The 144,179-nt window shown below is 40.5% G+C and overlaps 2 protein-coding genes across 2 annotated transcripts; one reads left to right on the top strand and one right to left on the bottom strand.

Moving 5' to 3' along the window:
* The first annotated feature begins 48,602 nt into the window (after positions 1-48,602).
* IDH2 (isocitrate dehydrogenase (NADP(+)) 2) lies at positions 48,603-65,978 on the top strand. Its single transcript, XM_075207805.1, has 11 exons — positions 48,603-48,835; positions 54,476-54,567; positions 56,837-57,002; positions 58,838-58,998; positions 59,086-59,229; positions 60,703-60,839; positions 62,909-63,060; positions 63,545-63,657; positions 64,117-64,214; positions 65,443-65,538; positions 65,633-65,978. Exons 1-11 carry the CDS (start codon positions 48,727-48,729, stop codon positions 65,718-65,720), a joined length of 1,356 nt encoding a protein of 451 aa, XP_075063906.1. The 5' UTR covers positions 48,603-48,726; the 3' UTR covers positions 65,721-65,978.
* Positions 65,979-76,563: 10,585 nt separating this feature from the next.
* Positions 76,564-133,370, bottom strand: ZNF710 (zinc finger protein 710). The gene is made up of 6 exons (XM_075207804.1): positions 133,084-133,370; positions 121,182-121,243; positions 84,585-86,069; positions 83,468-83,659; positions 82,124-82,298; positions 76,564-78,986 (listed from the first exon to the last, which is right to left on the bottom strand). The coding sequence occupies exons 3-6, from the start codon at positions 86,049-86,051 to the stop codon at positions 78,817-78,819; spliced, it is 2,004 nt and encodes a 667-aa protein (XP_075063905.1). The 5' UTR covers positions 86,052-86,069; positions 121,182-121,243; positions 133,084-133,370; the 3' UTR covers positions 76,564-78,816.
* Between the last annotated feature and the right edge of the window lie 10,809 nt (positions 133,371-144,179).

Genomic DNA, 144,179 nt, shown 5'->3' with positions numbered 1-144,179 from the left:
CAGACAACTGGCAGCAAACAGGTGCCAGGGAACAGGCACAGCAACACAGGTAATTGCAACAGATGATCTGGCAAAGGTTGCTTGGGACAGGCAGGCTTATATAGGCCAGAAGCAGGTGTTTAAGCTCCCAGCAAAAACGAGGCAGGTAAGAGCAGTCTAAGTACCACAGTGGCCCCTTTGTTGAACAATGGACAGGCAGGATACAAATATATACAAAGGTCCAACAAAGTACCTGCAGACAGGAGTTGCAGGATGACAATTTCCTCACCCACTTCCCAAGTTATTTCATCACCTTCCTCCCCTCAGCCAATTCATCATCCACTTTAACTCCCCCTATATACCTTACACTTGCTAAATTATAACATTAGTGGAAAGGATGTATGCCTAAATGTCTCTTAACCCCCAGTGGCCAGTTCATAACCCTCTTCCCAACAGCAATTAGATCACTGTTCCCCTTATCACACTGCTCCCTCAATACACTTCGCCCTTTATCGCACTATGTCCCCTGAATCACATTGTCCACCTTGCATCACCCTCTGACCCTCGGTACACTGTCCCCCTTGCAGCAGACTCTGCATCCCTCCATCACACTCTGCCCCTCAGTACAGTGTCCCCCTTGCAGCACACTGTCCCCCTTGCAGCACGCTCTGCCCACCTCCATCACAACCAATAGGCTGATCAGGCTAGGACCTAGAGGGGATGCAGCATTCAAGATTTTGTTTTTTTTACAATTTTTTTATTTTTTATTATTGATATTGTGCACATGGAGCCTGCCTTCTGCCGCCTCCACAGCTCTCCTCATTGACACCATCTGGACGTGATGAGGACATCATGCCTAACAGTCAGTGAGCAGCTGCAGTGAGAGGAACTGACTGCAGACAGGAGAGAAGAAGACGGAAGCCAGTAAAGATTTGTGTTTATGCAGAAAGGTACTACTCGTGAACTTGAAGAGTAGGATTCCCTTTCTACCTTCCTTTCTTTAATACACCTGTCAATTTTAATGGCGAGCTGCATAATCCTCTCCAAGTAATCAGGTATAGGGCGCTGAACAAGAGAGTCCTTAATCTGTTCAGATAGTCCTAGATGGAATTGACTATGGAGGGCAGGATTGTTCCATTCGCTATTAGAGGACCAGCATCTGAACTCCGCACAATATTTCTCCACCGTTTGTCACCCCTGTTTAAGAGACCGTAGCAGGGATTCAGTGGAAACTACATGATCAGGGTCATCATATAAAAACCCCAAGGCACTGAAAAAGACATACACTGTGAGGAGCGCGGGGTTACTAGGATTTAAACAAAAGGCCCAATGTTTGTGGGTCTTCTAGTAAAAGAGAAATCACAATCCCCACCTCTGGTGTTTGGAACCAGAGAATCGAGATCTAAGTCAAAAATATAACTTGCAGCTTTCTTATGAAATTACAAAATCATTTCCAATCAACTGAAAAACAATTCAGAAGATTCATTTTGGGTTCAGGAACTGGGGCTTGAGTAGCCTGTGTGAATTTAGAGGCTTTTCCCTAGGTAGACAAGCAGAGTGAGAGTTAATGAATGACTTGAGAGAGGGTCTGAATTTGGCTGGCTAGCATTTGGGCTGGGCTCGACTGTCCAGTCTCCATCAGAACAGGATCCTCCAGTATATACTGGCCGGATATAATGTTAAGGCTCCATCGAAACCTACATAGGCTTTTAGAACAGGAGCAGAGGTTTTCATCTATAGCAGCCGCCTTTCCCGTAGAGATGGATATTCTTACAGGTACGGATGCCCCCAGGACTTACACTCAGAGTAGTAAAAGTTTATATAGAAGGGATGGGCTGTGAGGAGTAGGAGGCTGGAGGGCAACTCTAAGAGTGAGTGCAAAGAGTACCTGAGTCACGCCAAAAGGTCAAAGGTCAGAAGCAAACAAGGAGAGTTCAAATTCAGACAGGAAAGTCGGGAGCAGGCAGCAAGCAAGAATAGTCCAGGAACAAAGCAAACAATGCCAAAGGGTCAGGTAACAGGAGATCAAACATCAGGATATCAGACTCAGAGCAGGCACAGCAAGCCATCCCTGTCTTTTATAAATGTAGGACCAATCAGAAGGGTGAAGATGCCACACCCACAGAAGATTACAGGAGACTGCAGTCATGTGATTGCAGTCTCAATCACGCACTCTGACTGCCTTTCAAATGACTGAGATGGGAGAATACAGAAGCGTCCTGGCTGCCTAGGCAACAGCTGTGACTTAGAGGGGAGGAAGTAGTGTCCCAGCTGCCTAGGCAACTGCCGAGATGGAAGTGTGAGCCGCAAATATTTTGCAAAAAGAAGCAATGAAGGAGGAACAGTCCTGGAGTAACGGGTCACTTCATTTCCATAGAGGGGAGGACCAGGCTAGAGCTTGAAAAAGATGGTGGGCAAGGCCGCGCTTCCTTACAATGTAAATATGCAGCCACAATGTAGAACCTGTAGTGTATGAAGGGAAATCCCCACCCTCCAAGATAAGGTACAGAAATGGAAATGAGGTTCAGGGCATAAAACTCAGATTTAATATAATGTCTGAGAAATATACAAATGTATATAAACATGTTCCGGCCGGAACAGTCAAAGATATTCTAGCAATAAACTGTACATAGTGTGGTGTACAGCTTGGACTCAGTTACACCATATAATGGAACGTATGTTATAGACGAGATTAGTGTTAAAAAACAGAAAACAAAACTCAAAAAGGAATGGTAGTTCCTATATGATGCTGTTGATTGAAACCAATAGTTCCTAATAGAGGAATCGTCCACCTGAACATATGTTTGATATGCAATCCGTAAGATGTAAAAATAGTGGTTTACAAAAATAAGGGGTTGTAGAGAATAGTTCCAAAGACAACAGTCTGATAAAATATCCAACTGAACAACTGCTCAGTCTAATGTCCGTAGAAATGTGAGGTTGAACAGCTAGAGCTTGGCCTGAGAACAGACAGGTCGCGGTTCTCCGGATGGGTACTAATTGAGACTGAGAGGATAAGAAGACGTTAACTAATAAGTGGAGACCAGAATAAAAAGGTCTGGATACAAGGATAACTTGAAGAGTAACGGATAGAGTATACCAGGCTACCAGGGTTAACAGAGAAGCATATAACGCTGGATACCAGGATCTGATGAATAGGAAAGGATACATGATTCCAGGATTCCCAAGGAATAACCAGGATAGCAAGATAACAATCTAGCAGCTGGCAGGCTAACTAGACATGAAGATCTGGCACCATATTACCAGAACAGGCACCTTAAATAATCTGGAGGACGAGAGGAAGTGAAAAGTAATCAGCCAATGGCTGAACAGGGATTACTATAAAGTCCTGTGCACCGGACTCCAGTAAGCAAGTCAGAGGGTCCAGCGTGTGACAACCCAATGTGTCTGTCTGGAGTTTAACTTTTTGACTGACTCAATGTTTAACAGGTTTTTGTGGTCAGTAAACCCTGTAACGGTATGTTTTGGTCCTTACAGTCAATATCTCCAGTCCAGGGTCATTTAATAGATAGGAGTTCTTGGTTACCAACATCATAATTGGATTCCGCTGAAGAAAATTAATTGGAAAAGAAGGCACAGGGATGTCATTTCTCATCAATTGGATCCACTTGAGAGAGGCTGTCCCCAGCACCATCATCAGAAGCATCTACCTCGATGTTGAAAGGCAATTACAGATTAGGATGGTGTCACGATCCAGCACTCACCTGAGCCTGTGTGATGTGTGTGTAACAAAGGGTTTATCAAAAAACAAACACATGGGGTTTAATATATTATGCTGTGTTTTTTGCAAATCGTCGATATTTTGCGACTTTGCAGGGCAAATTTAAAACTGCAAAGTATTTAAAGGTAAAACTTGCCTTTAAAGACATTGCCATTTTAAATTTGCCCTGCAAAGTTGCCGAATATCAGCAACTTGCAAAAACTGCAGCATAATAAATATACCCCCTGGTCTGTTTAAAATGATTAATGCTTTCCCTATCTATGTCACACACTAAATTTGCCTTACTAATTATGCACCACCAAAGTTTTTTGTGCAGAGCAGACACTCTTACTTAGCTCCAACCTCCCTTAAAACTAATCTATCACAATTTATTTTCATCAGAGATATCATAAACCAAATGACCTCCACTGACCCAGAGTTATCATAAACTTAATGATCTCCTCAGTTTCAACTATGTAGCGTTTTAAAACCAAACTGTCTGACATATGAATTCGTAAGAACACAGAGACATGAACTTATTTAGTGTAAATTAATATGGAAAATAAATCCACAATGCTTAAGATACCAATTAACAAAATGACATACACAGATATAATAGAATAGTTTTTTGCAAAATAAAAATGAATTAAACAACAGAAATTATATACTTACAAATGATCCGTTTTCTGCTTTGTTATGAGAAGCAGAAATAAAAGGACACTTCTCAAAATGAAATTGGCTCCCAACAAGTGACAGGACATTTTTAAACATGCTGTGGGTACACACAGCCCCCCTTCCACTGGGATGTCAGAACTAGAAAGGCTTTGTAAATTTAAATTCGTTTTTTATGACCTGTGTTCAAACACCTTTTAAGTCAGGATTTCTTTACGCTGGCCTACTTCTCACCAAAATGTCTTACAAAGATAATTTTACCTCCACACCACAGGTCATGCGTTTCCCTTCATTTGCATACTAAATATGTAAGTATGATATTTTTGAAGAAAATATGATTTGACATTTTCCTGTGTCCTTAGTTAATTTCATTCACATTTATCCTAGTTGCTCAAAGTTGAGGTGTCTGTAGATCACAGAAGGGAGATGTCAAAGGTCTCAGTTTGTATGACCCGTGCCATAAATTGGTACTGGGAGCTCATCTAGCTATGTGTCTGGGGCTCTCTTATCCATAAATACCTCATGTTTAGAAATAACACTACTATCAATTAATTCCCAAACACATATTTGCAGTTTTATGTGACTAGTAATTAGCTTGCATATGACAGATGGTGAAACGAAGGAGCAGAGATAAATGCTCTTTTCAAGGCAGAAAAAGTTTCCCTGTTTGGTCCGAACATTTGTTGGTGCAGCCAAGACAGAGAAAGAAACAATAAACCTTCTATAGTAGTTGCCAAAACCACATTGTATATGCTAATAGGAGTGAACTGTATACCTGGGTTGAAACATACTCTATTACGGGATAGGCAGTAATTGTTATACAGACCATGGGCCTGATTTATTAAGGCACACATACTAAGCTCAATGTGTTTGTTTTAAAACACATGTATAAGTATGCCCAAATTTGACAAGGAGAGGATGTAAAGATACATGTGGTGATGAATATGGGTGTAGGTCTGCTCTACTCTACTAGACAAGACACTGCAGGATATGTTGAATACCTATGTGGAATATGATATCACAAAATAACACACAGGGGAAAACAACTATTTGACTAATGTAACCTGTTAATTATCAAGGCATCAATAATAAAATATTAGAAAACAAAAGTGTTTTTTTTATTTATTTTTTCCATGAAATACATGTATTATATTATGAATGTCTACACTACAGGAAATACATTTTTACATTTGCTTCTGATTGCAAACACATGTAGCTGGAGAAAAAGATATGACTGAAAACAAGTACCTGAGAGATGCCCAGAGCTTGAATCAGATGCTGCTGATTGCACTCGAGATTAGCACACCATTACTGTACATTGACTACAGCAAACAAAGTCAGACGGGCCAAGAAACGGTAGACAGGAGATCCAGGAGCAATATTCACTCACAGAGGATACAGGATTCAGATGCTCAGCAACAAAGTTGCACTGACACTAAGCAAGTCTCAGTGCTGAGGTTATATAGAGAAGATTTCAAACAGCCCGCCCCAGCAGCCGAGTCATGTGACTCGCTACCCGGAAGTGCCAATCGCGGCACAGAGAGACAGCGCTGGAGCGGGGAACAGGTAACAGCTTTACAGTACCCCCTGCCATAAGGGTGGACCCCAGACATCCTAAAAGGGTTTGTTGGGAAATATCTTGTGAAACTGTTTAAGCCAGTGGTTCCCAAACTTTTGCAGTTCGCGGCACCCTTAGAGTCTCCAAATTTTTTCAAGGCACCCCTCCAAAATAATTATTGAGCAGTCCTGTTTTAGAAGTAGTTGGGTCAAAAAATTATAATAAGTATTTAGGTCAGGACAGAAATACTTATTTAGTTGTATGCAAAAATGCCCCCTCTGCATCCAGACACTCTGCCCTCAGACACTCTGCCCCCTCTGCATCCAGACACACTGCCCCCTCTGCATCCAGACACTCTGCATCCAGACACTCTGCCCCCTCAGCATCAGACACACTGCCCCCTCTGCATCCAGACACACTGCCCCCTCTGCATCCAGACACACTGCCCCCTCTGCATCCAGACACACTGCCCCCTCTGCATCCAGACACACTGCCCCCTTTGCATCCAGACACAATGCCCCCTCTGCATCCAGACACAATGCCCCCTCTGCATCCAGACACAATGCCCCCTCTGCATCCAGACACATAGCCCCCTCTGCATCCAGACACACTGCCCTCTCTCACACTGCCCCGTCACCCTGTCCCCCTCCTCTGCCCTCTCTCACGATGTCCCCCTCCTCTGCTCTCTCTCACGATGTCCCCCTCCTCTGCCCTCTCTCACGCTGTCCCCCCTCCTCTGCCCTCTCTCATGATGTCCCCCCTCCTCTGCCCTCTCACGCTGTCCCCTCCTCTGCCCTCTCACGCTGTTCCCTCCTCTGCCCTCTGTCACGCTGTGTCCCCCCTCCACTGCCCCTCTCACGCTGTTTCCCCCCTAGACTGCCCCTCTCACGCTGTGTCCCCCCTCCACTGCCCCTCTCACGCTGTGTCCTCCTCCACTGCCCCTCTCACGCTGTGTCCTCCTCCACTGCCCCCTCTGTCACTCTCCTGTGCCCCGTTGTCACTCTCCTGTGCCCCGCTGTCACTCTCCTGTGCCACTCTCTTCTGTCACTCTCCTGTGCCACTCTCTTCTGTCACTCTCCTGAACCACTCTCTTCTGTCACTCTCCTGAGCCACTCTCTTCTACCACTCTCCTGAGCCACTCTCTCCTGTGCCCCGCCGTCACTCTCTCCTGTGCCCCCGCCGTCACTCTCTCCTGTGCCCCCGCTGTCACTCTCTCCTGTGCCCCCGCTGTCACTCTCTCCTGTGCCCCCGCTGTCACTCTCTCCTGTGCCCCGCTGTCACTCTCTCCTGTGCCCCGCTGTCACGCTCCCTCTCACTCCTCTGCCCCGCGCCAGACATAAAAAAAAACCAAAGAACACTTAAACTTACTAATCCGTCGGGCGACGGGACCCAGCAGCCTCCTCTCTCCCGCAGCTGTCACTGAATATCGACGTCAGTAACAAGCTGCTGCGGTGGAGAGGAGGCTGCTGGGTCCCGGCGCCCGGCGGATTGGTAAGTTTATGTGTTCTTTGTTTTGTTTTTTTTATGTCGGACTCACGGCACCCCAGTGACAGCGCCGCGGCACCCCTGGGAGCCGCGGCGCACAGTTTGGGAACCTAGGGTTTAAGCAATGGTGGGACATGAATATCCGTAGCTTTAACCCAGGAACATTCCTCTGGCCCATAGCCTTTCCAGTCCACGAGAAATTGTACAGAATCTCTGGATTTATGGGAGTCCAGAATTTGCTTGACCTCATACTCTGCTTCATCTAATAGAATAAACTGGAGGTGGATATCTCCCAGGAGTAGAGCATGGGTTCTGCACAACTGGCTTTAAGAGTGAAATATTAAATACATTGCAAATCCACAGAGATGGAGGAAGCTTCAGTCTAAAAGCTACTGGATTAATGATGTTGAAAATTTGAATAGTCCCTGTCATGAACACGCTCCCAGCTGCCGTAATTTTGGGGGGGGGTTTGCTGTATGATGTCCCACAGTCTCTCTTTACCTATCACACAGATTATAGACCTACTGAATCGCCCCCAAACAGCGCTCACACCTCACACACTTCAGGTTTGCCACTGTCAGGTTAGCTCACAAATAGATGAATGAGATCCTGCTGTTTCAACTGGTATTGGCTAGACTTCCCTAGAGGCGTGGAGTCTAACAAGGTGGAAGGTATACACCAGAGACTCCCGCAAGGGAATTTGGGCTTCAGCGGCTTCCACCCTACAGGTCGCGGCCCTCCAGGGAAGTTCCCAGTGATACAGATGGAGAACAGATTGAATAACAGAAGAAATCCAATTTGGACATCAAATGGTGATAATAAGGATTACCACTTTATTATAAAATACGATACAAAGTTCACTAAAAGTTGAATAAACTGTAAATGATGATCACGATAATATACAGAGAGTAGGAACCATCAGTAAAGTTCAATAATGCAGACTGAATGCCTAATAAGCAAAGCCACCACTTATATCACTAAGGAGTGGAACATAATACAAAGTTCAATGAAGTTACTGGAGATGAATAGATCAATGAAATCCAGATATGCAGCAGTGATGAATCACTGCTCATTACGGAGATATAAAACGAGCCAGCACTAGACAACGATGTTGATAGGGTAGATAGCAAGCGTTGTTCCCACGGCAGGTACACTGAGGTCAGCAGAGTTAGGTATATACAGCCACAGCTTACCACAGGGATATGGAACAAGGCAGCAATAGTCAATAGTGCAGACCAAGTAGGTAGCGGGTGTTAATCACAGCGATTACCACAAGTAGTGGAACTGGTGCACAGAGTCCAGATGTATACAGCAACAATGAGCCACAGCTTACCACAGGGATGTGAAATGAAACAGGAGTAGTCAGCGGTGCAGACAGGATGAATAGCGGGCATTGATCATAACGATTACCACGGTAGTGGAACTGGTGCACAGAGATTAGCAAAGTCCAGATATATACAGCAACGATGAACCACAGCTTACCACAGAGATATAGAACACGGCAGCAGTAGTCAGTGGTGCAGGCTGAGTAGGCAGTGGATGTTGATCACAACGATTACCACAGGTAAGCGGAACAGGTGCGCAGAGATCAGCGGAGTCCAGACACACAGCAGTGATGAAGCACAGCTTACCACAGAGATGTGGAACATGGCAGCAGTAGTCAATGGTGCAGGCCGAGTAGGCAGTGGATGTTAATCAAAGCGATTACCACAGGTAAGCGGAATAGGTGTGCAGAGGCCAGCAGAGTCCAGACACACAGCAGCGATGAAGCACAGCTACCACAGTGATGTGGAACACAAGGGGGAATCAGGTCAGGTATGACTTGAAGAACCAGCAATGAATGGATGAAAGGAGGGGCCTTATAAAGGGAGGCTGACCAATAGCAGAACTGACTAACACGCAGGTGAGGTAATCACAGGTACAAGGCATAGCTGACAGCCCGTACTAAGAAGAGAGATTTAAAGTGAGAGTCAGTGTTTAGAGGCTCGAGTGGAGATACCCGGGGAACAGAGTGCGACAGCCACCACCTATTGAATACGGGCAATAGGACCCCAATATACTGCCCCACACTGACACACAAGGCTTCTAGCTGCTCTCAGACTAGCAAAACCCACACCAGCGAACAAAGGGTTAACTCCTCACACCTCCAGACTGTTACACAAATGTAAATGCAAGCACACACTAAGCTTGTTAATAAAATGTATCAACAAATCACACACTGGCATTCAAAGGGTTACCTTGGTCAAGCTATTTTTTCTTAACAGGTTAATGGATTCGTTAGAGTATTAAGGACGCAACATATTAAATTACAGATTTAATATACAAAAGTACAGGGCATGCAGATATAAAAAAATAATTAATAAACAATTAATAGATTGAGATAACATACACAAGCAAAACAGTTTCAAATAAACAGGGTTACATTCAGAGTGTCACTTACATGAATTGCATACTCTGGGCCATGGGAAATTGGCAAGGAAGATGGACAGCTTATCTATGTGAATTGATTTCTCATAAACTCTGAGAATTTGTTGTAACTGGTCTGTTTTTTAAAGACACTTTCCCACCTGTCTCCGCCCCCAGGGGTTGTGCCTGTGATATTTTTTTCAATCACCATTTGCATGTTGCCTGATTTACTACCCAATTCTACTATGTGACCTAACTTTTCTGTGGAGCATCACACAGACCAAATTTTATTATTAATAAATCCCTTATGACTTTGTCCGTATTTTGATACAAAACATGATGAAATTTTAACAATGTGACATACCTTTTCCAAAGATATTTAGCTGTTCCCAGATACCACCTGTACCTGTCATTCACAACCCTGGTGTGATTTCTGCTCCTCAGTATGGAGTGCCACCCGGATTTCCCAAAATATGAACTATGAAGACATTTTCCTTTGAAGCTCATATTTCTACATACCTGCATAGGCCTTCAAAATGCTGCCGTGGGCTGCAAGGATGTCCAGCTGTTGTACGCATACAACAGACATTCTGTCTTCACTTTTTACACTTTAGGTAAACTTATCAATGGATTAATTTGATATAACATATTTACACTACAGTTATGATTTATCCCTTGTAAATAACTGTAAGTTCGCTATGTTCACGATAGGCCCAATAAATTTGGGTGCTAACTTCATATTGGGAACCTTTAAGCGAATATTCCTAGTAGACAACCAGACTTTATCTCCTGGAACTAATTTAGGAACTGCACGCCTTCTTTTATCGCAAATCTCCTTGGCACTGTTAGAAGCGTTTTTCGTTGGTCTTCATCTGTGGTCAGATAAGTGAAAAATTGCGTACTAAGGAATCCACTGCCGGAACAGAAGAAATAGTAGTTTGAGAAAAGGTTGGTGGTCTCAGATTACAACCATACATGACAAAAAAAGGGGGAATTAGCGATTGCTTTGTGAAAATTATTATTATTATTATGGGTGAATTCTGCCCAGGGAAGTAATTCAACCCAATCTGACTGGTGAGCAGATACATACATTCGAAGAAACTTTTCAAGTTCTTGATTAGTGTTCGTTCTGTGAACCCATTAGACTGAGGGTGATAGGCTGAAGAAACATCAAGTTTAATTCCTAATTTAGCGCAGAAGGCCCTCCAGAATTGTATATATATATATATATATATATATATATATATATATATATATAAACTGTGAGCCCCAGTCAGATATGATATGCAGAAGACAACCTTGCAGACATAACACTTCTTTTATTCTTTTATTAAGAGATCCTCCAAAAGTGAAGAGGATGGGAGTCCCTTGAGCGGTTCGAAATGGGCTGCTCTTGAAAAATGATCCATAAAGACCCATATGGTAGTATAAGATTTGGATGGAGGCAAATTGTTAATAAAATCCATGTGTCCTAATACTCTTTTCTAATAAAACGCTGTATGTTTTATTGCATATGTATTCTTCAGATGTTTGTAACACAGTGCTGTACAGAATGTTAATTTTGGTTGACCCTTGCAAAAATAAAATCTTTAAAAAAAAATTAAAAAAAATCCATGTGTCAGGATTCGAACCCAGGGCTTCTGCCTCTGTGGACTGCTGTTGTACTGACTGAGCTATTCTGGCTGCTGGAAAGTTCCTTGCCTTTATCATGTGTTCCAGATCAGTTCTAGTGATGTTCCAGCATGCCTTAGCTCCACTCCTTGACTTCCTCTAAAAGCCTGGCCAGTTCTTGTCTCCAGGGCCTGATTATTGTGCTCCTTGCCTGTGATCTAGCTCCTGTTCCTGTTGCTTTTCTTACCTGCAGACATCTTCTACTCGTGTACCAACCTCGGCTTGCCCTCTACTTCGCTTCTTCCCTAACCATTGGACCTCATTGTCTCTCTGTGTACCGTACCCGGATACGCTTGACTATTCTTATATTCTAATCTCCTGTTGGCCAGCCTTCCTTTCTGCCACTGGGCTCCTATCCAGTCTCCGGACCGTGACGCCATGGAGAGTTGAGACCAAGGAACTTCAGGAATGGGTAAGGGAATAAGTGTACCAGAAGGTTTGACCCAAGGCACTTTCTGTTGGGCGCAGACAGAACATGCAGAGACAAAACTCTTGAGCATCTTTAAGCAAGATGACCACAAATAATAGCGGGTGAGAAGTTCTCCAGTCTTTTTTACTCTAGCGTGACCTGAAAAACGGGAGACATGAGTCCAACGTAATAATTTGGAACAAAGATGTGGTAGAATAATGGTCTTGCCAGGTGGGAAAGTAACGCTTTCAAGAGGAGTGGAATCTAGGATACAACTGGGATCTAGAATGGGCTTGATCTCCTCATGGAAGTTCTGGTCGTTCGAGTTTAAAGACCTGAAAAGAACATCAGCCTTCTTGTTCTTAGATCCAGGACGAAATGTCAAATTAATATCAAATCTTGAAAAGAATAATGACCATCTGGCCTGACGAGGATTCAAGTATCGAGCAGAATGGAGATATAGAAGGTTCTTGTGGTCTGTATAAATTGTTATTGGGAATAGAGCCCCTTCTATAAGGTGTTGCCATTCAGAAAGAGCTAACTTAATGGCTAATAGTTCTTGATCACCAATTCCATAGTTCCTTTTAGCTGGAAGAAATTTACAGGAGAAAAACCCACAAGGATGTAACCTCCACAAGAAACCTCGTTGAGATAAAACTGCACCGGTACCATAGTAGGATGCATCAACCTCAAGGAAAAAAGGAAGTTAAGGATCTGGTTGACGGAGGATAGGAGCTGAAGAAAAGGCAGTTTTCCATTGGTCAAAGGCCTTGAGAGCCTCAGGAGGCCAGACTTTAGGATTCACCGTCTTCTTAGTCAGGGCTGAAATGGGAGAAATGATGGTAGAATACCCCTTTGATGAATTGCCTATAATAATTAGAGAACCCGAAGAAACACTGGATGGCTTTCAAGCCAGTAGGTAAGTCCTGTTCCCGAGAGGATATATCGCAAGAAAAGAAACTGCTCTTGCTCAAAGAGGCATTTTTCCAATTTACAGAAAAGATGGTGTTCTCTGAGGCGATTAAGCACCTGACGTACATGTCTCCTATGAGAGAGAAGATCTGCCGAGAAAAAATAAGGATATCATCCAAGTAGATGATAATAAACTGGTAGAGGAGGTCTTGAAAGATTTTGTTCATGAAATTTCGGAACACAGCTGGGGAATTACATAGATCAAAAGGCATTACCAGATATTCGAAGTGGCCGTCATGCGTGTTAAATGGTATCTTCCATTCATCCCTTTTTTGATGCGGATAAGATTGTATGCTCCTCGAAGATCTAGTTTGGAGAAAAAACTGCCCCCTTGATACAATTAAAGAGTTCGGAAATCAAAGGTAATGGGTATCTGTTTTTAATAGTAATAGCATTTAAGTCACGAAAATCCATACAAGGACGAAGACCGCCGTCCTTGTTTCTTTACAAAAAAGAATCCAGCACCGGCTGGGGAAGTAAACTTTCTGATAAAACCTCCCTTCAGGTTCTCCAAGATGTAGTCTAACATGGCCTTGGTCTCTGGAATGGAAAGCGGATAGACACGGCCTAGAGGAATAGGCTTTCCAGGTAAAAGCTCAATACCACAGTCCCAGATGTAACGAGGTGGAAGTTTGGTAGCCTTCTGTTGGCAAAAGACGTCTGAGAACTCCTGGTACTGGAGTGGTAGAGACGCAGCAGATGAGAAATGGAGAGGTATTACTTTGGTTAGACAACGGGAGTGGCACTGTGGTCCCCAAGAAAGGATTTGAGCGGATTGCCAATCCAGGGTAGGAGAGTGGAGGTGAAGCCATGGAAGGCCTAGAACTACAGAATTTATTGCCCTAGGAATCACTAGTAAGGAAATTTTCTCCCGTTGCAAGCCTCTAATCTGAAGTGTAAGTGGAACTATCTGGAACTGAATCAAACCCCCAGATATCTTGCTGCCATCAATGGTCGTGAGACATACCAGACGTTCCAGGGGAATAGTGGGAATGTCATAATCTGAAGTTACAGAAGCAGAAATTAAGTTCCCCGCTGCTCCAGAGTCTAAGGGCAGATAGAGAAATAGAGTGTTTATCAGAAAAGAGAAGAATAGGGAAAAGAAGATTCTCTTTTTGAAATGAGTTTAGGAGAGAGAGACTAGGCAAACCTAACAAGACCTGTCCCTGTCTCACTAGGCCTTGTTGTTTCCCGGACGAATAGGATATGTACCAATAATATGGCCATTCCCTCCACAATAGAGGCATAACTTGTTTTAAAATCATATCTCCCTCTCCTCGGCAGAAAAACGGGCTCTGCTCAATTGCATAGACTTCTCCGGAGGTGTGGTAGGTGCCTCGAACTGGGGAGAAAGACAGAAAGTAGTGCACAGAGTCTGTTCCTTTTCTTGAGACCTTTCTTTGAACCGTAAATCCACTTTGACACAAAAGGATATAAGTTCATCCATAGAGGATGGAAGATCACGGAAAGCCAACTCATCTTTAATCTTATGAGATAAACCTTGCCAGAAGGTAGCCACCAATGTATTGTTGTTCCAGCATAACTCCGAGGCTAAGGTTCTAACTGAACAGCATATTGGTCAACGGTCTGCGAACCCTGTTGTAGGCACTGGAAACCCGACCAGGTTAATCAAAGATTCTTTTGAAAGCCTTTAGAAACTCAGCACAGTCCTGTAATAGAACGTCATTCCTCTCCCATAAAGGTGAAGTCCAGGCAAGAGCCTGTACAGAGAGAAGAGAAATTATATAAGCGACTTTAGCCTTCTCGGTAGGGAAGTTTCCAGGCAGGTGTTCAAATTGGATAACACATTGGTTTAATAAATCTCTACATAATTTGGGGTCCCCTTCAAACATCAGAGGTTTGGGATGCGCAACTGAGAAGTAGAGGTAGTAGCTGGAGCAGATACAGACTCAGAAGACATAGCAGTGTTACGTGGGGGTACAAGGGTATTCTGGAAAGAAACCAGTTGGACCGATAATCCCTGCAGAAACTGCAGGAGACGTTCCTGATTGGCCTCTTGCATTTTTACTCTCCCCAGCCTATGCTGTAATAAATTCTTCGAAGAAAGATCTCCTGCTGGGTCCATGGATACAGTCAGTGCACACTCTTATAATCTGCAAGTAAAAGGCCTGTGGTAATCCTGATTGGAACCGGCCGACCAGGGGCGCAGAGTCTAACGAGTTCCCCGGTGTTCGCCAAGCACCACAGCAAGGCGGGATGGACTTCGCTGCCAGGAACTCGCAGGTTGCGGCCCCCTGGACTGTCTCAAAAAGCAAAACAGGTCTCAAGGGAGGTTGGTCATCCCAGAAGATAACGTAGAGATAAAGATAATGGAGGAGTCAGGTGTATGGATGCACACACAATGACAAGCTGGCAGGGATCTAGTACAATGAATAAAGCATAGGGGTACTGCCCGGTTAGGATTGGGTAAACAGGTGATCAGACGAGACAGGTTCGGAACACAGGAGATCCAGCAATGCGTAGTCAAATAAGCCAAGTTCAGTACACAGGTGGTCCAGCAATGCGTAGTCAAATAAGCCAAGTTCAGTACACAGGTGGTCCAGCAATGCGTGGTCAGCCAAGCCAAGTTCGGTACACAGGTGGTCCAGCAATGCGTGGTCAGCCAAGCCAAGTTCGGTACACAGGTGGTCAGCAAACGGAGTTAGATAGGCCAGGTAACGGTACACAGGAGAACCAGCAAACATAGTCAGACAGGCCAGGTAACGGTACACAGGAGAACCAGCAGCAATACTCACTCACAGGGAGAAGGGCAAACAGAGGATACAGGAGTCAGACAGCCGCTAAACAACAAAGTTGCGCTGACGCTGAGCAAGTGTCAGTGCCATGGTTATATAGAGAGGAATTCAAACAGCCCGCCCCAGCAGCCGAGTCATGTCACCTGCAACCCGGAAGTGCCGATCGTGGCACGGAGAGACAGCGCTGGAGCGGGGAACAGGTAAGAGCGTTACAGGTCCTCAGTGCATTTCTGCACCCTGTCTTCAGGCCCCCATTACAGGTAGACCAGTGGTGGTTCCTAAGCCATTGTGTTATTGTACTGTTAAAGTGTTTATATTGTCTTGTTATTGTTTGTTGTGTATTGCTATCCAATCTATTGTGCATTACAGTTCAGACTTGTAAGGGATAGAGCACTACACCTAGGGGTAAATGTATGAAGCTCCGGGTTCTTCAACACCCGCGAGTTCGGCGTCTTCAGCGCTTAAATTTAAAGCGGCGCTACCTTGTATAGGGAAGTTTCCCTTTACAAGGCAGCGCCGCTTTAAATTTAAGCGCTGAAGACGCCAAACTCGCGGGTGTTGAAGAACCCGAAGCTTCATACATTTACCCCCTAGTCGGCTATAGTGCTACACATGGACCTAGTGCAGTTGTTAGAGCTTTGTTATTGATTTAACTAGACTAGAGTGGGTGGGAGACACTAGACGTATATTAGGGGCAGTCAGCCATGTGGGGAGGGGTTTGGTCCGTTTCCCCCCAAATCTGCTGAGAGAGAGTACACAGCAATCAAGATAACCAGACGTTTCAGGTAAATGGTCGCTGCCTTTGCTGTATGTCTTTGTGTGTCTTGCGCTTGTTTCTTGCAGAGCATTGCTGGTCAGCGCTTACAGTTAGGAGGACCCTGAATATGGCAGGATATTGAGGAATCCCTACAAGACAAGGATAATTGATACACCCCCAAGTGGAGTATTTTTGTGAATGTCCCAGTGGTTGCCACATGATCAGGTAAGATCTCTGTTGTTTCCCTCAGGCGTTACAGTATGGACACTCCAGAAATTATAACCAAATAGGAGTGAGTTCACTGTCATCACAGATCACAGCCTTCTCAGTTGGTTACTTAGGACATCTGGGGCACATGTATATAACTCACAAAAAGCAGCCAAGATCATGGCAAAGCCAATCAACTGTCCTGACAGGAGAAATCAGAACTATTACCATGTTGAGAAGAGATCCACTGGGTTCAGGGAGCAGCATGCTGCCGATCCAGAGAGCAGCACATCAGAGTCTGAGGTTTAAAAGCGAGATGAGGATGGTGAAATAGGAATCCCAGCCATGTAATAAAGGAAAGGCTAATCTTATACCCCTTTTTGCCACGAGACAGTAATTGTTATTAAATTATTTTTATAAGCCACTCATCCAAGCGTGCCCTGTGCCCCACCACACCTGCAAGAAACAAAACTCATGTTTAACCAAATGAGAGTAGCTAACTGGTTGTACCAAAACACATTTACCATGAATTATGTTAATGTATAAATTAATTTGTATAAATCCAAACAGAAATATTGTTTCAGGACCAACAACCCCAAATGTGCTAGAGCTTCCTACACATGGAACAAGGAAAGACCAAGTGACAGTTATCTCCAAGTTAGGCCCCATTCTTCAGACCTATAGGTACCAGTGTTTCAATGGTCAAGAAGAGGTGCAATCATCCGGGGGTTGTGAGAAGTGGAGAGGGTTAAAAAGTCTGAAAAGCAGTGTTTTGTTGTGAGGTTCTTCTTTTGAAAAGCCTGGACTGGTAATTGCTATCCCCACCAGTCTGGACTATATTGGGCACGATTAGGGTAATACAAAAAAGAAAAATGATAGTGAGAGAAAATAGAGGAATGATCTAATGTAATACATCAATATGTAAAACAATGCATGTGGGGCATGCACATCTGAAAGCAGAATATCAAGTAAATTATTATGCAATTTCAACAACAAGAGAAGAAAAGCACCTTGAACTTACAGTTCCAGGTGATATTAAGGTAAGCAAGCAGAAAAGTCGGTATAGGAAGAGGTATTAATAACAGGAAGGTTATATTACCACTTTATAGGTCACTGGTAATACCTTGCCTTGAGTACTGTGTAAAGTTCTCTTCCAAAAAGACATTACCAATATAGAACAAAATCATAAAATAGCTCCAAAAATTTCCGCACATACACCTCAGACTCCCCACAAGACCCCACATGCCACTCAGACCTCTACTGATGCCCTCCCATGCCACTGTGAGAGGGCCTGTTAAGAGGGCGAAGATGGAAGATAGAAGAAGAAGCCAGGAGAAATAAAGAAGAGAAGGCAAGAGAAAAGAAGACTAGATGGAATCCGGTGCAAGTAGGTTCCGTTTCTTCTCTGCAAGTCTCAGTGACAGTTGGCAAGTGAACCAATCAAGTCTCACTTCCTACTGTCCACCAATCAGACATCAGAAAGGTGAATGTATGTGCAGGCAATTATTGATTGCAAGGTATAATAGCTCTGGGGTACTGGGGAGGGATATACGTTTGCCTTTGTCCTTAGCTACCCTTGACACCACTAACATCTCAATGCATGCTACTCAGACCTCAACTACATGCCTCCACTCACTGGCTAATCTACAGTCTAAAAAATACTTCAAAGCTGAAGCCTGTAGAGAAAGGAGAGAGAGCATATGATGCAGAATACACTGCACCCTCTTCTCCCTGCATTGCACAGATGAGGTTAAGGGACTTGGAAGCAGGTTGCTCCCGTTCAGTTTTATTATCTTCTTTATAACAAAGCAAAGGTGAAGTCTAGGGCTGCCAGTGGCCCACCAGTGCTCTAGCCATAGGAGTATTCCCCTTTCCATATTTTTCGGCTTTGGTCGTTTGCACAATGCCAAAGGTACCTAAGGATTAGCATTAGTGGTTGCAAAGTTGTTGCTGGTAAATTTGTTTTCTGAATAACTTGTTCATCTCATCCCACCCATCCTTGACTAGATTTACGTTTGATGACTGGAGATGACACTGCATTAAGTTGAACTCACTGGAATATTCTTGGAACAATGCTAAACAAATAAGTCCATTTATCGAGAAGTGCTGCTTTGCTGTCAGCTGCCATACTCCATCCATGACAAGGTGCACCAAGTGCTTCTATCTCCTGTGCTTTCTCAGTACCCAGGTCATATTCAGCTGTTAGGTGACTGACTGCAGCCTGTTACTCAGCTCTGCAGATGGCTGGAAGTTATTTGAGTGGTAGCCCATTCTCAAACACCTGTTATACATTTGTGCATGGAATCCCCAGCACTGTTCCTGAAACACTCTTACTGAATTGCCTGGCATCCACCACTATGTGACATCCAAAGTCACTTAAATATTATGTTTCCTCTGAAATATACACCCATGATCCATTGGAACCTGCCTGATTTAAAGGCATTTACAGAAGTGGAAGTTGCTCAATCAATTTATAGGCTCATAGCAGGTGCTTGACAGGGTGGGGTTATCCTAAAAGGAACAAACACAGAAAAAAGTCCCCCAGCATACTGCTATAGCCAGCCAAGGAGCTGCCATTTCTACTTGTACATAAAAATGCAAAAGTCTCAGTTGCACACATGTGCAAATGTATGTTTAAGCCACCCGCCACTCCACGGCGCTTTTGCTAATAGGGTGGTCCTAACTCTAAACAGTGAGAGTCCCATATATTAGGGCCATACATATACGTGTTTTTAAATTGAGAGCTAACTTACCAAGAGGTACCCCCAGAAGCCTCCAAAAATCAATACAGCGCCAGCACTCCCCCTCAGCTACTGACACCAATATGCCTCTCAGACAAATACAGAAGTGGAAGTTGCTCAATCAATTTATAGGCTCATAGCAGGTACTTGGCAGGGTGGGGTTATCCTAAAAGGAACAAACACAGAGAAAAATCCCCCAGTACACTGCTATAGCCAGCAAAGGTGCTGCCATTTCTACATTTGCAAATGTATGTTTAAGCCACCCGCCACTCCACGGCACTTTTGCTAATAGAGTGGTCCTAACTCTAAACAGCGTGAGTCCCATATATTTGGACCATACATATATCATACTTGCCAACTATCCAGGAATGTCCGGGAGACTCCCGAAATCCGGGTAGGTCTCCCGGGAGAGCTGACAATTCTCCTGCATCTGCCCACTTCCTAGTGAAATGGGAAGATTTCAAGCCTCCATGATGCGATTCTCCTGGAATCGCATCACATCATCTCTGGGAATCGCATCATTTTGGCCCACTCCCAGTGGTAAAATGATGCGTTTGCGTAATTACATCACAGGGACGGGGTCAAAATGACATGATTCACAGAGCCCTGCCCCCCTCACGCCCACCTCCACACCAGACTCCCGGAGACCAATCTTCAAAGGTTGGCAACTATGACATATATATGTTTTTAATCGAGAGCTAACTTACCAAGAGGTACCCCATTGTAACCTAAAAAATATTTCCTTCTGTATTCCTAGCATGGTGGGGGGAGGGAATACATACTAGATATACTTTATGCCTCTGTATAAGCTATGAACAAACATGGTGAGTAGTGTTTCCGTCACTTTCCCTGCTCTCTGCTATAGATCCAGTGCTTTTAGCTACTATGGTTTGTCAGTTTTGTTAAAAATTACCAAATTGACTATAAAAAGTGTTTGTGGTCCACTTAATAATGTAATAGTGGTAAATGTTATATTCCCTGACATCTGTTAGGGCAAGGGTTTGTTCCTATAATAGTTTCTCAGTGGCCACTATCAGAGGTTAATGTATAATCCACTGTGTATATATGACTGCCTGCAGTGCCTCACATCAGCCGTGTATTCCCAGGATTGCAGCCAAGAGGTTTAGAGCCCACGTGGTCATTTTGCAATCCCTTTCCCAGTAAGATCCCTGTTCTAAATTTAGCTGTTCACCGCAGGAGCAGAGCACAGAATGTAACAGAATTGTTTCAGATGAAGGAACAAGGGGCTATATCGCCATCTCTTCCTGCCTGCTAATTATTGTCTTTTTAAATTTCCTCTCATTTGTAATTTTTTTGCTGTTATTTATCATAAAATTTTATGGTGTTTTTTTCCTGGTGAAATGCCTTAATTTCCATGTGAGCAGCTATTCCTCTCTACAGATATATTTTCTTTAGTTTGGGGTTATTTTTATGAGTGAAGCTTATTACACTCTTTTGACCAAAATATTTGCTTTTGTGATTTAGTTACATATAACAGATTATCAATACCCTGAAATCATTTATCTCTGTGACCTGCCCATGGGGTTGTGCCTTTATATATAATATATAAGAAATGCACAGCATTATTGGCATCCATGAACAATATGGGCATACCATGAGTTTGTCTAATAACTGTGTAAACGTGCTCTTGCAGAAGAGGGTGGTTGTGTGTAAGTTCAGTGCAGTAGCAGCGTAGAGATGCAAATCAAACATGCCTCTTAGAGATGCGTTCGATTTTGACTTATAGTTGACTTATGAGTTGATGATGATAATGAGGATGATGGTGGACTTTTTTCTCAGCCAGATTTATCCATTTGCAAGATTTAAAGTTGTTATTTCTTCATTAACAGTGTAGCCACCAACACACGAAAGATAGGACTCATAAGATAGCAACAATAACTACAAAAGTCATATTGTTTCATCTATTTTTGTCAAGGACCCCCTGGTCATCTACATCCACGCCAGGAGCTTGCCAGGGCTGAGAAGGAGGTGCACTGCCTAAACTGTGCACTGCCTAATCTGATCTTCATAAATTAAAATCTATCTTTTATAGCTATCTGCTTTTCAACATAATAATAATAATAAACACATTAAAGTGAATTAAAAATAGGTCAAAGATGAGTCAATGGTATCATTCCAACCAATGCATTCTAAAATGCATTGTAACGTTAGAATGTGGCATGGGCTATTTGTCTTGGGTTAGCACGTGCTACCAGAATAATACTTTGTATTGCAGAAAGCATAATGCCGGTAAAGCTTATGGAAAACATGTTAAAAATGCATCATGTTAGTTTTCATGAGTTTTTTCTATCTCATATGTGATAACGAGCCCTACATTTTCCTTTGTACAAGATTTAATTTCTATGTATATTGGTGATTTTGCCTAATATTCCATTAGGCTGCAGCAGAAAGTACAAATTGATGCTGTATAAAGATGTATTTTCTTCAATGATGTGTTACTATGGGTGATGATGTCACCCATAGCAACTAATCAGCTTGTAGCAGTCTAGTGTAATCAGACTACTTATAATCTGCAATATGACACAATTTTCCAGGCTTAGAGAACTGGAGAATACAAGGGCCTCTGGGGGGAGTATTTAGTAAAGAAAGGGGTAAGGGAGTGCAACCCCTACATGAGTAAAAAAAATGTTGAAAATGGAAGTACTCCATTAATTTGTTGAATGCCCCTCTGTGTTATGTAGCAATTTGAAATGCTGTTCTATGAAGCAAAATAGGATCCTAATGTGTCTGGCACAGATTGCACAGTGTCCTAATTAAGAGAGATTAAACAGAAAGGCTTTTGTCTAATAAACGAATATTTACACCTAAACTTTCCCAGTGAAACAGGTTTTTACACTGGAATTTTTACAGGGAGATAGAAACGGAAAGACGTAGTGGTTTTATGGAATGAGACTGAGGTAGTTAATATTTGACACGTATAGGTTGTGTATTTAGTCTAATAACCTCAATCCATACATGTTATAGATTGTGTACTATGGTAGTTTTCAGTGACCTGAAGTTTGTTGAACTTTATGCCTGGCCCTTTTATTAAAATCACTCTTAATTTCACCCTTTATGTTTTCAAACAATTGCTGTATACTTCCTACCAAAAAACATATCATAGGGTTTCATGCTTATCAGCAATATTATTTTGTAATAAAATGCATTCACACTCCAGACATGAAGATATGTTGTGCTTGCCTTATGCATCTTATAACGATCCTGGATGATGATGATAAATGTGGTTGTAATATGATTACATTATTCTAGCTATGGTCATCTTCCAACCAGAAGTGATCCCATTGCAAGTCCAACCATGCCCCGCCACCCTCTTCAACCTGCACGTTTGAGTTTAAACCCTTCATGGCTAAGGTCATTTCATACCTTAAGGACTGGACTAAATTTTCAAGTTTAGGATGTGTATTGGTTTCATCAGGAAAACTTTTTTTTTTTTATAAACACTGGTGAATTTATGATGGTTTTGGGGACTGGTAGGACTTTCTTTTTGTAGCTTGGTTGGGTAAATCTAGGCAAAATTAGATAACTCCCCACAGATTTCCATGATTCTGTTCATAATTTACTTTTATGCAATTACTGCAACACCAGAAAATGAATGAATTCGCTTGTTCTCCAGATTACAGGAGTACTAAATATGTGTATTTTTAGCAGTTCTGATGTTGTTATAATGCCAGGAACAAAGGTACACAGTTGCAGTTAGATATGATATTCTTGTAAAATATGCTGTGACTGCTCTCTTCATGATCAGAGTAAGGGATTATTATGTGTGGTTTCTTTTATGGTTTTGAGCAGCATTAATTCTGGGTACCACCCATATAAAATGTGTTGGAGGTTACTCAGAGTGTCAGAGTGGATAACATGGTCTAATGGTGCTGAGGAGTGAGTTGGGGGTGCATTGTAAGATTGCCTGCCAGCTACCATTACATCCCTATTGCCGGGGTGGTCTAGTTTGTGCCAACCCTTTTGGAACAGTAACATCACAATGATGTCAGGTTTCAATACAAAAATTCACAAGAGTATGTAACCCGCTGTCACTGTGTAGTGTGGGGTGCACAGTTTAGGCAGTGCACCTCCTTCTCAGCCCTAGCTAGCTTCGGGCGTGGATGTAGATGAACAGGGGGTTATTTTTACAGAGTCTCTGTGAAGATGTTGGGACACAGGTGATGTAATGGGGGTGCAGTGCAAGCAGATGTCTGTCACTCACCAGACTGTGAGTGCTTCTTCCCGTATGTTTAGGAACCGTGGCCGTCCACCATCCTGAGGGTCTGCGCATGCGCAGCCCTTTCAAAACCTTCAGTACCTGTTCCTTTAACTTAATTGGCTGATCAGGCAACACTCCCTATTTAAAGCACCTGCTGTCCATTCCTCGTTGCCTGATCTTGGAGTCTCATTCCCCATGAGCCTCTGAAGGTGTTCCTGTGTTTCCTCGTGTATTCAGCGCTGCTGATTCCTGTGGTTTCCAGACCACTTCTACTCCTGTGGTTTCCAGACCACTTCAACGCTCCTGTGTTTCATCGTGACTGTTGCTGATTCCTATCCGCTGCCTCCGTGCACTACAGTCCTCAGACTACTTCAACTCACCTGTGTTTCATCGTGACTGTTAGCTGATTCCTATCCGCTGCCTCCGTGCACTACAGTCCTCAGACCACTTCAACTCTCCTGTGTTTCATCGTGACTGTTGCCGATTCCTATCCGCTGCCTCCGTGCACTACAGTCCTCAGACTACTTCAACTCTCCTGTGTTTCATCGTGACTGTTTGGCTGATTCCTATCTGCTGCCTCCGTGCGCTACAGTCCTCAGCTCATCTCAACTCTCCCGTGTTTCCTCGAGACTGCTACTACTGATTCCTATCCGCTGCTCTCCGTGCTCAACAGTTCCAGCTCAGCTCTACTCTCCCGTGTTTCATCGTGGCTGCACCCGCTGGTTGCTATCCGCTACCTCCGTGTACCTGCAGAGTCCTGCTGGCTGCTACTCCTCAGTTCTACTCGTGTCTGCAGCAGCTGATCCGCTCTCCGTGCTTCTCAGTGTTCCTGCTGGTGTCTACTCGTCAGTCTGCATCGGATCTGCGCCTCACTGCTTTCATCTCGTCTAGACCCTCGCTACTCTTCAGGGTCCTCTAGGAGTCCAGTTCTACATACTACTGCTTCCTGAGTATTTGTTCCCCTGCTGGTCTACCTACCTGTGCGCTGCACCTACTTGATTACCGCTTCACCCTCCAGGGACTTCGCATCCTGCCGGCCTCCAGCCGTTCAGGTATCTCTGCACTCCTGTCTGACAGCCTGCTCCTGAACCACGGTAGGCATACTTCTCATTGACTGTGCTGTATATTGCATATCTTGCTGGACTGAGTTGTTCTCCTCTGGAGCTTACTATCCGCTGAGACTTTTGCCATCATTGACTGTGTTATCTTTTGCCCGGATAGTTTCTATGACTTTGTATTATTGCAGTGCTGTTCAGTCATTACTATATTGTGCATGTCATTGTGGATCAAGTTCAAGGTGCCCGTGTATCCTATGTATTGCAGTCTCTCCCCATGCTCCTCCTCACATATATATTCAGTGGTACAACTTGCTAGAGGCAGACCACTGATTCCTGTTTCCAGTGTCACCTGTTCCAGTGTCCTCTCACATAGCAGTGGTACAGCTTGCTAACGCAGACCACTGACTTCCCGGATACCTCCACGTGATTCCATTCCTTCACTCAGACAGCGGTACAACTTGCTAAACGCAGACCGCTGACTCTCATCACCTCCTCGTTTCTGTTGGACATTCCTCCTCACTATAGCAGTGGTACAACTTGCTACCGCAGAACACTGACTACCCTCACGTGTCCTTTGTCCATTCAGTTCCTCGTGTATTACTACATATATATTACCAGTGCTGCTAGTCATAGACTTTCCCGAGCATCTCTATCATCTGCTGTCTCCTGTTCCGTGATCACCCCGCTACCAGAGTACCATATTACCATCTATACTGCTCTGGTAAGCTTATCACCTGGTGATCCCTGGGTAAAGACTCCTAGTGCCCGTGACAATGTCTCAATAATGCGGGCACCAGACCATCTCTATATTGTAAAATAAACTCTTTATTTACATGTCGTCTTCACTTCAGCACATTCTTAAACTGTTACAGTGATAAATATGTACAGTTACTATATACATCTCCTGTCTCCTCCTGCACGGTTCTTAAGGGCTACATGGACAGAATATCTATGTGGCAGTCACATCCAAAATGGTGGCTCTCTAGCTCACCCTCATCTCTCTAACCACTCACCCTTCGTCTGCTTCTGATCCCATCAGCTCATACCAGCCTGATGTTGTTAAGCAACATTCCCAGTGTGCCAACTCTGGGTCCTAGTGCTAGGCCACACACTAAATCACTGGGAGGTGTGAACAACAACACCAGAGGGAGTGTTACATGTATTAATACACACTACAGATATTTTGCGAACATCATCTCCCCGAATATATTGGAATAAACAGCAAATGACTCATATCTTGCTGACTTTATATCTTGTCATGATCATAATTGTACCACTGCATTTAAGTACTGCGTTTAGGTAGTGGAGGCCTGACCTACTTACAGCACATGGCCACAGGCTACTTCCCCAAACCTCCTTTCCATGATGGGCTAAAACGTTGCATTCATATCACACACATGCCAGTGATAGTCTCTTCTCATTGCCACCCCTACCACCCAGGCATTACATTATCATCATCATTTATTTATATAGCGCCCCTCATTACGTAGCGCTGTACAGAGAACTCATTCACATCAGTCCCTGCCCCATTGGAGCTTACAGTCTAAATTCCCTACTATAGACACACACACAGAGACAGAGACAGACAGGGAGACAGACAAAGAGGGAGAGACTAGGGTCAATTTTGATAGCAGCCAAATAACCTACCAGTATGTTTTTGGAGTGTGTGGGAGGAAACCGGAGGACCCGGAGGAAACCCACGCAAACACAAGGAGAACATACAAACTCCACACAGATAAGGCCATAGTCTGGAATTTAACTCATGACCCCAGCGCTGGGAGACAGAAGTGCTAACCACTACGCCACTGTGCTGCCCATACTCCTTAACCAATAGCCTCTAACCTCGTTATTCAACATTCAGGTTAAACTAGCCACACATGCTGCAATATATCAGCCAATAACAGGCAATTGAAATAAAGTTGCATTCTATTTGGCCCAAAAAAATTACCACAATGCCTGATAATAACCATATCAAAATCGATTTGATCATTAGCGGGCATGTTGTCAAATTCAGTTACAAGATGACAGCTACCCGGCTGTGTGTGTGGCATCACTACTCTTAAAGGCCCTCTGCATGTGGTTCAGCTACCCAGCCAGAGCACCAACTTATCAGATTGTGTCCAGTTTGGCCATTTCCGTAACTGGCCTAACTGGACAGTGATACTTTTCATCATCATCATTATCATCCATTTATTTATATAGCGCCACTAAATCCGCAGCGCTGAACAGAGAACTCATTCACATCAGTCCCTGCCCCAATGGAGCTTACAATGTAAATCCTCTAACAGACACACACACAGACTGAGAGAGACTAAGGGCTAGATTTACCAAGCTGCGGGTTTGAAAAAGTGGGGATGTTGCCTATAGCAACCAATCAGATTCTAGCTTTCATTTATTTAGTACCTTCTACAAAATGATAGCTAGAATCTGATTGGTTGCTATAGGCAACATCCCCACTTTTTCAAACCCGCAGCTTAGTAAATCTAGCCCTAAGGGCAACTTAATAGCAGACAATTAATGACATGCAAACTTTCCCATTATAGGCTTCATTTTCACTTCCTGACACATTAATACAGCTTATGAAGCATCATCTGGATATGAGCAAGCAGCCAGCTCAGAAACAAAGCAGATCAGACCAGGGCATTTCATTTGTGCACAAGCAATCACCATGTCTGGCCTTCTTCTACCAAAACAACAATGACAACTGATGGTTTTGTACTTCTTCACCTTTCCCTATCAAATGTTAAACAGACGGAAAATCTATATATTAAAGTGAATGTATGAACAATAACAATAAGATTATCCAGCAGACAGGCTTTTTCCAATTTTACAACATCTGGTTGTTGAGACAAAAATAAAACATTTTGAAAAAGAATTATCACATGACCATATCATCATCACCATTTATTTATATAGCGCCACTAATTCTGCAGCGCTGTACAGAGAACTCACTCACATCAGTCCCTGCCCCATTGGGGCTTACAGTCTAAATTCCCTAACATACACACACACAGACAAACAGACAGAGACTAGGGTCAATTTCTTAGCAGCCAAATAACCTACTAGTATATTTTTGGTGTGTGGGAGGAAACCAGAGCACCCGGAGGAAACCCACGCAAACACGGGGAGAACATACAAACTCCACACAGATAAGGCCATGGTCGGGAATCAAACTCATGACCCCAGTGCTGTGAGGACGTGCTAACCACTAAGCCACCGTGCTGCCCACTTTTGCTCACCTCTTGGTCAAATGTACCCTTGGCAAATTTTGGAACAGAGGTCAATCAAGCAGATGTACAATCTATTTCTTGTCTAAAGTTCACAAGTTAATTAATTGACTGTTATAAGATGTATTGTTGGAAACAACTAGAAAATAATTGGTGATCATTTCAAGGTTGAAACGAAGGCCAGCTCATTGTCATGCCTTTATATCTTTGCAGTCTGCTATTTAACTACAATTTGAACTTTCAGCTGATAGATTTAATCATTACAACAAAACAGATTGCCCAATTGTCTTCCACTAGAACCAAAACAATCATCAAAGAGGACATGTGACCTGAACACTGTGCTGTGACATGACAAACGAAAGGGTGAATACACAGGGAGAAAGTAAAAACAAACAGTAGATAGTGATCTGGCAAATAATTATTACTGAATAAAATTCACAGTAAATTTGTCACATTACCATATTGTTGTCATAGAATCAGTAGGTCAATCTTAACATCATTATAAATATTATTACAATTACAACTAGAAAATAAGTCATTTGATGAGTCATAGTGAATGATATATAATTGTCACCTTATATTAAAGTCATGCAGTGATTAGACCGATTCTTGGATCTAGCTCATAGGTGTGTACTGTACTTAAACACGCACCATAATGGGTTATGACTGAATACCTCAGTTCCTTCAGCACCTCAACCTGGGCCTACCTTGGTCTTTTCATTCCGTAGGGATCTCGGAAACTCAGTGGTCATTAAGAAAAGCAGCATCCATGGTCCATCTGGTGGCTGATAAGCACTGTAACTATAATTACTGCAGTTTTATCAAAGTGTTTAATGTGTGTCTAATTTCAGTGAAAACAGCTTAGGGCAATGTACTATAGGCAGATGCTAAAACCTCCCATGTGTACACATCACATTGTAGACAGTAAACATAATAAATAAAATTAAGATTTTTGTTATAAACACCATGTATTGTATCACAATATCTGTACTTTGTATTTCACCAAGTATGAATGATCTAAGCCTCTCTAAGGCTGGGTATACACTACAGGGTTTTCAGCTGATTATCGGGCCTAGTACACTGTAAACAACTGTTCAGCCTGATATCACATTAGTGTGTACTCCCAATGAACGATTATTGTTCCAAAGCACATCCTATCCTTTCATTTGGTTTATAACTGTCCTAAAAATCTCATTCAATGATGGAACAATGTCATTCCAATTCAGCAGTGTGTATGCACTCAGGACCTATGGAGTGGGCAGTCATGATCTTTCAGCCAATGGGTATGACAGATGAAGAGCACACATCTGATGGTAAATCTTGTAAAATGTGTTTAGTGTGTACACATGGATCAGCATGCTAATTGGGACTTTTTTCAGTCGTTGGTAAAATCACAAACTATATTGCATCGGGAGAAATTTTCTGTAGTGTGTATCCAGCCTAAGTTTGAAAAGTATAAGCAAAGAACATTATCAATGCTAAATAATACTCACTTACTCCAGCACATAAGATATGCTCACATTGCTCATATTTATATCTTCAGCATTTGACAATATAATGTTAGGCAGTGTTCTATGAAGATGCAAAGATGTCAATTACAACTATTACTTGGAGATAGACTGATTCCTCTGCTTCCTCATTACCCATAACTTTGCTGTGAGCTTCCGGAACAATAATATAATACATGGAACTCAATGTAATAAGTGGATCTCACAAACAATTGTTCAGAAATGACCAGGCTTCTCTGTTGCATCTGTCCTTGTGGGATCATTATCAGTTTGTGCAATGCTAATCCACTCCTAATTCCTTTTTTTACAAACTAGTTCCCTAGCTCCTAGCCTTACAGCTAGCATACTGTAACCATTTCCTAATGAGCAGCTGCAAGCAAGTTACTTGATTAGAAGTTGGTAAAGTTACCAAGGTAGCAGATTTGGGGCTCCAACTGTTGTATTGCCTATGATTATAGAAGCAGAGTAACCTTGTGATTATTCTATTATTCCACACTCATTACCAGCTCCCACTCCCAGCTCCAGGTGATTATTCTGGCTACACCCATCTGTGGAATTCCCTCTGTTACAGAACCACACTTTTCCCCTAGCCTCTAAACCAGTGTTGGCTAACCTGTGACACTCCAGGTGTTGTGAAACTACAAGTCCCAGCATGCTTTGCCAATATATAGCAGCTTATTCCTGGAAGGGTATGCTGGGACTTGTAGTTTCAAAACACCTGGAATGTCACAGGTTAGCCAACACTGCTTTAAACCTTCACTGAAAACTCACCTTTTCCGGCAATTTTATCAAATTCATTTACCAATCTCTTAAATTCCCTAGGCTATTCTACCAGATTAACACACCTTTACACAGTTCACTAAAACTTACATGTTATCATTCTATTCTCAAACAACCCTCTGACCCCCAAACCAACAAAGCAGTGAGACTCGTTCACATAGCCCCACTAAGCACTTTCCAATTGCAATCTGGCTGGAATAATATTCAACATGTGGCATTTAACCTCAATATCAAACTCCTATTGTCCTATAGATTGTAAACTTGTGAGCAGGGCACACTTAACTCTTTGTGTTGTGTCTATTTATTACAGTGTTTGTTCCCAACTGTATAGCACTCCGGAATATGCTGGCATTACATCAATGAATGTTATTAATAATAATAATAATAATAATAAATCCATCTGATGCACCCAGCAATGTGGAAGTTGTACATTAATGCAGACCAATGCTCCTGACCCTGTTGTTACAGGACCGTACAAACAGCCTCTCCACTGGAACTTTCTTCTATGACCCGTGTTGCCCTCTATTTTTACCAGCTAAATTAGTAAATCCGGGCATACGCAGTATCGGTGTGGTGGGTCAGAGGTGACAGAAAGTGTATACAGTACTCCACTTGTTACATGTGTCATATGCAACTTGGGGTTTTACTCACCCTGCTGGCACTGTAATGAACCCTTTTCCAGGCTCACAATTTGCAAGCAAACTCAGAGAACTTAAAGTTGGCATCACAAGTGATTGGACAAGCCACAGCAGCCATCCAATCAGCTGGACTGACATCAACAAGAGAAAGACAAACATTCTCTGTTCTTATCCATGAAACACAACTCCCTTTATTATTACTGGCTCCAATTGTAAAGCAAAGTAAGAACATATATTATAATTTACTGTGCTGTCCTTGTTCTTGGATCTAGTTCCACATGCAGAGATATGTAATATTTATACATTTACTCCTTTTGAGCCAATTGTAACTGTAACTTATTAGAGGCTTGGCAGGAGCCTCAGATTCCTTCACAAAAGCTCACAGTTTGGAGGAGTGAATACAAAGTAGGTTGCTTCTTGTCAAAGCTCAATGTATTGGCAATGTACACTGCAAGTTTAGCATTACAATATGAAATATTAGCAGAAAGCTAAAAGTGTGAACATATTAGCAGGTTTATCGACAAGTTATATTTTAATTTACTTTGTTAACTGTAGATAGATAGGAAAGTAGAATTATTCCGATACATCAAAGTAAAGGAAAGTTAATTTCTGAGATAGATATATTTAGAAGGCAGTATTACAGATTTCTCTATAGAAAGGTTTCCCAGGCATTCCAACAAACAGCATTCAAATTGCAAAGGTTGCTAGGCAAGTGCCAATTAATATTCAATGCAGGAAACGGGAAAGCGTTGAGATTTGGAAGTAGCAGACAAAGAGATAAGGAATATTCTTACCCAGGTTCTGCAAAATCCCATACATTAGTTCAAGCACAACCATGGCCTTATCTGTGAGGAGTTTGTATGTTCTCCCCGTGTTTGCGTGGGTTTCCTCCAAGTACTCCAGTTTCCTCCCACACTCCAAAAACATATTGGTAGGTTAATTGGCTGTTAACTAATTGACCCTAACCTGTGTGTGTGTTAGGGAATTTAGACTGTAAGACCTAATGGGGCAGGGACTGATGTGAGTGAGTTCTCTGTACAGCGCTGCGGAATTAGTGGCGCTATATAAATAAATGATGATGATGATGAAGGTTTACAGGTGTCAATAGTCAGGAACTACTGTTTCAAATAGCAAGCCTGTTGAACTGGCATTTATAGCACTACAAAAGCACTTGCATTGCCTCTTGTTTTCATGGCAGAGTAATTTGTAGACTTTTCCAAAGTATAAAATAATCAAAATGTAACTTGCACACAAGTTGCGGTTTAAAAAAGAGCACGGAACATGCACAAAGTTCCAACCGTTTTCAGATCCAATCGTATCTCAAGATGTGTTTTGGTTTGAATCTGGATGTAAGTGTGCTCTGCCTACACAGTACTTGCCATATGTAGACAGAGCAGCGTGCAGTATATACACAAGCCTATGTTTAATATAAGGTTACATAAGAACGCTTATAAACACATTTCTATTGTAAAATAAATTAACAACTCTAAACAGTATAATCATTAATAAAAAATATAGTTGGTTTAAAAAATTATGCTTTTAATGTGTACTGAACATATAATGTGTTTTCTAGTCTTACTTGCATACACATGGTCTGTGCTATCTGGTGGCACACATACCTGCACTTTCCACACAAAGCCTATGCTGTGTCAGACATCACTGTCAGTTAGTCAGTCAGTATCGCTTACACCTACTGGTACAAGTGATATGTTTGAAAACAAACGTACTTAAGAGAAAGCCAGGACATGAAACGTGAATCTGCTGCATCTGCCTACTCTTGGCACGGCTTTATTGTACATTGTCTACATCCGTCCACCCCTTCCCACCCCTGTTCCTCCCTTCAAGTTGTAGGTAGTCATAAGTGCAGAGCCGTAACTTAAAACTTAGAAAACTAAAATGCTGCTCCCCAGCACTCAGTTTTAACCAAATGAACCCAAAATATTCATAAACTGCACCCTCTTCATCGCTGTACCCTGGGCGGTCATACCTATCGCACAGCCATATTTACGACCTTGCATAAGTGTAATTTGCATTCGGACATGAGTTACATGTAATTGCATTCATTATTATTATTACCATTTATTTATATAGCGCCACTAATTTCGCAGCGCTGTACAAAGAACTCACATCAGTCCCTGCCCCATTGGGGCTTACAGTCTAAATTCCCTAACACACACACACACAGACAGAGACAGACACCAACAGACACAGAGACAGACAGACATGGGTCAATTTGTTAGCAGCCAATTAACCTATCAGTATGTTTTTGGAGTGTGGGTGGAAACCGGAGCACCTGGAGGAAACCCACACAAACACGGGGAGAACATACAAACTCCTCACAGATAAGGCCATGGTCGGGAATTGAACTCATGACGCCAGTGCTGTTGGTGTAAGGTTTGTTCCTGAGCATGCGCAGAGCTATTTTATGCAACAGACGGCACACAAACAGACTTACATCTGAACATGAATCAGGCCCATAATGTTTTGATATATATGCTGTATTAGAAATTGCATGCAGTATGCATATACATATAATATGCCTTTTTTTGTTATAGGCTTATATGGAACCTCCTCCTGTGAAACTCCTGCACGTGTCCTTGTAGTTTAAGAAAACTTTACAAAGGTATAGAAACCCTTTAAATGTATTTGAACATTACAATCCAGGTGGCATTGTTCTGATTATGTTTTTTACTCTTGCACTTTAGTATTGTTATTTTTAGAAATCTGTCAGCTTCAAACTTAGGGGCCTATTTGTTGGAGATAAGCCCTTTCTCTGGTGAAAACCAGGGACCCATTTAAGTAAGGTCTCACCAGAATCCTATTAATGCCATCGCCATCTCAAGATAGAGATAGCAGTGGGAACCAGGGAGAAATAGGAGAATATCATAGAAACCTTCCTATGTATTCTCCTGCGCCCACCTCCCACGGCTGCAACAGGGCACCTGCAGCCTCTTGGAGAAGAAAAAATGCTTTATTATTGTAATAAATATTTTTTTTCATTTTTCAATAATTATAGAAATGTTTTAATTTTTTAAATATTTTTAACAGTATCTTTAACTTTTTCAATTTTTTGAAATTTAGAATGTAACTGGAAGCCCAAGTTTGAGTTTCCAGTTCCACAGCGCATGTGTTAACAGGCAATGCCTGGTAATGTTTGCGCATAGGCAACCAGACTTGCTGGCGGAGCAGTAAGAGTATTTCTACCGCTGCCAGACAGTTATGCTGGGGAGCTGACTATCGCTCAGATGCTCCGGTGAAATGGTATTGGTAGTCTAGTAATGTATACATCCCAACATTCCAGGGCCAAAAATCAGGGCAGCATCCCAACCCACACCCATATTTTCAGACGCCATACCTCCAACTTACAAATTTCCTCTTTCAGAGCCCTGAAACTCTGAACTGTTCCGAGCCTGTTGGGGAGTTACAGTGTTGGTGATAAATTGGTACAATTCTAAAAACTAATATCATGTAAACACATGTTTTATTTGCACTGTTTTCTTAAAGAAGCCCATATGAGGGTTTTTTTTAACAAAATATATTTACTCAACATGTTTATCACATTTACATAACATCAGTGCTCGAAGTGGGCTGGTATATGCCACTTCTATTGCTTTGATTGTAAAACTATCAAATTCCATTTGCATACATTTTCCATAACGGCACCTAATTTCTACTTAGACCACCGCATAACATATTAAACATGCATTCTTTTTATTTGTACCAAATCCCCCCCAACCCCACCCTGCACACCTCAACTATCAAAATTGTGGTACCCCCATAGTTTGTGAAAAAGCCACACCTGATGGTGCTTACAGTCATACCTGATGGTGCTTACAGTTACACCTGTTGGTGCTTACAGTCACAACTGATGGTGCTTACAGTCACAATTGATGGTGCTTACAGTCATACCTGATGGTGCTTACAGTTACACCTGTTGGTGCTTACAGTCACAATTGATGGTGCTTACAGTTACACCTGTTGTTGCTTACAGTTACACCTGTTGGTGCTTACAGTCACAACTGATGGTGCTTACAGTAAGGGTGTGCACCGGCCACTTTTAGTGTTTTGGGTTCTGATTAGCTTGAGGTTTTGGGTTCTGATTTGTTTTGCCAAAACAGCTGATGAAAGGTTTTGGATTCTGATTTATTTTTAAAAAAGCATAAAAAGGGTTAAAATCAAGTTTTTTGTTTATTTTTCACTCCTACGCTATTATTAACCTCAATAACATTCAATAACAATCATTTCCACTAATTTCCAGTCTATTCGGAACACCTCACACCTCACAATATTGATTTTAGGTTCAATATTTGATTTTTTGGTACAGCAGCAACAGTGAACGTATTTTGAAATAGCAGTACCTATTTTTTGGTACAGCAGCAACAGTGAACGTAGTTTGGAATAGCAGTACCTATTTTTTGGTACAGCAGCTACAGTGAATTTAGTTTAATATCTGATACGCATCTATGTGGACTGCGTAGTGGAGTGGCCCCGGTACCCAATTTGGTACCGGGGCCACAATATAAAACCCTCAACTGGTCTGAGTTCCACTGCACATATGGCTGCTCCTACATCCTCTGCAGCATATAGAGGGTGTAGTTTGAGCGCGTCACTACCTCTTGTTTTTGACGACCATGGTACAGAGCATTCATCATTGAGATCCCATCAAGTATGTCAAAGACAGATAGCGTCGAAGTGTTATTTGTTGACTTTGTGAACAAAAAAACTGTCCCGGTTGCAAATCTTCGTGCAATGAAGAGTGACTTTTTCATTTAAAGGCTCAAGCTTTCAAGTGTAGTGTTTATAACATCATTACACCAACAGGTAAAAATCCTTTTAATTGGGATAATGGAGCCACAAAGGAAATTGCACATATGTAATGCCCGCACAATGTTACTGGCGTTGTCTGACACCACAAATCCCCAGGAGAGTCTAAGTGGGTTAAGCCACTGAGAGATTATTTCCCGCAGTTTCTGGACTGATGCACCACTGGACTCAACAAGGACAGAGCACTGGACTGATGCACCACTGGACTCAGCAAGGACAGAGCACTGGACTGATGCACCACTGGACTCAGCAAGGACAGAGCACTGGACTGATGCACCACTGGACTCAGCAAGGACAGAGCACTGGACTGATGCACCAATGGACTCAGCAATGACTTTTTTGATATTTTTTTTTAGATTTTTTTTAAAGGATTTTTGTAGAATTTTTCCTTTTTTTTTCTTTTTATGGAAGAATTTTTAATACTTTTAAAATAAATATGCACTTAGCATAACAAAGCACAGGACAAAAGCACCGCTGGACTCAGCAAGGACAGAGCACTGGACTGATGCACCACTGGACTCAGCAGGACAGAGCACTGGCCAAAGCACCACTGGACTCAGCAGGACAGAGCACAGGACAAAAGCACCACTGGACTCAGCAGGACAGAGCACTGGCAAAAGCACCACTGGACTCAGCAGGACAGAGCACAGCACAGCACAGCACGAGAAATAGCAGGACAGAGGACCACCTAACACACCCTCCCTCTTCCCTGATCAATGCCCGAGTGACGATGGCGGCGGCAGGCGGGGAATTTAAAGGTTCCGAGTATCGCAAGATCCGACAGCGGGATTATGACTCAGAGCCTCGTTTTAAGTTTCGGAATTGGCGGGAATACCCGGACAGTGCTTGGATCTGACTCGGATCCGCATTGTTCGGGGGGGCTCGGATTCCAGGAATCCGAGTCCGCTCATCCTTAGCTTACAGTCACACCTGTTGGTGCTTACAGTCACAACTGATGGTGCTTACAATTATACCTTTTGTTGCTTACAGTCACACTTGTTGGTGCTCACAGTCACAACTGATGGTGCTTACAGTTATACCTGTTGGTGCTTACAGTCACACCTGTTGGTGCTCACAGTCACAACTGATGGTGCTTACAGTTATACATGTTGGTGCTTACAGTCATACCTGTTGGTACTTACAGTCATACCTGTTGGTGCTTACAGTCACACCTGTTGGTGCTTACAGTCATACCTGTTGGTGCTTACAGTCATACCTGTTGGTGCTTACAGTCACACCTGTTGGTGCTTACAGTCCATTGATATTCTGTAGATGTTGGCTTTCAGTGCAGCTTACCGGCATCTGTTTACATTCAAACTCCAGGTTGTGAGCATCACTGAACTGTGCGGTGACCAGCCAGGGTAATTTTTCCATATGATTCCCAGAAATGGGACCATGGTGGGTTGCTAATTTCAGGTGAGGGGGGTTTATTGCACAAATAATAAATTTGTAGGCTGCTAAGAAGTACTTTATATCTTATATTTCTATGTCCACCTATAAGACTACAAGTGATACTTGAAAGTTTATCCCTCACTGAAAGATAAAGTTCACAAGGGAATATATATGGCTAATCTATAGCATTATATACTAACTAGATTAATAAAAAGCTAGGACAGCAGTGCTTTGGATGGGTATGTCTCACAGGAAAGGTATGTTTGAATGATATTATCAGGATGGGAGTGGCTGAGCAGTTTACGCTCCTCCCACAGCCCTAACTTAATGGACAGATGACTGATTCCGCAGCGCTGTACAGAGAACTCATTCACATCAATCCCTGCCCTATTGGAGCTTACAGTCTAAATTCCCTAAAATACACACACACACACACACACACACACACACACACACACACACACACACACACACACACACACAGGCTAGGGTCAATTTTGATAGCAGCCAATTAACCTATCAGTATGTTTTTGGAGTGTGTGAGGAAACCGGAGCACCCAGAGGAAACCCACGCAAACATGGGGAGAACATACAAACCACACAGATAAGGCCATGGTCGGGAATTAAACTCATGACCTCAGTGCTGTGAGGCAGAAGTGCTAACCACTTAGCCACCGTGCTGCCCAGTTGTGCATGTGTGCAAACACCTCCCTGTGTCAAAAACAATACCTTATCTCACAACATAAAATCTTATTTTGCATGTAAACACAATATAAACGCAGGTAGCGTGTGCAAAGCCAGCATTCAGCCAATAACATCCCAACCCGCCCCGTTTCACCCAGCTCCTCACATTAGACAGGCAAAGATTTGCACCACTGTAGAACATCAACTTGATGTGTGAATTCATGTATTTCATATAAAGAGGTGCAATTGTGCAAAAATAGGTATACAACTTCACAAAAAATAATTTTCGCAAGGCTCACATATTATTGTCAGGTGGAAGGATGAAGCACCAGCCAATGAGTCTTGTACATACGGAAACAAGATGTGTCTGCAGACTTGTTAAGCTGTTCTGCTGCTATACTAATTAGTATTATCATCAATACAGATAAGTGAGTCAGTTCCAGAGATAGCAACAATATACCCAAGCCAGAATACTATACCATGTTTCATAGATGAAGTAAGATGCTTTTGTAGAGCTTTATCTTTGTCTCATCTGTCCATTACGCTTTGTTCCGGAACTCTGCTTACTCATCTCTGTACATAGCAAATTGTAATCTGGCCTTTCTATCTTTGGTGCTGATAACAGAATTGCAACTTTCCTTACAGCATTTATCACTCTGCTGTGTAGTCTTCTGTGAACATTAGATTGTAATACAGTCAAACCTGCACAGATGATCAGTGATGTATTTAGAGTATATGCTGTCCTAAGGACATGTGATTGATAACCCTTATGTGCAGAATACCCTTTTTGTCTCCACCTCCTTCTTGGCCCCACCCATGTTACATGATCATTTTAGCTAAAATAAAAATTAGAAATAGATGAACTAAAACAATATTCTAATTGTGCAAATTACTATTAACCTTTATTTATAAAGTACCAACATGTTATGCAGATCCCCAATTGTAAAGTGCTACGGAATTTGCTGGCGCTTTATTAATAAATGTTGATGTTGATGATCTTTAAAGAGTGCCTAATCATGACAAATATTCTCTGTACACCACTGTGTAATTGGTGGCACTACATAAATAATTGATGATTCACATTAGCCCCTTCCCCTGTGGAGATAACTGTCTAAATTACATGCATACATACTAAGGGCAATTTTATCCTACTAATATGTATTTGTACTGGGGGTGAAACCAGACCACCTGGAGGAAACCCACATGAACGTGAACATAGGGAGAATATATAAACTTCACACAGATGGAGCCTGATCCATTCCTCATCCGCATCTCTACATCAAGCTACATATATAAAGCCCACAAAAGTTGGACTTATCCCTTTAAATCTAAACTCCATTAAATGCCATTGTATTTAAAATAGTGTAATAAGTGATTACTAAAATGTTAATTAAAAAAATATATATAAAGAGATGCCCCAAGCAAAATTAATTACCGATCGATGTGATTTACAGTTTAGAACAATAACTTTTTAATGCTTACTTTTACAAACATTACAAAAAAAACAAAAACTTCCTTGTTTGGAGATTTTGTGGTGATATCTGTAGCCAGGAATTGTGTCATAGCAACAACGACTCTTCCCAGGAACCATCTGTAGGTGGTTTCTTGACTTTAGATGTCAATTTGGGAAGATCAGGGGGTAAATGTATCAAGCTGAGAGTTTGCTGACGGGTTTGAAAAGTGGAAATGTTGCCTATAGCAACCAATCAGATTCTAGCTGTCATTTTGTAGAATGCACTAAATAAATGATAGCTAGAATCTGATTGGTTTTTCAAACCCGCCAAAAAACTCTCAGCTTGATACATTTACCCCCAGGTTGGCATAGCTCCGAACTGTCCTGATTTCAGTTGAGTTTCCGTCTCTAGATTTCCTAGGGTGGACACCCTAATGAAATGCCCTGGCATGCCTATGCTGCTTAGCATTGCTCAGCTTGGATTGGTTAGACTGCATAGTCCATCAATTGGGAGACTGAAGGTAGTGCAGGGAAGAAAAAGCACCTTTCAAGATAAAGCCCCCTATCTTCCCGACTACACACATTAGTGACCTGTGAGATTGAGCAGCACATATTAAAAACAAAATATTTAAATAGTATAATCTAATCACCCATTAATCATAGGACTCCCACCTGTGTGAGTTTACACTCTGTGTATGTCTGTGTAAGACTCTCTCCACACTGCAGCAAGTCACATTCCATTTTCAGCCTGAACTGTCTTTGAGAATGCTCTCTTTGCCACATATACCTCCCTCTAGCATCGCCAAGTATGGTGGGACGGACTCCGCGGAGAGCGCATACTTCATTCTTAAAGCGTTTGCAGTCTTATGCAGAACACCTGGTGTATGCTCCACCGTGTATTGGAAAGGCTGGAGGGCCAAAAACCACTGGATGACATTGGCATTCACCTCCCTGTTGCTATGGATCCAACTTCAGGGTGCATGATCAATAACTAAGGTGAATTCTCTGCTCAGAAGATTGTAACACTGGGCTTCTGTGACCCATTTTATGGCCAAACATTCTTTGTCCACTGTTGCATATTTTTCATGTGGTAGCAACTTACAACTTCTTAATTTAGGACAGAACTGCTCCCAAGCCAACACTAGATGCATCTTTTTGCAGAAATAATCTTTGTTTAAAGTCTGGAGCTTTCAGCACCAGTGCAGAACAAAGTGCTGATCAGTGATCAGTCCAGGCTGCTATAGCAGCATCTGTCAACTTTATTTTATCTGAACCACTCTTTCGGAGCATCTCCGTTACCAGAGCAGCCCTGAAGGCAATATGACTTACAAATCTCCAATAATAACTGACGAACCCTAAGAAGGTTCGCAGTTTCCTAAGTGGTTTTGGACAGTTCTTTACAGCTTCTACATTGCCCTACTATGTAGCCCAAGTACCTCTTTCATAGCCACTGTGCATTTTTCTGTAATAGTGGTAAACCCGACAGACCTTAGAGATTACAATACTGTCTCTACCTTGGGAAGATGAGACTCCCAGTGCGTGGAATGAATGACAATATCATCCAGATACCTGAAGTATAAGTGGCATCAGGCTGCAAGGAGCTTATCCATCGCCGGTTGGAAGGTGGCAGGAGCACCATGTAGGCCAAAGGGAAGGAACTTACACTGTAAAAAGGCCACCCAGGGTGGAAAATGCAGTGTTTTGCTTGTCTGACAGTATAAGAGGGATCTGCCAATATCCATTGGTGAGATTCAGGATGGTCAAATTAGTACTATAACTGCCAGCCATCTTGCTTCAGGGATATGATGTGGCATCTGTTTGTCTACCACCCCTGGAGGAGTATCGATATCATGTCCAATTAAGGGGGTACATCCCAGCAAGGCCGAAAAACGTTCCTGTGCCAACATATCATGACCTCAGCTTTCTGCTTTTGCTGGGCAGACAAAGAGGTCCCTATTGGCACCTCAGACTCTTTCAATGGTACCGACTAACTCTGCCTCTGTGTTCTCATCATGCCAGGCTTTCAGGAGATGTACATGATAGAGCTGCTTCTACCTTCTCCTACTCAACTGCTGTACTTTGTAGTTTACCGGCCCTACTGCCTCTATCAACTCACACAGACCTTGCCAGTGAGCAAACCGCTTACTCTCCTGAGTTGGCACCAATACCAGGACTTTGTTGCTTGGCTGAAAAGCCAAAATACTGCAGAATTATTCTAGTTTCTCTTTTGCCATTGTTGGGCACTTTGAACATGTTGTTGGACTAAGGCACCTATTTTGCCAACCTCTCATACAGGTGTGATACAATTTGAACGGTATTTGGTTGTTTAGGACCCTATTGCTCCCAACCTTCTTTAAGGATGTTTAAAATACCTCTCGGCTGCCTACTATATAGGAGTTCGAAAGGACCTAAACCTGTTGACACTTCTAGTCCCTCTCGTGCTGCAAATATATGGTATGGTAGGAGAAGGTCACAGTTTTTCTTATTCTGTGCTACAGCCTTCCTAATCATGTGCTTTAGTGTCCTATTAAAGCACTCCACCAGGCCATCAGTTTGTGGATGGCCACAAACATGGAGGTATGCAGTGCTTTTACTTGTAGGAGCCGACAAAGATCCTTCATGAGTTTAGGCATGAATGGGGTGTGCTAATCTGTCAGAATCTCCTTCAGGATTTCCAGATGGATATACAACAGAAGCAGCTCCTTAGCAATAGTACTGGATTTTATATTTCTTAGTGGAATGGCATCTGGATTTCGAGTGACATAGTCCAGAATTACTAGGACATATTGGTGTCTGCGAACAGACTTTTCCAAAGGGCCCACCAATTCTGTTGTTACACGTTCAAAAGGGACCTGAATTACTGGAATGGGAAAAATGGGTGTCCTATAATTAGGTTTAGGACAAGTCCTTTGACATACAGGACAAGAACGGCAATACTTCTTTACTGCCATATACATGCCTGGCCAATAAAACCTCAATAAGATTCTTTCTCCGGTCTCCGGTCCCAAATGTCTCCCACAAATGTGTATGTACTACATTTAAGATTAAGAGAACATGTATTTGCAGTACCAACAATTTTTAAACCATTTTCCCCTGCACATTACTAACTTTATACAGCCCATAAAACTGTCCTATCTGCCTTTTCTACACCATTAACTTCAATCACATTTTACAAAACATTTTGAAGAGTGGCAACATTAAGCCGGTGATGTGCAAAGTCTCTTAAGGGAAACAATTTGGATATAACCAACCAGCCAGGAACCTCGTCTGAATTTGGGGAGACCCCCTATCTTCATCTACGACATCCCCCAGCAGCAATATAGATGGATTGTTCTTTCGCCAGTCCGGCTGCTCTCACCTCCTACAATTACAGGAAAAAAAATACCGCAGACTCTTGTACAACATTCAAAAAACGGCAACTCCACAATTTCAGGGAGCTTATCCCCTGTATCCTCAAGCATGTTTGTCAAGATCAGATTTTTAGCTGTTCAACAAATGGATTAATTTTACTCGTTGTTACATATTAGAATGCTGTTTTTCAATAAGCTGCATATAAAGTTGTATAGACAAGTATGTGCATAGAGAGAAAGGGAGGTAAGGGGGACCATCATCACCATTTATTTATATAGCGCCACTGAATCCGCAGCGCTATACAGAGAACTCCCTCACATCAGTCCCTGCCCCATTGGAGCTTACAGTCTAAATTCCCTAACACACACACACACACACACACACACACACACACACACACACACACACACACACACACACACACACACACACACACACAGACACACACACACACAGACTAGGGTCAATTTAATAGCAGCCAATTAACCTATCAGTATGTTTTTGGAGTGTGGGAGGAAACTGGAGCACCCAGAGAAAACCCACGCAAACACAGGGAGAAGTATTCTGCAAGTGATGTCACAAAAGTCTCTTTACAAACCACGTGCCAGTTTCTAAGTAATGTTTTATGGATGTTCAATGTAAAATGCAGCAAAAGTAAATTCTGCACAGGAGATGGGTGGAGCAGTGGAGTTAGTAAGTACTATAAGATGGGCACAATAATGGGCAAAGATTTTGTTTTTTTTCAGGAGATAAGTAAATGAGCTGGATGGAGTGGATGTTAAACAAGTACACTACGTGTAAAAAAAACCCCACATAGATATAAGGACATAAAACGTTAAATATAGGCAACCCAAAAGTCCACTTACTATGAGGAGATATATCAGACATAAAATGAGTATTATTCCAGGGAAACAAACAAAATATTGACACAATACCAGGTAGATTCCGGCATTTTATCCTGTATCTACCAGTCAAGAGTACCCCAGAGACTGATAGGAACCTCCCCACACCGATGTGACACTTCACTGACTACATTATCTCGCTACTGTTGTATGAATAAAGACTAAACCTAGGCAGGTAGCCATAAAATAACCACGCTTTTATTTATGAACATACCACCAAGAGGCTATATCACTTTTACCATTTACAAGACAAAGGGATTTATTATTAGGTGATAGGTCTAAACTCCAGGTCTTTAGGGGACTCCTAGAAGAAGTATTATTCTGTGATATAAATGACAGTCACATTTGTCATGTAGTGATCACTTTTTTAAATAGCAGCACAAGTATATTTTTTAACACTGAAAAAAAATGAAAAATATATCACTTTTCAATGGAATCGGGGTTTGGTTGATAAATAGATGCTGAAATGACATATGGTGCACAGAGAAACATACAGAAGGATATAATTTAGGGTTAACGTGATGTCAGATTTTCTCCTGCCTATTGGTGTAACAGTTGTTCAGCTTTTGGTGTCACCCTGCTTTTCCTGGGCACACACCGGTGATTGTAAAAGCCTTCATGCTGATTGATTCTTCCTTTCTTGGCAGTGCCAGTCCATAAGTACCCAAAATCCCCAGCCAGGTTTGTCTGGAACCCCTCTCACTATCCTGCATGGACTGATTCTTATACCTCCCCTGTTTCTCACACTGGTACCCTTTGGGTATAAGGCTAATTACACGCTGCAAAAACTTTCGATAAATTTGTTATCACTAGCAATTTTACAAACGATTGACGTTCCAATCAGTCTGCCGATTCATGTGTACACACTAAACACGACTTACCTTCAGATCTGTGCTCTCCATCTTGTCCAAGAGCAGTATAGTTGGTCATTCCTATCGCTCTGATTATAACACACAAAATAAACTTTGATTGGGATGCTCTCACTGCTGGAGCCCATAGTCGCTGCAGCCCCTGGAACCGCTAAAGTTGAGCCTCTTATAGCTATTCCCAGCAGACAAGATCAAGAGGGAATGTCTAATGGAGAAAGATAGGTATTTCCAGGCTCTCTATGGTTGTTTTTATGGTGGGTTGTGTGTATCTTATAATGTTGACTGGATGTTTTCATGGAAATAGATGGGCATGCTAATTGCCAGTTCAGTAGCATCTAGCTGTAGCATTTAAACATTTTGCTCTTTGTCCCCCTGTTCTTTCTCTGTACATAGCTAGCCCTGTGTCCTCAGAGGACCTGGCTTTGTGTAATTGTAATGTTGGCTGATGGCTGTCTGTCACTGGAAGATTACACACTGATAAACTCAGCTAATTCTGACCTAAAAAACATAACTTTATCATGCAGTTATCTATGGTAAAAATATGGTCAAGCACAAAATAAGGATTTGTGTCTGATAAGTTGGGCTGACTAGGAAGCTGATATTTTTACTACTAATGATTACAATTACAGCAGAATATAACACATTTCTCCACACTGTAAACTACAATGTTTTTTGAGTGGAAAAACTGACTCATTCCTCTGCAGTATTTTGTTTTGCGTTGTCAAGATGAATTATTAGTGACTTTTGTGTGGCATTAACGCAGAAAAAGTTATTTGGCAAAATCCCTTACGTAGACCCCCACTTAAAAGTGGGGGTCAGCGCTCATAGCCTCAAGTTGATGATGACTGGCAATGATGATGACCTGTGTATCTAAATAAGCTTAAAGTATATCTTGATGCGGCTTTATTCTTACACTGTATTTTAAGCTGCATGTATTTTATATTTGTGAAATACAAAATAAACACGAGTGCAAATTTTATGTGTATGTTTGGGATTTACAATTGAGCTGAACTCTAAGGGATCTATTTAAGAAGCACTGCATAATATGAAAGATACTTTTCAATCCTTATCACATAGATACGGATTGAAAGATCTTTCATATTTATCAAAAAACATCCACTGGAAAAGCTGTTCCGAAAAACGGCTGTTCCTGTGAAGTGTAATACTTAGTTTCCACGGGCTCTTCACTTGCGGCTCTTCGGAGCAGAGCTGATAGCAGAGAAACTTTTCAATTATGTTAATGTACGCCAGCTTCTGCTGGTGCACATTAACATAATTGAAAAATGAACATGGGAAAAGTTAACATGGGAAAAAAAGCGATTTTCTTTTATTGATAAATAGCGTTACTGAGCACTCCCCTTACACTGTTATGGGGGCTGCTCAGTAAAACAAAGAGAGATGCAAAGCAGCAGCGATGCAATGATGGTAAATTACATTTTTGCGGTTAATCCCCAAAAACTGTTGCTTTCGGGGATTTAACAGGGGAATATTGTTTGATAAATAGGCCCCTTAGTGAGGCCTATAATGCGCATGGTTGATTTTTCAGTTTAGGTCCCATCTGAACAAATCTTTTGTTGCTTTAATCCATGTCTTATGTCTCATTGAGGAAGTATGCCACCTCGGAGCCCGATTCATTAAAACACACAAAACGAACGTACATTTACTACTTACATTCACACATTCCCTTGAAATCGTACGCTGTCATAAATGTCCTTTGCGTTCAAAGATGAATTGGATGTTTTTGCTTTCACTGGCATATAGTCCATTTTTGTACACACAGTGCGATTTTATGCAAAAAAATGGCACGTATCAGCATTTATGTTCCTTAATGAATCAGGCCCTTGGTGTCTAACTTGGAGCTCTTGTGGTGTCAGTTGCATGTAGGTGCTGTAAAGCTGGTCATATATTTTACAATGTCATCAATTACTCTAATAACTTGCTACTGAATTCTTAAAAAAGGATGCACAAGTGGGTGACAATCGTCCTAATACAATCAAATGTATATGGTCAAATTAAATGATAATCTGGTCATTTTTTGTGGAAATTTTTCATGTGGAAGTGATCAGACCGAAGTTGACTGAAGTATGTAATGTACTTGTTTTCTGCTATGTCAGATCAATTAGGGGGCATTCAACTGGCCGCGTTACTGTAAAAGTAACGGTAATGCCTGTGCATTATTACGGTAATAGTGCGTTTAAATACCGTTATTACGGTAGATTCAACGCTGGCTTTTTGCTCGCAGCTCAAGAAAGCCGGGTTAAATTTACCGTAATAACAGTAATAGGATTAACACTGCGCTACTTCGGAGGGAACTGAATTCCCCCCTTAGTGTCTTAGATAACTGAATGTGGACGTATCTCTGGAAATTTATGGCTGGGGTTTATCTCTGTGTAATATATATCTAGCAATGGGGTTATTTATGCAATATAGGGCAGACCTTGGAGCTTTTTTCATGCACTATAGATAAGCCAACTTCAATTTTCGGAAGTGAACTCTATGTACCGCACTGAGTAACACATTATTATTTTTACTTTTATTTTGCTCTACCCCCCCCCCCATGGGTATGGATTAAAAAAGGTTGCAACCATCGTGTCCCTGTATTTATTTTTAAATGTTTGGTAACCTTAATAAAAGTGTGGAAGGATAATAATAGTACCATTAAGCTGTATTTAATTTTATGCATGTCATATAATAAAAAGGGAAGGAGGCGTATCTGACTATCCTCTGGTAACAGTAACACTGTTTTGCTGTAATGTGTCACATGAGGTTTCTAAGTGTGAGTTATAATTATATCTAGTGTAACTAATAACATCATGCTATGGGCAGCACGGTGGCTAAGTGGTTAGCACTTCTGCCTTACAGCACTGGGTGGTGTGTGTGTGTGTGTGTTAGGCAGTTTACACTGTAAGAGCACTGGGTGGTGGGTGGGTGGGTGTGCGTGTGTGTGTGTATGTATATTTAGACTGTAAGCTCCAATCGAGCAGGGACTGATGTAAATGAGTTCTCTGTACAGCGTTGCGGAAGAAGTGGTGCTATATAAATAAATGGTAATGGTGATGCTTTGACCTGTCCTTTCAAGACACTGTTGTGACCTATTCAAAAGCCAAACTGGTCAAGTTTGTAGTAATAGTCAGGTAAATTTCCATTGTTTTGTATTACGTCAAAGAAACTGTACTCAGCCAGTCTAACATTCTGGGAGAAGGTTATGACATTGAGATGAGAATATGATTAACTATGCTTCTAGGAGTGACTTATAAATATAGAGTAGGGAGGTGTTTCACGCAGCCAGCAGGCCTTAACCACACACTTTATCAACAGCATACTTAGCATAGGACAGCTTTATTCACCTTGGGAACATGTTATCCTCATGGCTACGGTTATGCACCTCATCCCTCACTCAAATCAGAGGCTGGAAACAATACTGCAGACATGCTAACATCACCTATTTCATCATGGAGACATTTGTTTGGTACAGGATTTCCAACTTACATTTTCAATGAATGTACTCAGTTGATTTATTTTAGTAAAATGTATGATTGATAGCATCTAGTCAACAGAGTTCATCTAAAGTCAAAAGGTAGATTGGAAATCAAGACAATTTTTTTTCTTGTTAAAATAGGTCATATTGTGATTATGTCTACATGATACACCATAGTTGTCCTCTGACAGTCTCCAACAACACTGGAATCTACTATCTCTGGCTGATACACTACTGGGGCCTATCTCCCTGAATCTATATCTACATTCTGGTTTTAACTTGATAGGCAAGATTAACTCATTCAGTAATTATATGTTACAACCAGCCTCTATATTATACAAGCAAGGGCAATTATTACACCAGATTAGGCGATAAAAGCCTATATTTAGAGGCAAGAATAAAGGGGGGTATTATCATCCTGCGCCATATTCCTTGTACCCATAATAGTTATTGTCCTATACTGTAGATATTTAGGAAGACATAGTATCGCAGGGTTAGCGGGCATTTACACGGGGGCGGGCTTAGTGCTGTTCAGCAGTTAAGGGGTTAATGGGTGGTGCAAGTTGAACATGGGGGGATCAGTACTTTGCATTAGTGAAAGGGTCACTGATCGGGACCGGACGATATGGGGCGGGCTCACTACTGTCCGGCAGTGAAGGGGTGTGTGAGCGGGGCGGGCTCACTGCTGTCCGGCAGTGAGAGGGTTGGTGCGCGCCATGCACGGATGGGGCCTATAGGGAGCGCTCCCTCTGCCGCGCGGATAAAAAAAATGAATGAATGAAAAAGTAGAGCAGGCGCGTGCACCGGCTTCTTGCTGGCCCCTCCCCCTTCTCTCAGACACTGCTGTGTACGTGACGTCACCGGAGTTATAAATTGCCGCGATGCTGACGTGTGCGCCCTTCAAGCCGGGCAGCGCGGGGGAGAAGTGTTGGTGGAGGTGTAGAAGCTGCTATCATTATAAGCACCCTGTGACCCGCAGTCTCCCCGTCTCTCCATATCCCACGGAAACATGGCCGGCTACCTCCGAGCTGTCACCTCTGTCTGCAAGTCTTCTGCCGTGGCCTTCGGAAAGAACCCCGGTGCCCTTGCCCCGGCCATCACCCAACAACAGAGGAACTGTGAGTGCCCGCTGTGCGTCCTCTCCTGCTGCACTTCCCGGGCGCGGAGGGGTTAACGCCCTGCACCAGACACGGAAGCTCTAGTCTGCAACTACAAGTCCCAGCAGTCTTTGCCTTTTTGCATGCTGGAATTTGTAGCTTCGCAGCAGCTGGAGTCCTGTGTTTGCCTGGCCCCATACTCGCTGTACCGGTGCCTGATGGGCTGGCCTCACTGTTACACGCTGCCATCAGTAGGGTAGCCTGGCTCAGCCTTATTTCCCTATATATAGACATGCCCTTGTGTGCTGCTGAGTTCTTAAAATATCTGCCCCATGACTTTCAAGTGCTGCACGGTGCATCAGATCTTCTGCTGTTATAATCCATCCCATAGACTGTATCTATCTTCTGTGGGATCTGTTTGATGCAGGGGGAGCTCCCAGTGTTACACATTTCTTTTGTCCTTGGTTGGCCTCCTAGCACTGCACTCCTCTCATACAATAGAGGATGCATCTGCACTGGAGGATGTGCTCCGTAGGCCGGCATCTGCTGGGCGCTAAGGTCATTCTGTGATTGTTTGACCTCTGCTGCTATCCACGATAAGCGGAGATTAGGACCGAGGAAAGTTTGCAAATATGTCCTTAAATACACTTGTCCTAGATCAGGGTAGCTGTACAGGTGCTAACGCCACCTATGTAAAAATATTATTGGAGGATCTGTGCGCAGCTATGGGGAAATACTGTAACATGCAGCGTCCGCCTAGCTTCTGTCTCCTTACATGGATTCCTGCTCATGATATACTTTGTAGTGTAATGCAGGAGTCTTCCCCCTTAATACTCAAGTGCGCAGTAATGGATTTAGTTTGCAATATTGTTGAGAAACTGACTAGGTAGGAACATTTGGCTTGTAGCTTCCCCAATGATTTTGCTGCGAAATAAGGGGTTTTGTAGAGCTTTCCATAGTAGGCTGCTTGTATAGGTAAATCAGTATTAAACAATATGCCATATGTTGTATTTGTGTAATCGCTCATTAGATCAGTAGGTTTAAAAAAACCACACTGAATTGTCTAGTATATTTGTCAATGGTTTTAGAGATCATTTGCATAACCTGTATAACAAATGTTTAGGATCACTTTTGCAATATCTTGTTTTGCTTTAAGATAGCGTTTTCCTTGAGATACAGAACTGGTGGTAACAAACGGATTGCCTGTATTGTACAATATAGGGCTTGCCCTCTGTGATTTTCCTCTCCAGTGTCCAAAACTGAAAGCAGCAACTGCTTACTTAAGGCACATGACCATACCTCAAATGGAAAATATTCAACGTTTATACTGAGGGCCTGCGCAGGCTGGAGCACTGTATAGAAGCCTCAATTTTATCATTTTATACAGTACTGGCACTGAAAGTACACATCTTAATGAAAACTTGACTTTCGTGCCCTCTAAAAATCCCTAGTTTATGGAAATGGATTTTTAGTCTAGCATGTCTGGTAAATGGTGACCTCTATTTGACATTACTTGAAGAAAAGAAAGTTGGTGTACAGTATTTCTGTTGACAGTTGTGGAGACGGTTGCTAAACTAATGTGGCCAGGGCCTATGTTTTTATTTTTATTTAATTATTTTGCTGGTTATGTGGGACTAATTTTCCTCTTGTCACTTTAGATGGTAGCAGCATGCTACAGTTAACTACTCATACTCTTGTCACAGTATCCACTTGACCTTCAGGACCATGCTGACCAGAATGATGGTTGGCTGCATAAAAAGAAAACCTGATTAGAACATAGGTGCAAACATTAATAGAACATTTGTCCAGTGGAACACCTATACACTTATTCAGCCTGGCCTAATCTGATCAAGTCATTTAAGAAAATAGTTGCAGAAATTTTACCACTAACTGCAGAAAATTAGTTAGGTTTAATATTGTAAGATCTTGGTGTATATTAGTTGACGTGACTTCGTCATGCCCTGGTATACTTGTGTTTAGGCATTTATAGTGTGTGCTGAAAGATGTAGACTGTAAATGGATACAAAAATTACCTTTTAGAAGCTGTGTATAGTCTTGTCTCAGGTGGTACTTCACTTCCTGTTGAACTGAATTCCACCATAGTGTCTAGTACAGCTGTGGAAAACAGTGGTCCCCCAGTTGGCTACTTCTGGTCTTAATAGAATGGGGGAAGCTGACTTTCGTGTCGCGTGACCTCTGCATAGTGCATGCAGGGAGGTCACATGACATACAAGTAGTAGGGAGGGCACATGTGACCCTTCATATCATGTTGCCCCTCCCTGGTCTATTGGCTTCTGATAGCAATGAACTATATAAGACCAGATACTTCTATATATTAAAACCTTGACAATCCTGCACTTCTCCAGCATGAATGGTGCTGTAACCTATAGTCACTTTCTAGTACAACTTTTGGCTCTATTTGTGCAAAACAAGTCTTAAATATCCCCTCTTGCCCGAGGTACCCATTTCAAATGTTAAAATGGCTTGTGAAAAAAATATATATATTTTTTTAATACAACTGTCTTGATAGGCACAAGGACTTCATTGTCCTGCAGGTTTGTAACTGTTTGCTTAATGTTTGCTTATTGTTATGGTAACCACTAATCTTAACTCCCGTTGCTCTGGTACTTAAAGGCCACCTATATTTATATTGGGATATATAAAAATATTCCTTGACTATTTTCTAGACTTGAGCATTGAAAATCTGTTACTGCTGAATTCTTGCAGATATAAAAATTTAATTCTGTAACAGTCTACTCTTAAATTTGCTCACTGACATTCTATTTTCATTTTCTGTCATATGCTGTATCACCACTTATTTATATAGCGCCACTATTTCTGCAGCGCTGTACAGAGAACTCACTCACATCAGTCCCTGCCCCATTGGGGCTTAGTCTAAATTCCCTAACACACAGACTAGGGTCAATTTTATAGCACCCAATTAACCTACTGGTATGTTTTTTTCGTGTGGGAGGAATCTGGAGCACCCGGAGGAAACCCACGCAAACACGGGGAGGACATACAAACTCCACACAGATAAGGCCATGGTTGGGAATTGAACTCGTGACCACAGTGCTGTAAGGCAGAAGTGCTATCCACTTAGGCACCATGCTGCGTATGTTAGGGAATTTAGACTAAGCTCCAATGGAGCAGGGACTAATGTTAATGAGTTCTCTGTACAGCGCTGCAGAATTAGTGGTGCTGTAGACAGAGGCTAGGGTCAATTTGATAGTAGCCAATTAACCTACTAGTATGTTTTTGGAGTTAACATGACCTCAGTGCTGTGAGGCAGGAGTGCTAACCACTTAGCCACCATGCTGTCCCTGTTAAAAATTCAGTTTCTACTAGTTTCCAGTACCAGTTTCTACCCTCGACTAGGGTGACTTCTTGTGCTTGTCTGGTTTATCTGCTTATTGGAGTCACATGGCTTATATAATTTCTCCAGGAATTACTTGGATATATTCCTTAGTGATTGATCTGGACAGGCCTAGTTTGAACATGTCCTTGGAAGGTGCTTTGTCAAGGTTTATGTTGAGGTCAGATGAGAGGTTTCTTGTTGAGTCAGTCTAAAGTGTGGAATGTAGTTTGGCTAATTTCCTTCACAGTGTTGTATAAATATATTGTTGTGCATTCCTTCGACAGTTTTTCTTCAGTTTCTTTTTTACCATCACCAATTAGATTCACCACTATTTGTTTGTTTTTTTTTTTTTTTTTGAGAATCTACACAGTACTGTGCTGTAAATGTTTGTTGTCCAATGAGATCATTTTGTTTGCATTTTGTTCTGTTAATTGCTAATAAGCTTTGCAGCACAGATTCTCAGGCTGCTGGAGCTGCATGCTTACTTGCTGAGCTATTTATATCTGGGATTGTACTCCTGAGGGGTGTGATCTGATTACATATGTAATTCCAGGCTGCTGCTGCAGCCGGAGTACTTTCTGTGACACTGGTGGGTTTTAAGGTCCTTAACACATGGGAGCTAAATTTAAGCATTTAATTTGTGTACTTAAAGCCTATTAAAAGCTATTTTGATGTCAAAAGTGCAAAAGGTGTAAATGAATGTGGTGCATGCACTCTGACAAGCATTTGGTTGGTTTCAATTCAATATTGCCAGTAGCATTCAAAAACTCAATTGTTCTCGGGCCAACTAAGGCCTAAACTAACCACAACACTTTCTTGTACTCTAATATAATGAGGACTCAGACACCGAATGTGGCCAGTGCGAGAGAATGGAAAGTTCCCTACATTGCCTCATAACAGGTTACCAAAGCTCCACCTTGGCTGTAACTGTCTGCACAGGAGCTTTTCGCAATAGTAGCAGCATTATGAAGTCTTATCCATGGGGATTTTAATCTTACTGCAGTGTAGAAGATGCTCTCTTCTGACTTGTGTGTTGAAGGAAACCTATTGCCACAAGTTGTTCTGATTAACTGTAACATTGTTTAGACCTATGGTTGAACTTGCAAAAACCTTTTTTGCAAAGCTATTTTTACTTTTTAGTTTAGTGTTCAAGGAGCCTCAATAGATTTGTGCATTGCAGGTTTTAACAGTGATGCTGTCTTTTATTTTGGTGAAATCTTAATGGCATTTTGCAACAAACAAGTATGACTATAATGCAGTGTTTATGTGGCTACTAGACTTTAGATAATTAAACATTTATCTATTGTCTTAACTATTTCCTATCTACTTAAGAATTCTTCTACACTTGGCACAAAATAGGCTGCAGCTATAACAGATAATGGGCTTAGATCTGAATTTGTAATGCTACATCTAACTGCAATTTAGTGACAATTTTCCATTACAAGTAAATGGATATACTAATTTAATAACTGAGCAAATCAAGGTGTTATCTGACCCAAGTTTGACTAATGTTACTTTACCAGACCCCTTGCTTTCCAGATCCTGTTGATCTGATGTGCCTTTGTCACTAAGCCATAGCCCCAAACTGTTCCATTATGTAGTCTCATATGAAACACAATTTAAGAACTTTGAAAGAGTATTATGGGACAGACTGGCTTTTTAATTATATTCATGGCTGCAAATATTGCCAACAATTACAGTAGGTATCTCCACTCAGTTTTCCTAGCACCTCTGTGGGAGATGCCAGCCATAACATTGGTGTTGGGTGTCTCTGCAACCTGCAATGTTCCAGAGGTGCCTTGCGCTGAATTTAAACAGTGTTATAAGGGACTTTGTAACAATGAAACGAAAAAAACAGCAAAAATCTCTTGCACGGGTTTTGCTTGTTGAGGCATTTATAAATACAGGTCAGTACATCCTTGAAGTACCCTTGCTCAATCATGCATCTTTCAGAAACTTTAGTGTGGGTTTCCTGCACACTTGCTACTTACCAGCCATGTTAGAAACTGGCCATTCCCAATCCTGCATGTGGTAATTTCCCAACAGCTGTAACAGGACCTAGTGTTAGCTGGAAATGATCCTGATAGTCATCACTCCTGAATGACCAGATTTCATCCAACGTTGCCAAACTGACCCAGCAGAAAGATCAACCATTGTGTGGACACTAACACTCTTCAGGCAGTTCAGCCAACAGTGAGCTGGGTTCATTGGGGTGCATAAGACCAGATTCTTAGAGACTATTTCCTTACATATAACTGCCATGGTTTACTTACACCATAGTCTGTTCCTTTCTATACTTACAGATGCAGACAAACGTATCAAGGTGGCCAACCCAGTGGTGGAGATGGATGGTGATGAGATGACGCGTATCATCTGGGAATTCATTAAGGAAAAGGTGATTGCCATTTCTGGTAGAGGTGCCTCGCTGTACATGTGTGCATGTTTACCCACTTTGTAGTTGGCTGACATATGTAAGGTTGTGTAATACTGTCTGCCTGTGGGTCTTCTCTTCAATATGATGGCTTTATACCAGGGCTGGACACATCTTGGTCTGCTTTCATTGCTTCAGCCTGAAACCATTTGTGCATGTGGAGTTCACTTGCTCTGTTTCATAATGCTGTGCTATTTATCCAGAACTAAATCTGCCATTCACCAGAAACACCATTCTAAAAACTGGAGTCTTTGTGTAGGTGTGTGGTGCTTGATGCAGTATTAAGTGTTGTGGATTGCTGTGTATGTCAACAGTACCCACTGTGAACATGTTTTGATTACCTAGTTGATGTAGTTGGGCTCAAGCTGACACTATTGGTGGGGATGTAGGGTAGATTATGCAACAATTAATGTTGTAATTGGTGAACACATTAATGCAGCAGACCCACATAGGTTTGTCTTTGTTAAATAGCAGGTTGGGTATCTTGCAGGTTGCAAAAAATATGGCTGCAAGTTGGTCTTTGCCATGTCATGTGAAGACAAACTGGGGAGGAGGGAAGGAATTATATTACAGTACACAGTGCAGACTGCTCAGAGCAGCATTCCAAAGCCCCCCCTGGTCACCAAATCATGTACATGTGACTGGTTGCCAGGGTAGTCCATGACATCAGAGTTCTAAATCCTTAATAGCAGCTGAAGAAACAAACCAAGAAATAGGTTTGAGATTCTTCTCCTAGCTCTCCAGTGATTTTATTTTTCATGTGATGCTGTTTTAGCAAGTCCTGTTTAAGTCGGAGTTATAAATGTGAATACCTTTTTTCCTGCCCCTGCTATTTCCCTCATTTAGGTAGGGTCATATTTGCATTGTTATCTTAATGTACAGCGATGTGTAATACATTGGTGCTTCAGTAAGAGAATATAGCCACCTTTTCTTAATGAACAGTTTGCTCCTATCTTTTTCAAATTGTTAGCTAAAACTAACAACTTTAAGACTGTCCCAAGTATTTTCCATAAATGTAGTTCACACAAGTGACTTTGTGGTACTTTATCAATAAATGATGTTCAGCAGTCAAGCAAAATAGTGCTTGCATGTGAAATGCACAGAAAAGCCACCACATAAAACACAGTATTTCATGGGGATTTCAATTACCTGTGAAGTCCTGCAACTCGTATCTTATAAAAACTCCAAAGTAACTTTTGAATTCTGTGTAGTATGTAGTTTTATAACTATATTTATGAGATTTGTAGTAAAAATTATGCTTTAAAGAGTTTCCACAAAAACGTTGCGGTTTTGGCTCTCCCACAGAACCTTTTTGCAAACAGAATCAGAATTTCTAAAACCTTTTCTGAGTTGCAAATGAATGGCAAGTTCTAGAATGCTAGTATACTTTAACACTTTACAATTGGGGACAGATAGAGCAATAAAACAGGTCCTAGCTATGAACAAATGCTTCAGTGTTGCAATTGTTACAATTTTTAAATCATTAAATAAAATTGGCTTCTGCAGCCATTCTGAGGTACTCCCCTCTCCCAGCTCAACTACTTTCTGCAGCCATTCTGAGGTACTCCCCTCTCCCAGCTCAACTACTTTCTGCAGCCGTTCTGAGGTACTCCCCTCTCCCAGCTCAACTACTTACCAGGACACTTGTGTTGATGACCTACATGTAACTGATATACTGTCCAAGAGATAAATCAGCTTCTTCATTTTAGATCCCCCATTAAGTGGCTGGCATTACTCAGCTCTGTGAGTAGATACTATATCGCAGAAGTGGCTACCAGTCTTTATATAAACAAAATGTCAATGTAATGTTCTCTAAACAAGTAAAACTGCAAAGGGTAAAAGGTTGCGTCAAAAAGATGGACACTTCCCCCAAGCACTAATGACTGCCAAGGGCCTTCTTGCCCCTCTGTATTAGCCAGTATCATTACTACTTTGTTCCCAATTGTAAAGAACTATATAAACAAATGTTGACTAAATTGACGGGCCAATTGCTTCCATGGGTCTGAGCTGCAGGTGGCCTTGATGTCTTACCTCTTTGTTTATTACCCAGTATTTTATTACTGTTCGCCAATTGTAAAGCGCTACAGAATTTGCTGGCTATATAAAGAGTGATGTAATCATTGTTTGCTCCCTAGAGGATGCTTTATTTTTACAGCTGCCTTTTTTTGGTCTTTTACAATCTTGTGTGAATTTACTTTATTTTGACTAAGTTGGGTTTTTTCTTTCTTTGTAGTTGATCTTGTCTAATGTTGATGTTGAGCTGAAATATTTTGATCTTGGGCTTCCATATCGTGACCAAACCAGTGACCAGGTCACCATAGACTCTGCTCTAGCTACACAGAAGTACAATGTTGCTGTGAAATGTGCCACAATTACTCCTGATGAGCAGCGAGTGGAAGGTAATGTATTCGAACAATGTACACATGTAAGAGGACCTGTAAACATACAGATACAGTAGTGTTCATAAGGGCCTTAGGTTCTTTCAAGCAACAGAAGTCTAAATTCCTGTAAATGTAATTGTTCAAACAATCTTGTTCCTGGAATCTATACTTTCAGTCCTTTATTCCCTAATGTATTTTGCTAGGTCAGTTTCCCTGACTTTGTGCTCCCTTTTCCAGCAATTTAGTTTACCAAGACACCATGGGGTACACTTACTAAACTGTGGATTTGATAGAATCTGATTGGTTGCTATAGGCATCATCTCCACTATCTGTCCTTGTGTAGAATGTACTAAATAGATAACTAGAATCTTGTTGCTATAGGCAACATCTCCACTCTTTCAAACTGTTTAGTAAATATACCCCCATATGTTGTCCCACTAACAGCAAATGTTCATTACACTAGTATGTGCCTTACTGAAGTTATTTTGGACACAGTATGCATGATGGCTTTGACAAACTTTTAGCCTAGACTATAGTCATATGGGCACTAAAGGACGTACTTCCACCTAGAGAATTGTAATGATAAACTCCTTTCCAACGCTGCAGTGCTCAGAAAACTCAGTTTCTCTGTACGTGGTCTTCCTTTCAATGCAGAGTGTCTACAGGACCTTCACAAACTTACTCTGATCTAAAATGCACAATCAAAAATGACAATGTTGGACTACTGCTCAGTTGCAAATTGCCTTTGGCGGCAAGAATGCCTGATTTGTATAATACATTTGCTGGCTTTACTGCTTTGCTTCATCATGTGCAAACAGCATTGTACACCAGAATAGTGCCACCTAGTGGCTATTATATTCTTCCAATGAATCTCCCGGTGAGTAGGTGCACAAAATTGGTGTAATCTGTAACTAAACATTTGATACGAATTATATTGTTTAAGCATGAACATTAGATCCTTAGTAGGACAAATAGCATTTAACACTGCCCATTTAATGTGATCGTGGACTGAAGATGTTTAACTTGCCTAAACATTGCAAACTACATGGTGATCAGCAGGTTATAAACAATCAAATGCTATTTCTTAAGGTAGACCTGTAGTTCCCATTTTCTTTTTATGGAAATACTCTGCTCAGCTGTCTGACTTCCCTTAATAGTCAAGATTCATTTAAAGTGTCCCATGTTGGTTTGTTTTGGGTTAGGTTATAAATGTCTAAGTGGCTACAAATACAGTAAAATGAACTTAAATTATTTAATTTGTATTAATATCAATTAGGATTGTATTAGAATGTGCTAGATTGAGGCTGTTAAACTTCAATCTCACTAAAGCAATTTATGTGACTTTATGGAAGGTTTACATAATCTAGAAATGGATATATGCTACTGGCAAAGGTTTATATGGATATCTGTCTCCTTTCATACCTTGTCAGGTTTTTTTTGGGGGGTTTTTTTTTTGGGCTCATCGATCCTAACCATGGCCCCCTTGGACCATTCGTCTGGATAAGCCTTCCCTTCCTTCCCAAGATATTAGGATTGTCAGAAGAGCTATGGAGAATATAAGATGAGGACAGAACAAACACTGTTAATTCTATAGACTCTAGAAAGCTCTGCAACATGAATATTTTGTTTATTATATATGTGGCCTCCTAGTGCATCAATTCAAAAGAGAACAACAAAATAAATGAGTTGCTGTACCTTCCAGTGCTGTCAGCATATAACACTGCACTTTGTGCAAGATGCCTCTTCATGTAAGACCTTTGAAAGTTAAAACAAAGCGTCAATCAGCGGATTTGTCTTGGCCAACAAGGTGCCATTGCTATGTCATATTGTAACAATTGTTTAATGTGTCTTAGAGTTTAAGCTGAAGAAGATGTGGAAGAGTCCCAATGGAACAATCAGGAATATCTTGGGTGGAACAGTCTTCCGTGAGCCAATTATTTGCAATAACATTCCACGCCTGGTTCCTGGATGGACACAGCCCATCACCATTGGCAGACATGCCCACGGTGACCAGGTAAGCCTAGTGGCTAGAGTGATTGAATGGTGTAACGCTGCCACTTTTCTGAATAACTTTTTTTTTTTTTTTTTTTTTTTTTTTTAGTATAAAGCCACAGACTTCGTCGTTGACAGAGCTGGAACATTCAAGATGGTGTTCACACCTGTTGATGGGTCGGCTGCTAAGGAATGGGAAGTGTTTGGCTTCCCTGCAGGAGGTGTTGGCATGGGAATGTACAACACAGATGAGGTAAATGACTTTCTGTAAAGTACCGTATTTCCCCATGTATAAAACGCACCTTAATTTTGGCCCCGAAATTTGAAAAAAAAATATTATGGTAGCTGTCAAAAAAGGCAGGGAGAGTGTAATGGCTGGCTGCTCTGATTGTGATCAGGGCAGCCGGGAAGCACACTCTCCCTGCAATCGCCACCCCCCCCCCCCCCTGCCCCTCCCTTGTTGCCACTCTGCCTGTCCCCCTCCTCCTGGCTCCCCCTTGATCTCTCCTGTAACGCTTCCCAGCTCCCCCTGCATCCCCGCTACCACTGTATAAGACGCACCCAGGTTTTAGACCCAAACTTTTTGGGGAAAAAGTCTTATACATGGGTAAATACATGGTCTCGGTAAAGGCAAACTAGCGTTTAAGTGATTGCAAATACAAATTTAACTTTATTTTTCACGTGAGCTTGTCATCTATTCAGTACATGTAAATGTTGCCATTACAGTAGACATATGCTTGTCAGAATGCTGAGACATGCAGAATATTCCTATAATTATGTCTTGTACATAATTGAATTGTTAATACACGAACATGTCGTCATGAATGTCTTCATGGTTCATATGCAGTAAATACATTATCTTTACAGTAATCACATGGGATGCTACAAAACTAATGTACATTGGTCATATTGCATCACCATTAACCTTATTAACCTGCCCCTCACACATGGTGACAGTAATCAGGATGTCTGCCAGTAACATTCAGAGGCCTTCTTTAAAACTTGCACTACATGTTTATTCATAAATGTGCAGACTTCCATCGGTATTGTCTCATGATGCACCTAATGGGGGTTTCTGTGCTGTGACAGTCAGCTAGTTAGGAAGTGCTCAGCTTGAAGTTGCCCTTTAATAAAACACTGGATAGCTGAATATCCTATGTTTATTTCATCTATGTGCATTAGAGGTAAACAAAGATTTCAAACCACTAGTTTCACATGTTATACTCGAAGCATTTCAGTTCACCTTTAAACTAAAAGTACACTGCATATAGATTAGTTACAGAACCATATTGCAGCTTTACAAACTTAATATAAAGTTAATTTACTTACACTGTTATGTGAAGTTTAGTAGCTAAATGACTTGTAAACGTTTAATAGCCATTCTGTAAGATACCCATAAAATGGACCATGGTCTGTTTTGTGGAGAAGTGATTCCAAAGCTAACTTGTGCTCATGATTTATGAAGCGCATACATATTGGGGACAAATGGTCCTACTCACAAAAGCTTACACTTTATGGAGGCATATGAAATTAAGAAAAATCAAGAGACCAGAGATGAATGTAAGAATTTAATTTACGCTGTTCAGTATATCCCTCTTTAGAGGACATTACACATAACAAGCCTATCTCTTTGAAATAATACACTTAATAAACAGCAGACTGTTAATATAAGTTTACAAGATGAATATTTGAGTAGCTAACAGTTGCCTACTTTCCCCTCTTCTAGTCTATCTCTGGGTTTGCACACAGCTGCTTCCAGTATGCTATTCAGAAGAAATGGCCGCTCTACTTAAGTACAAAGAACACCATCTTGAAGGCTTATGATGGCAGGTTCAAGGACATCTTTCAAGAGATCTATGAGCAGTATGTTTTATCCATATTTTTTTTTTTTTCCTTTGCTTAAAGGGCTACTAATCCAAAAATAACGAATACTCTTACAAACTTCGTCCCATATCTTGATGGCTTAGATGACACCTTATAACGAGCATAACTTTTCTATTGGATATATAGCTTCTCTGTGCAGAGCTTGTTATCTACGTATCAGATTTTTAATTCTTGGAAGCTAGCATGTAAATTCATTTTAGCCAATGTAGTCAAACACAGCATATCGGACAGTCAATCACTGGTTATGTCCTAGGGCAGTTTTTCCCAAATATGCTTCAGGGGTTATGAGTGAAACAAGTAGTTACACCTATTACAATATTGGTCAGTAATGAATACACTTGTGCTCCAGCAAGGGCATATTGAGAGCATAGGGTATTAGGACTCCTGGGGAACAATACAGTCATGGCCTCAAGTTTTGAGAATGACACAAATATTGGTTTTCAAAGTTTGCTGTTTTCAGTGTTTTTAGATCTTTTTGTCAGATGTTGCTATGGTATACTGAAGTAAAATTACAAGCATTTCATAAGTGTCAAAGGCTTTTATTGACAATTACATTAAGTTTATGCAGATTCAACATTTGAAGACCTCCAATTCGCCCTGGCATGTTGTCAATCAACGTCTGAGACACATACTGACTCTCTTGCCTAATCAATGCTTGGAGTTTGTCAGAATTTGTGGGTTTTTGTCCATTTGCCTCTTGAGGATTGAGAAGAAGTTCTTAATGGGATTAAGGTCTGGGGAGTTTCCTTGCCATGGACCCAAAATTCTGATTTGATCTCTGAACCGCTTTGGTATCACTTTTGCCTTGTGGGAAGGTGCTCCATCATGCCTGAAAAGGCATTGTTCCTCACCAAACTGTTGGATGGTTGGGAAAAGTTGCTCTTGGAGGATATGTTGGTACCATTCTTTATTCATGGTAGTGAGTGAGTCCACTCCCTTGGCTGAGAAGCAACCCCACACATGAATGGTCTTACTGTTGGCATGACACAGGACTGATGGCAGCACTCACCTTTCCTTCTCTGGATAAGCATTTTTCCAGATGCCCCAAACAATCTGAAAGCAGATTCATCAGAGAAAATCACTTTACCCCAGTCCTCAGCAGTCTAATCCCCTGTACCTTTGCAGAATATCCGTCTGTCCCTGATTATCCTGGAGCAAAGTGGCTACACTGCTGGCCTTCTTGACACCAAGCCATCTTCCAAAAGTCTTCAAATTGAATAAATCTAGAGACCATTTCCAAGGCACCTATATGAAGAATCTAGTAGTAATTGTACAAGAATCAGAGAAATGTAAAAATATATAATGTAAAACTAACAATCTGTATCCTTAAATCATAAAGCTGTGCACTGAGGCATGGGGCGCAAGAATAACTACAGTATGTATAAAAGGGATGATGAGAAATTGTCCTTTTGGTGCTCTTAATTGTGAGTGCACACAAAATAGGATTCAAAAACCAGATAAATAGTCCATTAATGAGTCCTCCATAGAAATCAGTCCTAAATAATATCCTATAACATGACTCCAGCATAGAAAAGAACTCTACAAAATGTCTCCAATCGACACAAGTAAAGTTTGTAGGCAGGAGTGTGAGTGGAGTGACTTTCCCCACTCAGTGTAGTCCCCGGTTCACAATCCAGCTCCTCCAGGACAGGCTGCAGGTAGTTCTACCTCCAGATGTTCCAACTCCCGGCAGTGTATGGACTGTGCATGCGCACAATCTAAATAAACTCTTGCTGGTAATTCCTATGAGTGTTTTGGTACTGTAGAAGTGTTTAGTGGTATGATGAATAATATATAGAGCATCCTAATGTGTTTCACCAAAGAATTGGAAGTCAATTCTTTATACAAACTTTATGCACATTTATTACTTTACATTTCTCTGCTTGTACATTTACTAGATTCTTCGTACAGGTGCCTTAAGAATTGTTTCTAGCCTTGGTTATTGTCTAATGTGGCACAGTAGTTCCACGTTTTGAACTAGGAGTGCCTAAAAACAAATTCATTTCTAATATAATGACCATAAAATGAGAAACTTGTCTTATTTCTAGGAATTACAAACCAGAGTTTGATAAACTGAAGATCTGGTATGAGCACAGGCTGATTGATGATATGGTCGCGCAGGTACTCAAGTCTGCCGGAGGCTTTGTGTGGGCTTGTAAGAACTATGATGGAGATGTGCAATCTGATATTCTTGCTCAAGGTAAGTTGTTTTGATGAGTGAATTGTATAAGCATAAGCTTGTGACACAATCTGTTAAGACCTTGCCGTCTTTGAGGTCACCCCAAGTAGGTGGCACTAGATGGGAATTTGTGTGTATAATTGGAATTCTACAATTTCTTAGTTTTTTGTTTGTTTTTTTTGTTTGCAAAAAGCTGCATGGAGAACGCTCATGCCAGTATGTGTTTGTGTAGTGACACACAGGTACTTTCTTGGCTCATCAGTGCTGGTGACTAAAAGCGTAAATGCCAGCTTCCTGTGGCTGATGTAATACTCTGTGCTGAAAAGGACAATTAATAGTAAACAACGCTAACAATAGATGTAGTATGTGTGCACTTGTATGGAGGTGATATGTACTTCAACTGCAGTCATGCCTCAAACATGGGCATCCTACATCCAGTGTGTAACTCATCCGGATGGGTTTGGTTTAATGTGTAGCACTGAACACTTCATATTTTTTTTTTCAGGATTTGGTTCCCTGGGATTAATGACGTCTGTCCTGGTATGCCCAGATGGAAAAACCATTGAAGCAGAAGCTGCTCATGGAACGGTTACTCGTCATTATCGGGAGCATCAGAAGGTGACTTTGTGGGGTTTTGTGTTTTTTTTTTTTGTAAAATCTGTTTTTAACTTGTTGTGTAGGCCTGAAGCCTTGGTTAGAAAGGGTTTGCAAAAGAGTAGCAAGCTATTACATAACAAACACCAATCACACACCCTGCGTGCAGGGTGGAGGAGTAGTCTGCAGGTAACAACTATGCACCCAGCTCACTGTAGAGCCGTTATGCCACAATCTCATTCGTCTAGTGTAGATTTGATGCTTCCAGTCAGGCCCGTCTAAGGCTTATGGAAGGGACTATAAACCCAAAACCTTGTGAATTTCATTCTTCCTGTCTGACAGCTTGTAGATGTGTTTAAGTTCCACTATACAGACTGCAGAAAACTATGATTAATACAAATTCCCTTCAGACTATTTTGTTTAGGCTGTGAGAGCTCTACATTACAATTAGACTAACACTTGGTCTTTTCTCCACAATCAAAGGGTCGTCCCACAAGTACAAATCCTATTGCCAGCATCTTTGCATGGACCCGGGGCTTGGAACACAGAGGAAAGCTTGATGGAAACCAGGACCTGATTGAGTAAGTCTATGTAGGATAAAAGGCTATTAAATCACTCGACTCAATATAAAGCTATATATATTGTGCTAATGTATCAGCAGTTTCAGCATTTTTTTTTATTGGCTAGACAAATATTCAGATTATATAGTTCATAAAAAACAGGTCCAAGGAAAATAGGGGCAGTGGGTACATACAGTATTCACATCGCCAATCACTAAAACAACCCCCCTCACTAGTACAGTGGTGGTCAACAGTGATGCTGACTACCTCAACACTTACCCCAGCATTTTCACGACGCACTATCAAGGGCTACTGTTAAATGCTACTTCAACCAATCGCGATGTAGGAAGAAGCCGACGGCACTTAATGAGGTCACTGAAGCGTTTACAAAGGCTTCTACATTGTAGATTGCTGCATACTTACATTACCCCTTAGCAGTGATAAGTCACGTTTCTCAGTGGTATAATTAAGTGCCGCCGTCTTCTTCCTACTTCGCGATTGGTTGAAGTTGCATTTGACAACATTCATTGATGGTACATCAGGAAGGAGACGTTCGCCAAGAAGATGTTGGGGTAGTCCGCATTGATATGATGTAGCCAACACCACTTGTATTGGTGTGAAGTGCAGTAATAGACTTGTATTCCATAGGTCATAGTGATTGGTGATTACTGCACATTCCATGTTTCTTAAATTATTTTGTATCCATATAGTTAAATCCCATTTAATGTATTTCTGAACCAGGAAAAACTTATCTTACATTTACTGGATTTGAAACCATGTAAAACATCCAGAGAAAAGCAGTAATTGACTCTTGTTATATAACTATTTGCAGATACTTGATATACTGGACCAATATTTGTTCAGTAATGTGTTAAAAGCAAAGTTATACTTGGCAGAGGAAACCTACATAGTCCTTTTTATAAGTTATGTAGTTTTGTAAACTGCATTGCTGAAGCATGAATTAGGGTTGTACTGTAACTAAAACAGTTCAAAATACTGTATGGGGAACTTTGGTGCAAAAGGTAGCTGGTGCTATTGAAATACATAAAATAGTGTAGGATGTGTAAAATGAAGGCTTTGTATGTAAAACTGCAGCTAAAGTAACTAGCAATACAGTTACAGTGCTACACAGCACAATGATTGTGCTCTCAAATGACTAGCTGTATTCAGACACCAGCGCTGGTCAGTATTGTAGTCCTTGGTTTTGTTTTTCAAATGTTTGTAGCATTCAATGTCTCTTACTCCACAGCTTTTCCTTGAAGCTAGAGAAGGTTTGTGTGGAGACTGTTGAAAGTGGTGTAATGACAAAGGATTTGGCTGGTTGTATTCATGGAGGTTTCAGCAAGTAAGTGGCAGTTTTAATTCTTGCTATGTGGCAATTTATTAAATCGTAACACTAATGTTGACTAAATTATGGCTTAATTTTTTTTTATTCCCAGTGTCCGACTCAACGAGCATTACGTAAACACAACAGACTTCCTGGATGCTATCAAGAACAATCTCGACAAAGCAGTTGGAAAGAAATGAAGTTTGCACTAGTTCAAATGGCCAGACAGTTTTTTACCTCATTTTTAACCTTTCAATATAGGAAGTCACCTTTGTGACTCGAACAAACTTTTTAACCCGTTTAATGCTGGTTGTATTTATAAACACCATGCGCAGCTGCAGAGTTGGAGCAGGTCACATCACCTGTCTACTGCTGGACCTTAGTGTGCTGCACCTCTTGTAACAGTCATCTTACCTTGGTGCAATTATAGCAAATAAACCTTCACAATCCATTGTAAACTGGCTGAGACTTGTAATTTCCTTACGTTGAGTCTAAAGATACTAATGTCTTATCTGAATGTGATAAATGGGCAATTCTGTGAATTTCCCTTTCTATTCAAAGTAAAAATGTGGTCACGATATCTTAAATGTTACACTTTAATGTAAGGAAACTTAATCCATTTAAAGGGAAGTCTGTCTTGAATAACTCACCTTCGCCTAGTGTCTTCTAATGTGTAGATTTGGGTGATCATGTAGTGAGCTCACAGTATGTTCCATAGTTGAAGTGGGAGGTGACAGGATGGACTTCTGTGTGCAATAGACTGACAGTACTCTAGCTTTAGTTAATGGAACACCATGTTTGCTTTAATTCCATTATCACCAACACTTTAACTTTCAATACCCATGCAGCTTACACTAGAGAAGTGAAAATGAAGGGTAGATATGAACCCAAGCAAAATCAAAGTCCTAAGATCTAGCATTACAATCCCAGGGAGCTGGTAGTCTACACTAAAATGAAAGGCATAAGTGCCAGAATAATGTTGGGGAATATGCTTTAACTGAAAGGATGGTGTGTAAGCTTTCTGTAGCTTGATTCTAGTTATGTTGCATTTTATTGGTTTGTCCCTTAAAATTCTGTCATGGAAAATAGGAAGGGGTCATGTGAGCCCAAACTAAACATTTTACACAGCCACTAAAATCTCCGCCTCGTGTGTAGGTTAGAAACGAATACTAGGGGTTTTTTTTATCAGCAGAAGTGAATATTTGGTAGTTTCATTATCTTTCCTAAAACAATAACGTACATCAGTAGCTGTAAGCTAATTGGTTTTGGTATTTACAGTCTTCATGCAGTAGTTGAGACTTGGAAAATGGACACATACCAAGACCTGCATTCAATTAAGTCGTTGCACAAATAGTCTTCAACAGATGAAATGCCAAATTGCCAATAGTCTGCCATAAGCTGGTTGACTGGCCTAAAATGTTTGTAATAAAAGCAGGAAGGTGAATTTCCATTGAAATGCGTTAAACATGTACAAGTTATTGTAGTGGGTAAATTTAAAGTGTGTAAATAAAGTCTGTTTATACTCATACAGTCTCCTAAATGTGTGCTGAGTGAAGAAGTATAATAAATTAAGGCAGAAGGTGAAGGAATTTCAGTGTTTTTTTACAGTTGCATGGAGTGACTAGTCAAACCTAGCAAGAGTGAAAGTAGGCCCCTGACAATTCTATTGCCTTCTGAATAAACCTTGGGTATGTCAAACATAAGAGCTGTAATGTAAAAATGTTAGCTTATAAGATTAGTACAGTGTAATCAACAATTTGTTTTGTATGAGTTACCATGGTTACATCCAGTGAGGACACTTACCTAGAAGTGTAACCTGAGATGGGAAAGGAGAACTACAGAGGAGTTGCTGAAATGGACAAAAGTAATAAGACCTGAATTGTCGATGAGGAAAGATGGAAGAGAACTGAAGAGCTTGCAGACAGTCGTAAGGAGGGCGGTGCAACCGCCTGGGGTGCAAGGCTGAGGGGGGAGCAACACCTGCCCACTATATGCAGCCCCCAGCTGGTCCCAGCGCACTTACCGCAGGACTGTCATTTTTGAGTGACTGAGCCAGCTCAATGAGAACGTCAACTCCCTGCAGTGTAGCTGCCAAGCACATGTGCTGTCAGGACGCTGCATAGAGGAGACTGCATGGATAAAATCAGCAGGAAGAAGACTGAAGACAACAGAGCAAGTTGATTGCAGAGCAAGAAGATGCAGGATTCAGAAGCAAGAGAGGTTAAGGAGCCTAAAGTAAGTGTTTTGCTTGGAGGGCTGTAAAAAAACAAGGAGAGGGGGCTGTAAAGAACAGGATATTAATGCCAGGACTGTGGAGGGGTGAAATTGGTTTATTAAATGTAATTACTTTTAACTTAATGGGGCTAGTTTGGGGCAAGGAGGCTTATTAAATAGCACCTGCATTTAATAATTATATGCTGGGGTTATATGGGTGAAAATATGCAATATTCATAAATGTGAATGCTATTAAATTATGGGGCTGAGTGGATACAAGGAGGCCTGTTGAACGAAAAAGCTAATTAAATGTCTTGACTGGTTGGGTGGCGTGGTTTAGTGAATGCTTGACTTTCTAGGAGGTGCATAGTAACTATCTCTTCCAAACGGGGAACCCAACATTCCAGGATCTGGCGAAGTAGATACGGTCTAAGACATCAGCAGCACCAGGTACGAATGTCCCGTCTGACTGTGTGTTCCTGCAAGTGTGGGAAGGGGGCGCCCATGCTCTCTTGCCCAGGGCACTAAAATGTTTAGTTACAGCACTGCTTGGAGAGACTAAACTGACGAAAGTGACTGGCTACCATACAACCTGACGGGCAAATAGGCTGTTGGATCCTGTAAGAAATTGGATCTCCACAGATAAAGGGGGTATTAAAGTAATTCTATCCTTTTAAAATAAGCATTGCCCAATCAATTGTATGTGTTTCCAAAGCACAAAGTATTTATTTTAGCAGATGTAAATAGTCAACAATTCAATACATTATTATATTATAATACAGTACAGCCAATACCAAAAGATAAATACATACCAATGCAATTGCTTGCGCTCGCTGCGCACCCACGGGACCCGGTGGACAGTATATCTGTTAGAATACTGTGTCAGAGTTGACTGAGGGCCAGGGTGTGTGCAGCAATGATTATATACAGTACAGTGTTACACTTGAACAATAGAGATGACGTAGATTGTTTCTATAGGTCCAGATGTTGGGTGGGTCCAGGGTAAACAGATCATAGGTTGATTCAATCTAAGGAATCCAAAGGTGGGGGTCGTCTCTCCAGGGGGTCTGCTCCTTTCATAGCCAGCATCATACAAAGGATTATTCCCTATTAATAACTAAAGTATGCAATGTGCGATCTCTTCGCCGACTGCACCGGACAGCTGCTGATGATTAGGGGATCAATATGATATCAGGCATGACACCTTTCCTATAACCTAAACCTTTAATAACACTACTTATATATATATATATATATATATATATATATATATATATTATATAATTACACATACTAATAATAAACCAAATACTATCTGCTCCTGAATTACAGTAACAGAACCAATATGAAATTATATAAATAACTAAATGTTGTAATGCGAGTGTGCGCGTGCATATTTTACTGTGCAAACGTGCCACGTGGCGTACGGTTCGCATTTGCATGGCGAAACAATATTAAACCAATATACTTTCGTTCATCCAATTATACGACTTCAACAGGGGTAAGATAAGTAGTGCTGACCAAAGTTAAGGTTTAGCAGTACCCTGCTAGTCGGTGACTATAGTAGTACATCAGACAGGATAGTTATTTATCAGGATCTAAAGCCATACTTTGTGCTATCCCATTTAAGAGAATTTTGGCACTGGGATTAGATAACGTTTCCATCAGGAAGGAAGTTTTCCAAGACACATTTTGTGGACCCAGAAACGGGTAAAGACGAGCAAGAAGCAGTGTTTTGCTTAAATCACAGGCACATGACAGAATAGACAGTAGTTGGCAATTAGGAAGCCCTCTGGCTTAGGCCACTTCCTCCCCAAATGGAGGAAAATTTTGGAAAAAAGAATCCTGCAATTTGGGGTGTAAAGAATAGCCTCATGAAATTTATTGCTCCTTATCAATCCTCTGATGCCCAAGAAGCAAAAGACAACGCAGTAGATAACCTAATGGATCAATGAGTTAAAAAATGATCCTTTTAGAACAAAGGGATTGTATATCACTATAGTTCTTTAGGAACCATTATGAGGTTCCTAGCAAACCCACTTTTTTTTTTTTTGTCCAGAGTACCAATCGTCACTAAGCCACATGCTCCTTGTTTCAGATGTGCCCTCTTCCACTCATGAGCAGTGTCTACCATACCCTTTGCTTTCATGTCTGCATTTGTTTTGTCTACCTTGTATGTCCCTGTTTTTCCCTACTGTATGGTGCTGCAGAGCACTGTGTTGCCTTGCAAAGCTACAATAATTAAACTGATCTTAAAAAAAAAAAATAAAAAAAAAAATCTTTAACCAATTTTTACAAAGATACATTCACAATATACATAACATATTAATTCAAAGACTAATAATTACAAGAATTGAATCCATTGGATGAATGTCTTGAGATAAAGGAAGGACAGAAAACAGTTCACAAAATTCTTTATTAAAGAGGCTTTATGTAGACCTTACTTTAGTGAAACACTCAACAGATGTGTAAGTTAGGCCCAGTAAGGTTGAATAAGGGTGCAAAGGCTTCTATATGAGGTATGTCTATTTAAAAAAAAAAAGACTATTATTCAAACTAGTAAAGAAAGCAATCAGAACTGGTTATAACTGCATACGTAGTAACCTTTTTCCTGCCTGACAAGCTGCAACACTGACGTTCAGTTGATTGTGAGTCGCCATTTAGTTTGGTTGTTTTCTGTAGAGTGCTGAAAAATGCTAAATTTAAAAGTTGAACAACGTGTCAATTTGAAATGTAGTAAAATTGCACAAAACAGAATGTTTTCAAATGCTTACTACGGCCTATGGGAATGACTGCCTGTCTCATGCGCGTGTGTTTGAGTGGCACAAAAGATTTAGCGAGGGACGTGCGAATATCAAAGATGATGGATGACATTGCACTTCACGAACTGAAGAAAATGTAGAAAAAAAAAATCAGATTGTTCGAAAAGACCGCTGACTCGGTGTTCGAATGATGGCTGAATCTATGAACATTGACAAAGACACCGTATAGAAAATTTTGCGTGGGAGGAATGTTGTGTTGACATTCTGCAGCAACTTGACACAGATCCAAACCTGTTTCATAAAGTAATCACTTGTGATGCGACCTGGATCTTCCAGTATGATCCTGAAACCAAAAGACAGTCAGTGCACTGGAAAACAGTCCTCACCAAGAATGAAAACGGCTCGTCAAAGCAAGTCAAAATTCAAAGCGATGTGCATTGTTTTTTCGATAGCAAGGGTGTAATTTTGGAAGAATGGGTTCCAGAAGGCACAACAGTTAATCAGCATTATTATAAGGAAGTTTTGAAAAAGCTGCGAGTCAGAAACGGCCGCAAATGTGGAAAAATGTTTTTCCTTCACCAGGACAATGCGCCTGCTCACACACCACTTTCTGTGAAGCAGTTTTTGACCGGCAAACATATTACTACACTTAAACACCCTCCATATCGCCTGATTTAGCACCTTGCGATTTTTTTTCATTTCCCAAAAGTTAAATCAGTGCTTAAAGGAACGCATTGAGTCAGTTGATGCTGTAAAGAAGAAAATGGCAGATATGTTGAAACAAGTGACAGAAATTGATTTGCTCCATGGTTTCGACTAGTGGAAAACAAGACTACAGCGATGTATTAGACCAAATGGGGAGTACAAACATTACATTTGTAATACCAATAAATAAAGGTGCGTTATTTAATTAGTCTCGTTATTTAATAGACATGCCTCGTATAGGCAAAAAGAAGCAATTATCTGCCAACAGTGATAAATTAGGTAATCACCAGTGAATTGCTGAAGGTGATGAGATCTATATGTATGTAATGTTTGGTAGTCTAAGGCCCATGGAGCCAACCTCCCAGGATCAGACCATACGAGAAAAATTGATCAAAGATGGCAGTGCAGGATTGTTTGGAAGTTGTACACTGTGCTTTCTCCATCATTCAAGCTGCCCTTCAAACACAAGATATGATGATTGAACTTTCACCAGCCCTCATTATAATAATGAAAGTGGTTTATATGGTAGGAGGCCAAGGACCCTGACTGAACAAGCCACAACATACCAGAACAAGTGAATTCATTCTGGGGAATATCCTGTGGACAGATGAGACCAGATTAAAGTTTGTTGTATTTGGGGGGGGGGGGGGGGGTGGTTTTGGTTTTGTTTTTTTTGTAAAGCTATGCTTTACCAAAAAGAATGTTTTATGTCATCTCTATTCATAGAAGGTAAATGCTTTCAAAGAAAATAGCACCTCCCAGTCAAACATGGAGCAGGTTCAGAGATGTTTTGGGGTTGCTGTACTGCATCTGGCACTGGGTGTCTTGAACATGTGCATGGAATCTGGAGAGTACCAGAGCAGTGTGGAGTGCAGTGTTGAACCCAGTGTCAGAAATGTTATGGGTTTTCAAGCAGGACAATGAACCTAAACACTAAGTACCCAGGAATGGTTCAAGGCAAGATGCTGGACTGTTCTGAAGAGGCCAACAATGACTCCAAGGGGCACATGTATGATCCTCTGATTTCTGCAAGCGATGGCTTGTGAAGGCAAACTTGCCTTTACAAGCCATTGCTCCTTTAAATTTTCACTGCAGTCACCGATTTCCGGCGACTTGCAGAAATTGGAGGATCATACGTTTACCCCCGATCTCATAGAACGGGAGCAGACTTCCAGTTGAGAAGTGCAGGAAGTTCATCCATTGCTTTAGGTAGCCGTTGATTCCAGTTATTTTGACCAAAGGATATGCTGCTAAATATTAAATCTATGGCTTTAATTTTGTCAAAAGCCATTTCTTTTCATTTTCTGATTTAGAAGGGTATACTGTATTAAATTTAGAATAAAATAAAAGTTCTGTAATAACAGAAAAGTACTGAGGAGAACAAATACTGTTAATGTCAACTTATGTTTAGAGTAAATTTACTTTTTTGAAAAAAAGTTGCAAGGGTGCTAATATTTTTGTCCATGACTATATCCTATGTAACAGATTTTATGGAAAAGATGTAAGCCAGGACAAACCATAATCACAATACAACCTTTATTAAGCAAGTTGATTGATTTGACAATGCTACATCACTCTATAAAAACAAACTAGATTTTCAGTCCTTGTCTGTGCCTGGGAAGCTAGGGTAGCATTGTGATGCCTGTTTCACACCTTCCTCTACACAATTAGCTATACAACAATTGTCATAACTGTCCCCTAATGTATTAACCTAATATATCATTCCTCAACTCTCACCCTGCATCTGTTGTATGCAAGATGTTCTATAGTGGAATAATATAACAACCCATAAACACAGAAGGGGGCAATTAATATGAATTCCAATTTTTCTTTTACTAAGTCTAGGCAACTGACGTATTAGATTTTTAGGTTGTCCGATACACGAGGTAGATTGTTCTTAACATACTACCACAGTCAATCTTTAAAAATACTATCTAGGCTATGAAAGGCAGTAATATTTACATATGTCCCCATATAGGTCACCTACATTGTTCTAGATTGGGCATCTATTTATATGTTTGCCATCAATAAAGATGTCATGTGCAGTACACAGCTTTACCGCGCAGTAAGTAGACACATTAACAGATTGCAACCGTTTCACATTAATTGGTGTCCATCAACTCTGTCTATTATATCCAGCAGGAGCTATTAGATCTAACAAAGTATGAATAATGAAGCAACTGACTATACTGGCTTTCAAGTGCTACCAATAACACCGCTTAGAAGCATTTCCTGCTTCTAAAGGAAAGTCTCCTTCAGCTATACTGATAGTTACTTCATTAACTACCAGTCCGTGTCACTGGCTAATTTGTGTATTGATATACAGTATATGGTTGTTTGCTGAGCGTCTCTGTGTATTCAGTGTATGTAGAAACAAAACTAGGAAACGGGCAGTTATTTAAATCTAGGGGGTAGATTTATCAAGCTGCAGGTTTGAAAAAGGGGAGATGTTTCCTGTAGCAACCAGATTCTAACTGTTATTTTGTAGAATGTATTAAGTGACGGCTAGAATCTGATTGGTTGCTATAGGCAACATCTCCACTTATTCAAAGCTGCAGTTTAATAAATCTAGCTCTAGGACTTTAAATGAGATATTATGTGAGGTGTTTACAATTGGACAAAATCTGCAGCTGAGGAACTCCCTAGAAGTCCACTGCTAGATACGTGCTATGTTTTCCTAAGTCTCATTGTAGTGTCCTTGAACACAGGAAATCCCCAGTGAATAAAGTATTATATCCTTAGTTCTGATAACATGTTAGTATACCTATGTGTGAGAATATTTATGCTTAGCCTTTTGTTAAAATTTAAGTGGACATATAAAATATTTTTTGCAAATACCTTTCAAAATTTAATTAAAAAAATTAAAAGTACCAGTCCATCTATTTCATAAGGAGAGGTGAATAGATGTGCAATTCATTTCCAGTGGCTACAATAGTAATATGATAGTATTGCATTTATTGCAGAATAACAGAGGAACCAGCACAGCTTGTTAGGGGCTTGATATCTTTTCCTTTTTCAGGTAGTGTCAGTATTTGATTGCCATATTAAGCTTCAAGCACAAATGTATGGAAAGAAGGCTCTAGGCCAGCAATCTAACAATCTAAATATAAAAGATGAAAATACAGGGTGGTACATAGGTATGGAAACACCCTTTTAAAATGGAAATGATTAAGGAAATATTAATCTAGTGTCTACACATAAGTAGTCATGCGACATCAAACAGATGCAGAATTTCATGAGAAAAACAATGGTTTTCTTTGTTTAACTGAACTTTATTCATTCTCGAGTTGTAACAGAGTTTTCTTTTGCAGGTAGTGACATTAATGACAATGACACTAACACAAACAGAACGTGTTGAGATTGTCTTGATATCTGGAGAACGAAGTAGTTGTGCTATAACAAATTATTTCAACCAACATCACTCAAATAGGCCACCCATTAGTCATAATGCAGTTGCCAAGCTGAAAACAAAAACAGATCAGTTTGTTTAAATTTGGACAACTTATAGACCACGCTGTATAGTAACACAGATACAAGTAACATTTAATCATCTCAAGATACCTCCAAGAAATATGAAATGGACACGAATTTAGCTTATTTTTGGTGGTATAGCTACTTAAGAATCTGCACACCTCATGGGTTACAATTTTTGTAAATAAAATTGTATTACACACATCTATGTAGAGCTTAATATAAATAGTTTGGCCTCTCTTTTTCATAAAAGTATAAAGATGTGAGTGTTCTAAAATCACTTCTAGACTAAAAGTATATCTGTCTGTATAGGGAGCCATCATTTTTTGAGCTGAACCGATATGCAGCAGGAAATATTGACATCACTTAGGCATTATACATAAAGTACCTCATGTTTCAGTGACTTAACTACTTCTTAGTGAATTGATAAGGTGAAAATTAATTCAGTCCACAAAATCGCTTCCTCCATTGTGAATAGGTGACATGTACATTTTAAAGTGGACCTTACACCTACGCAGAGTTAGTTGAGGCAGTATGCAGTCTATCAATTTGCTAGGAACTAGCAACATTGCTGAGCATCCTAATAGTCACAAAGCTCGAATTACATTCATGAGGTAATGGTCCTAGTGAATTATTCGCATGAATATTAAATACATGCTATCGCTGTAGGTGATTAGTCCACTTTAAGGAGTCATCAAGCTTACGGTGTGGCATCATTCAGTGCGTTCTACCTAACCATAGTGTTAGAACATTCTATTTTGCACTTGTAAAAGACAACCAGAATTAACAATAATGTATCACACGTAACACATGGTTGCATTCATTGCTAATGTGGTTTGTCACTCGACTGTATAAACTGTCCTCAGTAAAAATATTAGTAAAATAAAAGTCATACGACAATTCTGTCATCAACTACTGAAAGCATTCATCTCTACAAACAGGACTACATATTTTATAGGGCATTTTTTCACATATGTTGGATCAAGTTGGCAACTTTTAGTGGTTGTTTAGCTGCCATTCCATGCTTATTCTGACAGCAGCTACTATATTGTATGGTTGCTGTCTAGTGGAGTCAGGAACTGTAGTTGAACAACGACTTGGCACAGGCTACCTATGCCAGTTGTTGTATTTGGTAGTGTTGTCTTTGGTCCAATTTATTTTTTAGTAAGTTAAGAACAGTAACAAACCACTGGGCAGCTTTGCTTTCTCTTTTTATTTTCTCTATAATACACAACATCAACTCTCTGGAAGGAACAGACTACCATTAAAATAGATTTAGAATATCAGACAACATTATAAAATAAATATTCTCTTAAAATATCTACATTTTGTGTAATTTTAATATTTCTTATCTGAAAAACATGTAATGTCCCAAAGCTATATATGAAATATATATATATATATATATATATATATATATATATATATATATATATATGTTTCATTCAGTAGCAATTAAATCATACTGACACAGCAGCTACAGTGTATGTGATCCTGATGTTTGGCTCTCACTGTTCAATTTGGCCACACTAGTTGTTGGTCAAGCTGAATGAGCTCAAGGTCAGGACATCGTCTATCTTCTGGATCTACTGGGCTTGTCAGTGCTTGACATACAGCTGTAGTCTCCCGACTGCATTTACCAACATGTCCGATAATAAATAACTAACTGTCAGGTGTAGGTGGGATGCAAACAAAATATAGTGGCAACTATGACAACTTACATCCACCAAAATAATACTAAAAAACATATATTCTCATTGTCTCATGGTCACTATAAGAGGGTCCAATCTGTCTTGTGAAACCCAAGAAAGGTCTTACAAAATTATTATAAACAGAGGATGATTATAGTAATACAGGAAAATATCCAATGATGCAATCCTTACCCACAAAATAGCGATTAGAAATGTCACAGTTTATTTTAATATATAATAAAGAACAAAAAAAAAAAAAAAGATTTCATCAATATTGATCATACTATTATCGGGCATTACAGTCATATTGGGCAACACACTGAGCTCTGCCAACTGGCTGACATCGCGGCATGGAAATATCATTAAATCTATATTCTGTTTACATATCAAAGGAAGGAAGCAACAATGCAAATACCTATTATCTATTGCTTGAATGTATTGTAATACTAGCAGTCACAATTGGGGAAGTAGTTTTCTTAGCAGTTGTGACTGTTTGGCAGAATAACCTGCTTTGTCCAATACAGTCTGTATTCAGTGCTGTTCCAGAACTGTTGAGTTTCTTATTTTATTACTTGCAGTGAAATTGCAAATACTAAGAATTTAATTTGTATTATTGTGCAAGACTCCAGGTGGATCCTCCAATCAGTGCTGACTATAGAAGTGTCCAGGCAGATTTAGTAGCTTCGATTTGTGGGGTTATTTGAATATCGTAGAATTATCAAATACTGTAAATACATTTAGGAGTTTGATCTAAAAAAAAATAAAAATAATCACATTTTCTCTCAAATAGAAATTGGAATTACCTCTCTTTTCCATATCATTCCTCAGAGAGCAGAATGTTGGGGAATTTATATCTAGAAGCCATCTTCACCCAAAATTATTAGAGAATGAAAAATTCCCTTCATTCCTATCCTCTCATTTCTTACAAGCAATCTGTATGGATTCCTATCATCCATGTAAGTGTAATTTCTAGTTTGCTTAGGCAGTAAGGCTACATAGTAAACAGAATGGACTTTGGAAAGCCTTTACGTTTTATAGTGGTTCTCACGTGGGTTCTGGCTTTTAGATGAAGTATGGTCTCACTTAGACTGTGCTGAATCTTTCCCACTGGAACTTGTGTAACAACAGTCCAATCAACAGTCCCATGGGAGGGACCTAGTAATATAACTGAAAAAGGGAATATATATGGGAAAAATAATTTTAGTTTCCTTTGATGTTTAAAACATGGATTAAAAAGTCCATACTGTGGATTGTGTATTTAAAGAATAAAATGTGTTATTTTCATAAAATAAATTATTATCCATGCAGTGGGCCTTTAGAACTAGATGGACAGGTGGACTCTCCATGATCCAGTCTGACACTGTAACAGTCTACTGATCCCAGGGTTTATGATTCAAATGCATATTACTTGCTAGCAAGACATTTTATAGTTTCCCTACTCAATACGTTAAGACACTTAAAATTGTTATTTCTCCACTAGTCAAATAACACTTAAAGCTGTATCCAAAAATAGAGTACAGTGTAACCTATAGATCAGTAACAATCAATACAGTATCGGTAGAATATGGAAGTAAAATATAGAGCAGGAGAGGTAGAAAGGCAGCTTACTTCGCTGCACTTGTATTTACTTAAACACATTCTCCCTCCATTCACTTTTATTAAGAACTCTTTATCAACAGTGAGAAGGTATACAATCTGCCCCCTCCCCCCAGGACAAAAAGCAGTAGACTGGTCCATGTAAACGTCTCTGCAAAGAACAACCTGCACTGGGATGAGATGATCTATGTTTGAGTGTGTTTTAATCCTTTCTTAATGAACATTGGAAACATTCTTGTAGCTGGTTCTATGAACCTGTTGCAAAGAGAGAAGACTCATTTTAATTCATAATCTCTCTATTGATAAGCTGTATTCTCAACAAGCCCTTCAGTGTAAGACAATGTGCCTCTGAGCTTGAAACAATAGGTAGTGGACTGACCCCAAACAGCAACACTAGGTTTCCTGATAGGTCTCATTCAAGGTATTGGTTGGTAGTTCAGATAAAAACAGAGGAACACAACAGATATGTGAAAAAAAGCAAACCTCTTACCAGTGGTCAAACTACAAAAAACATAAAATACAGTCTGTGCATGGTCCATAAAAGGACCAACTATAATGTCCTAAAGTCCATCTTCTTCTCATCAAGGCAAAGAGATGTCCCAAAGCCAAGACAAAAAGAAACCTACTGAGATAATGTCCTTCTTCAGCAAACCATCCCTAGAGAAGCAATGAGCTGGTCTGGCCCAATATTCATTAATGCTTCTCTACAATGTCTGAGCTGATAATTTGATGCTCTCTTGTTGGAGATTGGAGCTCAAACTAATTTCTTCAACAGTGAGAGGATACAAAAAAATTGGCCTTCAGAGATTCAGCTAGATTTCGGGACTTCCTTGAAGTCTGGATTATTGTCTTATAACTTATAAGACGTTATAATAGACCATTTCCTTCATAGTCTGCTCAGTCATTGAGTGATCTTCAGCCACGTTCTCAACTTCCTTGTAACTGTATGAGTTCTCCTCATAGTCACCCATTTCCTGTTGAGTGTCCATGTCATTGGCTACTTGGTCTGGAAGGTCCATCATTGGGTCTAAAGTGGAATAATGAACAAATTTATTCTGAGGATAAGTGGTTCCATAATGGTACTGTCATATTGTTTATTCTTTTACAAACCACGAAGCCTAGAATCTAAATAAGATAACATTTTGCATGCAACTGATAACCATGTTTAATAGTGTCAACAACAACAATTTTTACAGAATCATTATTTATCACCCTAAAATTGACCATAAACTGTGTTGTTTACTTTGTGCAGGGAATACAAAGTATTTGCATCTTATTTTATACAAGGTATACAGTAGAAGCTTAAGGAAGGAAGAAGTGGCATGCACATAACTGGTTAATAACCTGCCCTGTCACAAAGCACTAATTAATAAACAATGCACAGCTGTCTTTTATTTATTATTATCCTTTATTAGTAGTTCTCTATTCTGTTTACTTAGGAAAGGATGCAACAATGTAAATGTTACCCATCACCTGTGCTTTTGAGGGCAGCAGTTTTTCTGTGCAGTTGTAACTCTATAGCAGAACAATCTGCTTTTCCAATACAATCTTAAGAATCAAAATCACAATTGTACCATTTATACATGGTATATCAGATTTTTGAACTGTTGTTTTTATAGTTTTATTACTTGCAGTCTATTCACTCAAGTCAGTCTCTGCCCTGTTGGAGTTTACAATATAAATTCTCTACCATGCAGACACACACTAGAGTCATTATTTGTTTGAAGCTAATTCTGCTCAGAATTTGTCAGAAGCCAATTAACCAACCCCTATGTTTTCGGCTTGTGGGAGGAAACTGAAGCACCTGGAGAAAAACTCATGCGAATATAGGCAAACACTATACAGAGAGTGCCCTGGTTGGAATCAAACACTTTGCCCCGCTGTGTCACCTACTTACAAATATATATATGATAATAATATAATATAATATATATATATATATATATATATATATATATATATATATATATATATATATATATATATATATTCTAGAAACAAAAGACATAAAGATGTCTGTATATTGATTTAGTCAGACAGCACTAGAATTTGGCAGCTTCTGTTGAAAAGAATAATGTAAATAGAGTTTAAGTAACTGTCATATTTGTAACTACGTATGTTGTAACGTGCAGTGTTAGATTTTGTACTGTGATGATGCAGATTTCAGTGGGCGGCTGTGACCTGAAGAGTGGAAGTTCTCCTTCGAAAATACTAGTCATTTCAATTTCTGTACCTGGTCTTTCTTTACAAGTGGTTACTAAACCTTAAAAACAGTTTAAGATAAAGGCATATTAATTGAGCATTGTGGCTGTAAAAAGGAAAAAGTAGCCCAATGATTACAAGCACAGACTTAGGCTTGGTGCACACAACAGTCTTAGTAATACATCTCCCCTCAGTTCTTTCTTTTGACAGGTGAACAGAGGGGAGACTGATGCTCCCGTAGACCTCATTTGTAGACAGACGCAAGAACTGTGCACAGGACGGATTTATAAAAGCAGATGATAAAACAGGGACAAGAGAATGTAGAGCATGTCCTATTTTCCAATGTCAATGATCCCTCATATGCTTTGGTAGGTTGGCCATCTGAATTGAACCAATGCTCTAGTGGTAAATGGATCAATCTGCGGTTATCGAAACACCTATTTTCAGCATTTTGCCCGCATTTATTTTAAACAGCAATTTTATTAAATGCAAAGCCCGGCGGGTCTATTATTGCCATATTAAATACTGATAGCAAATCGCCAGGAATCAGCAGTTTGGTATAACCTGCGATTGATACATTTAACCTCTCGAGTCAGCATCTTATGACCTTTAACCATAGTCATGGTAACTGGTCTACCTATGTGCTGTTTTCTGTTATTAGCATGTTAGCTTTGCAAAAAGCTTATAAATACAAGAATGGTTTATATACCAAAATCACACATCTCTTACCTCCTATACATACACACACATATATATATATATATATATACACAAGTTAACCCGTGCATGATACTCATGCATTCTAGTCAAATCAAGCTACTTAAGGTGTTAAAAAGGTTCTTGTCATGCATTTGGGCCTAGCTTAGGCCTCCTCAGGGGAAGAGCGTTACTTCCCGACGCAAGCGCCCTTTTTTAACATGGTTTTGTCCACATGTCACCACCTCATCATTCTTCTCCATCACCTCATCCTTCATCTTCATCGCCACATCTATCCAGATGTCTATCCAGACACAGGGATCTCTCTCAGCGGTCCTGAGTATCACACTCCTCTCGCTCTGTCACCCCCGGCAACCACCAACCAATCCCCACTGTCACCCCCGGCAACCACCAACCACTCCCAACTGTCACTTCTCCTTCAAGAAATATATATATATTTTTTTAAAATCTTTATAAACACTTTTAACAATTAACAAATTAAATTAACAAATTAAAAACATCTTAGTATACCAAATTTCAGCCCTTTCTGAATTTTTTTCCCCACACACACTAAGAATTTAGTAGGTCAGTGTATAATTCCACCCAGCAGGTGGCGCTGCAGCTTGGTTTTATTTTTTCCACACACACACAGACAGACTTACACACGCCACTAGACATTTATATTATAGATATATATATATATATATATACTATTTTATCATAATCATCAACGTTGACTTATATAGCACCAGCATATTCCATAGCGCTTTACAATTGGGAACAAACACAGTAACAGAACAATACTGGGTAGTACAGACAGTCAGGTTATTATATTATTAACTCATATTAAAGAATAACTTGACCTAAAACTTGGATGGAGTTTACCAATAACTGATAACATACACAGTGTTGCTTACCTTTAGAACGGCGTTCCCCTATCTGACAAGTCTGCTGATGCTTTCTTCTCAGGCAGACTGGTTTCAGAAATGAGGGTGTTTATGCCCCTTTTTTTCAAACGTTCTATTTATGTGAATAGGAAATTCGTAAAGGAGGGCATTTACAGCACTGCTAAGTGTCTGAATCAGTTATCAGGTGAGAGAAGTACAGATCATTCATTGGAACCATTTTAGGGAGCCACAGGATTGGATGATAAAAAAATAAAATATATCTGTATTTTAGCGTATCTTAGTAGACTCCATCCAAATGAAAAATTTACATTTTGGGTGGAATTCTTCTTTGAGAATTAAACAAAAGATGGATTCTTACCTTGATTCTCTAAACTGATGTCCATCACCCCATGTTTAACCTTCATATGACGACTGAGGTTGCCTTTCAGGTTGAACTTGCTGGAACAATAGGGGCATTTAAAGGGCTTGTATCCGGCGTGAAGGTGCATGTGGCCCAGCAGATTATACATTCGGTTGAAGGACTTCCCACAAACCTAGATAGATAAGAGTGTGATATGAATAGATGGGCTTTACAGAGCAGGTCATGGGAGGTGCTGCTATGGACTGGCCTGTATTACCGGATGCAAAATGAGACACGGCATCACAATGAGTCTGACCTACCTAAGGAAACAAAGCGAAGCCAAACTTCATACATGGCAAGGAGTTTTCAGTACTACCATAACAACATTTGGTGTGGGGGAGGGGGATCCTCAGGTTACAGTTTAATATATATGTTTTTTGCAGTAACATACTGTTTCTATGCTTTCTGATACTGTTCCCTGCGCTCGGCCAATGACCGTCGCCTCTCCTCCACTCTGATTACCTCTTCCCACTCCAGAATCCAAGACTTCTCCCGAGCAGCCCTCCTTCTCTGGGACGACTTTCCTCGCTCCATCCGTCTCTCTCCCAGTCTGTGCTCCTTCAAACGGGCACTTAAAACTCACCTGTTCCTCAAAGCCTATCAATCATCCACTTAACCCTACCTTCTTGCTCCTTCAGTAACCTCCCTCTCTCGTTATCCCCTCTCTCCCCTAGCCCCGCCTTTCTCTCCCTTACTTTAATGGCTCCCTTTTGTGCCTGTTTGTTCACCCTCCCTTAGGATGTAAGCTCGTATGAGCAGGGCCCCTCTCCCCTCCTGTCTCCATACCTGTTCTTCTACTCCATCTTTACCCATATGTCTGCCCGGAGTTTCTGAATTATTGGTACTTTGTGTTTATTGTTCTGTACTATGTCACCCTGTATGGTCTACTGTTTGTACTGTGTACGGCACCGCGGAAACCTTGTGACGCCTAACAAATAAATGATAATAATAATAATAATATCTGACCCAAGCGTCAACAGTTTTAATTTAGAATGATAAATGACAAACATACAGTGACATACTTAGGTCTGTTAAGTGTACCTGTTGTCTCCTCACAAAGGCAGCCATTTTGAAGGCTAAACCAATATTCATGCAGCCTAACATTTCACTGTGGACCAGTGATATCACTGTGTCATGAGGCGAGCTCAGGGAGGACAGAAACCTCCCATGGAGCAGTAGGGCCTTCTGCTCCACGGGAGGTTTCTGTCCTACCTGAGCTCGCACAATACGGCTGCTTACACTGCATTTAGCCAATATGTACACTTTTGGCCCACTGTTTAGGAGCAATAGACTGGCTTGTACCTTGCATTTGAACGGCTTGACGGGGGAGTGCACTATCATATGGGTCTTCAGCGTTTGCTTCTGCACAAAGGTCTTAAAGCAGATATGGCACTGGAATGGACGGACACTGGCATGGATCAGCATGTGACGCTTCATGTTGGCATGTAGAGTGAATTCCCGCCCACATACCTCACATTTAAATTCCTTTACTCCCTGAAATAAAGAAAAAAAAAATATCAAAATTCACAGTGGCAGAAGAATGATAAGAAGGTTTGCTTGGAACACACACATTTGAAGCATGTAGCCTATCAATTCATCAACAAGCAATGACATCTCCTACACATTAGACATTTTTTTTTTTTTTTTCATGTAAAGCAAAATCGAAACGAGAAAAGCAAAACTGAAACCAGACATTTCGCTCCTATTGAAGAAAATCCCCAAATTGCTATGAAGGAGCAGTGTTAGTTTTACATGACACAAGGGGGAGCCAGATAGCTCTGTTTTGCAATCGCACAATCATTTATTTTATATATTTATTTATTTTTTTAAATGCAAGTCCATCTAGATTATGAAACAGTTGCATCGACAGTCATCATGCTCTTTTTTTTATTTTTTTTTTTTAAGTTGGGTATATTAGTAAGTTTCCAGTGTGTATTGCTGTAGTCCTAGAATAAACTCCCATATAGACACTAGTTAACAAGTCTGCCATGCAGATTTCTTAAATATTTACACAAGATCAGCATGACATGCACTGTATGTTGCAAATGTATGTATGATGATTTCAGATGCTATGGGTGGTCTCTATATCCAGACTCCTGGCAGGACACTATATTTATAATATAACTGGGACTTGCACAACAGGCTTAGCAACCTGTAGCACTTCAGCTGTTATTGTTCTACAACTCCCAGCATGCACTGCTGATGTTGTCTATAAATATGTATTCAAACTAGGAGGGGTTTCCTACTCATTTTACCTCCCATGTAATGTTCTGTGTTTAAAGGGTAAAATCTGAGATGAACTTTATGGGGCAAATAATACTACAGAACATACTAGTTAAAGCACTACAATGCTTAAAAGATCAAATTAAAATACTAATAGTATTGTAGGGGTATAAAGAGACACAAAACTCCGCCTTACCTTGTGTGTAAGTGAGTGTTGTTTCAGATGGTGGATTTGACTGAATTCCATGCCGCACTCTTTACAGACAAATGGTCGAACATTCTGATGCTTCAGCATATGGTTCTGCAGCTGACTGCGATAGTGGAAGGACTTGTTGCACTCCATACACTGGTACATTGTAGGTCCTTGGTGTGAGGAGATGTGACGCTTCAGCTGTGTTAGGGTAGCAAAGTCCAAACCACATTCAACACAAACATGGCACCTGCCATTCTCATGTTTTACTTCATGGGCTTTCAATTCACTGGGATAAGCAAAGCCCCGGCCACAAAAGCGGCAGCTGTAAGGTTTAATGTCTGTGTGGAGTAACATGTGCCTCTTCAGATGGCTGGTCTGTGTAAATGCTTTGTTGCACACCTCACACTTGTGCGGCCTTGTCCCTTGGTGAGTGAGGAGGTGAGTTTGTAAATGACTCGGCTGTTTGAAGAGTTTGTTGCAGTGTGGACAGGAGTGGGGCTTGATGCCGCTGTGCCCCAAAATGTGTGTGACCAAGTTGTATTTTGAGGTATAGGATTTCTCACACATCCGGCACTGCCATCGCTTCTGGCAATCACCAGCCTCCACCAGATAAGAATCATCAATCTGGACATTTATATCTAGCCTGTCCAGCTGGGCCTTTTTGTTACGCTCAATTGTTTCAATTGTGTCTGTTTCAAATTCGTTAGCCTCTGGCCAAACATAATTTTGCACATTTTCCTCTGTCTTGGGAGACCCGACAATTGGGGCTCTAGTGTCACTAGGCTGCATTAAGCTAGGGCCAAAACTGCATTGCCTCTGCATATTCCCCAAACTGGAGTTCCCTTGTATCAATGGCATAGGTGGAAGAGGGTATGAATTCTGCAGAGGATGCTGTAAAATGTGACTATAGTCATTCTCTACCTCATGTCGTGGTCTTTCCCGAAAGTGGCGAGGTCTCTTTGGCCTCCTGCGGAACGTGCTGAGGTCAATCATTTTTACAGTACTGTTTTGCACAGTGTTCTCACTTGTATGCTCCTGAGTATCTTGTGAAACTGTGTCCTCAATTTCTCCCTCTTCAGTTTTGGCTTCTACCACCACCTGGCAGATCTCTCCATCACCTTTCTCCTCCTCAGGTTTTTCATATTTAATTTTTGGAACTACTCTGACTGGCAACCGCTTCTTCCTCCTTGTGTGTTTTTCTGAATCCAAGGCCTCATCTTCCAGCGGCTCAGCTGCAACCTTTCCCCCTGACTTCAGGTAGGTCTCACCTTCTGGCTGCTCAGCCTCAGTAGGCCCATTATCTGCAAAGTCACTTCTGGAGGCAGGAAAGAAACCACTTGGGCTGATTGTGGCACCAAACAGCTCATTGTCTGTCACAAGGCCCAAAACGGCAGCCTGTGCAAGGGACAGCACCACTACAGCATCGGTCTGGGTGCCAAAGTCAGTGAACCCATCCATGTTACATATCATCAGAACAGCGTGCCCTCCCTACAAAGAGAAAAAATGCAACATTTTTAATATGTTATCCTTATATATATTATTATAATGTACTTGTTATTACAAAATTACCTCTTTTGCTTAGTGTGCTTTAGAATACAGAAATATAGTTTGCTTAAATTAGTAGAAGTACATGCCTGAGGCTCCCTGTGGTACACAAGGCAGGTATGGACACATAGGTGAACTAAGCATATTAGGCCTGTTACTGCAGTTAGCAGATGACTGACACATGGGTCTAACAGGGTGATATGGAGACTAGAGATGCTCAGGTTCGGTTTCTCGAGAACCGAATATACCTGAACTTAGCAGATCCAAGTACCGAGCCGGCTTGGTACCTTCGCGCTTTTTCGGATTTGAAAACAAGTCAAAACATCATTGTGACTTCGTCGGATCTCGCGATTTTTGGATTCCTTTTTAAGATCCAACATAACAGTGGATGGGAGGGAGGGCGGACCCCCATTTTTCTTTTCTGCCACTGCTGTGTGCCAATGTGTCCTAGATGTGCTATGAACTGCTGTGTGTTTGTGCCATTGCTCTGTCGCTTACCATCCAGCCAGGTCGCTGCAGTATTTGTCTAGTGTATGAAAATAATATTGTGCTCTGTAAGGTGGTCAAAATTGACTGCAAATGACTTAAAATTAGCGTTATTGAGGTTAATAATAATGTAGGAACAAAAAAAAAAGAGCAAAATTATGTAATTTTAGCATATTTTAGGATTTTTTCTAAAAAATCCAAAACCAACAACACAAGAGGGCGGTTTTGCCAAAACCAAAACACAAAGCAAATCCAGATCCAAAACCAGTTCACGGGGGTCAGTGTGCATCTCTAATGGAGACTGAATTTCCAGGCATGTCTGAAAATAATCCCACTGGTTTCAATGGGATGATTGTAGGGAATTGTGCTTGTTTTGTGGCCTTGCATGTGTCAATATTTGTCCAATTTGACGTCAATATCGTTGTGTGGCCAGCTTTACTCATTTCACATTTTCGGAGGGATACATGAAACAGGTATTTGTAAATGTAAATATTTTCAGACCTTGCAGAGAACACAAGACATTTATAGTAACAAACTAGTTTCATACATTCTTTTCGTGTATACTACAGACTTCCTTTTTAGCAAAACAAGTAGGCTTAGCACAAACACAGAGGTTTTCAATGGAAAATCATCAACTAGTTAAAAGCAATAAGCAAAAAATGTAAATGTCACATTATGTTAATGTGGAACCTTTACATATGCAGTAAAAACCCAATTTTATATACCCTGACATTTGTTCCACAATTTAGTTTGTTCTTTTAAACTGTCCCCTATTTCCTAATGCATTTCAATGGGCTCATTTCCCTGTTTTCAATCTATCCATTTTCATTTTGTTTACATCAACATTTTACATTACAAAAAATGCCTAAGTTGCAGTATTTTGGACTTTCAAATTGCTGTCATGTAGTGTTTTCTATTTTATATTACTAAGTGTTGAGTACTGTAATTCCAATTTTAGCCATGCCAAAATAACATACAGTATGGATTGAATATGTTTAATGAGACAGGGACACATTTACTTTTTTTTGTGTCAAGTTAATATTTTAGTTTGCGGTACAGATGTGAGTTTTCATTGATATGTGCATAGTTTATGTGCTGGAGCGGATACACGGCGCAATCCAAAGTAGTCAACTGCAAACTGCCTTGTAAGTTTTCTTTTCTTTTACTTGATGTTTGGACTATTTGAACAGTTTACCCTCGTTTTATATTTCACCAGCTTTTCTACTGATTATTCTAATATGGAAATATGACTATACATATATATCTGATTTGTATAGGATACCCTGTAATATTGGATCTTGTTCTAGTTTCCCTAGTTTTCCTAGTACAATTTGAAACATCCAAAGTAGCCAAGAAAGAACAAACATATTACTATTATTATTTTTTAATCAATTTGTGTTAGGTCTACTAGGGAAACATGGTAGTGCTCACCAGAAATATATGGAGGACCTAGCAGAACATGGCCCTTCCTAGCTGCTTTTTGTGATTGGAATGATCACCCTCTAACTTTTTTTGCAGGGTCTGGCCATTTAATGGTTAAATGGTTTCAAAGAAATATATAGCTTGTTGTCTCTCAGAGTATATATAGAAAGATGGATAAAAATACATTCTTCTATACAGTAATTTCGGCATATTTATTTTCAAAGACTTAGTATGGGAATATTCACAGCTGCTCTAATTATAAGAAAACACTGCACAACTGATTTAATCTACAAGAGAAAAAGAATGTTATAATGGAAAAGGGATCTAGAAGGGAAGAATACAGTGTTCCAGACATGATCCCTGGGTTACTGTTAATCACAAGGGGTTAGGGGGATGTTCAGGAGGTCAATGAGACATGGTGGAATGTTAGTTGATGACACTTCTGATGAGGTCCCACATTTTAAAACCAATGCTTCACTTTATTGGGAAAAACAGCATTTTTCCCACAGAAAAAAAAATAGAAATGAAGCCAACAAGCGGGAGCTTGGTTTAAATGTTGAATACTGAAATATTAAGGATAAAACTGCATGCGTGATGGATGGAGTTCCTGTCACTATATGGTTAAGGGGAACAAAATAAAACAGGAAATCCTTCCTTGTAACAATCAATATTTGCTCTTCTTCCTCCCTGCATCTGATGTGTCCTGGGCTCCAGAGCAACATGTGCGAGAAGGTGAGAATGAAACCTATGATCATGTTAAAAGGGAAAATATACACACATCTAAGTAAGAAATATATTTTCAACAAATGTTCACTTAAATATATAGACTTCAGTTTGTCTGATCCGAGAACCTTGGTTCTTTTTGTGTATTAACATGAGTGGCAGGTGCCATGTCACTTTCTTGGACAAGATAAAGAAAAATAAACCAAATACATTGTGCACAAAATTGTCATGGAGAATACTTAGTTGACTTTATTAATCAATAACTTTTGAGGATCTTAAAAATCATGGTGTCATTCTTTACTTCAGAATAAAAAAGTCTACAAAACAAATAATAAATAATAATAAAAATAAAAATAAACACAAAAGGTGTCTGTGATATAACTAAACAATAATAACAACAACAATAATAATAATAATAATAATAATAATAATGCCACCATGAAGCCACACTCCCGAAGAATCACAGTAATTGAGTACGAATACAAAATAAAGGGGAGCATCTTTTGTGGAACAAAGGTTTTAGAAAAACTGAATGGGATGTTACACGGCCAGACTTGTACATGCCTTCATGCAGTTTTTACTACATGGTCTTTACTTTCTAGCTCCCCTCTGTGCTTTTCAGCCATGTGTTTATATAAGCAGTTGTTTATTTTCATTGTCCTGGGGTATAACACCAAGCCGTTCTATATATACAACTTCATTCATTATAGTGCACAAAGCAGAGCTCTATCATATTCAAGAACAGTGAAAATTAACAATTGGAAGGATGATGGATAGATACAAGGCTGAAAAGCACAGAATGAATCAAGCCAACAAAAAATATATATATTTAATGAAATACACCTGATGTGGTGGACAACTCTTTTAAGACAGGGAAGGTGTCACGGTCTGGGGGTAATGGAGAAAAGCAGGAAGGAGCAGAATAAGAGCTAGATAACAAGGAAGGTCTCCAATAATGCAGAGTCATGTGAGGATCTTGTCAAATGCACCTCTGTATGAAACTAATTCCATACATACTGTCGAAGTCGTATAATTGGATGAAAGAAAGTATATTGATTAATATTGTTTTACCGTGCGATTGCGATCAGTATGCCACGTGTTACGTGTCATGGCGCGATCGCACGATAAAATACGCACGCATACACTCGCACTTTCACATACATTTATATATATATTTCATATTCATAATAGGTTCCATTCCACAGTCGTTTAGGAGCAGATAGTATTTGGTTTATAGTTATATATATATTATAAGGTTATATGTACAATTTAGTGATATTTAAGGTTCAGGTTACAGGAAACATATCATGTTTAGTATCATTCTAATCCCCAATTTATTTGAAGACATCCGGTGCAATCACCAAACAGAACGCACATTGCGTATGGTAGTAATAGATTGTAGGCAATAAATGATTAGAATGATATTGTCTGTGTAGTGTGTAAATAGACTAGTTTAAACTAGATTCTGGGCGGGGAAATTGGAGTACATCCCCTGGAGAGCTGACCCCCACCTTTGGATATTTTTGTTTGAACTGGCCTATGACCTGCATTACACTGGACCTATAGAGGCAAGCCACATCATCTGTATTGTTTTACTGTATCACTGAGTGTATATATACAGCTCCCTGGGACCAGATAAGTCAGTCATCACTGACCACAGTCTTCTGGACTGAAGGACTGTCTCGCTGGACCCAGCTGAGAGCGCAGCGTATGTACGTATGTATTTGGCATCGGCTGTATTGTGCTGTATTGTACTGTATCTTATTTATGGAACTGCTAAACCTTTGCTTTTGCTAAATAAATTGTTTGTGCTTTGGAACCACAAGAAATCGCTTAGACAATGGTTATTGGAAAACGATGAAATTACTTTAATAATTACACTTATCCATGATTATGCTCAAGAACATTTCATTACTTTTGTCTCAAAATTGCTAAATTTTAGGGCAGTAAAAAAAAAATTCTGATAGAAAGTCACACCTTCTCTCCAGTTTTTTTCACTGAAAACATCTTTAGTGTTTGTCTGCTGCCATGTTCTGATGCGAGGAGACCCTGTGAATAGCTGCATGGACTTCTGACCAGATGGATTGAAGAAGGGCAACAGAAGACTGATTTGAAATACTAACAGTGATGCTTTAAGGGCAAATGAATGTCATGGACAGAAAGCAGGGTAAGCCAGGAAATTATAAAAAAAACAGAAGACCTGACAGTATTCCCCTCCTTCCAAAGCAACAGGTTTGCCAGGGTGATAAGTGGAATGCAGCCATTAGATGAGGCGTACAAATATCTGCTGCTGGTTCCCAGGATCTTTCAGCCATACTATATCCTTTTCACTTGACAAGATATTGAGATTGTCCTTTGACTTTGTAGGAGTCCAGGATATCCTGCACAATAGATTTTAGATGTCCATAGACTTGAATCAGTGGTGGAGCTTTTAGGGATGGATGTGCAGGCTTTAGCAAGGGCACATGAAACAGTGAATGTATTTTTCACATAGAGTTTGGCAACTGAAGTTCAAAGGTAAAAGCAGAGAGTTGCTTTACGGTTTGAAAAGGTCCAATATAGCGTTCTGCTAACTTCAGCAAGGGTTGTCCTAAACTAAGATTTATTTATGAAGCGTCCTACTTGTTGGCCTACCTGGAAAGGACACTGTGTAGACCAAGGGCTAAATTTACTAAGTTGCGGGTTTGAAAAAGTGGGGATGTTGCCTATAGCAACCAGATTCTAGCTTTCATTTATTTAGTACTTTCTACAAAGAGACAGCAAGAATCTGATTGGTTGCTATAGGCAACATCCCCAATTTTTCAACCCCGCAGCTTAGTAAATCTAGCCCCAAGTCTTGCCCGCATGGCGCTTGTAGGACCATTAAGCCCCTGCAAAGCTTGGAGTAAGGCTCTATGAGTCTTGGTTAGTTTGATGCATCACAGTAATAGCTGGCAGAGAGCATTCAGTTCAGGAAGAAGGGTAAGGGTAAGCCCAAGGATGGAAACCATAGTTGTCAAAGAACAGTGTCTGGTAGTCTTGGGCCTGTAATCTGACGATAGGCCTCCAGTTGGACAGTCCTGTTATAAGGGCCGGATTTACCGCTAGGCAACCTAGGCACCTGCCTAGGGTCTAGCGGCTCTCAGGGGGCACAGCTGGGGGGGACAGGAGCAATTTAAAAAAAAAATAAAAAAAAAATCGGCCCCTCCCCCGACTCGCGGCTCCTCCCGCGACTCGTGTGTGTGTGTGGGGGGTGCCGCGAATCGGGGGAGGGAGGGTCGGGTGCCGCGAATCGGGGGAGGGGGGGTCGGGTGCCGCGAATCGGGTCCCGGCAGCCTCTTCTCCTCTCAGTGTCTCAGTGATAGAGAGAGGAGGAGAGGCTGCCGGGACCCGATGAGCGATCACGTGACTTTTTTTTTTCAATCTGGACTGACCGAGGAGGAGCAGCGCGCCGGAGAAGAAAGGCAATAGAAAGGTAACTAAAACAACGGAGGGACAGAGGTGGTGATGGTGAAGGGGCACAGAAGTGGTGATGGTGATGGGCACAGAGGTGGTGATGGTGAAGGGGCACAGAAGTGGTGATGGTGATGGGCACAGAGGTGGTGATGGTGAAGGGGCACAGAGATGGTGATTGACACAGAAGTGGTGATGGTGATTGGCACAGAAGTGGTGATGGTGAAGGGCACAGAGGTGGTGATGGTGAAGGGGCACAGAATTGGTGATAGTGAAGGGCACAGAGGTGGTGATGGTGAAGGGGCACAGAATTGGTGATGGTGATGGGCACAGAGGTGGTGATGGGCACAGAGGTGGTGATAGTGATTGGCACAGAAGTGGTGATGGTGAAGGGCACAGAGGTGGTGATGGGCACAGAGGTGGTGATGGTGATTGGAACAGAGGTGGTGATGGTGATTGGCACAGATGTGGTGATGGTGATGGGCAGAGGTGAGGGGGAAAGGGCACATGTGATATTGTGAAGGGGCAAAAGTGACAATGAAGGGGCACAGTGTGATGATAGAGGTACAAAAGTGACAAGAGCACATACTTGGATTTATGCGTATTATTTTTGCAAACAACTTAAGTAAGTATTTCTGCCCTGACTTCAATATTTATTAAGTTGTTTTGACCCAACTACTTAAAAAAATGGGACTGCTTGGTAATTATTTAGGGGTGCCTTTTTCTGCAGCAGTGTGGCCTTGCTCTTTTCACATGTTAGGTACGCCCCCAAAGATGCAAGCCACGCCCTCACCTCCTTTGGCGGCACATGCTTTCATATCTGCTTAACTATAGGGGTATATGGTAGGCTGCAAAAATATAGTGCTATGGATTGTTTCAGGGAGGGGGCCCAAAAACAGTATCCTGCCTAGAGCCCTATGAGGTCTAAATCCGGCTCTGCCTGTTATACATCATTTAGGCGGCACCCCTCATATAGACTGTACCCCATTTCTATTCATATTAAATATGTGCTGATATGTCACAATATATTCTCTTTATTTTTACAGAGCGTTACATAAAATGGTGAATGCTATATAACTAGGAATAAAGAATTGTTCAGTATTTGCAGACATGTGTATGATCATTCCTAAGGAGAGCACTCAGGCCATGTATATATCACAGTAAAGATAAGTGGACGGTAATGATAAGAGTAAGGTAAGCAAATCATGAGATGGATGAGCACTGGGCAAAGGAGACAGTGAATGATGGTTTTATAGAAAATGTTCTTTGGATACGTCAAATTAGAGTTTGATCCCTAGATTCCAGGAAATCAAAACCATAACACACAAAACTGATGCTACATAATACATACATACCAGTGCAATAAAGACCCATGCACAAATTTAATTTTAGGGGTTGAATCTAGTAAAGGATGATTTGCAGAAATCCCCATATATATTTCTTTGTTTTGTGATTAACATGGCTTTTGACAAAAACTCACATCCCCATGTAAATCCCTACTTTTTTTTCCAGAAACAATGAAATTAAATAAAAAAAGCCACATACATCTTAATATTACAGAAATTACCATTTTTGTAGTGTAGGGTATATAACAAGGGGAACCTAGTAATTGGCAATTTAGCAATTCACCATGGAGATTTCCAAATATAAACTTACTGGTTTCAGACACTTGGGACAAAACCAGTGATGAACTGAATGGGGAATTGAAATGTGGGAAAGCTCTGCTAAATAAATAAATAAATAATGACAATTAAAAATATGGCAACATGCCATCCCCCAACGGGCCATATTTCTTCACTAGCCCTAGCACTAGAGAGCCTGGGCTGGTTCCCACTACTAACAGGGGAATAACAAGTGTGATTTTAGTTCACACTCATTCAGCGCCAGGGCTCCGTGTGGAACGGTTGGATTTGAACAATATGGTCTTCTATTTCCCACTGGATTATAACTTCCCCACTGGACTATGTCTAGAGGAAAAAAAAAGATTGTATTTTAGAACAAAGTGGAGAATAAGAGTGTCTTATTTCAATAAAAAAATAATATTTTAACCCTTGTGTGTGTTTATTAACTTGGGAAAAGCTGCAAGATTAAAAAATACTTTTTATTTTGAATTGATCAAAATCGGCACAATTGTCTCATTTCCCAACTTAATTGCTATTTACTAGAACAGCGTTTGATCGAAGCAGACAGAAAATAGGGAGACGCTATGCAAAATAAGTGCAGACATGAAAACAAAGGATAGGGAGGGCCCTGCTTGTAAGAGTGCTTACAATTTAGTTGGAACAGGCACAGCTGAGACAGCAGAGTTATAAAAATGTGGAGTCTGATTGGGTGTGGCAGGAATATCCATAGGTGGGTAGTGGCATGAGAGATGTCTTGCAGGCAGGAGTGAGAGGTAGTTATCAGAGCAGGCAGGGCACAGGTCAGGCGCAGGTCTATGCGGGTGTGAGAGTATTTTGAGATGGTTTCACCTATTACATCTACATTATTGTAAAATATCCAGCCTAGCATTATGACACATAACTGTGTAGAGACATATTAGTTGGGAAACACTACGCAAGTGGTTAATCTTTAACTCTGTAAACTGCACTAGAGAAAGTTAGTGAGAGAGGAGAGGACTCATTTAGAGCCTCAATAAAAGTTTAATCAGTTCACAGATCGGTCAGTGCAACTTGAGCTAGGTGCAAGAATACCAGAGATGAATGCATTCAGACAACTGCACTGCAAGTAATGACACTAGCTCTTGTCAGTAATACCAGAGAAGCAGGAATATTGTGACAATATTCTGTGTCAGATAAAGGAAATGGAGCATAGCTGACAGCCAGTAATCTATAACCACCAGATGCTAATCTCCTTGGCATTGAGCTATTAGTCACTAGGTGAGAAGTATGTAGATTTACAGATTATTACATCTCTTATGGTCCTTATAAAACTATGAAGTCCACATTCTGGGAAGGTTCTTATTGAAGTAAGGAAATAAGAATTACTTCCCGTTAGAAAAGGTAGGTTCCTGACCTCGGCAGGGGTGTTTTATGTTGGTGGCAATTGTAATGCTAGCTCTGTGAAAAATATACAACACTACAATGTATGTAAGCATCAGGTAGACAATATATAAAAGCTCTTAAAAAGGTGGACAGTTTGATTCAGTATACATGATTCAAACATTTGATTCAGTATTTATGATTCAATCAATATATGGAATGTATATTTTTTTATTTAAATAATCAAACGTATACTATAATTCTGCCTACAAAACATTATTTTTATTAAAGTGTACTAAAAAGTAATTACTTTTTCTTTCTCTTTTCCAAAGGTAAGAGAGTAGCCATCTTTATTGTTAGACTGCAAGGGGTGTATTCAATTAAAACGGAAGATCACGGTTATGCACTTCCCGTTAACGCAACATCGCGGATTTCCCTTTGCATACCGATGTTGCAGTACCGTATTGGCACTTTATGTGCGCAGCGACGCGTAACCACGATCTGTCATCGTAAGTGAATACTCCCCATAGAATGCTACTGAACATGTTTTTGAATAGTGGAGTCACTGACATCAGGTTAAAAATATCAGCATGAAATGGTGTTGCTCTTAAAGCATAAATAAAAGTAAGTATTTTTGGGACAAATAGCAAGCATGACAATATATACATATGCATACATAGCCTCACATTGTCCCTGACATACCCTCCCCCCTCATTAAAATGTTTGATGCTCCTCTTAAAGGCCAAGTCGCCAGTTAAAAGACTGAAAACCACAGTTAAACCACCATTTTACGGATCGTCATCCTGATTTTTTACATGATCTAAATACAACGCAGCCAGATTCACTAGGCTGCTGTTTGGCAAACCACTGGGGAAAATTATGGGGGCAATCACTATTTATTGATTAAGGGGCAACATTAATGTATAATTAACTTATGGGGCAAATGTATTTTTTCATTACAGTAAGGATGCAATATCATTGTATTATATTATGGGGAAATATGAATATATATTAACTGGGCAAAACTATCTGATTACCAATGGGGTCTATAATTATTTATGATGCACACATGTGGCACTACATAGTAGAACATAATGTAATAATACAGTAATATTGCCCACTTAATATAATGGAAAAAATTATTTGCCTCCATAAATTAATTATAATTTAATCAATAAATAATGATTGCCCCATAATTTAAAAGTCAATGATGCCTCTTCTTATGTTCTGAAGGACATGATAGCTCAAACATGCGGTTTGAGCTATCTAGCCAATCAGAAGCAGGCATTTTTCTGGCGGTTTGGACTAAGTCAGCAGGTTAGCTGCTTTCAATCTGCCACACATTGCCAGACATTTAATATACCAGCCTCAAATCGCTCTATAGTAAATGAGGCGGTTTGGCGAACTAAACCACTGTTGATGTGTAACACGATTTGTAAAAAAAATTCTCCTTGGTGATCCTGTCTGTGTATATGGCAAACTCGCCAAACGGCAGCAAAGCAATAATTTACTCTTTACTTTATGATACTCAGGACTGTCTGGTGTGTGTAACATCTCTGGAGAGGACTTTCAAAAATAAACACAACTGAAATGAACCCCTGTGAGGCTGGAAACAGAGGTACTTCAGGTAATAATGAATGCCATCCAATAAGTTACTAGTGTTATCTGCAAGTTGGTAGCCATGTCACACAAGGTAAGGGTAAAAAGGGTTAACTAGGAAAAGAGTGCTAGAGCCAGACAAAGGTAAAAAAAAGTCAGACAGAGGAGGAGACAGCTGCAGAAACAAGGGACGCTGTCACATAGGGAGGGAGGACAGGAAAAGAGAGAAAAGAAAAGAAAGAGAAAAAGGGAGGGGGAGGAAGCTCAGAGAAAGGAGCAGAGGGAAAGCAAAGCAGGAGAAAGATTGGAGACAAAGGAGCAGCCAGAAAAGAGGGACAGGGGAAAAGGGTTGGGAGGTGTCACATTTTTCCATACAGCAACTCTTGTGTATTTTATAATATTTACATTTCTGATTATTTGTCACCAAAGATACAAAGTTCTTGCATTACAGTATATTATAACGTCTATATGACAGGTTTGCAATTTGTCCATTGTGGTCCTTTTAGCCGAACCTTCGCACAGGGGCTTCACACTTTATGGTAATAGTCAAACAACAATACAAATGACACATCAAAACAATTCATATTGATCATACAAGAGAAAGAACCAACTTGTGCTTATATATGGCTATATGTTATCAAAGTAGTCTATGGATATTTGAGCTGTAGTGTATATTATATACAAAGCTCCTTACTGCATGTGACACATTAGTGAGCACACTTTACATGGAAGGGAGCAGTATCTTTACTCAGCATCTATCTGCTGTCAGGAAGACTGACATAGCTGTGTCTTCAGAGACGTACAATGACACCAGTGCTACAGGCGGATTGTTTAGCATATATCCATCTCCACACTAAGATGCAGAGGTTCAAGGATCATCAAAGTCTAGGGATTTCAAACTCTATTTCCTACTCCAGGCCCCCAATGCAAAGCTCATTAGATTATAATCACTTAACCAAATTTGTCAGTAATGTGGCTGAAACATTCACCAAAAGAATTTAAAAGGGCATTTAAAGGAGTTAAAATGTTTATCTAAATGTACAAACCTGGCAAAAAGAAGACGGTTAAGTTGCTTCATGTTAACTTTAACTACCTAACTACCAGATTATCGAAGTCTGTTTGTAATTTTAGACCAGATTGGCAGATAAGTGTAATGTGTGTAGAACTCAAAATCACCCAAGACAATGAAAGTGAGATCAGAATGGAATTTGTCAATTAGGGCAAAAAAAAAGGTGTTGTGAAACTACAAGTCCCAGCATAGCCTTCCAGCATTAAGCTGCTATATATTGGCAAAGCATGCTGGGACATGTAGTTTCACAACACCTGGAGTGTCACAGGTTAGCCAACACTGGTCTAGAGCCTTGTAGAGAAATAACATTTTCCTAGTTGTAAGTTGTAGCTTTGGGAGGTAAACAATGAGAAAACTATTCACAATAAAATCATGAGCATATAAAATAACATAATAAAGCAGTATGTGCAGTGACAGGTGTAAAATAAAACTCAAAAAGTTTAGAGAGCAGCTCTCTCCCACAGAGAGAGGTAACGAAAGAGTTAGGCATACTAGAAAAGTGGACAATGGAGACAATACTGGAATGACTGGATAAAGAAGAGATATGAGAAGGAAGAAAAGATGAGGAAGATAAGATAAGGAGTGCTATCCAAGCAGACAGAGAGAGACAAGAGGAAGATGTGATGAGAGAAAGCAGCAGAGGTACAAAAAAAAAAAAAGGACGGGAGGGGGAAAGAGGTGGAGAGGGATAGACTGTGAAAAGTGTGTGTGGGGGAGGTGAGAAGTAAGCAATGGGAGGGGATGTAGAGTGATAGATGATAAGTGTGCAGAGATGGAAAAGAGAGAAAGAGCAATGAAAAAAATCCACAAAGATGAAAAAAAGAAATGGAAAGCAGGAGAGGATGGACATGTGAGAAGAATGGGGAGGGGAGAGGGCAGGTGGAGCGAAGAAGAGAGAATGGAAAAAATCTAAGCGCGACAAAAATCTAGAAGAGAGGGGGCAGAATCTAAGGTACAGGATAAAGGAAGCAAAAAATAAAACAAATTAGTAGGTAGATAACAAAAGTAAGAGGCGGCAGTGTCAGAAACATGAGGGTTTGGATGAACTGAGTGAATGATAAGTGCACAGTATGTAGAAATGGGGGAAGGGACGGATGGAGGAAAGAAGGAGGACAGTAAAACACAAGTACAGAATGAGAGGAGAGGTGAGCTGGGAAGTCACCATGAGGTGGGGAATGAGTGAGAGGAGGAACATACAGGAGATGAGAGAGGAGGAGGGGGAGAGGAATGATGGACATGGATCTCTATGGAGACAGAGATGGGCAGTTTGAGAGCAAAAGAAAATAAATAACATGAAAGAAAGTAGAGGAGAAATCCACCATAAAAATATATGATAGATCCATCTCAAGAAAAAAAAGGAAGGAGACACATTACATGATAGGAGAGAGATGGTCATTTTACAGTGGGGAGGGGACACTCCAGCTGATACAGAAGACCAGGAGGCAGAAAAAGACAAGAGAAAAAGCAGGAGCAGAGCTGCAGCGCTGGAGAGAAGAGTGCAGGCAGGTTGGGAGGGTCAGATGTGAGCAGGAAGATAGAGAAGGGACATGGGTGGAGGTAGGAGGCACCGACTGGAGAGAAACAACTGAAATACTGAGACAAGAAAGTAGTGTGCTGTACAAAGATAAGAGAAATGGCAGTCAAGAAAGAGGAAAAGGAGAGAATGATCATGACAAACAGGAAAAAGGCAGGGGGTGGAGGGAGGGCTGCTATGTCCCTAAGACAGGGTGGAAGGAAAGAGTGGGAAAAAAGCTGGGGAGAGGAAAAAGATATATGAGGGATTAACTGTGAAGAGAAAACAACAGCAGGGGTGGGAGGAAGAAAGGAGGAGATGAAGGGGGGAGAGACAGATGGAAGACAGGAGAGGGGGAAGGGAAGAATAGAGATATGAAGAGTGGAGCAAAGACTGAAGTTGCTGAGATGGTGAAGATAAGGAGCAAGGAGGGAAGTAGAAAAAAGATATGATACTAAGAACAACAAAACTGATGAAGAGTTAAAATAAGAGATAGACAGGCTTGAGAAACACTGATAAAGAACAGCTGAAGTGTGCAGGACGGAGACAGCAGTACAGAAGAGGAAACAAATGGAAAAAAAGAAAAAGGGTGAACTGACCTTTTGTGCTAGAGGAAACATGCAATGCACTGCTGGCCACTATTGGTACTAAAACCGCTGGCCAAATATCCCCTCTTACTGTTACTGGGTCAGAGATACCCAGCGATACGAAAGAGAAATGCACTGAGCCATCTGTCCAGCATCCCAGCACCAAGGAAAACATATTACAGTAACTGTGCCAACTTCTATGCTTCTTTAGCAAATGTTACGGCCACCACGAATACCATAGCACTTTATATTGTACCATGGCGTTCTATGTTGTAATTATTTGAGGCCAGTAACTACTCTTTATTCAACAGGTCTTGAGGGCAAATATTTGTAACAACAACAATGAAGACACCGTTACATGAGCTACAGGTTCTTATGATATACCAATGCTGTAGACACTGCCTTTATCTTAGGGGTGTAATCCTTTTCTACAGGTGGCTCAGCGCTTTACATGTCCATTTCTGTTAACATATTATTCGTACTGTAGAACAGTTCCTCACGTGAAGCTAAATATCCAGGAACACAGATAAGAGAGGCTATACTGTTCCCTCTGTCAGAGATAAATTGTGCTACTTGAAAATAAAGAGTGGGCTGGATAGATAATATGCAGAATAAACGGGCAGAAATGCTAAATTAAGTTTTCTTTTAAGGCTAAAAATGGAGGGAAAAATATTGTGTATAAGTTATAAAACAATGTTTAGAGAAGTTTCTCACAGTGTACCAGGGTTAGGTTTGTAAGTAAAACATATTTACATACATGTCTTTAGACTTTAGAGGACCACCAAGGTATCAAGCCAGCCCAAAACACAACCTCGTGGACTTAAGATTTAATAAGACCCTTTACCTTGAAACTATAGGAATTACTCTTCATGGCAAAGAAGCACAAAATATGGCATCTGTCTTTGGTGTATTGCCGTGGGCAGCACAGTGGCTTAGTGGTTAGCACTTCTGCCTCACATCACTGGGGTCATGAGTTCAATCCCCGACCATGGCCTTATCTGTGTGGAGTTTGTATGTTCTCTGTTCAGGGACTGATGTGAGTTAGTGGCGCTATATAAATAAATGATGATGATGATGATCCTAAAAATCCCCAGGGTCAGTGAGAATGCCTGTGCATACACAGTGTGTGTTTGACAGAGGTCTCACCGAAGCCTCACTTTCTGAGCATTCCAAGTGTGTTGAAATTGCACTCAGAGAGACGCACCAGGGATGTCTTATCTGTGTCCATGTGTAAAAGGTTTTTATAATAGAATGAAATGTAGCTCTACGGAACCTGACCTTCTCTACAATTAGTGCCAATGTATTCATGGACGTCAATGTAGTCATATACAATCTTTCACATTTGTACTGTGCCACAGAATGTATTGGGTATTTTTTTAAATAAATGACTCAGATCTTTTTTAATCTGTCTTTCCTGGTGAGAAGTTGGTCACTGGCTAGGAGTGCAGTAATAGAGGGTTGGCTGTGTGTTTGGATGAAAGAAGGAGACTGAGTTCTGTGTCTAGACACAATATGCAAGCAGAGCAAGCTTCCCACTCTGAAACTCCCTTGCAGGAATATGACATACAGCTGCCTTTTTTTTTTTCAGAGCACACCTCTTTTCCTGAAGGATTTCCAAACAGTACAACATTACATTGTTCTAAAATATTACAAAAGTATATTTTAACAAAACAGAACATCTAAGAATAGCCGTCATTGTTGCTATTGTAGCCATCGTTTGTTGCTATTGGTACATCTCATGAGCAATTGTGTTTGCTTCAGCCACAAACAGTTGTTATTAAACTTAAGTCTGTTGCTTATTCTTTAAATTCTTTAAAGCTACAGGCAATTCATTATGGATTTCTCAAAAGAGAAGCTGATTTCACAAGTATATGTAGATAACAGGTCCACATCTACTTCTCTGATCAAGCTATCCTAAAACTGCTTGTATACAGGTGAGCCCCTTATATAATTATGCATATTATCTACTGCAGTTGCTACATGCCAGGGAAAGAGGTAGAGAATCTGCTGTCGTGGATCTGAAAATCCCAGCATGTCAATATTGCCTCTATCTTGTAAGGCATGCTGGGGCTTATAGTTCCACCAACAGCAGCTGAAGTTTTCCACCATTGCTCTAGACAGACATATGAGTCCACCCGCAACAACACATTCTTAATGGACACGATCATCTCACGATCATCTGATAGATCAAGCAGGATAATGACAGACTCTGAAGCATACAGAAGAATCACTACAATGTAGTTAGTCAATGTATACACCTGGAAAACTGTCAGTGCCAAAAACCTCCAGGGACAGATAATGTTCCAGCAAATCAAAGCAGGCATCTATAGACATACAGTATTAATTTACAACACTAATGTAATACACACATTTTCCATATTTTACATGAGAGCAGTAAAATACAGTTCATGAAAAATCCATACAGAAAATAAGGGAAACACTGCTTCACAGACAGGGGGATAGAGAGCATGAGCAAAGGGGACACATGGAGAGGCACGCCATGATAAGAGGGAGGGGGTAACTGAAAGTCAGGAGAACGAAGGAGGCCAAGGGGAGTTTGGTAGAGGTGGAAAGAGGGTATGGTGAACGGGACAAAAGAGGGATGAAAATAGCAAGGATAAGTGTGAGAATAAGAGAATAATTAAGTAAACATGCAGGAGGAGAAATAGAGAAGGTGAATGCCAATGAGGAAGAAAAGAGTCAAGAAGACTACTCTTCATTTCCAGTGGCTACTTGGTTCTGCAGAGACTGGCTACTTCTAGGGGCCATTTGGTTGCTAGACATTAGTGTTCTCCTGGAGAGCAGCCTGTATATCCCAGATGTTGTTGAACTACTACACGACTCACACCATGATCTGCCAGCTAGCTATTGTTGACAGAGCAGACATGCCGTTTCATTTCAATAATAGCTGGTGAGCGACAAGTTGCTGACACTTCAGAGAAGAGGAAGAGTGGAGGGAACAGATAGGTGTGAGCTAGAGAACTAGAGAGAGCAGCTATGAAATAGAATCAGTGAATAAATAGCTTAGAAACAGTGTATGGAGAATGTGGAGGAAATATAGCATGAAAAAGAAAGATCATTAAAATACATGGAGCCCGAGGCAGAGTTGGTCGCTAATTGAGTGTAATTTACACTCAAAAAAGTGGCATGTAAAAAAATAGCCTATTTACACCCATATGTCGAGCTGTACATTAAGATCAGTACAGCATGTGTGTCCGGATTATGCCAGGGACGCGTTACAGACATTTGTGCCCCTGTTTTTACACATATCCCCCCACCAAATTTTCCTTATAATGTACATATTGTTTTTCCCCTGTATTTAACATCCCTCACAGGATTATTGGAGGACTATACTGTGCTGGTGCTCCCGCAGTACTCTAGGGATTGTGGCACACCTGCACTAATATTTCCCTAGAGGATACAGTATTTTATAAACTGCACCTGGGGGGATATAAAAATAAGCTCTACATCGTGGGGAGGTTCCCATCCCAAAAGTGTATTCAAAGCATCATCTAAATGATACCGTCCTGGTTATGGCAAACTGGGCTCTTACATGCCTGCTGTTTCACTGTACGGAGCATCTTGTTAAGGGGACACCAATTTTATATACAGAATAGTAAACCCAAAGAGATCCTCTTATCTTCTGTTTACAACAAATGCAAATCACTTATTTGTAAACACGATGTGTAGTTTTACTAGAAAATGCAAGCTGAAAATACAAATTGTTTCTCCTTATAAATCTTGTAACACTGATAAGTATATGTAAACAATTTCAAACCATTAGAAAACTTGGGACAGTGGAATCAGCACGTGCAATTATATTACCACAGAAATCGACCTCCACCCGCACTCTCTAGATCAGGGGTGTCCAACCTTTTAGCTTCCCTGGGCCACATTGGAAGACGACGAGTTGGTTTGGGCCGCACATAAGATACACTAACAATAACGATAGCTGATTATCCAAAAAACCATAGAAAACATAGTTAACATATATATATGAGAAAAAAAGTGATATATATATATATATATATATATATATCACTTTTTTTTCAAATCCCCCTATACTTACCTTTCAATCGCCCTGTTCAAAAAATCCTCTCTAGTTATTATACTATAATCACTTTTTGTATTGTTTCGATGCAATATCAATAAAGTGCATTTAAGCCAGGCATTGTATATCAGGGTGCCCTGACCAGGCCTGCAGTACCTGACATAAACATCACTGTGACCCCAAATTGTGACCTGTTTTGCTAATTACACCACTATGTTAGTTAAGGGATAACAACTTATAATGGGCCAAAGAGAATAATATATAATGCCCCATTAGTATTACAAGTAGAAGTATGTAGCAGGGAGATAAGGTCCATGATGCTCCAGGACCAGGGGACTTATTCACTGGTCAGCGTCCCTTGAAATAATAATAAAAAATTCCCCTCAACTTACCTTTTAATCGGCTTGTTCTCCTGTCCTCTTCTCTACTTTTCTCCAATTCTGTGCTGCTGATTGTTCTTCTCGCGTGGGTGACTCCTCTGTGCTGCGCTCCGCAATGGATGTTGGGCATGATGACATCACGCCCGACATTCACTGCGAGCACCTCATGGAGGAGGAGACAAGGGAGGGAGCCGGAGTACCAGCTGACGTGACCACAAGGTAAGTATTTTCTTTTCTTTTTTTTGCAGGATTTTTTTTTTCCATTAACAGTGCTGCCCCCTTGCCACAACCAAAACTCCTTCTGGGCCACATTTACAGGCATGCTGGGCCGAATGCGGGCCGGGGGCCGCAAGTTGGACAACCCTGCTCTAGATAGTACTGAAGTGATGTCTGTACGTAGTCTATCTATAATATTCTATCGCCTTATGCAGGTGTTATCTCCCCTGATCAATACAGATGTCTCTATCAAATAAATAAAAGATAAAAAATAAACAGACAGAGATAAGGTTTTTGTGTAGATTGTGTAGATTATACTACCCTCGTGTTTGAAATTACATTTATATTATTCAAAATAGGAATGTTTTACTTCAAACATATTTTGTTCTCTATTGGCTGTGACTGGAATGCCCCAATAAAATCGGCACATGAAAGGCAATAGGGGGTATATTAACTAAACTGCGGGTTTGAATAAGTGTAGATGTTGCCTATAGCAACCAATCAGATTCTAACTATCATTTATTTAGTACATTCTACAAAATTACAGCTAGAATCTGATTGGTTGCTATAGGCAACATCTCCACTGTTTCAAACCTGTAGTTTAGTAAATATATCCCTAGGAAGCACCATAATGGTTTAACCAGTCACTCACGTCACAAAAAAATGTCTGAACCCATCCTCTTTAACTTTCCTGTTCATCCTGTTCTGGCTGCAGTTTTTTTTAGCTTAAAAAGGGACCTATCATCATCATTTATTTATATAGCGCCACTGATTCCGCAGCGCTGTACTCACTCACATCAGTCCCTGCTCCATTGGAGCTTACAGTCTAAATTCCCTAACATACACACACAGACAGGCAGAGAGAGAGACTAGGGTCAATTTTGATAATTTGCTAATTAACCTACTAGTATGTTTTTGAAGGGAGGAAACCAGAGCACCCGGAGGAAACCCACGCAAACACAGGGAGAACATACAAACTCTACACAGATAAGGCCATGGTCGGGAATCGAACTCATGACCCCAGTGCTGTGAGGCAGAAGCGCTAACCACAGCCACCGTGCTGCCCATAAAGCATTAAAAACCAAGTGGACAATATATAATAGAGATACTACTAACATTTAAATATACAGTGGTGCCATAAAGCTTTTAAACCCTTTAAAATTGTCTGAATGTGACCTTAAATGTGTTCAGAAAATAGATAAAGAGCAATAAACCAAATAACACACAAATGGATTTTTTTTTTTTCATTCATTCATTACTCAAAATGATCCAACATAAAATGTATTTATGTCCATGAACTAGAGTGACCCCTTTGAGCAGCAATCAAACTTTTGCAGTAATTGTTATCGAGTCCCACACATTCCTTACACAACTGCTTCAACTCATGGATGTTGGTGGGCTGTCTTGCATGAACATCTCACTTCAGGTCCTGCCACAACATTTCAATTGAGCCGAGGTCTAGGCTTTGACTCGGCCATTTCCAAATACAACATTTAGGGGTATATTTAATAAACTGCAGGTTTGAAAAAGTGGAGATGTTGCCTATAGCAATAAATCAGCTGCTAGCTGTCATTTTGTAGAATGTACTAAATAAATAACTAGAATCTGATTGGTTGCTATAGGCAACATCTCCACTTTTTCAAACCTGCAGTTTAATAAATGTACCCCTTAGTCTGCTTCAAACATTTTTTTGTTGACTGACTTGTGTTTAGATTTGCTCTCTTGCTTTTGCTGTCTTCTGTTGAGCTATAGTTCTCAGAGGGATATCCTGACATTCTCCTGTAGAATTTGCAGGTGTAATCCAGAATTTATAGTTCCATCAATGATGGCAAGTAGACCTAGTTCTCTAGCAGCAAAACAGTTCCGAACCATGATATTGCCATAACTGTGTGTTTTACGGTTGGGATGAAGTTCTTATGTTGGAATATTTGCTGCTGATGAAGATGATGAATTTCATTTTTGGTTTTCTCCAACCCTAATGTTTCTCAGTAAAGCCAAAAAGTTCTATTTTAAACACATCCATCTGAAGAACATTCTTCCAGCCTGGGACTCCCTTAGTCGCCCAGCGGTTTGGTGAGTATGGTGGGGGAAAATGGAGTTCCAGCCCCATCCGCTCATCCATGGTCCAAGATGAACTGGATTATGGGTGGGGAAAAGTGACAGCACAGACCAATAGCTTCCTATTGGTCCACGGAGTCACACCCCTCCTAGGCTTAATATCGGTTTCTCCCAAAGCTACATGCAGAATTAAGGGGGGAGATCCCCGCAGTCTGGGTAAAGGGTCCAAATAATCCTCTCTTTGGCCCTGGTAATGCAAAAGGGGAATACCAGCTGGTGTGCTCCACATAGGCCATTAATCACATTGCCTTTACTACAGCAAGTCATTCCTTAGTTATATCTTGTGCAGAATTGCCATTTTCATTCTAATATCCTAAACTACTATCATCTAATTTACAGTTACCTACACTATACTGAACTACTGAGGTCATATGACTTTTCCCAGTCCATAGGAGAATGTAAAGAAGTTGCATTATGAGGTAAATTCTTATTACAAAAAGTATCACAAGAGAAAATATTAGTTTTATACGTCAGGTTAATTACTCCTTAAAGTAAATAGGTATAATATTTTCTCTTGACTGGAACATAATGAGACTCCTCAGAGTAGCTCATGTGCAGTGAGAGCTGCTATATTGGAATTAATTAATTCTTACAACAGGGAAAAAACATACAAATGAATGCAGGCGATTTCTAAATATTACAGCGAGCCATTTGTGCAAGAACATTTACATTGAATATTCTTTAAACAAACTATAAAGACCTTGCCTACTATTTTACTACACAACCTTTATGAGCATGATCTTTGTACCATGGCTATAATTTCTACAAGTCATTTACGAACATTAGCTATCTCTTTGCATTTTCCTACACACTTGCTGTATTTTGTGTTTTAAGATTTCAGTAAGCCTTTCATAACATGCCAAAGTACAAGGCAAGGGGTGTACAAAATGCCTGACCGAGGGCCAAAGATATAACCTATTGTTTAGCTATTTTCCCATCTTCCTGTTTGTTAATCCTGGCTACCACAGTGTAACAACATATAGTACTGAAGCAATTCATTTAAATGTACAAGAATTGTAGATTCTTCTGGCCACAGTTTACATTAAAAAAAACCTCTATCGTCACATGTGAATATCTACTATGCTGGAGGCACCTGTAAGATAATAAAATACATTATCTTCGATAGCAACTGACAACAATATGATAGGAGTTTGCTGATTAGTAATAGAATGTAGCCAAAGAATGCAACTGAGCAAATTATGGCGAAAATGCCAACCGTAGAGGCTGGTAACTGTGAGCTTTGATACATGGGATCATTTTCTCCACTTGAGCTGTGAGCATCTTTATGCTGCATGAAATAGAAAGAACATAGGGTGTGAGAGGCTTCAACAGACCACCAAATGGTCTATCATTTTTAGTTTTATTATTTTCACTGGGTAGTCCCCATTCTACTATGCTCATGCACATTCTTCCTTTCATAGTTCAGTGATCCCTACCACTGCTGAATGTCAACCTTTCCCACTGTTCATGATCTTTCTATAACCAAACAGAACGGAGAAAGACGCAGCTCAGTAAGACTAAATACGTCTGTGTACCCAAGCCGTCTGTGTACCCAAGCCTTTCAGCAGTTTTTCCTAAAATAGCTTTGTTTTCTCAAGTTGTATTCCATACCAAACAAGATGTAAGAAATGCTCTAGGAAAATACTACAGGCACCAGCGGCTGCTGTTTCCGTATACAACAAGGTCTCATAATGGGCAGATGGGCCAAAAAAGCTGTATTCAGTGCCCATCCAACATTAGAAGAAAATAAAGTGAGTATATAAAATGTGTCATAGTGATCAATAAATCACTAATCTGAGGTATAATTGAGCTACATTCACCTCGGTGAGCACTGTACTTGGAATTCTTAAAACTTGGCTCTGTGGCAGTGGTTACAAACCCCTGGATAACAAACATACATCACATATATGGGCAGCACGGTGGCTTAGTGGTTAGCACTTCTGCCTCACAGCAGTGGGGTCATGAGTTTGATTCCCGACCATGTGTGGTGTTTGTATGTTCTCCCCGTGTTTGCGTGGGTTTCCTCCGGGCGCTCCGGTTTCTGTCCACAATCCAAAAACATACTAGTAGATTAATTGGCTGCTATCAAATTGACCCTGGTGTGTGTGTATTATGGAATTTAGACTGCAAGCTCTATTGCGGCACAGATTGATGTGAATGAGTTCTCTGTACAGCGCTGAGGAATTAGTGGCGCTATATAAATAAATGATGAGGATGATGATATACAATACAGTGTGACCTAAATGATAACACATAATGGGTGGGCAATTATCTGACTGTATAGAATAGTGTGTGGGTAGCATTACGTTCTTTTCCATTTCTGATGGGACTGCACAAAGTGGAGTATAACGTTGATCCCTATGCTTTCACGTGTGGTCCATTCACACAGGCATATGTGAAAGCATTTATTTTGTACCAGTCTATGTTTACATAAGTCTATGTAAATGGATGGATTTTTAATTGTAGAGGAGCAAAAATAAAGCTATACAGTATATCAATGTGAAAAAATCTTTTTAAGAGGCTAGCATTTAGATTAGCACTTATGGCTCATATCTACATGGCTTTCATGCTTTCAACAACACACATTGATCCTTCCTGTGCAATTCCTACTTTGGGATCCATGTAAGAAAGCAGCGTGTCCTATAATAACATATCAAGCTATATATGTAATGCCGATCCATCCAGGAGATTAAAAAGTAGAACCTTGAAATTCATTGATCTTTAAAGACTCACATGGAAGTATCTTAGGACGCTGCTTAGTTGACATGGCAATTCTCAAAAGAGAGTGTAGAAATGTTTTAATGTAGGCAGCTCTTATTGATCAGAATCCCCTGTAACTAAAAGAGTAAAATGTTTCAGGAACTACAGCAGTGACTAGTTCCACACCCTGGTTTCAATTCTGTAAATAAAATTAATTAGGGGAATTGCAACTGTGGTCTAGAAGCAGTCATTAGCTAAAGCTCAGGTTAAAGCTAACAGAAAAAGTCCAAATTGTAAACCTAGGAATCTGCCAAAATGATCAAAGCTTCACCTGGTCTACCATTTCAAAACAGAGACAATGGAGGGTTGAAATTACAACCTTCTTATGTCACCTCAAACTTAATGTTGTATTGCTGCATTCTGTCAACCAAAGTCACAATTAAATTGTATAGTACCAGTGTTCATTTATAACTAATTATGTTTAACATCAGTATAAAAATATGGGACAGTGCTCTTTTCCATCTGATGCCAAACACTAGCAAGATGGATATGGTCTATCCCTGTTTTTCAGCAGACTTTGTCTCTGAAAAAGAACACACTGTATTAGAATAAAACCAATATAAGGGAAAACCGGTAGCTTACACTAATTCTGTGATAGTGTGATATCTTGGAACACTGCAGAAAAACTAGTCCTTGGTGTACACAACCCAGATATTTAGTAGGGCACGGAGAGAGCATGCTAAAGTCAAGCACAAAGTAGGACAGTGCTCCTCTTGCTAAAGACCTCATCAATATCACAGAGACCTTTCTGTCTTTTACTTTGGAATCAATTTAATCATTTCCACGTGTGACGGTTACATGATAAATGACACGTCCTAAAGATGACAGCATTCCAAAATACTGTACAACTATATATACTCTACCCTTGTAAAAGGTTGATTGCTTCTTCAGACTCAGTTTGAAATAAGTCTCTTGCCTCACATTTCTAAATTGGGTAACAGTCTAATGGATTACACAAGGCTAAAATAATTGTCTAGTATGTCACCATCCTGGAAGTATAGCTAGGCATCATTGTGATAACATTCCATTGATATTCACAATTATCATGATCTAACTGAAGGGTCTCCATATTTGAGAGAAACCTGCTCTAGCATGAAGCTACTTTTAAAACAATATTTACAAAAAATACATTTGCATTAATGATTTTGAGCCAGAAAACAGTATTTAGGACTTTTTTTTTTTTCTTTTAATAAACGCTCAAGTAAACAAGCCGTTTATGTCAGATTACGCACCAGGCCAGGCTTGGGAAACCTGTGGCTCTCCAGATGTTGTGAAACTACAAGCACCAGCATGTTTTGTCAGTAGATAGCCAGCCAATAGCTGGCAGGGCATGCTGGGACTTGTAGTTTTACAACACCTGGAAAGCAACAGGTTGGCCAGGCCTTGCACTAGGCAATCTATTCCCCCATCTTGAGCTCGGTTAGCATTAAGGGGATTTGGGTGTCTACACTTCTACTCCTTATTAATCATGTTTCTAAGGTCATAGAGGGAATGATGGAAGTTGTGGCTGCACAAGGTTGATTGTGTTTTGCCAGCCACTTCAAGTAACTATGGAGGCCAAAATGCATAGGCAATATTGCTGTAAGCTTTGGGGGCACTGGTGATGTTATCTGTGGTAGTCTGCCGATGTATTGTGTGGTAAGTACTGATGTAAATCTACTGTAAATCTAGGAGCATTGTTATATATAATCATACACTGGGGCACTGCTGGTATAATCAATGTTAGCAAGGCTGCTAATAGATATGTGTGGAGCTCACGCCACTACAAATGGTAAATTGTGTATTTGGTAATATAAAACATTTTTTGAAAACGTAAAAAAAAAAAAAAAGCATTTCTCGGATAAAGACACAATCTTGTTTTACTGAGCAAGCACAGACTAACAAATGAATAGGAAAGATACTCTCTGTTTGCACATTCAGCTGTGAGTAAAGACCCAAAACTTAGAAACCTGGTTTTGGAATAGACCTCGTTTACACAAAGGAACCCTGTTGATATGAAAACTTTGTTGACGGATGGGAAATATGGGCTTGTATACACAGGGCACCAGGAAAGCGCCCATGGTACTTTCGTCATGCTCAGATGCATATGGTTAAACCTATGAACGCGGGCCGGTCTTTGGATGTAAAGCAAGGGTACAGGAAATGTTATGTCATGTTTAAAGACCCCCCCCCCCCTTGCATTTATAGCGAGTGCTCGTACATATTGTTGTGTACAAGGGCAAAGTTTTCCCTCCTCTTGGCTAGAGTAAAGGGGTAGGGTGCTTGTCTGTCTATTTAATTCTTTTATGATATTCTTTTTTTCCGTCTTCTAAAGCTCAGACACTTACAATTCACTTGCATCCATTTTTAAACTCCTGCCCCCACCAGCAGACATATTCCAGCCATCTCCTCTTTCCATACCTCCCTCAGTCCTTCTTTCTCATTCTTTTCGTTACCCAGGCAACAGCTATCTTACTTCTGTGTGGATCCCTCGCGCCTTTTTCTCCCCTGTTATCTTTCTCTTTTTTTTCCCCTTTCATCTATCTCCACATCTCTGCCTACATTTAAACCTCTCCGTCTTTGTCTCTCACTTTAATCTCTTTCCGCCTTCTGTTTTTTTCCAGCCAACACGCACAGCTTTAAACACACACAAATCAACACAACAACTTCTGTGTGCTGCTTCTCCTCAGGAGTGTGCACAAGGGAAAATACAAACAATCCCTAACGCTCCTTGGGTAATATTTAATTGATAAATGTGGATCTTTCTTTTTAATGGATATTAAGTTATTCCTTTATCCTTATTTATAGCATAGTAGATCTATACTTAGTTTTCTGGTAGATCTGAAATAACATATAAATAAATGCTAGGTGCAGAGTGCGAGAGGACTCAAAAAAAAAACTAGCAACAACCTTATGTACTTGTTTTTGAAAGAAGCCAGGAATGATGGCATACTTTATGGGTCATTTAATAAGCGGGCCTGCAAAGCATTGGTACTACAATTGGCAATTTCATGTCTTACATTGATATTTGTGTGGGGTGCACATAGATATACCAGTCCAGGCATGCACCTGAGTAACAAGGTGGCTGCCATTATGGAACAGGTAAATCTTGAGCCTGTTGATGGGTAGAACAGGGGAGGTGATAGGTGCTATAGAACACAGAACATCTGCAAATAAATATGTCATTTTATACAATAAGATATATAAAAGAAGTGGTGGGGGAGGTGGTTCTCTATCTTTGACGTGTGCCTAACCTGAAAGATGCCGCTGCTTGGGTATGCTTATAGTTTCACAACACCCAGAGAGCCACAGGTTGGCCAGGCATGAAGTATGCTGAATGTGAGCAATCCAATCAAATAACCAGGGAACAGAACAGAGCTGTGTGTACCTGTCACACAATGTTTACAGTTTAAGAAAACATAAGTAAACTTGTACAGGTCCCATGTGCTCAGTCATATATTCAATTTATGACATCACTAGTTGGCTTCACCATGGTCTAAGTGTCATAACTTTATAGCCCTAAGTCATCCTACACAGACACACCCGGCTTCTTGGCCAAAGGATCAGTATCCAATTTGGACACACACGTAGCACTCTACATTGGACAAGATCCGCCTGTTAGTACGTATTAGTAAGTATGGTTGAAACACAACCACATACACAGGCTGTGTGTGACTAAATGTACAATAGTAAAGTTAGTAATAGTGCTCTGATAGCCTTTGGTAGTGCTCTGATTAACTCAGAAAGTGTTCTTATAAATGCAAGACTCTTGCGCTGGCCAACAGAGTAAGCACAAGATATATGTACAATAATGCAGAATTCATGAGCGGGACAATCGAATCTATAAACAGAGAGATGGAACTACAGGGCTACGACCACTATGGGCTCCAAAGGCATGGATGCACCCCCTCTTTCAGGGGCACACGGAGGATTGTCGGGGGGGGGGGGGGGGGGGTTTCTCCCCGCCGACCGAAAAAAAAAAAAAAAACCACCACGAGAGAGAGCTGCTGCAGCTCCGTTTCGCCAGCGCTGTCCTATACAGCAGCCGCGGCGCTGTCTAAGAAGCGTCTGCGGCGGTGCTGCACCGCCGCGGACGCTTCTTTGACAGCGCCGCGGCTGCTGTATAGGACAGTGCCCACTTAGTTAGCGCGGGGGGGGGTTTTAGAGACTCAGAAACCCCCCCTGCGTGCGCCACTGTCTTTTAGGCTTCAGCTCTTCAAAGGACTGCCTGATGGGCACAGAAATTACTCTTAAAAACTGTTCCAGCAGAAATATTTTAGGCACACTGGCTACCAGGAGTGAGGGGTTAAACACAATGGGTCTGATTCATTAAGGAAAGTAAAGCAAAAAAAAATTAGTAACTTTGGACCTTGGCAAAACCATGTTGTATTGGAGGGGAGAGAATTTAAAATGTGGGGAAGATTAGTAATTGGGGTAGAGCACATTCTAGATCAACTTTTAATGTCAGTGTATAAATAAAGCTATCAAACATTTGCATACTACATGAAAAAACTGGCAGTATTTTCCTTATGTGCAAAATAATAAACTCATTTGCACCCCTTGCATTGCAACATGGTTTTGCCGAGGTTCAAAGTTACTTGCTTTACTTTCCTTAATGAATCAGGCCCTATGACTGTAGGAATGGCTAAATAGCAAAAGTGTCAAACCCTACATTTGTTACCATACATAACAGGAGAGAGGGAGCAAGAAGAAAATACATTTCAGCTAACCACAGCTAAAAATGTACTAATGCAAGTCAGTATACTAATCTGAGCTGTAAACATTACGTCCATCTAGGAATGGAATGAAGGAAGGAATGCACATCTAGAACTTAAGGATTGATGTGAGAAGGTTATGTATAGTGGGACGTACAATCTGGGAGTCATTTCGTTTATCCTTTTGATCATATATTTATATAGTGCAAAAATTAGATCTCTATTGTTAATAGTGTATATTTTCCTATGTAAGAAAGGCGGATTTGTAAAAAGGGAACCTGCACAAATGAGCAATAATATGAAGGATATCTCCATATGGGGGTCTGATTCATCAAGGCACGCATACTGAGCACAATATGTGGTCTTAAGATCCATGCACTGTTGAAGTCAGCTGTGCTCTGCTACACAAGTCATTGCACTATATGTCCAAAGCCTATGTAGATTATAAATTCGCAAAAGAAAGAATACAAAAAGAAATATAGGATGCCACCAGTAAAAATAAAACGTTTGTTTTTTATTACGGTTTTATCCCCACAAAATACATTTTTTAGGAGGTTGTTAAGGTCAACCGAACATAAAACACATGTTATAGCATGCATACAGGACTGTCATCACTAGTGATCAGGAGTTAGGAGCCTATTTAACAAGCCCATAATCCCACTGCAAATTTAAGTACCCCCTCTATTTATAACTAGGGGCATAGCAAAGATATTTGCTGCAGTCTTACGGTTATCGTAAACAATCTTTTAATAAGATTTTCAGAACTTGTGCCCAATGGCTAACGCCATCTGAAGTTGTGGAGAGCATTACGGTAGAAGGATCTTCGGATCCTTCCTTAACGCTTTCCCCCCAGTTACTATCACAAAGGTGGCCACTTTGTGATAATGACCATAGAGGATATAGGTGTTCGCCAGGAAAGCCATTTATCATAACTGCTGTCCCGGCAGAACACTTTTAATAAATAGTCACGATCTTTCATTCCTTATTATTGCGATAAGGAATGAAAATTACAGTGTCAAAAAATGATAATTGCTAAATATGCCCCTTAGACTAGCCCTGTAGCTGGAGCAAGAGATACGGCAGAAATACAAGTAACATTGCAATGCCCAGAGCTTGATTTGGGCGTGGCTGCGTACGCTTGAGTTTGGTACACCCTTACTGTACACTGATAATGACAAAACACACCTTCTCCTGCCCGATCACTCGCCGAAATCTTAGTATGCAGTATCCCCGGTAGGTTCTGACCTTGATCGCTCCCCTCTTCATTGGTGGGGGGAGCAGGTACTTTTAAAAACAAAATAAAAATAAATAAAAATGTACTCACATGATCACAGCGACAGCGCCCCTCCTCTCTGCTCCGTTCGCACTGAGTGATAGCCGTGACGTCATGACGCCCGATGTTCAGTGAGGAGCGGTGCAGAGAGGATTCGGCAAGAAGACAGAAGAAGAGAAGAAAAGAAAGAAGCCGATAGAAAAGGTAAGTGAAGGAACGGAAGCAAGGGGGAGCAAAAGCAGCTTGGCACAGTGTGAAGAAGGGCAAAGGCAGCTTGGCACAATGTGAAGAGGGGCAAAGGCAGCACGGCACAGTGTGAAGAGGGGTAATGGCAGCATGGCACAGTGTGAAGAGGGGCAATGGCAGCATGGTAGAGTGTGAAGAGAGACCAAGGCAGCATGGCAGTGTGTGAAGGGGGGACCAAAGCAGCATGGCAGTGTGTGAAGGGAGGGGGGGGGGGGAAATTAGCATTGCAAAGTGTGAAAGAGGGGCCAAAGCAGCATGGTGTGAAGGGGAGGGGGGGGGGGCAAAGCAGCAAGCAGAGTGTGAAAGCGGGGCCAAAGCAGCATGGCAGCGTGTGAAGGGGAGGGGGGGGCCAAAGCAGCGAGCAGAGTGTGAAGGGGGGGTCAAAGCAGCATGGCAGATTGTGAATGGGGGCCAAAGCAGCATGGCACAGGGTGAAGAGGGGCAAAAGCAGTATGGCACAGGGTGATGAAGGGGGAAGCAAAAGCAGCATGGAGGGCGCAGTGTGATCATAAGGGGGCACATCATGGTTATGAAGGGGCACAGTAATGTGTGTGTGATGGCACAGCGGGCTTGTGGCAATGTAATGTCTGTGTGTGGTAGGTGGTGGCTAATGGTTGCTATTTTGTTTGTGGAGTGATGGTGAGGTAATTTAATTTTATATTGCAGACTATTAATTTAACATGGGGTGGTTTTGGTGGCTATTAATTGAATATGGGGCTGAGTTTGAGGAGCGTGAGGTCTAGTTATTAAATGTGAATATGAATTATTTAATGGCAGTGACGGTTGCGGGAAATGGGTATATTTATTATATGTAAATGCTATTAATTTATTTATTTTGGATGGAGGGAAATAGGTTTATTTATTAAATGGGAACACTATTACTTTAATGTTGGGGCTGGAGGAAGGCCTAAGTATTAATCGTGGGTCCTATTGATTTAACGCCGGGGCTGGAAGGAATTTTCTAAATGGCCCCCAACATTCCAGGATCCAGACAAGCCGCAACTAAGGAAACCAGCAGCCACAGGTGGTGAAAGTGACAAAAACAGGCAGGACAGTCTGTGAAATGTTCTGATTCTAGTGGGAGAATTCTGATTTTTGGTGACTGTTCTGCCCAATTTAAGGGGCAGGTCAAGACTGTGTACTCTTTATATACACACTGCATTACTTATATACCACACTATGGTGCTAGCTGTCCTTCATGGACTGACCATTTCCCCTCTGGTCTCGCCACTATAATGGCTGTCCACACCCCCTCTGGTGGGCCCCTAGCGTTGCAGTCCCCCAGGGGGCCCTTCATGCCCCAGTCCGACACTGTATGTGTCCTTTAGACTAAAAGACTGAATGGACTGGGCTGCGTTTACTGGCGTATCTCCCAGTTCTGGGCATGTGCAGAGTGATTTTGCGTACAATACACTCAAAATCGGCAGATACGTGCCTTGATGAATCAGGCAATTCCACCTTACTAGTGGCTACCTAGGACTGGTCTGTGAATCACTAAGACAGTATGTTTAGTAACCTTCATCTTCCAATAAAATAGAATCTTCCTTTACCTATGTCAAACGGGAGCTGATTCCACAATAACATGCCTTGGCGTGTTAAATCAGCTGTGAAATGTGAAACTGAGGTAATTGTACTAATAACAATAATGTTGTTTGATTCTATTTTAGGGAATAGTTAATATGAGTACATATATCCAGTTTGTCTAGTTTCCCAGTCATTGGGTAAGACAAAACTAGGTCAGAGGAAAATGGAGAGGTTACTCAGATACTCAGAACACAATTCCAAGATGCAAATGCCTCCTAGAATTTTGAGGGGAGCAGGCAGTTTGCAGGAACAACTTGTCGTTTAGCTTGTTAGGAAATTGTGAACGTTTTTTTTACTAGGAAATTGTGAATTACTTTTTACAAAGGATTATAGTATTTATTTTAAATATTTCAAAAATGTACAGTTCAAAGTATTTGACAACATCCTCTTTCTACTTCCCTGTGCCATGCTCAACAGACACAGACCTGTTTTACACGTTTCATAACATTCTAACCTTGTACTACCTGAAAACTCGTACCAACGATCTATGGTCTCTGCTATGACCTTGAACTAGTTCTTTTTGTGCAATAGAATCAGGGAGGACTTAATGCTGGCTTGATCTGTCACTGGATACCATCTTGAACTGTCCAGGTTTGGGATGCGTGGAGAATTGTTAAGTTAACAACAACCACACTACCGGCCTAAACATACCATAGCAAAAGCTATCTGCAGTAGTACTCTAGTAAAATAATTAGAGCATGCACAATGCAGGTACATCTAAGAACCAGCTGAAACATTTTAAAGGTAACTCTTAAACAGCAGGATCTAGAGCCCTATGTTTAGGCTCTATTACCGATTTATCAAATTTATTTTTATGAACATTGCGATAGTTTCATTGAGCATTACTACATAATATGTTAATAACCATTTCTAAGTTAGTAATGAGGACAATGGATGCAATGAAATTAGCCAATGCTGAAACCTGGCATCTATAAAAAAGGGAGCAAGTTTTGTGCTTGGAACAGTGGTGACAAAAATGCGACTTCAAGAGTTAATGCAGCAACTTATTCCTGGGATTGGATCTTCTTGATCAAATTAGCCATCCAGCTCATCGTTAAAATAGGCTCATTTCCTAGAGCAGAGAAAAATCCTAACCAATTAAAGTCAATTAAACTCTGCAAATGTTATTCATAAGCATTCCATATTTGTTGCAGTATAGATGACTTGTGCACAGTTTCAGGCTTCTGGTAGACGTAGCACTTTTGGAGACAACAGAATACTGCAAATCTTTCTGTATTACTATAAGATAGTAGATATTGAGGAAAATGTCCGCTCTGCACGTGCATTAAGCTCATACTTGCCAACTTTGGAGATCGGGGGAGGTTGGCGTGACAGGGCTCGACGAATCACGTCATTTGGCCACTCCCCATAAACTGCAATCACATTTATTGGCCTATTACAGCAGAGGGCGGGGCTACGGTGACACACAAATTGCGTCACAAAGCCCCGCCCCCGCCAGTTAACTGCTGAAAGGGCCAGGAACCAGGAGGTTATCTTGCTCTCCCAGGAGTCCGAGTCTCCCAGAAATTCCGGAAGAGTAGTCAACTATGTTTAAACTTAGGATAGTGCAATATACCACTAGCACAAAACAGAGTATTTTTCTTACCTTATGCTATATAACAGGCCTGTCAACCTGTACCGAACATAACACCATAGTTCCTTTACTACTAAATGTGTCTTTATTTTATTTGACAATCCCATAGATTGTAAGCTTGCGAGCAGGGCCTTCTTACCTCTTTGTCTCTATTACTCAGTATTGTTTAGTACTGTGTTTGTCCCCAAATGTGAAGCACTATGGAATTTGCTGGCGCTATACAAATAAACTTATATATTTTGAAAAAATTACTATTGAAAAAGCAAAGTATAGCCCAAAATTTGGATTTATTTTTATCCATTAGTTCCTGAAATTCTGTAGATTGCACCTGGACTCCATACCTGCAAATAAACATTACCAAAGAGGTAAGGCACATATAATGAAGTGCGGTGTGAATTCCGAGTCAGCCACCATACTTTGTCCGCTGGTCATAGTTTAGTATATAAGCACTTGAGTTTCTTACTAGGAAAAGACCAATCCCCTAATCCCGTGAATACATCTAATGCCATTCACTGTAAAATACAGTATTAACATCATGAACGTCACCTGCACTCTGGGAAATGTGTAATTCTCATTCATTTTCAATGATGGGAAACTTGTTAAAGTTTCTCTGAGTATAAGTACTGCTTCTGATCCCCTCCCCCATAAAATACAGAAGAAATACTCCGTGCAAGAGAGAGAGAGAGAGAGAACAAGCAAAGACAAGAAAAAGGAACTGAACATTAAAAGAAAAGAAAATGCAGTCTAGGGAGGGGGAGAGAAAGCACAAAAGGGAGCCATGAAAAGAAAGGAGGGGGAAAGTGAGGAAATAAAAAGAAAGGAATGGAAAAGAAAAAGGATTTTGAATAGAGAACTGTACCCAGATGAATGGTGTGTACATAAAGGAAGGACTGCCTGAAAAGAAACAGCCAAATGAAATAACCTCTCTTCTAGAGGCAGTGCCAATCAAAACGACAATGCTAATACTTCCTTTATTTCCTTGTGCTTCTACTTTCTGCTTTTAAAATGGGCCAAGGAAGAGCTGTTGAAGTGGGGAGTGGAATTTTAAGCGATTAACATATGCGTCCATATTAATACAAGGAACAGCTTAGACAGACAGATACAGACGGAGGGACTGACAGACTGTTAGGGTATAAACATTCCAAATGGCCACAACATTCCGCACTACAAGGTCTATTACACCAGATACAGAAGCTGTAATGTTCTTATATATAGGAGGGAGTTTATTATGCCATACTATACAGATGTGTTCTAACAAGGAAATGGTAATGTCAAAACATTCAAATTATAACTGAAAACACTTCAACCATGGCACAAAATTATCATAGTACAATACAAAAGTGATGTTAATACATGCATATACTCATGTCATAAGTTCAGTGTTCATTAGGAAAATGTGTATATTATAATATACATTATTATTATAATGCACTTCCTTTTGTAAATTATCGTACGTTAGTAATTACCTCAGATTTGTGTGGCCTGTATAAAACCACTTGACCTAAAGCATACATAACCAACAGTAGGCTATCAGCACATTTCCAATATTAGGGCATAGAGAATAAGTTCATGATTTGGAAATAATGTCCAAGCAGACTGGAGACAATTGGGTTGGATAGGAGATCTGGTCTACTAATGATCCCAATATGCTTTACTGCTCGGGACACACATGCTCCAATCATGTGGAATTGTGTGTGTTGTCACAGCGTGAAAATCTCTTCTGCGCATGCGGCGCAGAAAGTCTCAGAGTCCCGCATTGGTCATGTTTAAGTGTTTTTTTTAAATGCAAGTTAAACTTATAATATTAAAATATGTTAGAAATACCCAATGAGGGTCAATTTTCCAGAAAATCGTGAGAAAAAAATCAAAAACGCTAAGTGGAAACACTGACGCAAACACTCCTCAGCCGGTGCATCTGCGCGAGTTGTTAGTAGAGGACGTCTTACGCTTTGTGACTCGACCAAACTGCTTATTACAATAAAACTGATTTCACTGAACAATAGTGTCTGTTGCCGGTTTATTGCAGGAAGTTTGTTATTTTGCGTTGTTCCGAAATCAAACGATTGGAACCCCCCCCCCCCTATACTCCTGCGTTTGCCCCTGCCTCTGCCCACCAATTGAACATCGTTAGAGCTGAATATGCTTTGTTAGTTTTTATTTTCGCTTATAGAGAGGCTTCAGATGCAGCAATGTTGTTCTTTGCTATATGGAAAAAATTAAGCACCTTCCTTCCGCAATCATTGTTACCCTTTCGTGAGCGACACTATAACTGTGACTACGTATCCAGGTTTTTGGAGCAGGGACATATGGAAGAGAATCATACTTACTGATTAACATGTAGTGTTGACTTCAGGCACCAACTGTTGTAGTGTCTTCACCACCGATTTGTCTAGGGGGAAAATGACATATTGCATAAAAATGTTTGTAATCCGTACCATTTTCCATTGCCAATGAAAACTGTTTAAACTTTTTATAATTAGAGGACATCTTAACCAAAGAATTTACATTTTCAAGTATGATGAATAGTGTTAACAGAAAAGAAAAATCACTCTTACACCAACATTCTACAGTATATCTGAAAGAAAAAACTATTTTCATTCACCTTAATCGCAAAAGAGTAAAACACGTATTAGTCCAATGTCAATGTCCAAACAAACTATTAACACAAGTCCAAGAACAGCTTCGTTATTCCCACTTATTGCAATATAACTGGTAATGCCTGTGAAACTACCATGCAATTCAAAGCATGTATGTTACCTAGGAGACTGCAAGTCAAGCCATAGTGATGGATGAGAGTGAACAATATAAGTCACACACCATTTTAGACATAACATCTTAATGTACCCACAAATCTCTGAAAACACTTTAGGATATTAAGAATATGATCATTTATGTCACACACATGCAGAGATAAGATCTCATCTGATATGATCTCAATGCAAGATAAAATTGTTGCACGTGTGGGCGCCTTTATAACAGACAGCTTGGTACCGCAGTTATTTTAGGTATATTATATTAAACATATTTTTTCACATTTAGTTCTACTTAAGCGTATTACAACAACAAGCTATCTAAACTGCCAAAAACAAAGTGTATAGTTGGAAGTCATGACTATTATTACACAGTGCTTGCTTCCCTAAAACGTGCAACATGAAGAGAGGATAAGGGAAGAGGAAAGATAAATTTAGAACACCTAAAAGCAATCCATCATTCTGTGTACTGATTTCCTTCTTCAAGGAAACCATCAAGAAACAACCAAGATATTTTTTTCTTCAAGATAATCTACAGATTTCCTTCTATTTATAAAGAGAGACAATTATTTGTGAGTGGTACAAAACTTTAATTTTCTTTCCACTGAGAAAGGAGATTGGATCTCACCAAAGTCAATTCTACAATGATATTACAATTGGTGTCTGTGGGTACTGTGAGCTGAAATACCTCACTTTGACATATATTGCAAATGCTTCACGCATTATGTATAAGGAATAATACATTCCGTACTATGAATTACAAGGATATTAGAAGTCACTGTGGGGAACTCTGAAACCATATAAAATCAGGCTTTAGGCAGACTGATTGTATGCAGGCCCAAGAAATATGTAATACCTTATACCTTATATTATTCCTTATAATACAATTGTTTTCTTAAAGTATTATTATAAGCAATGACACCTGAGAATGTATACATATGTTAACATTACTTGTGCCTTATAATACAATTAAGTTTCGCTTCACCACACTGTATAGCAGGGGCGCATGTAGGGGGGGGTTTCTGGTTCTCCAGAAACCCCTTCCCTCCGCGAAGAACAATGTCCCTACATAGTGGCACTGTACTATACAGCAGCCGCGGCGCTGTCAAAGCAGCACTGCCACGGACGCTTCCTTGACAGAGTCACGGCTGCTGTTCAGTGCAGTGCCGCCGAAATGGAGCAGCAGTTCTCTCGGTTTTTTTGAGGGGGAATCCCCCCCTCTTAAAAAACCTGCGTGCGCCCCTGTATAGGTTCATGATAAGCTACCAATAGATAAAGACCCACAATTGGGCTGAAACGGGTTGGAAAGTGCAAGTTATGTGTAACAGGTTCACCTACCGAGAATACTACACCTTTGAGAGGAATTGGCTATCACTTGATCCCAGGACTGAACAGCATTTTACGTGATGCGCCTGTTATCTCTCGGTAGGAGTACCTACACTTACTTTTTTGTTTCTTTTAAGTATGCATTTTGAGTGTTTTTTAATACATTTATTTATGCAATTTAACCAAAACATACTACTAGCTTGTTTTTATTATTTTTTATTTTCCTGAATAAATACCCTTGAGGACGTTGTCCAACATCCGGTACTAATCTTACTGAAGATTTAGAAAACTCCAGAGATATGATTTCCAAGTATAAATATAGTAAGGCTTATACCTAATGGGAAGCTTCACGATGAAGGGTGATATATTTATGAAGACACACTTACAAGTTGTGTGGTGTAAGTCTTGGTGGAGATCTATGCGGATTTGGTTATTTTTACCACTCTACTGAATCATATGTGACCCTACCATCTTGTACAAATAGGATTGCACTATTATTCGGGTGTTTTCTTGCCTCTTACACGTTGTGGATCACTGTTAAGAAATACGTGGAAATCTCTCAACTCACCACAAAATATAAGTATTCTTATTACCTTTTAATATATGTGAAAGGGACAGCGCTTGATTTGTTGTCCTAATTTTCCTTTCTTAGGCTATCTTGTGTTTTATTGACTGATGTATGGTCAATATAGGACTTAATTGAGCAGCAATCGCTTTGTAGCGCACTGGTGAACTCGATTTTTTTTTTCCTTAAGCTACAAATAAGTACACTATTTTTATGCTTAAATATTTCTTCGTTAACAGTATTTGGGTAAACTACGCTCAAGAACACATTTGCAGATAAGAAGAGGCAATACAGACATGTCTACTGCTAAAAGCTTTTCTTCAATGAACTCACCTGAAGCTTTCTAGAGGCCGAGCAGTGTCACCAATACAAGCTGTATCTAGTGACATCTGTTCAGTTAGTCAGGGGACAGGCATGAACACAGAGCTATTGTGGTGGCCATATAAAATATTAATCTTAGTTTTTCAATATATGATATTGTTATTTGAGAACATTTGCTTAATTCTAATATTGTCGTAAAGGAAACATGAAAAATGTAACCGCTCTGCAGCTTAAGCAGAAATGATGGCTTCCTTCAGTGCAGGAGAGGTAAGGTAAATTTAGAGGCTATAGACCACTAATGGGACTTCTTGGTTGCAAGTCTGTAGATGTAATTTAAACAGCTAGATCACCCCTAGATTTTTTTTGCAAACCAGCCCTTGCAACACAAAATAGTAACTGCTAGAATTTTATATCTGAGTAATAAAACTATAAAGTATCACAATTACTTATCAGACTCTATCTATGGGGCATATTCAATTGTCCGCGTTACTTGCAAAACTAACGCGGCTTGCGCACTATTACTGTTATTACAGTAACAGTGCACGTAGTTTCCGTTATTATGGTACCTTTAACGCCAGCTTTCAGCTCGCAGGTCAGGGAGCTGCGAGCTGAAATCCGGCTTAGAATTACCGTAATACCGGTAATACTCTTAACACCGCCTTACTTTTGCGAGTAACACGGACAATTAAATATGCCCCTATGTGTTGTTTAATATATTAGGTATATATTCTATAGAACAATCTGTCAAAATACATTATCGGGTACAGTGTGTCAACCTTGAATTTACATTATCATGTTTTTTAAGATGCTGCCTAAAGCTATAAGGACCAATTCTGAAAAGTGCCAAACACCGTCCAAATTCAGAACGGTTTCTTTCCTAATAGAGACAAGACAATACAAAACACAGCAAGAGAAGGGCAATTATTTCTCTTCTATATCCATTATGACAGCCAAAAACAATAAACAGTTTACTTCTCACTAGATATATTCTAGAAATAAATTGTCATGTCAGATAAAAAGGCTGCATTCATACTTGTATTATATTATACTTGTACTGTTATTTTCATGTATGAAGCATTGCAAATCTGCCTGTGGCATTCAACAACATGTACAATGAACTTGTTGCCATTCTGAAACTCCATTGTAGAACACAGAGAGCCAGATGAAAGTCTTTGCTAATTACACGTTTCAAAATCTTTTAATTTCCACAAAAAAAAAAAAAAGACTACATACAATTGGCTGCTGTTGTAAACAACGGACATTGTGATTAAGCAGTTTAACGAGTGGAACAAACTCTAGCTGAGTTTGGAAAAAGACCATTTACAAACGTTACTAGACACTGATATGGAAAAGACAGATCGCACTGTTATCTCCAACACATTACATAAGTCATATGCTGTATCTCGTCCAAACAGAAAGGAATATTTGCTGTGATCCTGGTAGGCTTTTTCTGTAACTGCTAGAATGCCTGGTGAATCTGTCTGCCCTCTCATTTACATTACATACTGACATTTCCAAGTTAATTTTAGGAAATAAAGAGGAAGACAGATAAATGTAAATCAATAAATAAGTTGATGGAACCACGTCTCTTTAAAGAACACTTGTGGGGTATAATATATGTATTTTATGTCATGGCATTGGCATAGTATTGACAAAACCTACACAACATAAAGACTAAGGCTAGGTACACACTGAAGAATTTTCCGACTGACGTATTATCTGTAACGACTTTTACCTTTGACCGAAAGTTCGATCACTCGGATGATTAATCACTAGTCACGTTTTAGACGATTATCGAAATACCAACCGTCCGGCCAGTGACTTTTCACAGCCATATTGTCGTGAGCAAAGATTATAATTTTGTACACACTGAAACGACTTATGAGGTCCATGTAACGATATCCCCAAGGCCAGAGCATGTTCAATAGTACTCACCCCAAATCTCATAAAAAAGTGAAGGTAACACGTTTTCTTCATACATTCGTTAGCACGTGTACAATGTATGTTCATTAGCAACGTACCTAGACAAAGGAGTTGCAGCTCGAGGAACTATCGGCAGTTGCTTGTGGGTCGATCGAAAACTTATACACACTACATGATCATTAGGTGGATTGGTCGGAAAAAAAATAAACATTGTGACCAATCAAATGAACCGTCAATCGACACTTTGGAACGACTGTTGACCATCGTGTCACTATACACACTAACCCAACTTCCCACCGTGTCGGCTGATTTGCCGATTGGACGAAAATGTTCCAGTGTGTACCCAGCCTAATGACCGTTTCTTTTACACCTAATTATAAGTACCACAATGCAGAGTATTTGTCACAGGGCAAATTCGTCTCACATAACCAATAAGAAGACAACACCACACTTCAATGTTTTGAAATGAAAGAACATTAATAACGCACGTGTGTACACACACGCACACCTGAATCAAATATTTGAAAGTTGCTCTTGGACACTTGGGACTACACCCCTTGACCCCCATACTATAGCCATATTCCTTCAGAATGAAGATAGTTTAATAACAGGTGTGAATTTATGATCCTGTAAAAGACAGCCCAATAGGGATTATAAGCATCATGTTTTCCTTGGCATCTCACTCTGTTTTTTTAAAGAGATAGCAACAAACGTCACATGGCTGTCTTGATTCATATTCGATAAGAGGATGCAAATACAAAGCTACTAACTCAGAAATGTTTGGAATATTACTTCAAAACAGAGGTGGGTATTACACCCGTGCAGACATCTCATAAAAGGTAATCATAGTTCTGAAACACCTCACAGAAGTTCGCCTCATAAGACTAATATGTTGGTTCAATAGACTCTACAACCCTGCTGTTAGGCCACATATAAAAGTGGTAACAGGAGCAGATTCTTTCTGACCATTGTTACTACTGCAGTACAACACAGACAAAAATAAGATTATAGTTATATACTCCTCCATCAAGTCATTAAAGGCTATTTTTTAAAGTGCACCTGTTGTCTATACACAAAGTAGGCAGCCATTTTGTGGGTTGAACCAGTAATAAATTATGCAGTCTACTAATTCACTAGGAACCATTGACATGACCAAGGAATATTGTGCTTTAGTAATATCCCTGATTTGTTGTATAACAAGAGAGAGAATACCACTAGCTTCCAAAGAACGGATAGGCTGCAATGCCAGAAATATTGGCTCCACCCACAAAATGGCTGTCTCCGCTGTGTCTAGTCAACAGCTGCACTTTAAACATGATTCAAATCAATGATATGTTCATATTAGATGTCATAAGAAAATGTCAATGGCTGAAAAAAGTGATGTAACTGTGATAGGTTTCATGTCCTCGCCTATCGGTTTAGACACTTACATAAGTAATGCTTCCAGGTCATATTTATTCTTTAAATTTCATAGAAAATAGGATAGTGTGATATTGATAGCAACAGAATCTGGCATGTGACAATGGAAGTCGCAAAACCGTTTTCAAATCATTTGACAAAAAGTAAATTATAGAAACATTCATTTATGCATTGAAAAGTTAACATGCTACTAATGTAGTAGATTAAGGAAAGTGAGATTTGCAAGCTATTTCTAAGGATCGTGGGTAATGACATGCAAACTTTTCCATTATAGGCTTCATTTTCACTTCCTGACACATTAATACAGCTTATGAAGCATCATCTGGATATGAGCAGACAGCTCAGAAACAGAGCAGATCAGACCAGGGCATTTCATTTGTGCACAAGCAACCACCATGTCTGGCCTCTTCTACCAAAACAACAATGACAACTGATGGTTTTGTACTTCTTCACCTATCCTTATCAATTGTCAAACAGACGGAAAATCTATATATTAAAGTGAATGTATGAACGGTAAAAATAAGATTATCCAGCAGACAGGCTTTTTCCAATTTTGCAACACCTGTTTGTTGAGACAAAAATAAAACATTTTGAAAAATAATTATCACATGACCATATCAACATCATTATCATCACCATTTATTTATATAGTGCCACTAATTTTGCAGTGCTGTACAGAGAACTCACTCACATCAGTCCCTGCCCCATTGGAGCTTACAGTCTAAATTCCCTAACACACACTAGGGTCAATTTCCTAGCAGCCAATTAACCTACTGGTATGTTTTTGGAGTGTGGGAGGAAACTAGAGCACCTGGAGGAAACCCATGCAAACATGGGGAGAACATACAAACTCCTCACAGATAAGGCCATGGTTGGGAATTGAACTCATGACCCCAGTGCGGTAAGGCAGAAGTGCTAACCACTACGCCACCGTGCTGCCCCTGGCTATTCAGATAATTTCTTTGCTGATTATCACTGGCAGGAATAACATGGCAGAGAAGATGAACAAGTTAGTGCCTTAAAACTTTTAAGTGACAGATAGATATTATTATAAAGGGCTCCGTTTTCAGGTTAGACGTTTAAAAAATTATGTAAGCTGAAGTGCCTGGACTTCTGCATTAGTTGAAATGCACCTTTTAACCATTTTATTGCCTGCTCGTTTTATTCCCCACCGACTGGAAAGTTTTGAATGATAGGTCTGTTTTCCTTAGAAGAAGGCTTGTGAGGTCTTGAAATCTCGGCACACTGTAATTTCATGCATGAAATATATCTACGTTATAAAAAGATATTATTTCTTCAGGGAAAGTACAGACACCAGAACCTTTGAATCAAATCACTGCTGAATAGTTCCAGCTAGGACAGACCCCGATTTGTATTTCTTTTTGGGTTAGCTAGTCAATCATTTAATATTTTACATTTTGTGCAAATGTCAAACATTACCACATTATTACAACTGTACTATGTTTAAACTTTAAATATTGCAAATAAATACAGTATGCACGGAAGTCAGTATTCCTTTGCCATTTTCATTCGATACACTTGAAAACAGTATTGTTTCTACGTTATAGCTAATGTAAATATTTTGTGTTTGGTTCCCACCTATAAATATATAGTATTTTTCCCTCCAAAAAGACAAAGTCAATCCTGCTTTGTAGGCTAAATAAATCTAACGTTTATTTTTGTAATGTAGTGCATCATTTTTCAATTACTACTACGCAATTTGAAAGTATACCAATACAGGGAGGCAGCCATTTTGTGTCCAGAAATAATATAGGTGAGGCCTATCAATTCTTTAGGATCTAGTGAGATCACAGATGCACGAAGCAACAGGTGCCATTTAATTTCATACCATTTACATACATTTCTGCAACAGTTACATGAACAGACTAGATACTGACAGAATATACAACTTTATGACACAAAATTTGTGAAAAATATCAATGGGAACAGGCCTTATTCTGTGTATGAGCAGATTAATTACTAGCTGGACATTCTCAGCTATTAAAATCTGTTTCTAAATAGTGAAAATAGATTTTTGTGTGAGGTGACGTTCGTGATTATGAGACGCAAAAAAGGGTGTGGTCCCATGATAATGTGGGTGTGGTGGCTGTGCATGGTGCGGGCAAATCTCCATGTGTTTTGGAGGAATCATGGAAAGGGTTTTTTGTGTCCCAATTTTGCGTTTTTAAATGTTGGCAGGCATTTATACAAACTGTGCAGGGCTATGTGTTTTAAAATTGAAGCAGGAAACCCATGAAAAAAATTATGTGTGTTTCAACATAAATCACTATGGCAGTCTACACAAAAATGTTGGTATTTAGCATTTTTTCTGTTTTTTTTCCTTCAGACTGATATTAATGATTTATAATTCTGCAATGTGTCATGATCTACCATGGTAACCACAGTCTCATGATGTAGTGAGCAGAGAGGCTTTGGAATACCCCTCTGAGCTTTCTCTGTATTGTGATATCCACCCCTCATTCTCCCCACTCTGCCTTCACATGACAAGCTGAGAGGTGTGTCTGTATAACTGGCAGCCATATTTTGTAACCTCCTAAGAGATTTTGAAAAGGAGATCATTGTCTGTAAAAGGACGGCTATGAAAGATGCATGCTTAAAAGGTACTGAACTTGCTATTCAAAGAAAAAAAATCTATGTGAAATTACTGTGTGTCTGTATATGAGTTGAAAACTTAACCTAGATAAAAACAGGGAGCCCTTCATTTTAGGCAGACCATTTCCACATATTGTGCAAAATCAAAACCTTCCTGATTTTATAATGTGAAACAATATATGAGTGCAAAGTAAATCTTAATGACTTCTGCTAACGCAATTTTGCCCTCTGTCCAATCATAGGAGTGGCAAAGTCATATTATCTGTTAGTCTATACTGTTAGGGGCTAGTAGCTTGACAAAATGTATTTTTTCCACACCTCTCAAGCTACAATTGTTGCAAGTTCAAAATAGAGGTGTGTCATGGAGGTAGGTGGGTGCATGAGATAAAGCGCCAGGTCACATGCTCGCAATTTTGAGGGGGATAATGTCATTAAAAGAGCATATCAGGTCAGGTGTGGGAACTTTAACTTGATAATGCTGGCAGGCATCTCGACAGGAGAGTCTAGCTGCATAGACAAGTCAAAGCACTGTGGTTTCCCCACTCTCTGAATCCCTTGTCCTCACCCTTCTGTCTGATAAAAAAAATTCCAAAACTATAAATTCCAAAAACAAAACAAAAAAACCCTCATGCACGCAAACGGCCATAATGAACATAGCCAGGAAACTCCTACGGCTACCCTTTGCCAGCCAGCCAAACAGATATGTGGGAATTGTTTTTCCTTTGCTTCTGAATGGTTGTACAAGCCAACCATTCATAGAGGGAATCCTGGTTTTATTTATTAAGTTAGTTTCCTTCGGGTAATTTTATAAATGAAGCAGGGGGATACTGATTTCCTGTAAGAATGTTTGTACCGGCCAACCAGAAGAGTGGGAGGGGGTCCCCATGCTTCAGATTGGTTGGCCAGGAAAGGTTAGTCTAGTAGTGTTTCTTAAACCTGGTCCTCAGGTTTTAACAGTGCATGTTTTACATATCTCCTTGCTTTAACACATGTGTGTTCATTACTGACTGATACAGATCCAAAGGTGGTATCATTATTTCCCTTGTTACCTGGAAAACATGCACTGTTGGGGGTCCTAAGGACTGGGTTTGGGAAACACTGATCTAGTATAATCCGGGCTATGTTGTGTGTAGGGATCTCCCTATATCAGTGTTTCCCAACCCTAGTCCTCAGGTACCCCTAACAGTGCATGTTTTCCATATCTCTCTGCTGGAGCACAGGTGTATTCATTACTGAGTGACTTTCACTTGTGACCTGGAAAACCTGACTGTTAGGGGTCCCTGAGAACTAGGGTTGGGAAACACTGCCCTATATTATAATAATGAGGATGAGCGATTGGAATGGAGAATGCAGTTGCACTATGCGGAATGGAAGATTTTTTATTTCATGTACTTCTTTAATAAAGTAGTTTGATCAAACAAACCTTTATTTTTGTCCATTATGTGGGACCCCAAGGAGAAGTTGCCACTCCTGGGGTCCCACTGTCATATTACCTAAGCCCTTAAGAACCAGAGTAGTCTTAAAAATCTCCAGCACTTTTAGGCTTGCGTTACCATGACAGGTTCTTGGGTGCCTTACCCTCTGCCCTCAACAAAGTGACTTTTTTAATTACCAGGGGCTAGTACTACTATTGCACAGGATGTAATATAATGTGCCATGTAAAATAATTATCTGGCTGTTCATGCGTTCCAGTTCTGAAAACATAAAAGCAGGTAAAGAATTCCAAAAGCGGATTTGGGTACAGACCATTAGGGCAAATCGATGAATTCCAGCAATATTGACGGGCAGATTTAAAACGGCAAAATCTCTCAAAATAAACCCCTGCTGGCTTTTAGCAACTTGTTTATTCAACTATGTAAGACATGGAACTGTCCTTCAGTTGGGAGGAAAGTAGGTGAGAGAGGAAAGATAGAGATTGAGGTGGGGAGAGAGTAATAGAGAGAGCAGAGACATACAAGAGACAGCAGAGGAAATATAGGGGAAGCAAAGGAGAGAAAGAAACAAAAGAGAGAATGAGAGAGTGAGAGAGACAACAGAGAGGGCGAGAGAAAGACAACAGAAAGAGCAAGAGAGAGAGAGAGAGAGACAGACAGAACAGTGAAAATGAGATATAGAAACAACACAGAGAAAATGAGAGCGAGAGAGCAGAGAAAATGAGAGAGAGAGAGAACAGAGAGAGAACAGACAGAGAGAACAGAGAGAGAATGAGAGAGAACAGAGAGAGAATGAGAGAGAACAGAGAGAATGAGAGAGAGAGAACAGAGGGAGAGAGAACAGAGAGAGAGAGAACAGAGAGAGAGAGAGAGAGAACAGAGAGAACAGAGAGAGAGAGAACAGAGAGAGAGAGAACAAAGAGAGAGAGAGAGAGAGAGAGAGAGAGAGAGAGCAGAGAGAGAGAGAACAGAGAGAGAACAGAGAGAGAGAGAAGAGAACAGAGAGAGAACAGAGAGAGAGAACAGAGAGAGAGAACAGAGAGAGAGAACAGAGAGAGAGAGAGAACAGAGAGAGAGAACAGAGAGAGAGAACAGAGAGAGAGAACAGAGAGAGAGAACAGAGAGAGAGAACAGAGAGAGAGAACAGAGAGAGAGAACAGAGAGAGAGAGAGAGAACAGAGAGAGAACAGAGAGAGAACAGAGAGAGAACAGAGAGAGAACAGAGAGAGAACAGAGAGAGAGAGACGCTCCTACCATCAGTTGCTCATTACACAGCACAGACACAGTAATAGGGAGCTGACTTCCAATGAATGTGCACCACACATCCCCCTGGTACAGGACTCTGAATGACATACTCGCTCTTCCAGTACCTTCAGCAGGCACACTGCTATTCATTGACATGATAAAGTTTATAGCTACTAATCTGCAGACAAGGGAGAGAAAAAACTTCACCCTTATTTATAAACAAGTAATCCTGGAACTGCTGTGGGCGGTAAAACAAGCTCAAGCAGAGGTACAAGGCTTCATTTATTTTTCTTTACTCCAATATACACTTCACTTGTATCTCTTATCTGCCACCTTTATTTGCCCTTTCGTTACTCCCTAAAGACCTTTCTTACTCTCTGTATTATACGTATAGCTGTGACACTAGAGAATGTGGAAGTGAAAGAGAAAACATGCTGGTCGCTATCTGACAACACCGCACACACCCCTCCTCTCCAGGCACCGTCCGTGTCCCCCTGCCGACCCTTCCCAGCGGACAGCTCACCATCCAGGGACTTCCGAGGGGTAAGAGAGGAGTGGGCGAAGTGCACTCGTCAGTGGCCAGAATTCCACAGGAGAGTTTATATATTATAGGAGAGAAAAGTGAGAGACTTACCCGGGAAGTGCAGGGGGGATCCTGGCTCCTGCTGTGAGGGGCTCTGCTGGCTCTCAGCAGGGGGAAGACACGACAGAGGTGTTGCTGGGATGTCTTCTTATCTCTCGTTCCCTCTCTCTCTCCCTGCTTCTCAGCGTGCACTGTCTTTCTCTAGCAGGAAGGAAGAAGGGAATGAGGCAGGCTGACGTGAAAGGATGCAAAACAGCTCCTCCTAAGCCTGCTCTCGGTGTCTGTGAAAGAGACAGAGGGAAAAACAGAAAGAGAGAGAAAAGCACCCACCCAGGAGCCTTCTATCTCTCTTTTGTTTTCTCACTTCCTCCCCTCCTCCACCAAGTTTTCTTTTTCTCTTTACACCAAAGACTGGGGATTTTTCTCCCTTTGAAACTCTTCTAGGCTCTTTAAAAGCAGAACCTGTTTTTATTGTCTTCTGTCTTCCTCCTTTCTCTTCCCTCTTTATTTCTGTTTTCCCATACAATCTTGTTTCTACAGGGTGTAAGGTAATATATATATATATATATATATATATATATATATATATATATATATATATATATATATATATTAATGTAATTAATTATTTAACTAAGAATGTAGTGGCTCACCACACAGTAATAAGAAGTGGATGGTATAACATTTTTTTCTAGATATTTTTTAGCAGCTCTGATAAATCACATGGCTTTTTAAAGTAGCATAATTTTATTTATTTCTTTTTATGGCTAGGTTTGATCACTGGAGTCTGTAGACACATAGGGGCATATTTAATAAAGCACGATAGTGCTTTTAACGGGTCATTAAGGTCCCACAGTGTCCTCCGCAAATTTATTAAGGGGGCATCGCAGCAGATATCATGGATATCTGCTGCTTTGCATTCCTCTTCGTTTTTGGGAGCAGTCACCATTCAACAGAATGGTGACTGCTCCTGGCCGCAATCTAACAAGTCCCGAAAAACATTTTTTTCGGGAACTTGTCATGCTAATGTACGCCAGCTTCAGCTGGCGTACATCATCCGAATTGAAGAAATCTAATGCTGTCAGCTCTGCTCCGAAGAGCAGAGCTGGACAGCGCATGTGTGGAGGGATCACATGATCCCTCCCTGTCACTCAGCGCTCTCTCTCTGCAACTATCATTGCAGAGACAGAGAGGGGATCTGTGTGCGCATGTCCAGTTCTTGGAACTGGACATGCGCAATTGAAGAGTGAAGAGAAGACCTGAAGACAGCGCTTCCGAAGAGGGGGGTAAGTATGATTTTTTTTATCACTGAAACAGCAGTTTTTCGGAACTGCTGTTTCTGTGCAGGGCTGTACATAAATGTGAGAAGTAGTTCAATCCTTATCATTGCGATAAGGATTGAAAACTACTTTTCACTTTATGTGAATATTGATAAATGTGCCCCATAGCCTTTGGTGCGCCAAGTCCTATCCCATACACTTGCTACATGCCTTTTACACAGAACTTCCTGATAACCTCTTTCCCTCCAATTGTGTGTCTTGGCAATTAAATTAGACCGACCTCCTCATGTTTTATACAGCACATATGCAGTGTAATCAGTGGTTGAAGTGGGCTGTTATGAGGTGATACTGCTTTTCTAACTGCTTTCCTTAGATAACTATCAAATTCCATTCATTTACCTTTTCTATACCGCCACTATTAAATTTCAACTTCGACCTAAATAAAGTCATTTTAGAAACACATGAAAATCAATATTAATTTAGCAAACATGTTGTATCATATTTAACAAATGTACTATTAAGTTATCAGGGGTCCACATTGGGCCACTTCTCCCAAAGGCTAGTGAGGTCACAGAGCAGACTATGGCTGGTGACACACCTGCATCTTGAACACAGTATTTTATGTGTCAGTGAATAGATATCTGCTGTTAGCTCATATCACTAAAGTATGTGGGATCTGCTGTTCGCTGGCACACTACCTGTGTCCATACAACATGTAACTTTTCATCAAAAAAAGCTTCTGAAATCCATGTCCATTACAATTCTGTCACACAGAAGCCGCAAAAAGCTATTGAAGCATCCAAAATTCAAGTGTGGGGTGTGGCAATGTGATTTGTGTCATTAATGTCCCACCACCTGCTATACAATGATACAATCATGTCATCGCACAAATGACTGAATTCGTGGGGACCAGTCCAGCGAAGCTTGATGATGGAAATTGCACATCAAGTTCCCCCTACACACACACACACACACACACACACACACATACTTTGGATGAAAGAGAAGCAAGATGGTGGCCTGCTCTCAAAATTTGGGAGTCTCCCTGACCTTCCAGGAGAGTAGGCAAGTATGCATCAAAGCTGCATTCTCCCTAACAGGTAAGAAATGCTCATGAAAACACTCCTAATATTTTTATGAGCTTTTCCAAGCAGGCAAAATTTGCTGTTTCTAAAACACAGGTGTGATAACTGAGGGCAGCACCCAGCCTCCCCCCGAATTCTCAGGTTTCACTCTGCAGTCAGTCTAGCTGTTTTCACTGGAGAACAAAGGGCAAACAATTGTTAGGCAGTAAAACATAATGCACTTAGGTCTCTGTTCCTACCCTGAGTTATCCCGATCTGACTGGCAATTACTGTACAGCATGGCCGACCCCTGACGAATTTGGCCCCACAAAGTCTTGAGCCAGTAGCCAGCAAGACAGCCCAGGGTGCCTCCCTTTGGCTGGGAGCCTTGGTAACCCCAAATAATAGTAGCTCTTTTAGGGGTTATGTTGTGGAATCTATCATCGCCTACAGAACCCACTTGAAAGTACATGTATACAGTTCCTCAAAACATGACAATTAAAATATAACTGGCGGAAAAACGGTGCCAAGCGTGTTTATCTTTTTTGTGAAACTCGACAACCTGTTCTCGCCATAAAGATCACTTGTAATAGTGATTTAATGTTAGCTGCTATCTACAATTAGATCACTGTTGCATGTGATCTCTTATTGCTGGGGTGCAGGGAGACTTAGATCAGGTCACCACTTTATAGAGAAAGTCCCTGGTGACATCACAACAATGTGTCAGAAGTTAACTCCCATTGTGGGTACACAGAGCTGTATCCAAAGGTCAAATAGATTGATACATGTCTGCATACTCAAAAGTGCATTAATTTACACTAGTCTGAAATGTTCTTTGGCCATTTAAAGTTTGCAGAGTTGTTCTATACAGAGAGCAGTATATGCATATGATTTCATTTTTAATTTTCACTAAACTTATGTAGAACTGAATACTTTACATTTAGTTCTGATACCTAATGAAACCCTCAAACACCAATATATTGCTTTTTAGTGTCAGAATTTTGTCCCAGATAAAATGAAACATGATATTCAGACCCATAATGGCAGAATAATTTTCTTCTATGGAAACGTTATTTTAGGAAGTAGTAAAAGGCTACTTCTGCTACTACTGTGACTCAGTCTTCCCCATCATTAAAATATTTTCTTAAAAATTATGTACAAAAATATTTATATCTAAACATATCTACTGTCTTTATAATAGACAATTGTGTTACTTGAAATCACTCTGCAGCACAATTGTAGAAGTACAAAAATGATTTGGCACTTGTTGTTAAATCCATCTATCACAATATTTCATTTGTCTCTTTTATGGAACATAATAAATAATAATGACAATTTCATATAAGGCACCAGCATATTCCACAGTGGATAGTACTGACATAAATGTGACTGAGTAATGCTTTAAGCCAACATGATTTTATGTAAACATTATATCTGGGTTTGATTTTGTTTTTTTTATTTTAGAAAAGATGGAGCCTAATAAACAATTATGTATCATAAGTGTAAGTGCCTGCATTGTTAAATTATTACTTTGCACATATCTGTCTGCAACATTTACTTACTATGTTGCTTTATCTATTTGGTTTACTTCTGTATTTTTCACAAAAAAACTTTATATTAACTAGGAAGTGATGTTTATTTTTGTTGCCTTTGAACATCACAGTGCTCAGCTCTGTGCCTTGGATACAATTGTATCCACAGGTGTGTTTTATGTTGTATACAAGGGCAGCACAAGTTCTCTATTCTTCCTAGATTATATCAAGTCTTCAGTGAAAAATAGAGCAAGAAACCAGAAAAAGGAAGCAATCTATTTAGTAAAATCTTTAAAAGACCATGGGCTAGATTTACTAAGCTGCGGGTTTGAAAAAGTGGGGATGTTGCCTATAGCAACCAATCAGATTCTAGCTGTCATTTTGTAGAAAGTACTAAATAAATGAAAGCTAGAATATGATTGGTTGCTATAGGCAACACACCCACTTTTTCAAACCCACAGCTTAGTAAATCTTGCCCCATGTGTAAATCAATAATTGAAAGTCATCATAAGGTGAAAACAATTTCAAGATATCTATCTATTCTAAAAAATATAGAAATATACTGCTGGGTATTTTAACAATAATATGAGTATTCATTGTATTATATGGTATAAGCCGGGAACCTCAAACTTTTTTTGGGCTATTGAACACACCATTCTTTAGAAAATAATAAATAATAAAATATTTTTCAGTAACATAAAAGGAGGTCAAATCATAAAACCTGTAAAATCAGTTATGGTTCAGCCATACGCCTTGATTTGCACCAACTGCACCCTCCGCTAAAACAGAGCAAGTAGCGGCATTTGCAGAGGATCAGACGTTTGTAAAGGTTCATTGGAGAGGTGGGAAGGAGTGAGGGCGTTTCTTGAAAAGTATAGTACACCAGTATGCCAAGTTTGCGGAGCTGTACAGAAACAATCTTTTCTTTTGCAAAACGAGATTATTAAAATTAGATAAAAGGCTGGATTTTCATGGACTTTCCTTGCTGTGGTAAGGAGCTCATTGTTTTTTAACTCGGCTATAGGGATTTTTAAAAAAAAAAAACAGTACAGTGTCCTGTGTCATGATTAATTTAATAGCAGAACAGTTTATTTTGATTACCAGGGAGGTGCTAAAGTGGAAGGAAGTTGGACATGTGACATTTACATTTTTGCACAGTACACCTCTGGTACATTATGCCAACTCTCTGCACACATTAACACACTTCTACTTTGCGGAGGTGTCTCCTGTCGGCGTAGAGTAGACGTACATAATGGTGTGTCCTGAATCCATTTATATTGATACAGTATTTGTTTAAAATGAGTCCCACAGTCTAAAGTTAGTGGTATCTGTAAGGTGTGTGTGGGGTTTAATAGAATGTGCAGGTTTTTTGTAGACAGTAGGTGTAACTAGTGTACTGTGTGGGGGTTGAGTAATGGCAGAGCTGTAACTTGGAATTCTAGCGCCTGGGGCGAGAAAGACTAATGCCGCCCCCCTAGCCCTCAATTTTAACCAAATGTGCCTAAAATATTCCTAAATTGCGCCCCCTTCAGCGTTGCGCCCTGGGCGGTCGCCCCTGTCGCACAGCCCTAGTTACGGCCCTGAGTAATGGTGTAGCCTTTGGTCACTATCACCAGTGGGGCCAGAGCATATCCTTCCTTATGTTCCTTCTTTTCAGAATAATTCCCCATCCACACGCACAAAAGTCCTATCCCCAGTACATTATCCGTAAATTATTTAGAACTGGTTCTTGACATTAATAACTGCCAGGCAAAGTGTCATTTAATGTTGTGTTATTACAACCGGCTCCTCTAACTATGAATGTGAGAGACAGTGGTTTAATGCACATTTTGTGGATATAAATGGCTGTATATGGTAAGGGAACACAGGGTACTGTATTATGTTCTCAGGCTAGTATGTTTGTGGCACATGATTGGTATATTATGTGCAGAGCACAGGCTGGCATGTGAAAGGTACGCTTGGTAAAATAATTTGTAGTCACATCGTGTATTATCTGTGGAGTCACAAGGCTAATATATTGTGTGAGCTCAGGCTGGCAGATTGTGTTTGAATTAACAGGGCTTCTACAGAATAACATATTTGGCACAAAGTGATATAATAGTATCACCATCATCAACATTTATTTATATAGCGCCAGCAAATTCCGTAGCGCTTTGCAATTGTGAACAAACATGAATAAAACAATACTGGGTAATACATACAGACAGAGAGGTAAGAGAACCCTGCTCACAAGCTTACAATCTATAGTATAGGCACATAACATGGCTGTTATATTAGGTGATTAGCTGTGTGGCACAATATGTATGGGCATACTACTGGAATGCCAAATGGGGAATGATGACAACCAATGTATGAGGATATGTCTTGCTTGTTATGTGGGGGTATGGCTGGTATAATGTAATGTGCAACTTTTGCCCAGGCTTGATGGAGCCAGTGTGTAAAACATTTTAAGCCATTGCCCAAATACACTGACCCTAGTGCCAGCCAGACGAGAGCAGCACAAGAGGGCAGCACCTTGGTGTGACACCCATTAGGGTGGGGATTAGAGGGTTTGGTACTTTTAGTACTGTAGAGAGGAGAGTAGAGGAGAGATTAAGCAGATGTGCAGGGAGGAGAGTGTAAACTGGAGAGCATGTGGATCATGTACATGTTTCCTGTGTTTCTCTGTCTATATATCTTTATATTAGTGAATGTGTTTAAAGCTGAGAGGGAGACGTTACTTACCAGACAGGAAGTTATTATTAGAGGTTATTTATACAGTGACACCATATTACACAGCACTGTTCAGAGAATATTTAGTCATTCACATCAGTCCTTGACCCATTAGAGCTTACAGTCCACATTCCCTACCACACATATACAGTTATGGCTGCTTCAGTGTTTTTAGACCTTTTTCTCAGATGTTTCTATGTTACACTGAAGTAAAATTACAAGCATTACATAAGTGTCAAAGGCTTTTATTGACAATTCATTTTTGACATTAAGTTTATGCAGATTCAATATTTGCAGTGTTGACCCTTCTTTTTGAAGACCTCTGCAATCCGACCTGGCATGTTGTCAATCAACTTCTGGGCCACATACTGACTAATGGCCACCAATTGAATGGGCCCCATTCTTGCCTAATCAATTCTCGAAGTTTGTCAGAATTGGTTTGTCCACCCGCCTCTGGAGGAGTGATGACAAGTTCTCAATGGGATTAAGGTCTGGGGAGTTTCCTGGCCATGGACCCAAAATTTTTATGTTTTGATCCCTGAGTCACTTAGTTATCACTTTTTCCTTATGGCAAAGTGCTTGATCATGTTGGTAAAGGCATTGTTCATCACCTTTTTGGATGGTTGGGAGAAGTTGCTCTTGGAGAATGTTTTGGTACCATTCTTTATTCAAGACTGTGTTCTTAGGCAAAATTGTGAATGAACCCACTCCCTTGGCTGAGAAGCAACCCCACACATGAATGGTCTCAGGATGCTTTACTGTTGGCATGACACAGAAGTGATGGTAGCGCTCACCTTTCCTTCTCCGGACAAGCGCTTTTCTGCCCCAAACAATCTGAAAGCGGATTCATCGGAGAGAATAACTTTACCCCAGTCCTCAGCAGTCCAATCCCTGCACAATATAAGTCTGTCCCTGATGTTTTTCCTGCCCCGATCTCGCAGCTGAATCAACTTTAGGAGACAGTCCTGGCGCTTGCTGGACGTTCTTGGGTGCCCTGAAGCCTTCTTCACAACTATTGAACCTCTCTCCTTGAAGTTCTTGATGATCCAATAAATGGTTTACAGGCAGCTACTTGGGATGTGCCACCAAGATCTGGACAGGTGTGAGGTATGGTACATCTAGAAATGTGCTTTTCTGCAGAAGTGCGATCGGAAGGTGCAAAATGCATCCCATTAAAGTATAGGAAGGGTCTTGATCTCCGCCTCGTCAGAAGTGATGGAAATATCAAGTCCACTCTTCTAAATGTGGCTTCTCTATCTCAGTATCCTATGTCTTTATCTCACAAAAACCCATCCCCCAACTCCTTCTATTGGATGTTACAAACTTTTATACCCCCTATAGATGCTGCCAGAATTGCCTGCAAATACATGTGCTTACCTACAAACCAGGGACATTTGTACAAAAATAGGTCTTTGATGTCACAAAAGAGCATTTACTCTGCGGGTTTGTATTTTCGTAAATAAGTCACAATGTGATCATTCACTAGTCCAAGCCATTAGATACTAAGGGCCTGATTCATTAAGGTTCTTAACTTGAGAAATTTCTTATTTTAGTCTCCTGGACAAAACCATGTTACAATGCAAGGGTAGCAAATTAGCATTCTGTTTTGCACATAAGTTAAATACTGCCTGTTTTTTCATGTAGCACACAAATATCAACTTTAAATTTCAGTGTACAAATAAGCTATCAAGTATTTGTGTGTTACATGAAAAAACAGTCAGTATTTAATGTGCATCTTATGTGCAAAACAGAATACTAATTTGCACCCCTTGCATTGTAACATGGTTTTGTCCAGGAGACTGAAATAAGAAGTTTCTCAAGTTAAGAACCTTAACGAATCAGGCCCTAAGTTACTACTCATTTTGGGCCTACTGCTGAAGGCGTTACTATGTGCTGCTACAACACCTTAATTCAGCTCACTGAGCCACAATGGTACAGCAAAGTATAGGTTTAGAAACCTTGGTGTGGGTCATATGTATGACACAAAAAACAATTAAATTGGATAGCCCTGCTGTCATGCTTTAGAGTTCATCATTGTCTCAGCTCTGAAACAGGAAAACTAGTAAATTTCTTCTCTGCTGCCCTCTAGAGGAAACTCTGAAGAAGACTCACCTGTACTGTGTAATATTAACCAGGTAGGTAAAATAAACAGCATTAACTATGCTGGAAATATTAAGTGTAACTAAGCATATGTACCTGTATATACTAGCAATTTCTTTAAACAAGACTTAAAATAATACATGTATCCAATAGAGATGAGCGCACTCGGATTTATGAAATCCGAGCCCACCCGAACGTTGCCGATCCGAGTCGGATCCGAGACAGATCCGGGTATTGGCGCCAAATTCAAATCTGAAACTGAGGCTCTGACTCATAATCCCGTTGTCGGATCTCGCGATACTCGGATCCTATAAATTCCCCGCTAGTCGCCGCCATCTTCACTCGGCATTGATCAGGGTAGAGGGAGGGTGTGTTAGGTGGTCCTCTGTCCTGCTATATCTCGTGCTGTTCAGTTAAGTTCTGTGCTGTTCAGTTAAGTTCTGTGCTGTGCTGTGCTGTGCTCAGTCCAGTGGTGCTGTGTCCTGTGCTCTGTCCTTCTGAGGTCAGTGGTGCTGCTGGGTCCTGTGCTGTGTCCTGTTCAGTCCAGTGGTGCTGTGTCCTGTGCTCTGTGCTTCTAAGGGCATAGTTATTTCCATAATATTACAAAGTGTTTAAAAAAATAAAAAAAAGTTATTTAAAAAAATACAAAAAACGAATTACATTTTTTTTTAATTACAACAAAATTTGCACAACCAATCCTGCAGTATAAGCCCATTGGTACTGCAATATTACCAAGTTCACACATTCAGCAGTAAAAGTCCAGTGGTTCTGCAATATTACAAAGTTCACACATTCTGCAGTATCAGTCCAGTGGTGCTGTGTCCTGTGCTCTGTCCTGCTGAGTTCAGTAGTGCTGCTGGGTCCTGCGCTGTGTCCTGTTCAGTCCAGTGGTGCTGTGTCCTGTGCTCTGTGCTTCTAAGGGCATAGTTATTTCCCCATTATTCCCAAGTTTTTAAAAAATAAAAAAAAAATTACAATAAAAATAAAACATAAAAAATAATTATAACCAAATTTGCAAAGCCAATCCAGCAGTATATAAGCCCATTGGTACTGCAATATTACCAAGTTCACACATTCAGCAGTAAAAGTCCAGTGGTACTGCTATTACAAAGTTCACTGATTCAGCAGTGTATAAGTTCAGTGGTACGGCTATTACAAAGTTCACTGATTCAGCAGTGTATAAGTCCAGTGGTACTGCTATTACACAGTTCCCTGATTCAGCAGTGTATAAGTTCAGTGGTACTGCTATTACAAAGTTCACTGATTCAGCAGTGTATAAGTCCAGTGGTACTGCTATTACAAAGTTCACTGATTCAGCAGTATAAGTCCAGTGCTACTCTCCTGTGCCGCATATAATTTTTAAAGGCTTTGCCGAGTGTGTGTGGCTTAGGGGTACGCTCTCTTGTGCTACATATAATGGAAAACCAAAATTTAGAGAATAAAGTAGGGAAAGATCAAGACCCACTTCCTCCTAATGCTGAAGCTGCTGCCCCTAGTCATGACATAGACGATGAAATGCCATCAACGTCGTCTGGCAAGCCCGATGCCCAATCTCCTAGTACAGGGCATGTAAAATCCAAAAAGCCCAAGTTCTCAAAAAGTAGCAAAAAGAGAAACTTAAAATCATCTGAGGAGAAACGTAAAGTTGGCAATATGCCATTTACGACACGTAGTGGCAAGGAACGGCTTAGGCCCTGGCCCGTGTTCATGACTAGTGGTCCAGCTTCACCCAAGGATCTAAGCCCTCCCCCCCCCCTACAAAAAATTTAAGAGAGTTATGCTGTCAGCAACAACAACAAAACAGCAAAGAACTCTGCCTTCTAAACAGATGACATCACAAATCCCCAAGGCGAGTCAAAGGGTGTTGTTGGTTGTGAACCCTGACCTTCCCATCACTGTACGGGAAGAGGTGACTCCATCCAGCATTTGCAGCACGCCCTCTGCATATGCTGGAAGGATCACCCACAGTCCAGTTACAGATTTGGCTAATGAAGGTGTGAATGTTGTACACTGGGAGGAGGATATTGATGTAGCTGGCGCTGAGGAGGATGTTGATGATTATGATGCAGACAGATACCAAATTGCCTTTCTCAATTTCTATTTATATTCTAGATTATATAACGGCTGAAAAGTTTTCTGTTTTACTCCTAGTGGAGAGGGGATCTGATGCAGACAGATACCAAACTGCCTTTGTCCATTTCTTTGTATATTTGAATTTCTAGTTCTACAGTCTATGCAGGCTGCTTTATTTATATTCAACTACAAGTGTAGGGCGGGGGGGGGGGAGGGGGGGGATAGATAGCCACCAAAGTAACGTGGTCCATTTAATTTCACTTTCTAGCTCCACAGTCTGTGCAGTCTTCAAAGTATTTATATTTACAAGCCTTACAATCTAAATTAACTAGAGGTAGTGACATGGTAGAACTCCAAAAGGCAGTTTGGAAGCCCCTGTACAAACT

This window comes from Mixophyes fleayi, chromosome 4 (genome assembly GCF_038048845.1).
Source record: "Mixophyes fleayi isolate aMixFle1 chromosome 4, aMixFle1.hap1, whole genome shotgun sequence".
In the NCBI taxonomy this organism is placed as follows: domain Eukaryota; kingdom Metazoa; phylum Chordata; class Amphibia; order Anura; family Limnodynastidae; genus Mixophyes; species Mixophyes fleayi.
This window is presented reverse-complemented; position numbering and strand designations above follow the sequence as displayed.

Coding starts and splice junctions, on each gene's coding strand:
- IDH2 (XM_075207805.1), top strand. CDS start 48,727: ATGGCCGGCTACCTCCGAGCTGTCACCTCTGTCTGCAAGTCTTCTGCC. Junction 57,003..58,837: donor TGATGAGCAGCGAGTGGAAG/GTAATGTATTCG, acceptor AATGTGTCTTAG/AGTTTAAGCTGAAGAAGATG. Junction 60,840..62,908: donor TTTCAAGAGATCTATGAGCA/GTATGTTTTATC, acceptor TCTTATTTCTAG/GAATTACAAACCAGAGTTTG.
- ZNF710 (XM_075207804.1), bottom strand. CDS start 86,051: ATGATATGTAACATGGATGGGTTCACTGACTTTGGCACCCAGACCGAT. Junction 83,660..84,584: donor AACACTCACTTACACACAAG/GTAAGGCGGAGT, acceptor TCTTTATTTCAG/GGAGTAAAGGAATTTAAATG. Junction 82,299..83,467: donor TCAAGCCGTTCAAATGCAAG/GTACAAGCCAGT, acceptor TTATCTATCTAG/GTTTGTGGGAAGTCCTTCAA.